This window comes from Bacillus rossius, chromosome 13 (assembly GCF_032445375.1).
Source record: "Bacillus rossius redtenbacheri isolate Brsri chromosome 13, Brsri_v3, whole genome shotgun sequence".
Lineage (NCBI taxonomy): Eukaryota > Metazoa > Arthropoda > Insecta > Phasmatodea > Bacillidae > Bacillus > Bacillus rossius.
The window spans coordinates 40,158,325-40,302,503 of record NC_086340.1 but is presented as its reverse complement, the minus strand read 5'-3'; the positions used below and the strand labels follow the sequence as shown (position 1 = coordinate 40,302,503).

The 144,179-nt window shown below is 39.6% G+C and overlaps 3 protein-coding genes across 4 annotated transcripts; 2 read left to right on the top strand and 1 right to left on the bottom strand.

The window, feature by feature from the left end:
* The first annotated feature begins 4,028 nt into the window (after positions 1–4,028).
* LOC134538467 (ER membrane protein complex subunit 8/9 homolog) lies at positions 4,029–36,763 on the top strand. Its single transcript, XM_063379800.1, has 5 exons — positions 4,029–4,267; positions 10,833–10,909; positions 11,576–11,642; positions 11,735–11,829; positions 23,532–36,763. The coding sequence occupies exons 1-5, from the start codon at positions 4,034–4,036 to the stop codon at positions 23,695–23,697; spliced, it is 639 nt and encodes a 212-aa protein (XP_063235870.1). The 5' UTR covers positions 4,029–4,033; the 3' UTR covers positions 23,698–36,763.
* A 10,612-nt stretch (positions 36,764–47,375) lies between these two features.
* LOC134538464 (anaphase-promoting complex subunit 2) lies at positions 47,376–101,616 on the bottom strand. The gene is made up of 14 exons (XM_063379796.1): positions 101,388–101,616; positions 98,963–99,407; positions 98,416–98,524; positions 96,355–96,493; positions 95,612–95,774; positions 79,599–79,824; positions 78,698–78,882; positions 76,793–76,967; positions 76,580–76,691; positions 74,235–74,363; positions 72,474–72,603; positions 70,488–70,573; positions 66,006–66,161; positions 47,376–48,186 (listed from the first exon to the last, which is right to left on the bottom strand). Exons 1-14 carry the CDS (start codon positions 101,445–101,447, stop codon positions 47,980–47,982), a joined length of 2,322 nt encoding a protein of 773 aa, XP_063235866.1. The 5' UTR covers positions 101,448–101,616; the 3' UTR covers positions 47,376–47,979.
* A 233-nt stretch (positions 101,617–101,849) lies between these two features.
* On the top strand, positions 101,850–140,654 carry LOC134538462 (uncharacterized). 2 transcript variants are annotated; one of them, XM_063379793.1, is made up of 12 exons: positions 101,850–101,972; positions 107,669–107,847; positions 109,592–109,721; positions 110,720–110,946; positions 111,616–111,778; positions 113,940–114,046; positions 122,352–122,557; positions 123,589–123,839; positions 123,926–124,054; positions 128,887–129,090; positions 138,957–139,055; positions 140,337–140,654. In XM_063379793.1, exons 1-12 carry the CDS (start codon positions 101,963–101,965, stop codon positions 140,516–140,518), a joined length of 1,887 nt encoding a protein of 628 aa, XP_063235863.1. In that variant the 5' UTR covers positions 101,850–101,962; the 3' UTR covers positions 140,519–140,654. The 2 variants fall into 2 exon arrangements, with proteins under 2 accessions (XP_063235863.1, XP_063235864.1); XM_063379794.1 differs by lacking the exons at positions 101,850–101,972; positions 107,669–107,847 and adding an exon at positions 107,861–107,949.
* The last annotated feature ends 3,525 nt before the right edge of the window (positions 140,655–144,179 follow it).

Below are 144,179 nucleotides of genomic sequence, written 5' to 3'. Positions count from 1 at the left end.
CGCGCTGTTGCACTGTCCCTACTCGAGCCCTTTGTCTGCTAATTTCTCCGTTTCGTTTTCTTGGCTTGTTTGTCGAAAGAGTTTGGTGATGTTCTAGCCACACTAGTTGGGCGCCATTTTGACGCCGTCCCCGTTGCCTGATCTGATTCTACGTGAATTTTAACTGTTTGATTAATTTTCGGATCTCAAGGGTGGGGTTCCTGGCCTCGTGGCTGCAGGCAGGGACGTGGCGACAAAGGGCTCCCCGGGCTGTTATGGCCTCCCAGGACGCCTCATTAATGAAACACACACGTACTTGTAGCGGTTTTATTGCGTAGCACAGTCTACACGTCACACGTTCACATAACTGGCCGCTTCATCTTCGACCTAAGCTCCGCGCACGATGAACCTGTCCTGGCTTATGCGAGAGTACTCGGACGCAACGTGAAGTGTGGGGGCGATTGGTCCCGCAAATTACTTATGAAAACACATTACACTATAAGGGCGGTAGGTCCCGCGAATTTACTTACGAAAACACATTACACTATAAGGACGGCAGGTCCCGCGAATTTACTTATGAAAACACATTACACTGAATCACTGTGATAAGTCCCGCACAGGAGGATGTGCACAGGCGGATAGTCCGCGTGGTGGCGAGGGCCACGTTAAGCTGGATACGGACACGGTGGAATCTGGTACGATATCACACACGTGGCCGTGGCACGTCCCAGTTGATGACTCGTCCGAATGTTTGTGGTCGCGTTTGGCGCAGTGTCGCCCTGCGTGGGCAAAGAACTATGTCCCGAGGTGGGGCGTTATAGCGTGAGGCGCAGGTGCCACGAAGGATCACCTAATTGATTACGTAAGATATAAAAATCCCTGGATGGGATACACATTTTAGTAATAGACCGCGCGAGGTTGCTAACGGCCGATTTGGGCCGACCGGGGAGCTGATATAAAAACGGTTTGACTATAATTACCTATTGCAGATTACAGGATGTTGGCGCGAAAGTTGAAGGCTCCCCGTGCGTGGGCTGCCGGCCCGGGCGAGTGCTGGATGGCGACTCACTAACCTCCCTGGCCGCTGGGGCCAGGGAGGGGGGAAATTCCGCGGGAAAACTGCGGAGCGCGGGAAGATGACTTCGGCCAGTTTTGTGAATTATAACCCTTTATAACATGATTATTAAATTAACATAGATTTTTGATGGTTTTAGATTTGTTAGTTTCTGTTTATATTATCAAATGCATGAATAAGCAATACCCTCGCGCAGTGCCACACCCGGCCGGGCGCTTTGCACACGTAGGAGGCCGTGACTGACGTCACGCCGTTCGGGGCACTGCACTACGTTGCGCGCACGGGCGCGTTCGGGGCGCGGCACTTATCAGGTGTTGAGGACACATAACGGCCTGTGCTCTCAGAGGGAGCACTGACGGCGGCGTCAAGGTCATAAAGTTTTTGTTTACTAGTTTCTACAGATTCCCATGCTGTCACAAAGTGACCAAATCTCTCTGGCAGTGACATTAATATTTTTGTAATCGTGAACTGTTCCGACACTTCTTCTCCTGCCTGTTTAAGCAAGTGACACAATTCTTGTATTTTCGACAAATATGTAGACATGTCAGAACCCTGCTCATACTTAAACTGAAAAAAAGTTGTTGTAGTAAGTGTACACTTATACTCGACTGCTGCTCATATACACTAAGAAGCTTCCTCCACATCTCGTTTGCAGTGGTGCAAGTAAGTATGTGCATCATTGCATCCTCACTCAAACGCATTACAATAATACTCTAAACCTTTGCATCTTTTTTTTGCCACTCACCTTGATCTTTTTCCGGTTTAATGTCTGTTCCATCCACAACTGAAAAAAGATTCATTCCCCGCAACAACACCGACACCTGGAACTTCCACACGTTCCAATTCTTCTGCCCCTCCAACTTTATCGCTCCCACGGTATTTATCCCTAGTTGCTCCATTTTTCCGGAGTCAACAAGCACCGACGATAAATTGTTGACGACGAAAGCGACTGAATGTGTACCACACCCCGGTACCGCTACTCCACAGAAGCTTCCCACGCCGCCATTACCACTCTGCAGAGAAACACGTTGCCGGCCTACACAATTTAAACATCTCTGGTGCGAAGATCACTCATGACTGTTATAAGCATTCTGGGCCCATAACCTGTTGTCAGTATTTCACAAAAAAAACGACACGCTGTGATGCTGATAAGCATATCCTTTTATTCACATAATAACAGTAATTTCTTCCACACTCCTTTTCCTCCATTTACTAACTCTCTAAACTAAAGCAGTGCTACCAACTCGGTAGCTACAACTATACCTACGACACAAAATATCTTTATTGCCGATAACACTTATGGTGTTTTTTTTTTTTTTTAAATATTTAATTAAGTTAAATCATTTCATATGTGGACAGATTTGAACCCACAACTTTCAGATGACAACTCATTGTTTTTACTGCTTGGCTCCTGGGTCACACAGAATTAAAATACATTTATAAGTAATTTCGAACATTGACAGCTCGGACCTCTGGATTGGAAAACTTACACCTTTGATCGCTCGGCCATCAAGACATTAACCAGACCGAGAATCAAATAATATATATAAAAAATAACTAATAATGAATTAATGAAAGGGACACCTAGGACTAGTTACGTTAGTTCGCAGGCCTCCATGAGCTTAACTAAGTCGACGAGACGCCAAGGTAAGGATAGGAAGTTGCCAGACATATATATATATATATATATATATATATATATATATATATATATATATATATATATATATATATATATATATATCACCATGGTCATGACATTCACCATCTTTTTGGTTGTCTTGGCCACCATCTCTAAATTCTGTAATTATTGCTATATAAATTCGGGAAAAAATTCAAAATTCATTAAAAAATTGTTTTAAAATAATGACTAAGTCGATCAATCTTCGTTCTTAGTTCGATTCTTACTCAATGCCAAAAATATAATTTAATATAAAAAATACTAATTTATTTCAAATTACCATTAAAAGTGAAGGTTCGTGAAATAAAGCACAAAAATACAAATAAAAAATGTGTGTGCAAACATATTTACGTTATATGACTGGTGGATTGTAGTCGGATGTACAGAACAACAAAGGGGCCTCAGGCACTAAGATGCAGTAACTTACATAGTGAATCTATCAATAGACGAAGTTTGATGGATCCTGTGGCGCAATACATGCCTGGACTGTAAGATGGGTGGTGACGAACTGGCTTCCACATGCCACCATGGCCCGGCTACCCACCAAAATGAACTGTTAACAAAATAGTTATTCGGGTTATGTTCTCAACCTAGTTGTGCTAAAACATAATTTGTTTTTTATTTGTTTAGTGTCCTTTCCTGAAAAACACATTGTAACACTTACTAATTTACACAATAACAATATAATGAGGAGCAACAGCACTGCTCGAAAGCCACTCAGGCTACAGCCGATATGTCGATGGCGGATGTCATTCGTAGCATTGCACTAGCTTGCCCTTTTTTAATCACTGTGGGCATGTTAGGATCGCACAGGCGCTTGCAAGCCAGCGATTTACCAGAGCATCTGTGTGGATTGGAGGAGCACCAACGGATGTCATCAAAACCATAGCATACACTTGGCAATGTTCCCATTTATCCCATAGAATACACCCCATGCACATTGATTCAAGTGATTCTACAAAAGTGTGGCATGCAACTGATATAAGAAGCACTGAGTTAGTTATAGACACCTCGGTTTCTGATTTTTCGCCCACTAAATGCTCATGATGAAATTATGAAGTATGCGTAGCCTGCTATGCACTTACCTTTGTTTTTTTACGCACTTTTAGTCAAATAGTCATAATGACATTACATATAAAAATTTTAAAAAATGCACGAGTAGAAGGTTATCGTATATTTCAAATGATATTTTAATCTTAGTTAAAACAGATTTATGTGTAATGTTTCAACTTTGTCTACATTTATGACACTATTTAATGGAACCTCTTTTTTTTCAACTGTAGTATAGTTATCTATGGATGTGTCGTAATGAAGTTAACATGGCAGATTTGAAGTTTTCTGCTCGTGCCTACTGTAAAATGATACTGCATGCCGCGAAATACCCTCATTGTGCTGTAAATGGCATTCTTCTTGCGGAAGATATACGAAATAAGGGAGAGGCTAAGGGGAAAGAAATTTTCATATTAGATGCAATTCCTCTGTTTCACTTGTGTTTACATGTGACCCCAATGGCAGAAGTGGCGTTAACACAGGTAGGATGTAGAATTTGTTTATTGATATACCGGTAATAGTTATTAATGCTGTTTTACAAATAACTTGCAATTGTGCGTGCTCATGCAAGTACAATTCCTTGTGTTCTGTTCATGTTGTTTGCGTTCATGCGCTTGATTTCACCTTATCATAAAGCACAACTGTTCTGGCTTTAATTTTTGCCAAATATTTGATTTTGTTTAATGTGTAGGTAATTGAGTATGAGATACAAATAAGTATTCGTACAGTTGATCATTTCAAATGAAGTGACAAAATTTCGTATCAGTGCTTTATTCACCATAGGTAGCATGGTTAGATTGTATTCAGTGACACATTTTTTGAAAACAAATTAGGTACCTATGAACTTCGATACGTTAAAATATACTTAGGTAGAAGTAGGTATATATCGAAGATAGGGGTGCATCAAAAACTAAGGAAAAGAAATTGGTAAATGCTTTTTTTAATATACTTTTATCCAAATCACTGTGTGACAGTATAATACTACTACAAGATTCAAAGTAATTTGTCAGAAATTACAGTTTTAATTGCAAATTGGGTAGTTACAATAATTCAATAGCATTTATCAGTTGAAGGTTGGTATAAAATTTTTGTAAACATTACCTGTAATGTAAATATAGAGTCATAAATTTGTGTTGTGCTCTAATAGTGTAGTCGAGACTGTTTTCATATGTACTACTTTATCAAAACAGTACCTCTGTTTACTAAATTTCTCCACAAAAATGCACAGACCAACATGGAAAAAAAAAATGACTGCTGCAGCATCAATGTACACGTATTTTAGTATAAGCTATAAACTGTGATTTTTCAGAAACCCGTAGGAATTTAAAAACAAATGTTTTCAGGGTAAATACAGGAACGTCTCATAGTGTTTGAAAAAAGTATTTTCTGAATTTATTATTACTTCATGGATAAGCAGTGCTGTAAGAATATTACAGAAAAAAGCATTTACATAAAATGGAAAACAAATCATGGTGGAAAAGTCTTGGCCCTGGCCATTATGTAGGTACGGTACTGACATTAAAGTCTGTATTTTTAAAACCAGTCTCTGCTAGTCTGTATTCTTAGGGATATGAACTACTCGTTCAAGTGCTATGCAATATGTTTTTACAGCATGATTTGAAAACATGTTAGGATGTCAATACATTTTAGAATTTAAAAACAAAATCAATCTTGCTGTAAATAGTAGTATTCAACATTTACCTATTTTAAAAAAAAACTGTATTTGCTTGAATGTTTGGTTAGGAATGACCAATTTAAATCTATAGCCTACCTAATATAACCAACAGTCCTAATCATTTTATAGTATTATTAATGTAACTAAACAAACATATTGTTCAAATAGTTTCACAGTAGGTATTTTTAATGTTCCTAAGCTAACCAAACTTATTAAATTGGTAAATTACTTGAAGTACCACATTGCCCTTTTAGAGATTGATTTGGAAAACATCAGGAAGGGGGAAAAAATTTTCAATATATTTTATGGAAAATATGCTTTCATTCATAATTACCTTAGTTCGTGTGTTAGAAATTTTAATGTTATTAGCAGTTGTTAGTGTTAACAAAGGTAGGTAAGTTTTTTTAATAATTCTTCATATATAACTTAATAGTATTGGTGATTTCAATTTTATTAAATTATTTTTCCGAGGTTAGATTGCAATAGGTGTTGCTGATCTTGCAAAAAAAAACTGTTCCATTAGGTCAGCTACATTTTAAATTGAACATATTTAATTCACAGGGTGCTGAATACATAATTAATGTAGCTGACCTAACATAGCCAATCGTGCACATATTTTTAGTACCTATTTTAGATGTAGCTAACCAAACCAACCATTAAAAAAAATACAATTTTATTTTAAAAATGATTAGAATATTTATCAGCAACCAAAAAAATAGCATTGACAGATTTATTTTTGATTTTTGTATTTTTTTTGTAAATGCACCCCATTCCTTGATAGTTACCCAAAAACTTACTAATAATTTTTTTTGATGGCTTTTTAGCTATGTGTGTTTACAAATATATCTTGTGAAAATTATCATTTTTGTGTTCAATAACTCTTTAGTTGTAATAGTATTTGGAATTTCTTATCTTTGCCGCTTTTAATGAAAAGAGGAAGTTGAAGAGCATCTAATAAAGGTATTTTCGGATTTTTAACATTTTTTTTCGCAAATACCGCTCAACTACATATTTAGCATTTGTTGTAGAACCAGCTTCAGCAAAGCGGAACCGAAAGTCTTTAGTTGTGTCACACTCAGTTTCTCTCCAGTTGTTAGGCTTGCTGTCTCAGTGTCTGGCTGGGAACAGTAAGTGACATTGTTCGCGGATTAAATGAAACTATACTACAAGATTGGCTGATTTTGGTTTCACCGCATCTAAGAGGAAAACCATATTCTGCAATCATCACGATCGTTTGAATGTGCAGTGTCTTGTTAAAGAAAAATTCAAAGAATTTAAAATGTTAGTGAACAAAAAAAATATGTTGTGCACTTGCATTTATATCAAAAGGGGAAAAAGATGTGATGCTAATTATTAACAAGGTTCCAAAAGTTTCACTGTTAACAGTATGTGCATATGTTGCTTACCTATGTTAAAAAATTAATAAGCAAAAAGAAGAGTACACTGTTAAAATTGCCAATGGCTGGTTTAGGTGAAAACTAGGACACCACATGACCTGTCAGGTACAATACTCATAACACAATAAATCATAACAAAAAATTGAATGAATTAATGATTGGGGGCAAAGTAATGAGTCACCACAAATCCTCTGCACGTGGTGTACCATGGACCCTTTTCCTGGTTTTTTATTCCTATTTTTATTTCATTAATCAAGAATAGAACTTTTAGACATAAAAAGCCACACTTTCAAGGACTAAAAAAAAGTCTGGATCTGTGTGTTAAACCACGTCACCTTGTCTTAGAATTAAAATAATCAAGCAAAACAGTTAACCACCCAGTGCAGGTCTCAAAGATTAAAGAAAAGTTTTGGAAACAGTAAGTATAACGGCAGATGCTGACTGGATAGTTGATATTCTCAAGGTACAGTGATGGGGTCCTGCGCCGGGCGGTGATCGAGAGAGACTGGGCGTGGTCAGGGAGCAGCTTCTCTCCCCTCCTACTGACCTTCAATCATCCTTCAAACCCTCGCTGACATCATTACAAATAGAATGAAGTAATAGTATTAAATACATATTGTTACCATTTATTAATGTAATGGGTTCGTAATGGGTAGCCCAATTAAGATTTATTACATTTTTATTGAAATCTAATATTTAGGGCCTACACTAAACACAAATCACTAACACTTAAAAATGTTTATCAAGTCACTCGATGTTTGCAAGTTGCGCAGTTCGCGCTCCTCGCTGCAGTCACAGTCGTGGGACTCTACGCGGGACTCACGCGCCACCTGTCGCTGAACTCCGCGTCACACCACTCTCAAGGGGTCTCTCACCCTCCTCGCCACTGTCGCACCTCCCTTCGCTCGGAACTGTCGCGGAGGCAGAGTTCCTAGGGGCGTCCTCAAAGGGACGAGAGGGGCTGATGGCGAGTTGCATCATCCCGGGTTGACCCGACGCCCGAAGCGTTGAGAAGGGCTTCGTTAGCTCACGCGACGGCCTGCAGAATCCCCGAGGCGCCGGGGCAGGGCGACGTGCAGGGATCGGAGGGGGTGGGGGTAGCGACAGCCCTTGTAATCCCGCCAGAAACGCGTGGAGGCCACGTGACGCGCCTGACGCCAGCCCGGCACGCATCATGGCCCTGCTTGCGTTTGTAACAATATATACTTGTTTCAATAATTTAAAGTTCAAAAAAATTCTCTCAAGCATGGGTGTGTTCATGAATTGTTGCCCATAGAGCAACTTCGTCTTTATTAATAAAGACTTGGGAAGAAAAAAAACCACTTGGAAAAGTAAAAATGATATTATTATTTATGTTAATTACTTGTGGGGCACAGGGCACTCTCGTTACCCTTGCCTCTTGCAGTGGCGGGGTTGGAACAATACACTTACACACACACATACGTGCAGGCGCAGAGATGGAGGTAGATTGTTGGACTGAGGGAGGAGAACAAGGGCCTAGGTAGCCTGGGTCAACATCAGTCCGAATCATGGACGCAACGTTATATTTGATAGAATCTATTCCCTGAAAAAATCACAATTCTACAGCAATATAAAAAAAACTAAAAATTCACAAAACTATCAATATTTCTGAGTTGCTATCATTCTCAAAAACAAATTAATGTTTTCTAAAAAAAAAAATTGTTTACAATGATTTTTGTGCAATATTCAAATACATAATTGTTTCATATCACATGAATTCAACGTCACTAACTCTTAAAATCATATTTTAACTCCTCAGTGGCATATTCCACTTATCGGAAATTAAATTAAATTTTTCACACAACCAAGCACAGGTACTATGTACTTCCAAAATAATGATTGCAGGAACAGGGGTGAATTCAGGACTGACTTCTGGAAGGCACCGGAAGTCTGAATATCCCCTCCCTGAAAAAAATCAGGGTATTATTATAATTAATATGTAGACACTAATAACTTGGTTTAGATAATTAGATCCAGACTAAGTTATATATAGTTTTACATCTCTGATATGTGTTAGTGTTTAATATAAAAATAGCTCAAAATGTACTTAGCAAGTATTTTTATCCATTGCATCTTTTATCCTTCTGGAGTTTTGGGGGGAGGGTGTCATGTTGATCTGCCTCTAAGCAGGTGACACGTGGAAGCCTCAGATCCACGGATATCCAATCACGTGCTTTCTTGCTTGTTTCAAAAACTGATGCACTTAATTTCAAGCATTTCAGTCTTCATTGTTTTACCTTATGGATGGTTTGTCGTTTATGGTCTCTTTGTGTAATGACTAATGAGGCAGTTTAAAAGGTGTAAGAATTATCATCATGTGCGCATGTGCGTACTGCAGTTTTTAAGTCAACTTATGCATTTGCATGCAATAAGCCAAATTCATGCAGACGCGAGAAAACTCACTAATTTTAAACAAGATATAATTTGTAGTTGAAACATTTTCAGTTAGGAGCTAGTTCTTTAGTTACTTACATCTCGCATTTAGTAGTTCTGTTTATCCGTGGGTTGCAAAGGGACTTGGTCCATTGGAACAAGAGGTACGCCCACAAGGTCATTTGTGCCAATCAGGAAGCAGTGTTCCAAGGACAGCGTTCAGGACAAATGTGTTGTACAATGATGGGCTTTTTGACATGATAACGTCTTATAAATCGATGAACGCCGGGCTGCACGCACGAAAAAGCATGACTCATTGTCATGTTCCACCTGAGCCGAGCGTGCAAGAACCGGCCAACCACCGTGCAAGAAAATCTTCTATAATATCAAACGGGATAAGGCGGGCTTTTTAAAAACAGCAATTTAAGAAATTTTATTTATTTGTCCAATTTCGTCATTTTAAATTAACAATTTATTGACATTGATTTGATTTCAGTTTATTTCTATAACTAATTGTTCGTGATTATATTTGAACAAATTATTTAAATTAAATTTGCAAAAAACTGTAAATAATATTTGAAAATTAAAAAGTATGCAATTTTTCATCATTGTTTTCTTATGATGTTATCACGTAAAATTATCGTCCGTAAACCGACTTTACAGACAACACCCCTTTTTTTTTTTTTTTTTTTTTTCCATTTGCAACGTAGGCTACATTCATTCACGTTGAACCGTATTAATCAGCGCACACTGATGTCACGGATGTGGTGTGCATTTGTGACACTCGTCGATTTGAAGCACAGCCTGTGTATTTGAGGTTGCAAATGAATAAATATGGCATTAAATGGTGGGAACAACATTTATGTCTGCCAATTGTACTGTCAGCAAAAATATGTCTGTTGTATTATTGTATGCAGAGGTACTTAGTATATGCCATACTGTAGTAAATTACCGTTGCGCATGGTTGATGTATTTTTCCCATGTATCAATCTGCTTGCGCACCTCTTTTGGGGTATTGTAGAATGAAATGGGTAGTAATTTTTTTTATACTTTGGGTTAGCAGACTTAACCCAGCCTCTTAACAGTTACATCACTGCTAAACTAACCTAGTTTTAAAGGTCTATTTTTCAGTGACATAACAAAGCACAGATTCGGAAGACATGAAGTATGGCTGCCTTGGCAGAAACAGGCGAGGAAGTTAGGAAGTTAGTGAACTCTCCCATGTGTGTGAAACTGTCCAGAAAATGCACACAGTTTATTATTGATCACTGTCATAGTCATTTTGTTGCTAGTTTATATTACATACCAGCTGCAGCTGGTCACGCGTTGCTGTGGCTCAGTCTGGTTACATGGGAAAGAAGGAAAAGTGAAAGCACACATTTGTAATATATTTCTAATTAATTCTAAATAACATCCAGGATGCTATGCCTCTTTCAGTTCCGCCATTTTTTATGGTATCATTGTGACCTAGTTAGTCCACAAAATTAATTTTGTGGAGGGACTCATAACTTATAAGCTCAGATTCAAAAGGAATTTAATGTCGGGAAGTTTGTTTGGTGATAACGTGCAATTGTTTTTCAGATTGACCACTGGGCCTCATCTGTGGGACTTCACATAGTTGGTTATTACTTAGCGAACGAAGACATCAGAGATCTGAGGTTGGTACTGAAGAAGTTATTGGTGTGTAATCATTTATGGTTTAGATCCACAATCAGTCGGGGACAATGTTCCATGTTCACTTATTTCAAAAAATAAAGTATGTGAGCCATAATTTTAGTTTCCACAAAACAAATTATTTTAATTTATACCTATGTGAAACACATCTAGCATTTGTTAGAATTGATTTGAGTGAGGTGCTCATATTGATATTAAATCAAGTTTCAGTTTGGATGTGTGCTGCAAGAAATTTTTGTGTGAGAATTTAAGTGTTCCAATTATTTTACTTTTTAATTGTGTTGTAACATAGTAATAAATATAGGGTTACAAAGCATATGTGGGAAACTATATCATTACGTGTTTGAAAATAAAATTGATATGTCTTAGTAATTACTGTTAGTGAGACATTAAGTTTAACCTATTCCATTCCATATGCCTGTCATCCTTGATTGTACTAGTAATGATTATAACTTTTGTTGCACTGTGGTTGAAATTATAAATTAAAAAGTTATTGTTTTAACTTTTTTTTTTTCAATTCATTCACATTCAAACACCATTTAACGTAAAACCATATTTTTTAAGATAATATTAATTTTGTTTTTAAAACTAGTTACCTTGTTCATATTCTTATTCTGAGTTTTTAATAGAAATAAAATTTTTATTTTCAGCTTTGAGAGGTGTAATCGAATTGCGGAAAAAGTAGCGGATAATTTCAGCTCTGCCTGTATGGTGGTCGTAAGTATTTTCTCTTGAATCCACGTGTAATAAACTGTACACAACTTGCAAAACATTAAAATTTTCATAAACATATCTCTTTTTTTTTCCAGATTGACAACAGGAACCTGACTTTAAATATGGAAAACTCTGCTTTGTGCGTGTCACAGATGGTTGATGGAAAGTGGAAATCCAAAGACAAGTCTAGGTAATGTCGAGTTTCAATATTGTTTGTGTGGATGTTATATTTTGTGTAATGTGAACATTGTAGCAGATTGAAGCTCTTGTCGTATGAGTGGATGTTCTTGGGTGAGGTTTATGGTGGAAGGAAACCATGGAGATACAATTTGTCTAACAGTGAACATCACATCAACTATCACAAGCTGTTGAAATGCAGCTGACAGTGTACCTTATGTAAGTTGTTGCCATGGCTTGCAATCATGGGTTGAAACTGCTGGGTGTCTGGAGATCACTAAAGTCCCAAAATGAACAGTAACTTCGCTGGAAATCAAAAAAACTTCAATTTCCAGCAGGCTTTTGCTAACTTCCATTTTCATTTTTGATGCCTTACCTCTGTTTATAATCTCATGTTTAGTATAAAAAGATCGGGAATGTCCACCTAAAAAATGTGGAAATTATCTTTGAAAGGGTTTTAGTACCTATTCTAACATAAAGATTGGTATGATGCTGCAAATAGTAGATCTATTTCATACTATTTTAAATTTTTACTTGTATATAAAAAATAATTCTGTGATATAAAAATGTTGTAAGAAAATTTTTCGGTAAATCTGTATTGTACGGATTAGCGCCAAAAAAAATCGTCCATATATGAAATAACTTTCATTATATGCTATCTTACGTCCTCTTTTCAGAACCGCCTGCGGAGATAAAAAATTCCAATTACTTTTGGAGATATCAGATTTTTTAATATTCATTTTTTGGCGATTTTTTAAAAAAAAATTAAAAATCCGAAAATACCTTTATTCTGTGCTCTTTAACTTCCTCTTTTCATTAAACCCGACGGAGATCAGAAATTCCAAATACTTTAGGAGATATTGAATTTTTTAATTTTCATGTTGTGCACTGACGCGGCGTTCAGCGGGAAGCCTACGATTCACACATCTTTCTGGACATACCCGAATACTCACGTTGGCAAGCCTTCTTTTCTTAAAATTAGCAAGAAGTAATTAAAAATACTTTAAAACATTGTAGATGGTTGGTTATATTAGGTAAGTATAGCTACATTAAAAAAACTGTAAAATCATTTTATGGTTGCTTAGCAAATAACATTTTAATATGTAGCTATCCAGCGCTAGGAAACCGTTTACATGATTTCACAGTATTTTTAATGTAGCTATCCTAACCAAATCAACCATCCACAATGTTTTGAAGTATTTATAATGTAGCTAACAACCTAATTGACCATTAGTTTTCATGAGTTGCATATTTATTTACAATAAACAAAAAAAAAAACCGAAGATGCACGATCGGGCGTTTGCCTCTCGTCTGTTGAAAGAAGGCTTGCCAACGTGAGTATTCGGGTATGTCCAGAAGGATGAGTGAATAGGTTTCCTGCGTTCCACCAGTGTTGCTTGTTTACAAGTATGATTTTTTTTTTTTTCCGCGACGTAGTTGAACGACTACATCACGTAAAAAGAAAATTACGTGAGTTCCTACTGTTCATCCTTTTTCCCGGTTTGTTAGGTCAGGTCAGCTACATTTTAAATACTTTAAAACTAAACAACCATTAAAATTAATTTTTATTATTTTTAATGTCCGTTCAGTTTCAAAGTATTTATACTGTAGCTGACCTGACCTAATCTACCTTTGTCCCGTTTTGTTAGGTCAGATCAGTTACATTATAAATACTTAAAACTATACAAGTAAAATTAATTGATATTTTTAATTTCCGTTTATTTTGAAGTATTTATCATGTAACTAACCTTACCTAATGGAAAATTTCCGTTATTTAGGCATTCACGCACACACGGCAAAATATAAAATGGCGTCTGTTGAATGATTACATAGGGCTTGTATTGCAAAATAAGAATGGCGATATCTCCAAAAGTAATTGGAATTTTTAATCTCCGCAGGCAGTTTTGAAAAGAGGACGTAAAAGAGCATATAATGAAAGTTATTTCATATTTGTACGATTTTTTTTTTGGCGCTAATCCGTACAATACAGATTTACCAATTTTTCAATAGGTCATTGCAAAAAGTCCTGAAACCATCATTCCATTAAAAATACAGCAAAATTATACATGGCTGCTACAAAGCTTAATTAGATAAGGTTAAAATCAAATTATTCTTTTGTCTCTTTAGAAAATGTTGCTTAATTAAAACCAAACTTTTTTTTTAGTCAACTCTAAAATAACACTGATCTGCAATATTTGGTTAGCCAAAAAAAATTTTTAGGATTGGTAATACTTAATTTTTTTTTAAACATACAGACATGAATACTTCCAGGGGAATAAAACATAAAATGGTTTCTTGGTCCCCTTCGCAAGATATGACCCTCAAAAATCACCACTTTTCATCAAAGTTTACAAATACAAAGTCATAAAAAGCCATGTGGGGGAGGGATAAAAAATGTATTAATTTTTTAATGTGTTGAAAAATAATAATGCAGACATGCATTGAGAATTCAATAGGAAGTTAAGAAGTTAATCATTTGAAATAAATTATTTGCAGAAGACGTGTTTTTACTAAGGGGCTGGTTTGAGATTTGAGGCGGATCATTCTAGGAGAAGGGTGATACAGCCGTAGCCCTGTATTTAAAAATACCTTTTTTGTCATAAAGCATTGATGCTAATGTTGGTAAGAGCAGTTTTTTTTCGTTGTTGGCTAGCATATGCTACCATGTGTACTCTTCCAATAGCTTTTGTTTAACACTTGTGTGAGTGTTGGGGGAGGGTTTGAGTAGATAACTTAAAAATCCATAGATGTGTTCATTGGTAGTTTGACATCAAATTGAAACAGTCAAGATATTTTCTAAGCTGTGTAATGTCTGGCTGGGTTGCCAAATGATATGCATTCTGAGATGTTGAAGCGCCATTTGAAAACCGCTTTATGTATTTGATGTGCGGCAGATTACAAATAGCAGTGGATTTATTACCAACTCATTGGCTGCTCAGCCGTACAGCCTACCACGGTCGGTTGGCGTGTTCGCACCATGAGAATACCTAGCCTGGTGTAGTTTAGGGAGATATCTGCACCCTGAGGAGTATTCTGGAGCGTGCTACCGGCTCTGCTTTCCACCTCGCGACTTCTCGCTGCCTGGGACTGCAGGATAGGGATATAATCAGTAAACGTCAGATATTTTATGATTAATGAGTATTGTCAGGAATTGCACTTGTAAACATGTTCTTTTTTTTTTTTCATCAAGCAAAATACTGTTACGATTTCCCGCTTGGGTTCGTAAAGGATAGCCCAAATTATAGATTTTTATTACACACACAGTTTTATTTATTACCACTACTTGTCACTTACAATTAATCTTCTAAGATGGCAAATAATTAACTACATTTAAAGAAATGTCTATTCCCCAGTCACTCGTTACACACACCTCGCTGGGCCGCACCTCTGGCGCAACTCTCACCGCAGCACCCCTCGTGGGTCTCCGCCGCAGGACTCCGCCACCACACTCCGCCGCCGCCGAGACTCACTTCCTCTTCACCGAGATCCCACTCGACTCCTCGCTCGCAACTTCGTTCGGGACTCCGCCGCGCCCGCGACTCTATCACCCAGAAACTCCGCCGCGGGAAAACTCCCGACTCCACAACTCACTCACTCCCTGCCCTGGAACCTTCGTCCAAGGACTTCGCCACTCTGCCGCACCCGCGGTACTATCGCCCGGATCTCCGTCGCGGGAGAACTCACTCAGTCTCCGACTCAGACTCACTTACTTCCTGCCCTGGAACCTTCGTCCAAGGACTTCGCCACTCTGCCGCACCCGCGGCACTATCGCCCGTTAACTCCGCCGCAGGAGAACTCCCCACTGAACTCCTACTGAACTCCTAGGTCGGCCCAACCTCCTTATATAGCCCTTGGGTTCCCGTCCAGAACAATCGGGCATGTCTCCGAGATATCGCGCGACCTTCGCCGTCGAAATGCCCAGAAACGCGTCGTGAGTCCTCGAAGGACGCGGCGGCTGCTCAAAGAACGCCGATAAACTCAACAAGCATCGGGTTCCCACAAAACGCGCCGATAAACATGTCTAAGTCCTTTTATTCCGCAGTGCGGCCTCTTTTAAGTAACTCGATCTGAGGCAGGTGCGCGCTGCGACGGTCAGGATGTTGCGAGACAGTATGACACGAGATACCAGGGAGAGGATGCGGGTGGAAGGGGGGCGCAGACAGGCCGAACGAGCACGGCGATGCCAAGCACTGCAGCCAAGCGCGATCGTAACAATACTATCCTTAAATAATTAATGTGAAAATTAAAGGAATCATATTTACATGTGTTTCTGTGAGCCCAATTAAAGTTTTACTTTAACTAATTATAGTTGGTTGTGTTGTGTTTGAAATGATTAATTTTCAGGAAAAGTTTTTTTTTTTTTTTTTAAATCTGAGATATTTTCACGAAAAAAATTATTATTTTTATTAAAATGAAACCAAATAAAGTAAATATTTTTTATTTCTCCACCACTTAAAGACTTTAGTATTTGAAAGTTGCATAAACAGACTGTGCATTGAAATATATGGCCGAAATGCACATGGTGTATGGAGGTGAAAAGAATCCGGCAGGGGCAGTACACGTCGCAGAGGGCTCTTCCACAACACACATGTACCGAACAGCAGTAGTGTCCTAGTCTCTATGTACTTTTCTGAAGGACCTTTCCTGGAAAATATGAAAAATTTTCTCTTCCAAACATTTTAACCCAACCTGGAACTTAAATTTCTACTACATTTTGATATTCTTTCCTGATAAATTATCCTCGGGTAAGTTTTATAAACACTTAAAAATCACATTTCCGGTATTATAATACCATCATTATGTGTGGCGATGAAATCTTTGAAAGTTTTTTTTTTTCTAATACGAAATCATTTATTGAAATAGGTTGTGATCAGTACATTAAGTTGTAAGATAATGAAAATTTAGTTTTCCTTTTCCCGTTAATGTCCTGATTTTTAACAGAACACTAGACTAACAAAGATAAATAAAAAAAATTGGTTGTCTGTATAGTCGGTTTACGGACGATAGTTTGTGACGTCATAACAAAACATTGATGAAATGATTGCATACTTTCATTAATAAAATTTAATCATTTTAATTTTAATAATAAAAGAATAAATACTTAAAATTATACTAGTAATCAGATTTTTAAAATGAAAGAATAATTAACCTTTATTGCCAAAATTGTTGTTGTAATAAGCAATGAAAACCACATTAACTTTTCACTTCACTTTATAAACAGTCGACGAAACATTTCACGTGTAGATGACTTGTAATTAATTTTAAAAACTGGCGTTTAGCTATAAAGTTGAAATATAATTATGAACAAGTTTTCATATAAATAAACTGTAATCAAATATCTATCATCAATTTATGATTCACCATAATTTTTTAGTCAATTGTAACATAACCTATTATTACTGCACTCGCCGTCAGCGTAGCGGAACACAGCGTAACGGGACACTTTTTCGTGCGTGCAGCCGGCGTTCATCAATTTATTAGACGTCACGTCAAAATGAAAAACATGTGTGTGGGGCTCTTGAGCGATTGCCCAGCTCGCCCCTGCCGAACAGGAAGACCGTACACTCTCCGAGACTGGGTGTTTCGTACCACACTGGACAGCTAGTGGCTGTCTGAACGTCTGCACCAGACCTTCTACCTGCGGATAATTTGAACATATTGTAGAAAATACTGGAATCAAAATATCTTCCTTCAATAGTTGTATCAACCACTCTTATGTTCTTTAAATAAAACAATTATATTTCTTAAGGCATTGTTCAAAACTTCAATAAATTCATTAGTCTACTTCATTTTTTTAATAATAATTTAAATGTAAAGAAAATAATTGAATCCTTCATACTTTACCTTAGTTCATTATATTATACTCCTTGATTAAATTACATGTATATTGTCCTGTTTTGTTTTTGTGTTGTCTATGTATGTGTCCTTCATGTTTGTGTATCTGTGTTTATGTTTGTATGTAGTTTTGTGTTATTCTTTTTATTGTGATTGTATTGGTTTTGTGCCTGCCATGTTAAGGCATTCTTACCGTAGGTAAGCATGTTACAACTATAAATAAATGAATTGCAGTGCTGCTATCACACATCCTTTCAGCCAGGGACTGGAAGTAACGCGCTAATAGTAACGACGTTATTTGTAACAGTTACTTTTTATGGTAACGATCGTGGTAACGCAATATATTAAGTTTTCAGTAACTGTAACTGAATTACATTTTTCTGCCTTTAAGTAACGATAATTGTCGTTACTTTTTGCGTTACATATTTAAATGTATTTCGTATTGAACGAACAAAGATTTGTTGATTTTTTCAATCCCAGAATGAAAATCCCGACAAGGATATTATTTGCGATGGTATTGCTTATACTTGTAAAACTGCTGTTGGCTAGCCTGCGCTCGTATTTTGATTGTTATTTATTTAATATTTGCGACATGAGAGTTTACTTCTGTGCTGTTTAATTAATTAACCTACCTGTGCACATGCGCGAAAGCAATGACAGAATCTAATGAAGCGAGAAGCCGAGAAAGCAGTCCAGAATTTTAGTTTCCGTGGCCTTCGTATTCTAATTTTTTCTAAGTTCGGTCGAGTGATGAAAATAACCTTATTGTGAAGTGCTTGTTGTGTGGTGCTGCGAACAATTTTGTAGTGTGAACCACCTATTTAAATTTTTTTCAGTTTAAATAAACATATATCTTTACAAAACACAATGTTTTAGTAGCTTTTAATTATAACAATATTACGTATCACATTTTTAGTTTTTCACAAAGTAACTGTTAAAGTAACTTACAGTTACTTTTCTCAGAACTGTAACTGTAACTGGTTTCTTTTCAGTAGTGTAACTTGTAGTTGTAACAGGGTTACATTTCCATTGGAGTATTTCTTTCGTGCGCGGTATAAAAGGCTTAAGTCAAAAAAGTTGAATTTTTAGATATTTATACTGTCATGCTCAGAAAAATCCAAGCTTTCCAATGGTACGAAGGGCATGAGTATAAAATTAATAATAACGGCCGTTATAAGCGTTGGTTTAATTGACTTAAGTCAAAAATTCAAATGTATGATCTGTATAAAGGGCTTATGTCAACATATGCCTTTTAGGTCATTATAAAATACTTTTGTTTCATGTGTTCTAAATGGCATAAGTCATGTTATGCCATTTTGAGTGCTTTTATCGATATGTACAAAGGATTTATGTCAACATATGACCTTTAGACCATTATAAAATACTTCTGTGTGCTTTATCTAAATGGCATAAGTCATGTTATGCCATTTTGACTACCCTTTATCAATCTGTACTAAGGGTTATGTCAACATGTGCTCTTTGGACCAGTAGAACATATTTTTGTCAGCGTGATTTATTTGGCATAAGTCATGTTATGCCATTTTGATTAGAGAGATATAAAGGCCCTAAGTCTTATTTTCGCAAGTACGAATCATTTTCTTGGTAGTTTTAATGTCTGTATTTTTAAATAACTGAACAAGATAAATCCGGCGGTCACACTCATGCAGAGAAAGACTTTAATAAGGTAAAGAAGGATATTTTAGATCTTGATAAGTGGGCTAAGACAGTTACTTACTGTGATAACCAAAGTGACTTTTGTAAGTCGTCAAATATTGAGTGTATCTCTGTACCTACCAGTTCGTTTAAATTTAAGGCAATCAGATATTTTCAATCCTTCAAATATTCAGTGCTCCTCTTCCTTGTACCACAATCATCAAGATGTTGGTAATTTTTCAGATGTTCAGTGCAGCCCTGTGCCAGCAAGTTTGCAAGAATATCAATCAGATTTTTGTCATTCTTCAAATATTAAGTGTTCTTTATACCACAATCAACAAGATGTTGGTAATTCTTTAGATGTTCAGTGCAATTCTGTGCCAATAATTTTGGATGAAAATAACTCTGATTTTGGTAATTCTTCCAATATACAGCGCCTTTCTTCTTTCTGTCATAATCAGATAGATATTGGTTATTGTTCAGATGTTAAGTGCAATTCTGTGATAAGTAGTGTGACTCACAATCAATTTCACCTCGGCAATATTTCAGATGTTCAGTACAGTTCTGTACGAGCTAATTTAAATAAGAATGAGGTATGTCTGGGTAATTCTTCAAATGTTTGTTGTTCTTCTGTGCCATCTTATTCTATACAGACTTCACTTAGTACGGAGAATAAAAGTGGAGAAAATTCCAATGAAAATCTTCCTAAAGAAAATGTTCCAAATTGTGAAAAGCAATCTTCATATCAAGAAAGTGTTTCTACAACAAAGGAAAGTAAGTGGTCCAGAAAGGTTCGTAAAGATAAGAAGAACTTTGGAAAGCCTTACTTGAACTATAAGGGTTAAGAAGTTTCAGAAAGTGAAATCAAGCCACCGAAACAGTGCAGAAACAAATGCCACTTATTCCTAGATTCAAAAATGCAGACTGAGATTTTTACAGAGTACTGGAGTATGGGCTCCAGAAACAAACGAGTGGCCTTCATAGCTTCTAACATCAGTACAAAGGAAAAAGTTGTAACTCGCAAAAGAAAATTGATAGTAACAAAAAGAGAGAAGTGACAAATGTGTATTCTTTTCAGATACATGGAATCAGGCAAACTGTGTGCAAAATATGTTTCTGTAATACTCTTGACGAAAAATAAAAGGTTATAAGATGTGCTCTAAAAAATAAATCACCAAGTACCAGTGGCATTTACATCACCTGACCAACGCAGTAAGAAGCCAACAACGAATAAAAAAACTGAAGAAGAGCTTGAAGAAGTAAGAGCGCACATAAAATCTTTCCCCGCTTATGAAAGTTACTACTCAAGACGGAGAAATGACAAACAATATCTGCCTTCACATTTAAATCTTAAAATCATGTATGTGCATTTACTGTGAGAAGGTTCAAAAGCCTGTTTCTAGAAAACTCTATGAGAATGAATTCCATAACATGAAGCTGTCATTTAAAAAGCCAAAAGTCACAAATTTGATAGCCTTCAAATGCAAATAAAAGTAGCCATGAACACTTCAAATGAAGCTGCCAAATCTGAGGTAGAAAACGTGCTAAAAAAAACATCAAGAAGAAGCAGATCTGGCATATGAGTCAAAAAGAGCAGACAAGGACATCTCAAAAATAGATCCAACCAAAAAGTGTCTTACAGTTGATCTGCAACAGTGTTTGCCTACGCCATTTGTTTCGTCTTCTGTTGCATTTTACAAACGCCAGTTATGGACATATAATTTAACCGTGCATGATACAGCAATTGACAGATCTACGAATTACATGTGGCACAAAGCTATTTCAGGGAGAGGTGCGAATGAAATTGCATCGTGCTTGTACCGCCATTTAATTTGTTTACCCAAAGATGTTAAAGTGACATTTTACTCCGACACATTTGGGGGTCAAAATAAGAACACACATGTGTCGACAATGTTTTCAAAAGCCATGGTTGACTTCCCTCACATCTGTGCAATCAATCATAAGTTTCTCATTCCCGGACACACTCACATGGAGTGCGATGTGGATCATGCTCTGATCGAAAAGAAGAAGAAAAATCTTCCCTTTCCCATCAATCACCCTCACGATTGTTATCAACTTTTAAGATATACAGGACAGTAGCAGCAACTTTCTGTCAAATAAATGACGCAAGAAGAGTTCTTCGATTTTGCAGGTTTGTTAAAAGGGCCCTTAGTGGTCAGGAAAGTAAACAAGGAATGCGAGCAATTCAAGTAGCACAGTGTAAAGTGGTTGCGATATCTAAAAGACAATGGAGTGCTGCATTATAGAGATTCTCTTCAAGAAGGTACTTTCAAAGATTTAAGCTACCTTCGAAGGGGTAAGAATAATCTCCAAACCACACATCTTGTGAAGAGGTACACTGACGATGTTGAAATTTCTGCAGCAAAGAAAAAATACCTGTTGGACCTGCTTCCACTTGTACCTTCTGTTTTCCATGACTTTTATTAAAAATTAAAGACATCAGTTGATGCTTCTTGCATTGATCCTGATCTGATAGAAATTAATCCCGACGAACTATGATTTAGAACAATTTTTGTTTCTATGGTTTATTGCCATCATGTCCTTTACTTTCCAATTTTATTGTCATTTTAGTATTCTGATAATTCTTAATTTTGTTGCAGAATTTGTGTTGGGTTTCAACATTGAACAATTTGACTTACTGAAAGGGTAAAATTTGTTGATTTATTTTATATTGTTTGTATTTTGTATTGTATTTTCAGTTTCATATATTGGATTTCTAAAATGTCATTTTTAAATTTACTATTTTATCTGCTTGTAATATGAGTTAGTACTAGAGCTTAAATCATTTTTTGTGAAATAGTTTGTTTTACTTAAGTATCAATTTTGTATTGTATTTTGAGTTTTATACATTGGATTTGTAAAATGTCTTATTAAAATGTATGCATGAATTCATAATATGATTTAAATAAAGTAGTATAACTTAAATATTTTTATGACATAGATAAGTAGTTGTTACTTGAGTTTTCATTTAACTTGCAAGGGCTAAAAAGACTTATGTCACATCTTGTGAGATACAAAGGGCATAAGTCTGTCACAAAGAATTGAAATTTTCAAAAGAAGCACTAAATATTTATAAATTACCAATATATTCAGTCTAATTGATAACAGATATATAAAACAATATATCATTTTATAATGGCACACACAGACCAAATAAGCGATTTTGCATTATTTTCTAAAGTTAGTTTTATCTCTCCCGAAAAGTTGTGTTTTTTGACTTAAGCCCTTTATACTGCGCACGAAAGATTTGTAACTGTAACTGAGTTACTTTTTAAAAGTAACTTTCCTGTCCCTGCTTTCAGCCATTGGAATGATGTCTAATGCACACCAAATTCAAATAACATTCCACTGTTCGTACTGTAACTTTGCAGAATTGCATTCCCAGACACATTTTCACTGACAAAAATAACTTAGTTTGGCATTCCCTGCCACCTAATAAATATATGTTATATGCATGTGTATCTGTAAACTTATAATGGTGATGTAATTTTAGCAATGTGTCTTTCTAGTTTAAAGATTTATCATCATGGCCGCCCCTTTGTGATGTGAAAGGAGTCTGGAAGTTTAACACTTTTCGAAAGGAAACGTTGCGTTCTTGGTGGGAACCGTGGTATGCTCTGGAAGATGGGTGCTAGTTGATGCTGATTGGCTGAGTGGTGCTGGCACTCAAGTCAGCTAGCGCCAGGGATGTACAAATCCTAGTTGCCAGGTCGTCTAACTTCTCCTTGCTGGCGACTAAGTTCTACCAAGTGATTTTGAAAACGTCACCAAAATTTTGTTGTTACAAAATGTTTTTGTACAGAAATGAATGGGTCCAAGAATCCGGGATGGTATTTAAACTAGTGTGCGTATATTTTACATGTGGTATGCAGTACGACACGAGCTAATATAAATAAAGGTACTATGTACAGATCGGGTCGTCAGTATCCCCCGTGACAGAATCACTCTCTGCAAATGCAGCACGAGTGTGCCCAAAATGCTTGGGAACATTGCGTATTTACAACTAGGCAACAGTGCAGTTTTATTTTATCGCTAGCTCCCCGAGTTTGCGCCTGGCTGCTACACTTTCGGAGACTTTGTGGAGGCCTGATCGGCACAGTCGGCGTGATTGGCAGGGCATGATGTAGTTGCTGTACGTGTATTGTCTGTATTATTCCTGGTGGTGGACGGACTGAAGCCACGCGGCGTGTGTTCGACTGCCCGCAGCATCTCGCTGGCCCGGAGCTGCTTGGACGTGGCAGCGGACCTGGTCCAGCAGTGTGCCTACGAGGCTCTGGCCGACTTCGACAACCACCTGGACGACGTGGCCCGGGACTGGCGCAACCCGGCGCTCAACCGGAGGGTGGACGAGCAGGCGGGCGCGGCCGACTAGCAGCGGGCGGCCCGGTCAACGCCGACTCCTGCTGCTGTCACGTGGAACTGATCGATCGGAATGCTTGAATGAATTATGGTCGAACTGTAATGTTACCATTGCTGTGGGGCGTGCTTGGATCATCGGTTGTTTGTTCGTGAATGTGCATCTTGATGCGACTGGCTTTTTTTAAATTTACGTATAGAGGTTTGCCTGATTTAGCTGATTTGTTAATAAAAAAAATTGTGTTATTGGAAATTAAACATAAGGAAATGTTATGCAAATGATGAATGTTATTGTATTCACATACAAATATGAGGTTGAATATTGTCGTTAAAGGTGTGAAAGAATTATCGATACATAATTTTATCTCAAATGTTTTGTATTCCAATCAAGACGACCTCCTTGTTATTTATAAAATTGATAAATATTGTAAATTGAAATGTAGCTATGTATTTACTTCACTGATATCACATCTAGAAATATTTTTCATTATTCTGTCTTAGGTAACTGCTTTTTTTTTTTTGTCAGACAAAGTTTAGAAACATTTTGAGTATTTTTTCAATTATAAGGTATATCATACGTATGTATTTCATGAAGATGCTGTGTGTTAATTATCTACTTTTATTTTTAATAGGTGTTCATAGGACTGGGATCAAAATGATAGTAATAATGATGAAAGACAAGAGCAAATTTCACTGAAATAATTTTGCAGTGAAACTGCAGGTATGTTACAGTGACATGAATGAAACATTCCAGTGAGATTTAGCAGCAAGAGGCGTAATAACTTGTTCGGTGTTTTAGAGTGTGAAGTTGCAAACGGAATGGCACTCATTGGTACAGTGACAGCATATACAATGTAAGCATCGTGCTGTAGAGTTTAGCATGAAAATAACACTTTCAGGTGTTAAAAATAGGAGCGTATGCCATGAAAACCACTGCTATTCTGTTTTAAGTACTGGTGACCTGAAAATTTAAAACTGACATGAGATAAAAAAATTTCTGGGATAGTGGTGGGTTATAATGTGTTATACTTATACCTGTTGAATAGTAATGAACATAAAGCATATATTGTTGTATTTCATATTATGCTGCAGAAGTTATGGTGGTGTAAACTAACAAGTACACTATGAATAATTTGGTAGTATTTGGTATTTGCATCTTCATTTATGTTTATATGTTCTGTTATTTATAAGGACAGATTTATAAACTACACAAGGAACACCATAACGCAACCACAAGCAACAAAATTAATTGTTTACTAAGCACTTAAGATGACACCAACCATGTCAATTAAAATTGTAAATCAGGTTTCGTTTGATGATTCACGTTTATCATGAAAATGAAAGAAATCATTAATAATTTAATTGAAATATGTTATTTTCTTTTACTATGTAAAAGTTTAACTAGTTAAAATGTGATGTATGTAATAAAAAGAACTTTGTGGCCTTCAGTGCCTATAACGTCTGCATCTTTAAAAGATTTCAGAACACTTCTTTTCAAATATGGATGTCGGAAATGCAAACCAACACGCAAGAAGTAAGGTTGTCCGATGCTTGCGATGCATTTTTGTGTCTTGCATAGTTTATAAACTGGTATTTTAAAACCTTTTTATTGAATTTTTTTGCATCTTGCATAATAGTTTATAAACACTGCCTGTTATGCCTGTATTCAAGCAAATGAAGTACAGTAGAACCTCGATGATACGTTCCCGTGTCATACGCCGATTAATTTTGGTCCCGCCGAAAGTACCATATTTACAATGGTTTACTTTCCCGGAACATACACTTATAAAATCACGAATTTCCCGTTTCATACGTTTTTACGAAGCGGAAAAGTCCTAAAATTCACAAAGTTTTTTGTTATATTCCTCCTGACAAAATACGTTTTAATGCTTTTATTTTGAAAAACGTTCATTGTTTACCTTTGCAAACAAGAAAATAACTTTATCGCACCATATATATGGATAGTATCAGGAAGACTGTGCACCACGCTACTAGCATCTATGGCCAGCACCAAGCGAGACTAGTGGCGCAAACTAGCAATGATTATGAAAATGGTGAACGCGCTTTACCAAGGCACGGATCTCATATTTTGTGCATTCATTAATCTTTGAACTGAATATAGCCGCTTGTTATTGTTTTCTTACGATCGGATTGTTTTGTATTTTACGTTTCTCAAATTAAAATTTTATTGAAAATTGTTCTGTTGCATAAAGTTGTTTGTAAAATGAAACAAAGAAGCAAAAATTTCTGATTTTCTTTTTACAATAGCCTAATTTTTTTTATTTCTAATTTAGGCTTGGTGACCTTCCCCCCCCCCCCCCCCCCCCACAAGGAAAGGAATGCTTTACTTGATTATGGACTGTATTTTACATTTCTGGTGGTTTTATTATATGTATATATAATGCTGAATTCATATCTTTCATTAATATAATGCAATTATTTACACATTATGTATTTAAGTTTAATCTGACATTGTGCTGGTATGCTAGATTGAAAAAAAAATTTATTATTGCCATTCCCTTTTCATACACTTTCCCGCATCATACACCATTTTTGTGCCCTCCGTTGAAAAGTGTATGACAGGGGTTCTACTGTAGTACGTATTTAATATATTTTCCTGTGTACAAGTAATTAATTTCATCATACATGGGTGTCCAGTTTTTGTTCGGAGAGATTGCTTGAGAAAATGAGCAAATATGTCAGTAATTCAGTTATGACAAAATAATTGACTGACAGTTTAATACGTATTAATATTAGTGATAACCTGATAAATGAATTTAACAGTTTAAGAAGTAAAATAATATTATGCTGTGGTGGGTGAAAGGGTATAATTATTCATGTCCGGTTTTAAAATATATATACAGTAAACTCCCGGTATACCGCGCCCCGATAGATCGCGGGTCAAACCATGTCCCCCAATCAGAAATGAATAATAATAATAATAACACGGTAGAACCTCGTTAATTCGTGATGGTCGGGACCGAGATAATCACGGATTACCGAATTTCACGGACTAGCGATTAAAAGCCCGGAAGGTCTTGTTAAGCTTCTCAGACACCGGCGTGCAGCTGGGTTAAGGCCAAGATCATGTGACGTAACATCTACCGAGGCTTACTGCGTCTTGGCAGCAGATGGATAAAAAATAGTAAACTCACCATTATTCGTGTTAATTGGGACCCGCCGATGCCCGGATGATTAAAATCCTGTAAAAAAAAAAGTAATAAACCCGGATAATCCGTTCACGTTAAGGACCGTCTTCGAATTAGTTTCGGCTTAAAAAAATAGGGCACTGCCTAGCCATTAGTTCACGGTCATTTACAACAGCCGAAGAGAGAAAGATAAGATCGATCGTGCTGAACTTGCACACATAAATTTTGGGTAGCGCTTTCCCCCCCCCCCCCAATCACACTTCGTCCAGCCGAATGCCAGCCAGACACGTCACTCGCCAGGCGCCTGCCGTGCGTTGGCGGGTGGAAACAAACAAAGGGAGACGGGAAGCAGAAGTCAGGACATCCCCCTCAAGTTTAAAGAGTGACAAATGTGACAGCTGAAAGGGGGGCGACACAAAGGGTCGGTACAAACAGCGAGTTTGGCGGCCCACGCGATGGCTTGTAGTGTTTGCCGGCCGCCGGCCCGCGTGACGTTAACAATTTTTACTTCTCTTTTTTTTCCTGCACTTTTAAATTGTCCCGGATTATCCGATTCCCGAATTAGCGCGTCACGGATTAACGAGTTTCTACTGTAATAATAATGGAATAAATGGTTGACAGCCGATTAGGATAATTTTGTGTTGTAACTCACAAACTAAGCATCGGGCAGAAAAAAGCCTAGGCGTAGAAAATGTCCGCAGTGAAATTCTAAACAAGATATCTCCGTACATTATTCTTCTATCTTGTAGTGTTTTCAAATTATGGTCCAATCCAGCCCAGTGTTATTTTCTGAAACACTAGTTATTAACATTTTTTTTAACCCACAAATAAAGCATCGGACAGGGGAACCGATAAAGACCACCGTCCAGCGACATGATCCAGCGTGACTCGGCTGGGGATTGATTTTGGATAGGTTTGGTTGACGTCAAGCGCTGGGAGGGGAGAGGCGAGCCGAGAATATGCGACCAAGACACCCGGGTAGACGGGAGGAGTGGAATATAAGCGCCAGTGATGAGAGGGGCGATTAAGCCGAAAGGGGGGAAGTCTGGTGACTGGTTCACTCATTTACGTCTGCACACTTCTCATGGTCACGTGTGTTGACAAGCGGAGACATATAAATGTTTTGTTACAACTTGAACGTACAGACGTAATATTATTCGTTGTATTATACAGATTCATCTTTTTACTTTGGTATAATGTTTTAACATTAAATAGTAAAGTAAATCAGCTAGCGTATTTTTAATCTTTGCCGAGGAATTCCGAGTGGTCCAATACTTACGTGAACCATCCTGTACCACTTTTGTCGTGAGGTAGTAAACAAGCCCCGGAAATGTTTATGTGTAGCGGCCTCCCGACCTTTAACCAGAGGCTGGGGAATATAACACTTGCCGATCCGAGCCACACACACTCAGCAACTCGACACAGCGTTTGATGGAATAAGTAAAGACAACGTTTAACAGACTTTTTAATACGGCGCCACTGATTGCGCTAAAATTATTTTGGCGCAATTTTTGTATCCCTCATGTGACCATTTATAATTTACTGTAAGCATGGATAACAAAGTTTAACCACTTTACACGATAGACGATTCTTTATTTTATATTGTACGAATGCTAGAATCGTTTTTCACGTATCTGCTGCATACTTCTGCAAAAGACACGCTATCTGTAAGTATGTACGTAAATCTAGAATTTTTATTTTGTCAATCAAACTCGGTACTTTGCGATTAATATTCGGTTTGAAGTATTACTATGGCCTTTCTATTTAAAAGACTTTGACCAGAGAATCGTGTGTAACCGCACACACTGCACTTACTTTGTTACGGACACTCAGACGTAGCAGATACTGTGGCTGACACCACGAGACTGGCAGCAGCTTGTGTGCCGCATGTGTGTATGGCGGCGTGTGGCGCGGTCGTAGGCCGTGCGACAAACTGTGCGTGGCATGCGGAAAAATAAAAAATAAAATTCAACATTTAATATTTATCTTTAAAATTTATTATTTTTATTTTTTCACCCGCGTTTAGTGAAAACTGCGGATGCAAAGTCCGCACAAAGGCTGTATACTGTGCGTGCTTGCCGACCTATTAGAACACAGGCGGTGTTTTATGCCTTTTGACCTTGGTCACATCGAAACATCGCGGTTATGCAACAATGCGGGTAAAAGTTATGTCCCCCGACAACCGCGTTAAATAGGGAGTGTACTGTATTTCCAGAAATTACAATCTAAAAAAAAAATCATTTTTTATTCTTATTTTGCCAGACCACAGTGCTACTGCATCCTTAGTGTCGCTTTTTGCATTTCCACGCAAATGTTTTTGTTTTATTTCAATTACTCACTAAATTTTACTTTTCGTTGTAAAGTTTTTGCAAGCTATATTCTAAGGTTAAATGCAATTTTTAAAAAGTCAACGAAATATTCTTAATTAAAATTTAGCCTGTTAGGTACTTTAGTTTTTAAAACTGCAGATTTTTTAGTATTAGGCTTTATTTGTATAAATATGTTTTGATTTTGTGAAGATGGTGCAATATTGAACATAAGTATTAATTTTTTCTTTTTTTTTCAGTGAAATAGTGTCATTTTAATAGAGCTACTTACTGTACACATTTTGCTTTAATCAAAAATAAATCTGAAAAATTTGTGTGTTTCAAGTACATATCAGAAGCTGTATAAGGTTAAAAAGTATTATCAATTGGGAAACAATTAATTTTTACTTTACACTTGGCTTGAATACTGTGTTACTAAATGCATACAAAAATAATAAATTCCAAAAAAATTATTTTAAAAAAAAACCTTTCTTATATTTCAGTTTAATTGTGTTTAAATTTGGTTATATTTCATGAATTGGCTGGTTTTTTGATGCTGAATGGTGCATTAACTTGCATTTAGATATTATATGGTGTATTGAGACAGATTTCTATGTTGTTTGGTTTTATCACAATTTAGAATTCACCATACAATCTTGTCCCTATTGGCTATTAGCATTGTGGCCACTCAGGTCAGTTTCTGTTCCACACCGGGTAATGCCTACTTCTGAAGGGCCATTTTCAAAATGCTTCTGTTTCAAGCTCTGGAATTAAGGGGGGCACTTTTTAACCTGATGTTATTGTTCAACTAGATTGATTTGACCGTGTTTTTGGGAGTTATTTGAATCAAAACTTTCTGTGGCCCCTTTTTCTCGTGCTTGTATAATTTAAAGAATTATGTGTTCTGTAGTTTTAATTGGTTTCCATTGCATCCTGTACAAACTTTTGCCCTAGTTCTGCTAAAATTAAGAAATAGAGTGATGCATCGTTCAAGTTAAGATAATGTTAGAACAACAGGCTGTGGTGAGATTTTGAACCATATGTGAACTCATTTCCCTTGATTTATTTTGTAAATTAAACAAATTTTTGTCTAAATATGGAGTATTTAATTTGATTTTTCCATATGATTGGATTTCACATCTAGAAACAAGATGAAAAATTTTGGGGAACCGAATTTGTATCTATTAACACCAACTACTTAGAAAAAATTTTGTCTTCATTCAAAAAACCAAAAATATGATTATTTTACTTGTATTTTTTGCTTATTTTTAGATTGAACTTAAATTAATATAATTAAAGTCCAAAATAAGTATATATTTTGTTTTGTATGGATTAAATCATTACATAAGTATTTAAGTGAGTGTCATCATAAGGCATAATGGATTTCCTCAGTAAAATAGTGATTTAGGTGCTTAGTACATATTTGGAAAGCATAAATCATTGTTAAAATTAAATGCTAACAGCAGTGAGAGTTATAAATATGTAAGTGCAGTATACTCTCAATTGTCTGGGCTCGGATTATGCGGTTTCCGGATTATCTGTGCTTTAATTAAGAGTTTAACTATTAGTTTGTTATGTTCTGAAACATTCCGGTGCGTTTCTTCAATTGCTATAGCTATTATGTCACCGTGTCGTCCACCCTCTCAGTTGTCATGTTTGTCACACTGTATACCCCAGGGGCATATAGCTCAGTGCTGTGACTGGCTGGCATAACCTAGCCAGAATTTGTTACTGTGGACAATCTTACCTTGAGCAGTGGTGAATTAACATCTGCTGTTGTAAAAGCAATCTTCGCACGTCTTAACACGACAGGTTTTCACGATGCAACTGTTACCCATCAATATTGTTTTCACGTGCACACTTTTAACTACAACATTTCATGACAAACAATGTATCCACTGCTCTGCAAGATGCGTACGTATTGCAGCATCCATCTTCGATTGATGGAAATTTTCCTGTGTTAGGTCGGAATGGCAAACCTCGAAGAACTGGTGTGTTGAAGTGCGACTTACATATTCCTCCAGCCTGGCATGTGTTTCTCTGTGTGCTAGTTTTATGAAAGAGCAAGGAAATAAAAAGAGAGAATAACTTGCGGTCCCAATCAACATGGATAATCGAGTTTACTGTTTAAGTTGATAAACCTGCTGGATTTCAGTTTCAAATAGAATTTTGAGTGGTAGGGAGATTTTTGTTTTAAATGTTGATATAAATCATTTTATGTTAGTGAAAAATTGCAAAATTTTATGTACTTTGTAATGCAAGTATTAATCCAGAAACCAGTTTGGTTCGTGTGTAACCATAAGGCAAGAAAGCCAGTCGATTTTGCAAACTGTCGCAACATTAATAATGTAACATTAGGTTTTGTACTGTTCATCGACACATGTTACTCATCAGTCATTCTTTGAATGTTTCATTAAGTTTCCATTAGTCAATTGGCTATCTGTATTAACATTCCCTGGACATTCTGTGTACTGTGACATTTTGTGACTCACCTCACATACCATTTCTGTAGTTTGTGTTGTTTGCCTGAGGTTTTACATAAAATGCTACCAAATTAAAATCATTTGGTCTAAAAAAAATGAAGTGCTACTATAAAGTTTTGTTAGTTTGCGAAGTGTAATCCTAGTTACACCTCTGCTTCCAAAACTTACAAATTGAGTTAAATTGGAGCAATTGAGGGGGGCTTGTGATAATGCAGGACGGAATTGCATTGCTTTTGTCAAGTACCTATCTCGTTTTTAAATAAGAAAAGTTATTAATTTAAAAAAGTTCTGTGTATTTTATAAATATTAAAATTAAATTATTTCATACAATTACTTCATAATTTTTATTGTGTTCCTGCTTGAACAAGGAAGGCATGAACACCCGACTGAGTAATGGTGATACATGTTTGACCTTAGGGGAAATAAAGTATGTAAAATATATTTCCTGTGAGTACCGCAATGTCATTCCCTCTCACTAACACTAAACTCTGGGCAGACCTCTTAGCTGCTACAACTAGAATTACTGTAATGTAATGATGGTTACGAAACAAACAGTAAGGTGAAGCTTAGCTGAACAGATTTAACATTCAAAGATAACTTTTGGCGTCACCGGTATGATAAGTTACTGTGCTTTGATTGTAATGTTTACAGTTCAGTATGGTCTTGCGTATTTGATTTTAGTGAAAAAGAGGATCTCTTAAAGTACATCATTGATATTTCGCTAGGAAGAATAGTTTGTATATTTCACCATAGGTATTTATGTGATGGGTAAAAGTGTTACAAATGATTGAAGATTAAATCTGTACCTCAACTAGATAAACTTAAGGCCAATTTTCGTCAATTTTGTTTGATTGCTAAGTATGTCTTAAAATTTTTGTTTTCTATTAAACAGTGATATAAAATAACACCATAAAAAATTTTTCTTAAGCGTTTAGAGTGTTAGAAAGCCTCATTCCAAATTTGGTTAAGTCAGACAGTGTGACGTAAATGTGGCTGTTGGGAGAAGTCCCTCATTTCCAAAGAAAGTATAAGTTTCTTCTTGCCAGTCACATGGTTATTCAAGGTGGGGTTTTATTTCTTGTACAATTGCCGGTTTTGTTCTGAGGTGCAGATATTTTGGCCTCACATTTGTGGTGACATGCTGAATATATGATGTGTAGGATGTTATAGCTCACAAATCTGTGATTATCATAGAGATGATATAATATTATTTATTTCTCTGAGTGTCAACCAAACAGTGATTGGGGCTAGGGGGGAAAAAAAATGTTTACACGGAATATAAATACTTATTTAGATGTAAAATGAGATGGTGTTGCAGGTTTGCCCAAGAATGACCCGGATGTGCAAAGATGGGACAGAAAAGTTCGATACTTTTTTTTTTTCACTTTACTCTCTTAGCTACATTTTCTATAATTTTCCATTAAATTAGATGCCAGTTTATTTTAAAAAATATTTTCTTTACAGGAGTGTATTGTAAATGTGGAACCTCTGGTAGCTGTTGTGACTCAGTCTGCCTCAAGCTTGTAGTGCTTAGTTGTACAAGAAAGAAAGTTGAAATTGCCACAAATTATACAATGATTGATTTGACCAAAACTGAAAAGCTACAAAATTCTGTGGAATTACTTGTTGGAACTTCGTATGCAAGTAAAAAAAAAAATTGTATTCTACCTATGTGTGCGGAGATATTGTTTAGTGCGTATTTAAGTAGAATAATAATATAAGATTAAATATTTAAGATTTATGAGGTTGTTGTTGTTGCCACTCTTTATGGCTGTTACTTGAATATTGTGATTGCAAGGAATATAAAATTCATGTGTGATATAGGAAATAAATTTACATATACAAACAAAAAACTTTTCTTCAAAAATAGTTCTTTATTTTGTAGAAAATTTTAATGTATGTTACAAAATCCTCACACTTTTAACTCTTTAGTTTTGTGTAATGCAAATTTTTGAACGTGAGAAGTAAGCTTGTGATTGATTTTAACAGTCTTGATTTAGTCAGCTTGAAACAAGCTGTACCGATCAGAGAACATACACTTAAAGATGAGGTACTTGTTAAGAGGTTCCACTGTTCACGGATCATGTAGTCGAATTGTAATTGATACCACCATTAAGGCTCTGCCACATATAGACAGTGACTAGAGACAAGATTACTGTGTTTTATCGCATAATTGCTGCACCATTGGGTTCAGAGGTCTATGTTTAGGAGTTTCCCATATAAAACGATGTATTTTAAAGTATAAATCTAATATTCATTCGGATATTACCGGTTACTTATTTAATTATCAGAAATACGAAGTCATCTGACGTGTAAATTTTCTTTTAAACATGTTTTAAAAAGTTATAACCTTTATCTGTTCATCTTCGTTGCAGTTGTTACTGCTTATAAAAATGTAGTCAGCGCTAGTTGTCATCATTCATGTTTGGTTACGTTGCTTTCCGTATAGAGCGCACACATGTAATTGAGTATCAATATTGATAGCTTGCTGATTGCATGCAATGCACGCACTCCGTGTAGGGTTGAGTAAACTACACTACACTCTTTCGTGGTTAGTGTGTTCTACGACGATAGTTATGCATTAGATTTGGCTCACTTGCGGGTCATGGTTTTTGTTTTTCTGTTTAATGTTGAATAAAAGGTTTTTGTTGCATGACTTATTTATTTAAATATTTGGCATGCTTTTGTATACTCTACTTTTTAAATAAATGTCCTTTCCATTAATAGGTTTTGTTTTTATGAATGACTTTACCTAACAAAAAATGCTTTTTTTTTTTTTTTTTGCATAAATGTTGCTCCCCTACTTTTCAAACTTGATTTTAGTATAAAATGTGTGACATGGTATATATGGTGAATCTAGATAAAAACCAAAATGCTAACACCAAAAAACATATCAAAACACTTGAACACTGCATTTCAAGTTATAATCATGGAAATAAACAGCATTTAACCTAAACTTATTTCAAAATTAAAAAAAATATATATATAATCTTTTAATGTTTGAAATTCAAGGAATGGTATTTGCAGACAAAAAATTGTACCAAAGTGCATGGATCAGAAAAATTAATTTGATTTGTTTTATTGTATTTCTATTAATGAATCACTTTAAACCACTAATAGTCACTAATTTATTTTTATGAATGCATTTGTTTTAGACCAATTTATTACAAATTATATCTCATAAAAATGCAGCATATAATTTTTACCACAGTTTTGGTAAAATAAGATTTACATACTTCTTTTATGAAAAATAAAAACAATGACACCAAAATCTTTTGTTTTAAAAATGAAATTGGACTATAAAAACCTATCAAATCTTGTCTCTAACAAGGACAGACTTGAACAAAAAAAAAGTATAACATTATCCTACAAAATCATTTTGATTTTAAAGCAGAACATGGTAGTGCATATGGTTTTACAAGCTTGCTGTTACTTTCTCTTTTTCACTCGTGTGCATCAAGATCCAAACTGATGCTTGGATGCGTGATTGGTTGCTTGAGTTGTGCGCTGGTTCTCGGAGGGTAGGTGGTTGTATTCTCATTTTCACTTGTCACACACTGAATCTGTAACGGGACCATAGCTTATAGTTTTGCAGCTAGTCGAAGGAAGAAAGTTCATCCAAGTTTCTTCTACTGAAGTTTTCATTGATTTATGTTGTAACTGTGTTGTAAGATTGTATGGTAGTAAAACATATTTTTTTTTTTTTGCCTTTTAAAGTATTGCCTTTGTTTCAATGTGTTGTTTATGTATTTATACTGGTAAGGTATGACAAATGAAATGTTGTATTATATTACTGATATGCCAAAAGAACAATCAGGTTGTTCCATTATTATATAGAGTATTTGTTATTTGTGAAGTTAAATAATGTGTGTTTATTTAACAGGACACTATATGCTGTAAAGTAGTGTATATACACTGTACATCAAATGCGTGGTTATCTGTACTTTTCAGGTTTTAGAAGTAATTTGATTGATTGCAGTGGTATTTATTTTGTATAGAAACAAACCACATTTACTAAAAAGTACTTTGAAAGAGCATATCTCAAAATAATTAATTAATCAGAAAATTATTCATAAATTTTTAATTGTGAAGGATGAATATGACATTTTGGGTTCAAGTTGTGTTAATATCTTCACTGCTTAAGTTTGACTTATAGCCACACCTTACTGTTGTTCTAGTAAAATGATTAATTAAGGTGATAAATGTATCTAGAGTTTGATTTTATTTTGTCTGTGGTGTACAGGAAAGAGATTTGTTTTATAATCATTTTTATATGTCAGAATGCTGTTGGTAGATTTTACATTTGTCACGTTCAGGGTGTCTACTGATTACGAAAGTAACTCTGAAGTCCCTAAATAAGTGGCAATATTGTTGGAAGCCACATTTTGTTTTTTGATGCATCTCTTCAGTTTATATTCCCATATTAAATGTAACTAGTTTGGAGACTTGTCTGCTTAAATCACGTGAAAATTATTTCTGAAAACATGTATATTCCTAAAACTTGTAGGAAAATTAATTTTAAATTAAATCATGTTTAAATTTAGTTGTATACCTATATGTTTAAGAATTACCCTTTTATTAAAAACCTTCAGGAAAATTTTATTAAAATTTTCTGAAAAAGTCTTGCAATTTTTTAGACACCTTGATATTCATTTAATATGGTTGTCATCTCTAGATAGCATAATTAAGAAACAAAAATTAGCTTTTGCAACACAACAAATTTGGTCAGATAGGCCGACAAGTTCACAGTAATTTAATTCTGAATGGAACTCTTCAAAACAATTTCCACTCAGAAATAAAATATTTATCCTGTAAATAAAATTGAATTAACCAGTTGTAATAATTCAGGAGGTCCAAACTGAAAAAAACTAAAATGTTCAGGTTCCTAGTGTACCATTTTTTATTTTCTCAAGATTTACTCATGCTCTTTCTATAGCTTTTATACCTTCTCAGTGGTTCAATATTCCATCACGTGTGTTAGATGAGTTTCCACATTGTGCTTTGTTGAGTCTCTCTCATTGTCAGTCCAAGTATAACACTCCAGTAGCCATTGTTTTAATGTGTTTGTATTTATTTGTTTGTACTGTTTTGTTTTGGTGGAAGTCTGCTGAAGATTAAAACAAATATACATTGTTGAGTATTCATTTTCATGTTATTTGCTAACCCTTACAGCATGCTTAGAAAATTACGAAGTGCTTACCTATATACCGTATTTACTCGTGTATAGTGCGCACCACGATTTTTGCAACAAATTCCAAAGAAAAAAATTATAAATTTTTTTCCCATAAATAAATTTTACTAACATTTTGTGGTACCTGTTAAGTAATTACTTATGAAACAAATGGTTATTTACATTGATGTGTGGTGATGTGTCAGGAAAATACTTAAATTCAATACTCTTCCACCTGAAAGCGAAACTTTTGTGGCATAGGGGAGACCGGGGCAGGTTGTAACAGTTTTTGTATTTAATTTTTTTTGTCTTAATGTATAATACCTAAGAAAAATATTTACTGGGCAAATTATGAAAGAGCCCTTCTTCCATCTCAGGTATTTTGGAAACAATCCTTCTGCTATTTTTTGCTGCACAAGGAGAAAACAGCTTAAGAGAAAAGTGTTACAACCAGCCCCGCTCTGGGGCTGGTTGTAACAGACCCTGGGGTTGGTTGTAACAGTATTTAAAAGTGTTTAAAAATTCAAATCCAGGAATTATTTAAAATTTATTACGAACCATACAGGAAATATTAAACATATACTTGTTTTCACATATTTGGCAGAATGAAAAAGTCTTACGAAGGCATAGTAACTAATGCTTACACGAATATTTGACAGTTGTGACAAACATACTTTTTTGATTTTTTCGCACAAGAAAAGTATGACCACAATTGGCAGTCCAAACAACGAACCTACTCCTCACCAGGCTTGCTTGAAGAAAATGGTTCTAAACACACTAAACAAAAACATTCACTGTCGTCCTCTGATGAGCTGCTGTAATGAATTTCGTTGTGCTATCGCACTGGGTTGCTGAATATTAAAGATGTTATGTGGTGGGCGCCACCACGTGGTTCGTGGGCACGTGGACCCGGCGAGACTCTTTCTCCTGGTCGCGACGTCGCCCGTGAGGCGAGACACGCAACCCTATTAACCTACGGTGGCCCTAACACCTGCTCTCAGCGTCGGGTACGCTATCACCATGAAACAATTATCCCAAGTGGGCTCTAGGCATCCCACACGCCATACACTCCTTAAGGACACACTGGGTTAGAATGAAAAGATGGAGACTTCAATGCGCCTGAGTTTTATTCACTCCTTCCTCTTACATATTTACTTATTAAGCGGTTAAAAAGCCAACGGCATGAATCAGCTTAGAGGAGGGCCAGGTCACCTCGTGGCCTGGCAGACGATTCGCAACGCAGTCGATTTCAAAAGCCCGGCTGAGCAGAAAAAATATTTACGTTAAAGAGTCTTCCACCCGGAGTAGGCCTCGAAGCGGTTAAAAGCGGTTCAGAGAAATTATTACACGGCCCGATGCTAAAAGATCAGTTCTTACCAAGTATTGAAGGCGACAAGGTACAGCACGCGTCCGACTCCGGGCGGTTCCAAGATTAGACTGCCTGGCTAGGGGGTGTCATGGCGCCTCCTTCCGCTCCCGTTACCGTTAGCTGTTCAATTTACGTTTTTACTTACAATGAAATCTGAATAAACATTTAGTAAATCAGTATTAATTAAGTTACTGCCTCTGCTCCTTCCACCTAATTAACAAAGCTAAATAAAAGAATTACAATAATGAAAAGTTAATTTGGTAGTTCTCTTAGCGGTCGCTCATGGCGCTGTAACGTCTGTTTAGAAAAATGGACCTGCAAACATACGACCCTTGGGTATTAAAAGATAAAATAAAGGTTGACAATTCTTATTTAATAATTAGGATTTACGGGGAAGCCGCACCGACTCTAATTACTGGCCTCTTGTATGGCCGCAACACACACACTCACCTACACACGCTCGCCGTCGGCGGGACGTTTGAAATAGAGGGTGCTGGTGGGAGGGAGGGGTGCTGCCGTGGACGGGTCACATCGGGCTTAGGAGGTCGTAGCCCTGGACGACGTCAGTTGTTTTGGAGGAAGTTTTGGCTTAGCTTTAACACGTCTACACATTTGTGGTAATTTCTTCTTTCCTTTCAGGAAGACCCGATTTCTTTGTTTCTCATATTCTTCCTCCGGCGCATTCTTTTCCGGAGTGTCTGTCAAAATGGCACTTTTCCTGGTTTTTCTGCCATCACTTGTTTTCGTCGGTGCGGATTTTGGAAGTGGCTGGACTGCTTCCGGGGAAAACAATTCTGGCTCGAGTGAATTATTAGGACATGCTTGAGTTTGATAATCTGGAGATTCCTTTGCCATATCATGTGAACAACTTGATGCTATGTCTGTCCGTCACAAACGAAGGAGCAAAATCTGTATCATTAAATATGTCTCTGTTGTAAGGAAAAATTCCACATTTCTCAAATGATTGTTGGATGTTTATCGGAGTTGTAGCTAGCGGGAAAGCTATTTTTAAGATCGATGGAATATCATAGATTATCATCGGCTTAACTGTTGCCTCTGGGGTTTTGTTGTTCCTTAACCATGCATCCATTGCTGTGTTTATCTGTCTCTTGAGTGGTGAAAAGACACTTTGATAAAGTGGCTGAAGCCGATGAGTGCAATGAGGTGGGAACGATATCATAACTATGCCATTTTGTTTTGCAAAATCTAGACAGACGGGAGATATGTGTGACTGACGATTGTCTAAAAGTAGGAGGACTGGTGTCTCTAAGCTAGGACGATAACAAGCGACAAAATACTTAAGAAAAATCAAAAACTCGGCTTCGGTTGTCCATCCAGACTTATTTGCAGCACCTATACACCCAGTTGGACCATCTCTGATGAAGTGATCGTAATACCTGACTCTAGGAAAGATGAACATGGGAGGAATAGAATTGCCTGCAGCATTCACTGCCACAGTTAAGGTAACCAACTGTCCTCGTTCGGCTGATGTCATCGCTCCCAATTTCAGTTTCAGTGGGAAGCAAAATCGACATGAAATAGTATCTGTAGAGTGTAGGGCAACAAGTGCAGTAGGTTTTTTTTTGAATGTCAAAAGCTTAAGGGCGGGGAAGGTTGTAACAGTCGACGGGGTTGGTTGTAAAAACTTATTTGAGTTGTTACAACCTGCCCCAAATGACACTATTAGAGAATTCATACATTTTGACAAAGTAGTATATATATAATTTAAATGCTGAAAACATATGCAAACGGGAAATATTTACTCAACTTGTCGAAAAACAGTCTTTCTCTTCTTGTTTCTAACGAGCGTATCTGACCGGCGATATGTTGCCATTGACACTGAGAGCAACTACAGGCGCTCCCGTGACTAGATGGAGAAGACTCTCTGGTGACTGGTTGTGGAACTAACTGTCGTGTTACAACCTGCCCCTGTTACAACCAGCCCCAGTCTCCCCTACTGTACAATCTGAAACGACCGAGCAAGCTAAACTCTGCTGTGTAGAAGGAAGATAATGAAGCGCTGTATCGTCAAAACTGGTACAAGGGCGGGAGGGAGGCAGGCAGGAACGGGACTATGCCATCAAGTAACCTTGACAGTTGACAGGACTAAACACCACCACTCCCATCAGCGTTGCTAAGCTGGCCCGGAGGACTAGATGACTCACCTCGCGCGCGCATGTGTGTGTGCGTGCGTGTGTGTGTGAGGCCTCGTTGCTTGTGCGTATGTGTGGGGTCACCCATCACCCGGCAGTTAACGACTACCACTCCTCCTCCCCGCCTCCACTACTCAACTTTTTTTTCCGTGTATAACGCGCATCCTTGATTTTTTTCCCTTTACTTGAGGGGAAAAAGGGCGCGTAATACACGAGTATATACGGTATGTACTCTTACAGAAACATTTTGAGGACCTTTATGTGTTGGAAACAAACCTTGACAATTGGTCAATGCCATTGCCGACAATTCAAAGTAAAAGATATGGTTGATAGCAAATAGCATTACAGCCAAGAATTAAAAAAAATATATCAACAAACATCAGCTGCATTTAAGTTGTTTTCAGTGACAGCTTGGTGCTTAAATGAACTATAAAAATGACCAATATTCCCACATGTTCACTACGTTTCGACACTGGCCAATGACTATGTTCAGGAATGAACGCAGCAGCCCGATATGTAGTGCAAGAGAAAGCAATGCACATTATTAACCTATGTAGTCTTATTTTGGAAGAACAGAGGCATATGATAGGTGTACAACACAAACAGATGTGGTGGAAGGATGCATCGCTCTGCAGTAGACCGTGCTGTTGCGTATCTGCGACACAAGATGACGCGCTAGTGGCCGGGGGAAGCTACTCCCCGCTAGTGCAGGTTCCCGGGAGGCCTCGGCAAGGAGTTCCTTTCAGGTGAAGGTCCAGACTTCCCAGCTGCGCAGTTCTGCAGGGCTCGGCTCCGATCCGAGGCATTGCCTGCGGTTGTGAGTTGTCTGCGGAGGATTTAGTTTTCTTAGCAGTATATTTGGGAATACTTATTTGTTGGGATATTTACAAACTTGTTACACTTGAATCGTGGAGCAATTGTAAAATTGCATGGCTTTTTTTTTTAAAGCTCTGCGCTCCGCGTGTGCCCGGGTAGGCGGGCCGTCCCAAGCCACCAGCGTCGATGGGATGTAAGGTGGTGCCTGATGAACTGTGAACGATGTGAGAATCATGGTATCAGCTCAAACCATTACCTTGAGTACTACTGTAGTAAGATATTCAAATACCTTTTATACCATAGGCCTGTGCAAAGCTTCAACAAGGCTAATCAATTGAAGCTATTTTTAATATTCAGTTTGACTTAGCCAGGATTTTTGCAGTTTGTTTTAATTTAAGTTTTGTTTGAGATGCAAAGCTTTAAATTTAAAACATTGGAAGCCCAAGAATCGCTCATGAAAGTACATATATAGTTTTTGACGTGACGTCTAATAAATCGATGAACGCTGACTGCACGCACGAAAAATTGTCCTGTTTACGCATGCGTGGCATCTCTCTGGTATATTTAGGACGGTACAGAGAACTCGGCCGGCACGAGGTGGCGTACTGCTCAGGTTGCACCCCGCCATGCTGCAGGGATAGGCGGGTCGCGCCGGTTGGATCACGCTTGCGCATGTCGCCACACACGCCACATAGTGGGGTTCGAGGTTATTGTTGTGCACCGCGCCACGGGAGTATATTCGCAAGGAAATGGCGTTCTTACAAGTACGTATTATTTTAATTACTAGTGTAAATCAGTATATTTAAACAGTGTTGTATGAGTATTGTTTTAGTTGTGTAACTAAATATTTATTGCTGGTATGATACTTTTCACGCTTTAGTTGGACATTGGTAATTATTTGTCATGATTTGATCAACTAAATCACACACCATATTATAGGTATGAGCCCACGAGTGTGTAAATATTTCGAGTCCAACAGAGAATATGCTAGTTAAAAGAAATTCAAACAAATATTGTGCGTGGAATATTATGCACGACACTTCAAAAGTAATAAATATATTTTAATTAATGAATGCAAATAATAGTAAATTTATTAATTAAATTGTAGATTTCATTTCACTCCTTTGTATCCATACAAAATAGTGATAATTCAATAAAAATGATTCAATTTTATTCATAAAAGTATGCAGAGGTAGATTTTATCATACAAAAGATAAAAAAATTTAAAAAAAATTTCTTCAAAGAATATAATATTTTTAATGCCTAAATGTTTTGGTTGCAAAAACCTATTATGGCTCAGTCTCAGGCCGAATATATTTCATTTTCTTCTGGATCAATAATTTCATCAATGGCTTGTTATGACGTCACGTTAAACTATCGTCCGTAAACCGACTTTAGAGACAACTAATTTTTAACAAGAAGTTAACCATGTTTGACACCAGATAATATAAGATTTATTCATTTATCCATAAGATATATCTTTTTGTTCTGTATATGTCTTGCTTGAATAAAGCTGGTTACTTAAAAAAAAAAATCAAACGGTGGCACTGCTTTTATGAATGCTCAACAGTAAAAAAATGTTTATTTCTTGATCTACATAGGGTCCAGTTGGTTAATCAATAAGTTCAAACATTAATAAATTATTTTTTTTTTAACTTCAATCCTATATTTTATAAAATAACTAATACAGTTTCGCCGAGAACAATATTCACTTTTCAATTCGAAATCACCAATATTTTTAACATTTGATTTCATACTTGCACAGACCTAGAATACTGTGCCTCTGGAGAATGTGTAACCACGGAAGACTTGGTGCTTGATCTCGGAGGACAGACACCTGGTTAGCACACGCCGTCTGCGAGGTGCTGAGGGCGAAGCAAGGCGGCGTGACAAGTCGCACAGTGATACCAGCAGGTCGGCAGCTACTCTGCTCTAATGATCGCTGCCAGGTTTATATGGCCATTTCTACCCGGAAACTGCTGTCGCATCATAGACAAGATTTTATGGTTTCATTTTCAGCCCAATTTTGTTTTTAAAACAGGAGATTTCTGTATTATTGCTTTTAATGTTTAATGAAATATGTTCATTAAAAAATATATCATATTACTGAACAAATATAGTACCTGAATGTTGTATGATACTAATTTCTCCAAAACAGTGTCATTTTGACTGATGAGTGATGCACTTTTACAATATAATGATTTGTAATAAGCATGTCTTAACTATTTGAAACAAATAAAATAAATATGTTAAGTATTTCCGTGTTTAAAAAAATGTTTTAGAGTTGTAATGTAAAGATGGGTAATTAATAAAAGTTGCAAGATTTAAAAAAGTAACCTTTCCCCAATTTTTTTATTAAATTTTGATACAAATGTCTTGCTAAATATATCATATAATTGAATTTAATATTCAAAAGATTAGGTATTTGTCTTTAGAGTTAAGCTTTGATTGAAAATACTAGTTAGTTTCATTATTTTAGTTGAATTTCAGTGCTTTGTTGTGTATTTACTTGAATTTTGGTACAGTAGAATCCCGCCGATGCGACCCTCTCTCTGATGCGTCCATTTTAGCAGAGAAAGTCGAAAATTTGAGTAAAATCAGCTGAAAAACAAGTCTGTTACACTTTGTTGGGCGCCATAGGCGTGCGCACGGTAGGTGCCACAGGTGCCTTGGCACCACCATTAGGGTTAACGTTATTTTGTTTTTTACAAGCAGAAATAATACTTACTTACAAAATTCTGTATTATTTCCAAAAAAAATATGTTTTCCAATCGTGTCGAGTTACAGATATGTGCTCATAACACTATCAGTATATCAATTATCAATTGAACCAACTATACACACGGAAACAAGCCAGTTGCAATTACTTGTGTTGTACACGCGGGCCGCGGCTATGAAACTTCTGAAATGTAAATACTTCTCCTAGTTCTCCTCGAATTACATAGAATGCGCGCTCGGTGTCCACTGTTCACTCCACTCTGCAGGCGCACGGATTAGTAGCCGCCGTCCGCCAGGGTTTATTTAAAAAAAGAGAGAGAGTTTAGTTAGTTAAAAGGATAGGCTTACTCGATGACTTATATGCAGTCGCCGACAAAACATTTTTGTTGTATTCCAAAAGTTAAAACTTTTGCCCACTCTCATTTGTGTATTTTTATTATTTTAATATTTTACATATTTAAGGTATCTTACAAAAACTCCCTTGATTTGTTGATTTTAAAACTTAACATTTGAGAATGTTTTTTCTAGCATTTATTTGGCGTCTTCAAAAAACATGTAAGTACGGTTTTTCAAAGCCACCAGCATGAATTCCGTGCAAACAATTTGTGCAATTTACTTTATGGCTCAACAAAGCTTAAAACTGTAAATAGTTTAGTAGTTTTCCTGGTGATTATAACGTTCAAAGCCATAATTTGTCATAAAAAATGTTAAAATTTTTACATCTGTGTATTTAATGTTTTTGTTCGGAAACACCTTAAATAGCACCATTTTGCGCTTTCAAATCCAAATTTTTCCGGGGGAGGACCCCCCGCTTTAGGCTCGGGGTCCGTGAACGATAGAGCTGTTGTGTAATCTGGCACCACCAATACTGAAGTCCTACGCACGCCTATGTTGGGCGCTATGTGTTCACGTTTATCTTGGCGAGCGCTGTACTGTAAGCAGGCAGGCATACAAAAAACGGCTAAAAATAGATGCCACCCCTCTAGACTGTTGCATCACCTGATAGCATCTACACGCGCGTCTATTGCCGTCCCGGTCCCGTGCCTTTGTCTTGCGACTGGTTAGTGTGATGTGATCTTGCCAGCTGCATCTCAGGTGTCACTGGCCACACACAGCTGTGTTCACTGTGTTTACAACGTCGCCAGGTGTTTGGTTCTCGGCTATTTTTCTATAACATCGGTGACTTCGCACATGCGCAGCTAAACAAAAAAAATTGCGTGGAATTATGCTATACATCTCGGACTCGCCGCATACCCAGAACAATGGGTTCCGATAAATACTCACGCTAAGTGAATTCACGTCACGCGAGTTCGGCTATGCTAGCCGGCTGGTGGTTATTTTTGTTCAAAACGTGGCAAAGGAACTTGTGTGGATCAGGTAGAAAACATTCGGCTGTAAACAAAAGATATAAGAATAATGCTATCCTGAAATGCTGTGACATGTTTCTGGAATAGATAATCACAGCGACAGACCGACAGGATGCGCTCCCGCCCTTGCCGTCAACTATGTTTATTTTGACAGCTCACGCAATTATCTTTTCCACGGCCCTTCACAGCGTGAAAAAAGAAAAAAAAAACACATTGGAATGCAGACGGAAAAGTAACTATGCAGTAAAATAAATATATTTACAGCCCTACTAAATTTTTCTATTCAATAAAATTTGAGGTATTAGTGATTTTTCAGCAGAAACTGCTGTGTGACTAATAAACAAATTGTATTATAATAACTTATAAATTATTTATTAACGGCGAAGGACAGTCGTATAAGCCCATAAAAATATTTATTTTTCTGAGAATGGACTATACAACCTGGCTTTTGGCGCACGATGTGTGGGAGGGGAGGAGGATGCAGACAGTTTCTCACGCAGAAGGTTGAAATAAGGGAGGGAATGTGTTGAAATGTTAGTTGGAAAAAAAAATGGGGGGGGGGGGGGGGGGGGGTGTTTTTACATGGTTTGTGGCTCTGGGAGGGATGAGCCTTGAAGAATTAGCAGGGGATGGGAGAGGTAAGCGTCGCATCGCGTCATGTCACGTATGACGTCAAGCCGCCGCTGGCTGGACGAGTTTCTTACGCTCTCGCAGAAGCTACCACAGCGGCTTTTCGTGCGGGTGGGTAAGATAACATGACAGCTGAGACTGCTTTTCGTGCAATAGTGGATGCGCCGAGCTCGGCTAGACTCTGCCCAAGCGGCATTCACACAATGTATCCGACGATGCGGTGACACCCCAAATTCTCTATTGCGACTATTCCGTTTATAAGTCCGTTTTTCCGGAAACCGTGAGGGGTCGCATCAGCGGGATTCTACTGTATTATATGGAATATGGATTGTTGACATGGTTCTTGGTGTTATTTCGGTTTTATCGTATTTCACCATGTAATCTTGTCCCTAAAACACAAACTTTTATCTTGCCTCTATATGAACGAGAATGAATTAACAGCAAGGGAAACATCTAAATTGAAAAACTACACACTGTCTCATAACTGCTTTACTTAAGCTACGTTAGTCCATTCTTGTTTACAGCTTCCTGAACCTAAAGGAGGGGAGAAAGTTAAAATTAATTTTGTCACAGATTCTCTTCACTATGGCTGCTAGCACTTCCTTCGCTTTTTGACATATGGCTTTTGAACTACAACCATAAAACTGTATTTTTTTTTCTTCCCAATTACTGCTTCAAAAAAGGTGACTCGCAAAAGTGGCACCAATAGAGCTCTAGAAAATATATAACTTTACTAATTTAAATAATTTTTAATTTTTGTGTGTGTTAATTGTGATTTCCACTCTATAATATACGTTCCATGAACTCAATCAAAAAATTTGTGTTCACATTATATTCAGAGATTATTTTTCGGTAAATACAGTATTAAATAGACTGGCATCATGGCCTAGCTCTCAACAATATGTACTTATGCGCAGAAGGGTCCAACCTGCCTCCAGTAGAACACAAGTGAAGTGTTTATAGTCCATGTCTCAGCTAATTGCAGCGTAAAAAAAAACTGAACTGGTTCTTTGTCTCTTCCCTATTCATCCTTTATGGCCCAAGAAGACTATTTTTTTTATTCTCGTGTTTCCCTTCCTATTATATATTTTTTTTTAGATATCTCCTTTCCCAAACGAGAATAGACGACATGCTCAATTTTTTTTGCAATTTCCTTCCAATAAAAACAAGCATACCAGTTTGGTCAAGGAATGTTGCAGTAGAGTGTGGAAAATCTCACACCGAGAACAATGTTCGGATACACTTACTTCACTAAAACCTGTAGAGATAGACGTGATGATAGCGTAGGGTGCCGGTTCACGGAAATTTACGAGAGGGACAGAGAACCATAAACACTGCTGCGTGGCCACATGAATGCACATACCCCTCCCCCCCCCCTTTTTTTCTCACTGTCTGACTGGTATATTTTTCAGATTTTCCCCTCTTGCCAAGCAACAGCAGACAGCCAAGTCACTTACAGGCGGCAGACAGCTTAATGGCACAGTTCACAGATGCTTTACCTGCACTACTGGGCTATTACAATTAAACAACTTATACTTACAACATATTTATTACATACATATTTATTGAGAAACAACATGGCTAGTAAGTTACGAACATAATCAACCACACGATGAAAAAAAAAATTGTGCAATGGTCACAGTACGTGTTACTAAACCAAATATCGGCATACAGATGTGTGACCCACGTGCAGGTAAATGAAACCACGGAGAGTTACAGATCGATGTGTGGACTTCAAGGCTCAGGACTTGGGCAGAGTTACCGATGGATGTGTGGACTTCAGGGCTCAGGACTTGGGCAGAGTTACCGATGGATGTGTGGACTTCAGGGCTCAGGACTTGGGTAGAGTTGCCGATGGATGTGTGGACTTCAGGGCTCAGGACTTGGGTAGAGTTGCCGATGGATGTGTGGACTCCAGGGCTCAGGACTTGGGTAGAGTTGCCGATGGATGTGTGGACTTCAGGGCTCAGGACTTGGGTAGAGTTGCCGATGGATGTGTGGACTCCAGGGCTCAGGACTTGGGTAGAGTTGCCGATGGATGTGTGGACTTCAGGGCTCAGGACTTGGGTAGAGTTGCCGATGGATGTGTGGACTCCAGGGCTCAGGACTTGGGCAGAGTCGCCGACGGATGCGGAGCTCAGGACTTGGGCAGGCGGTAGAGGCCGCCGCTGTACAGCAGCTGGTGCTCGCGCACCTTGCGGTCCAGGAAGTGTCTCAGCTCCTGCACGCTGCACTCCACGGCCGCCGGGCCCTGCGACGCAAACATCTTCAGCATCTGGTGGATGCGGTCCAGCGGCATCGAATCCAGGTTCGTCAGCATGCCCACGATGTACGACCAGAACACCTGCAACACACAGCTCCTTCCTTACATGTCGCTGGTTTAACATGGTGCCGAATAATTATATAATTTTGCCTCAAGAGTTTTTTTGGTACACATATTTTATTTTACTGATCATTCAGGCATCAAAATGTTTTCTGAAGTACATATTAGGTACTATAGATGTCAAGTGACTCGCTCTTAGTTTGCTGTGTACAGAGTAAATGGGGCATACTGTTGTCAGAGCTACACTACCAAGCTCGTTAACATTACAAATTTTATATTGCATACAATTGTTAATTATAATAAGTTTTAATAATTAAAAAAATTTATTTATTGTTTTTTATAATATAAAATAGAAAATAATGACAATATTTTTACAACTGTAGAAATTCTGAACAGGAAATAAAAATCCAATGCTAAACACCAACTAAAATGTATTTCGCAGGAGGAACTGTTAGTAGTAGTCTGTCACTTCTGATAACTTAAAATTTAATTTAATTATGTGCAATCCTCAAGGACAGCACAAAATTTTTTAATTAAATTATATAATTTAAAAAAATTAAACAGTGGAATCTTTCAGTTACATCTGCTTAGATGTAAAAACTGAATATTATAAGATGGGGTACACGTCGTTTGTCCTAAAATCGTTTGTCCTAAAGCGTTTATCCTAATTTCGTTTGTCCTAAAAATTAGGACAAACGACTTTAGGACAAACGGCGTTAGGACAAACGACTTTAGGACAAACGACTTTAGGACAAACAAATTTTAGGACAAACGACTTTAGGACAAACGAATTTTAGGACAAACGACGGAACAGCTTCAAAATATTTTTACTGAGTTTTAGGACAAACGACTTTAGGACAAACGACATTAGGACAAACGACTTTAGGACAAACGACTTTAGGACAAACGACTTTTAGGACAAACGACGGTTCCAGTATCGATAAATCCTTACTCTGAGTTTTAGGACAAACGACTTTAGGACAAACCACATTAGGACAAACGACTTTAGGACAAACGACGGTTCCAGTATCGATAAATCCTTACTCTGAGTTTTAGGACAAACGACTTTAGGACAAACGACATTAGGACAAACGACTTTAGGACAAACGACATTAGGACAAACGACTTTAGGACAAACGACTTTAGGACAAACGACTTTAGGACAAACGACTTTTAGGACAAATGATTTTAGGCCAAACGACATTATAAAAAACCAAGTTAGGACAAATGACTTTAGGACAAAATACTTTGAGTCAAACTATTTTATTTTAAAACCACAGAGCATGTGAGAACTTACAGTAAAAGAAAACGTTTGAAAAAATATAAAATAATGTTATATACTAGGGAAATACTTTACATTCTATGTAAAAAAAATTCAGCGTGTACGATCGTTACAATTTTTAGACATGAAGGAATAGACGACTACGGTTTCAACGACCTAAATCTGTTTTTTATTTCGCCATCTTGGTTCCGCCATATTTAAATCGAGCGCCCCACTCATTATGAAGAAATTTTCGTCATGACCACAATATCAAATTTTTCTGTTCCACTGGAGGCCACCATATTGGATGCCGTCGACTTTGTTTCTGTTGTTTGTTCCTAGATAGCGCCAGCATAGCTCTTGATTTTTTTTTGTTATTCTGGAGGCCGCCATCTTGGATACCGTTTACTTTGTTTCTGCTGTTTGTTCCTAGAGAGCGCCAGCGTCGCTCTTTATCTTTTTTTGTACTTCTGGAGGCTACCATTTGAATACCATTGACTTTGTTTCTAATGTTTGTCCATAGAGATCGCCAGCGTCGCTCTGATATATCACATAAGGTCGATGTTCCTTTACCTACCATAGCTATTATGAACCTTATCGACATATTAAATTAATTTAAAAAAAAAAAAATACATTGGTAGAACTGTGATTCGAACCATTGCAGCTCTGATCTCTAGGTTGGAAAACATACACCTTAATCCGCACGGCCATCAAGACATTTACCAGACTGAGGATTAAATAAGGTATATATAAAAATAACATGCATAATCGAACTTGTATTTTTTTTATTTGAAGTAATAATAGCACCACCTGTTCGAGACAGAACCACCATCATGTATTAAGACGTAACTGTTGCAGTTATCGTTCTGGTCACCATCTTGAATATCCGTAATTTTTATGTTAGAAAATCGGGAAAAAATTTAAAAATCATTAAAAAATTAATCAATATAATTAAATAATAAAAATCTTTAAAAAAAGTTACACTTTACGTTACGGTCGCCATCTTGAAAATCCGTAATTTTAATGCTAGGGATTCGAGCAAAATTACAAAATTCAATAAAAAAATTCCTTATTAGAATACTGATTAATTAGTTCGATTCCTGTCCTTGGTTCGAAACTGGTAAGAGCAAAAGAAAAACAACAGATCCTTCCTCCACAGAAGCCACCTACAGACTGATTTACCGCCACCAATAACCAGGTATATATATCGTCAGCTGGTATGATGATATGTGCGCCATATTGTCTTCATCCGCTGGAGACCACCATCTTGTTTTCGTCTGCTAGAGTGTGCTGATACCATGTTAGTATAATATTCTGTTCACCATAACTTTGTCCTCAACTGTTGGCATTGAACTTTTACCTTGACCTTGAAATTTGACCTTGACCTTGAAATTTGACCTTGACATGGAAACTTTTACCTTGACCTGGAACTTTGACCTTGACCTTGAATTTTGACTTTTACCTTGACGACAATCATGGATCCGCCATTTTGCGTTCAGTACATGCTACCAGGAGCTACCACCTACTAGAGGACATTGCCACCATCTTGTTTTCGTCTGCTGGAGGACACCATCTTGTGTGTGTACTCGTCTTATAGAGTACATTACCATCATACTTTTCTAAGTTTTACATGCTAGAGTGCAGTAATCATTTATTATTACTGAAGTGCCTGCCATCTTGAAATTTGGGCGCCATCTTGGAATCGTGTAACTATATAGCTAGAAATTCGGGAAAAAGTTCCAAAATTCATCAAAAAATTCACTCATTAAAGTAATGATTTATTATATCAATTGCTGTTCTTGGTTCGATCCTTGGATGATGCAAAATAATAATTATATGTAAAAATAATAAATATAATAAATATTATTGTCAAAGTCCTAAAAGAGACTTAAAATCATATATTACTATCATCCTTTAAACCATTACGACCGCCATTTTAGATATTTGTATTTATTGACTTATTAGTACGGGAAAAATTCCAAAATTCACCGAAAAAATTACACATTATTTTACATATTGAATCGAAACTTGCTTCGATCTATTGACGAAGCTGAAAAAAAAAAATTTAAATACCAGAAAAGTGTCAGGTTCGAGAAATAAAACACCACAAGTTCTTTTACCTACATAATATGTATTACATAATTTCTATCCTACTACAGGATCACTTGCGAAAGCCAGCAATCTTATAAACATTAAGCCCTGCATAGACGTGAAACAATTAATTCTTAGATCCAACAGCTCTAACTGCTCAAAATGCTCCAAATGCTCCAACAGCTCCAACAGCTCCAGAGGCACCAACAACTCCAAATGCTACAAAGGCTCCAAATGCTCCAAATACTCTAAATGCTCCAACAGCTCCAAATACTCAAACAGCTTCAAATGCTCCAACAGCTCATTCAGCTCCAAATGCTCCAAAGGCTCCAAATGCTCCAACAGCTCCAACAGCTCCAAATGCTCCAAATGCTCCAATAGCTCCAAATGCTCCAAATGCTTCAACATCTCCAACAGCTCCAAATGCTTCAACATCTCCAACAGCTCCAAATGCTCCAAAGGCTCCAAATGCTCCCACAGCTCCAAATGCTCCAAAGGCTCCAACAGTTCCAGATGCTCTATATGCTCCAAATGTTCCAACTGAATTCAATTACTTTTTTTTTTATCGAACTTGACATGAATACATGCATGACTTTATTAGTATACATTTTGGATGTCAGTGGTGACTTTTTTTACACCTTTAAGTTATAAGTTTTATTTAGAAATGAGCTTTCGAGAAATGATAAAATACATTTTGAAAAAAAAAATAATAATTTTTCTTCAAGTTTATACACATGCATTTAATTGAAACCATTATTTTATGTAGCCAGCTTCCCTCAGTTCTTTAAGTATGATGCTCGAATAGTTTCCTGCACAAATCGAACCATGTAGAAGTCTTAGCCTGTCAACCAATATGTTAGGATCTTCCCATGAGGTATAATCAATCTCTTCTGCTACGTTCATCTTCCTTGTATGTTTATAATAAATATTATTATCCCTGGTGTCTTCTGTTTCAACACCAAAAACAAAGTCAGTTTCGTCATCGAACCAGTATTTATCACAAACTTGATTAGGATAATTTATTTTATTACATCGTTTCCATCGTTTTGATCTCAAGCCACCATCACTGTCTTCGCTCTTGACCGCATTAGGTGCTTCGCACAGTACTCAATCATGTCAGCATCACAAGCTTGATCAGGATAATTCATTTTATTACGTCGTTTCCATCGTTTTGGTCTCAAGCCACCATCACAGTCTTCGCTCTTGCATGATTTAGGTGCTTAAGCCCAGTAGTCATTCATGTCAGCATCACAAGCTTGGTCAGGATTATTTATTTTATTACGGCGTTTCCACCGTTTTGGTCTCAGGCCGCCATCACAGTCTTCCATCTTGACCGCTTTAGGTGCTTCAGCACAGTACTCAATCATGTCAGCCTTAGATTTGTCAGCATAGTCATCGTTCATGTCAGCCTCAGATGTGTCACCACAATCTTCAATCATGTCAGCTTCAGATTTTTCATCACAGTCTTCGGTCTTGTCAGCTTCATGTGGTTCTCCATCTTTCACATTTTCATGGAGACGACTAAATATTGATGTAAATATATTTACATTTCTAATGAGGTTGCTACTTACTTTGTTTGTTTTTAATTTTAAATTATTGTCTTGATCTATATCAGTATTTTTAGCATTAGCTTTTTACATTCTTCATAATCATTATTGTCGTCTAATATTCTGCCTTCGTTCCTCTTCCACGATGTTGGAGCACAGTCTTCGTTATCTATATTTATCTTAGTTGTACAGTTCTTGCAATGTCTATCCAAGTAATATCTTCTACCAAAGGATTTATGACACTGGCTGCAATTAAATGGTTTTTGACAAGGACCCAAATTACATTCACTTCTCTTATGTCGTTTAGCATTCTTTCTCAAGGTAAACACCTTGCTGAAGTATCTACAGTGATGTCGTTTTGATACAGCTACAGGCAACGAACCAGGGTACATTTTATATTCTGCGACTAATGGCAGATGCAAACTAAGAGTTTTAAATTAAAACCATTACTTAAATAGAATTTTTTAAATATTTCGTCAGTGAGAATTAAATTACCTCATGCAAAAGTACTGGTTGTAAGTAGTTATGCTTTTCAACAACAGATGACGCCACGTGTTGCTTGCAGGTAAATAATATTTATTTATTTTATGCGGGATGCAGGATGCTCACTAACGATCGCAAAAGAAGGATGGTTTTGCTAGACTCCAAGGAGAAGGAAGTATGATCATACAGTTAGTGTTTCTCAGATTTCTCAGGGCATATTAATATTTTACTGAATATTTTTTTTTAAATTCCACCCGATAAAAATATTGGAAGTGGTATTTAGTAGCAGAAATTCACTAATTAAATTTAACCTTGAATAAAATGACATGTCTCATTAAGAGTAAAACTCCTTCATGGAGAGAATGGTTTCTCAGAAATAACCAGATGCACTTGGAGAAACCACAGGAATGATCGCAAGCACACGGAAAAAAACTATCAAAATATTGACACGAATAATTAGGAGCACACAAAGAAAACCATCATAATATTGACATGGATAATCGGGAGCACACGGAGAAAACCACCAAACATTTTGTTTGAATGATTACAAAAAAAAATTTAAAAATTAAACAAAAATTACAAAACATACAAAAACTGATTCTACTAGCTTGTGAACTTCTCATTGTTGAGCGAAGATAGAGTTCTAGTCCAAGCCAGAATCAGTTTATGTATGTTTTTTAATTTTTGTTCAATTTTTTCAATTTATCAAAGAAAATGTGTGGTGGTTTTCTCCGTGTGCTCATTAATTATTCGTGTTAATATTTTGATGGTTTTTTCCGTGTGCTTGCGATCATTCCCTTGGTTTCTCCAAGTGCTTCTGGTTATTTCTGAGAAACTGATCTCTCCATGAAGGAGTTTTACTCTTAATGAGACATGTCATTTTATTCAAGGTTAAATTTAATTAGTGAATTTCTGCTACTAAATACCACTTCCAATATTTTTATCAGGTGAAATTTAAAAAAAAAAAATATTCAGTAAAATAATAATATGCCCTGAGAAATCTGAGAAACACTAACTGTATGAACAAACTTCCTTCTCCTTGGAGTCTAGCAAAGCCATCCTTCTTTTGCGATCGTTAGTGAGCATCCTGCATCCCGCATAAAATAAATAAATATTATTTACCTGCAAGCAACATGTGGCGTCATCTGTTGTTGAAAAGCATAACTACTTACAACCAGTACTTTTGCATGAGGTAATTTAACTCTCGCTGACGAAATATTTAAAAATTCTATTTAAGTAATGGTTTAAATTTAAAACTCTTAGTTTGCATCTGCCATTAGTCGCAGAATATAACATGTGCCCTGGTTCGTTGCCTGTAGCTGTATCAAAACATCACTGTAGATACTGCAGCAAGGTGTTTACCTTGAGAAAGAATGCTAAACGACATGAGAGAAGCGAGAGTAATTTGGGTCCTTGTCAAAAACCATTTAATTGCAGCCAGTGTCATAAATCCTTTGGTAGAAGATATTACTTGGATAGACATTGCAAGAACTGTACAACTAAGATAAATAAAGATAACGAAGACTGTGCTCCAACATCGTGGAAGAGGAACGAAGGCAGAATATTAGACCACAATAATGATTATGAAGAATGTAAAAAGCTAATGCCAAAAATACTGATATAGATCAAGACAATAATTTAAAATTAAAAACAAACGAAGAAAGTAGCAACATCATTAGAAATGAAATATATTTACATCAATATTTAGTCGTCTCCATGAAAATGTGAAAGATGGAGAACCACCTGAAGCTGACAAGACCGAAGACTGTGATGAAACATCTGAAGCTGACATGATTGAAGATTGTGGTGACACATCTGAGGCTGACATGAACGACGACTATGCTGACAAATCTAAGGCTGACATGATTGAGTACTGTGCTGAAGCACCTAAAGCGGTCAAGATGGAAGACTGTGATGGCGGCCTGAGACCAAAACGGTGGAAAAGTCGTAATAAAATAAATAATCCTGATCAAGCTTGTGATTCTGACATGAATGACTACTGGGCTTAAGCACCTAAATCATGCAAGAGCGAAGACTGTGATGGTGGCTTGAGACCAAAACGATAGAAACGACGTAATAAAATGAATTATCCTGATCAAGCTTGTCATGCTGACATGATTGAGTACTGTGCTGAAGCACCTAAAGCGGTCAAGAGCGAAGACAGTGATGGTGGCTTGAGATCAAAACGATGGAAACGACGTAATAAAATAAATTATCCTAATCAAGTTTGTGATAAATACTGGTTCAATGAGGAAACTGACCTTGTTGTTGGTGTTGAAACAGAAGACACCAGGGATAATAATATTTATTATAAACATACAAGGAAGATGAACGCAGCAGAAGAGATTGATTATACCTCATGGGAAGATCCTAACATTATGTTTGACATGCTAAGACTTCTACATGGTTCGATTTGTGCAGGAAACTATTCGAGCATCAAAGAAATATCCTTCATACTTAAAGAACTGAGGGAAGCTGGCTACATAAAATAATGGTTTCAATTAAATGCATGTGTATAAACTTGAAGAAAAATTATTATTTTTTTTTTTCAAAATGTATTTTATCATTTCTCGAAAGCTCATTTCTAAATAAAACTTATAACTTAAAGGTGTAAAAAAGTCACCACTGACATCCAAAATGTATACTAATAAAGTCATGCATGTATTCATGTCAAGTTCGATAAAAAAAAAGTAATTGAAATCAGTTGGAACATTTGGAGCATATGGAGCATTTGGATCCTTTGGAGCATTTGGAACAGATGGAGCTTTGGAGCATCTGGAACTGTTGGAGCCTTTGGAGCATTTATAGCTGTGGGAGCATTTGGAGCCTTTGGAGCATTTGGAGCTGTTGGAGATGTTGAAGCATTTGGAGCATTTGGAGCTATTGGAGCATTTGGATCATTTGGAGCTGTTGGAGCATTTGGAGCCTTTGGAGCATTTGGAGCTGAATGAGCTGTTGGAGCATTTGAAGCTGTTTGAGTATTTGGAGCTTTTTGAGTATTAGGAGCTGTTGGAGCATTTAGAGTATTTGGAGCATTTGGAGCCTTTGTAGCATTTGGAGTTGTTGGTGCCTCTGGAGCTGTTGGAGCTGTTGGAGCATTTGGAGTATTTTGAGCAGTTAGAGCTGTTGGAGCTAAGAATTAATTGTTTCACGTCTATGCAGGGCTAAATGTTTATAAGATTGCTGGCTTTCGCAAGTGATCCTGTAGTAGGATAGAAATTATGTAATACATATTTTGTAGGTAAAAGAACTTGTGGTGTTTTATTTCTCGAACCTGACACTTTTCTGGTATAAAAATATATTTTTTTTTAGCTTTGTCAATAGATCGAAGCAAGTTTCGATTCAATATGTAAAATAATGTGTGATTTTTTCTGTGAAGTTTGAAATATTTCCCGAACTAATAAGTCAATAAATACAAATATCTAAAATGGCGGTCGTAATGGTTTAAAGGATGATGGTAATATATGATTTTAAGTCTCTTTTAGGACTTTGATAATAATATTTGTTATAATTATTATTTTTTATATAAAATTATTATTTTGCATCATCCAAGGATCGAACCAAGAACAGGAATTGATATATAAATCATTACTTTAAAGAGTGAATTTTTTAATGAATTTTGGAATTTTTTCCCGAATTTCTAGCTAAATAATTACACGATTCCAAGATGGCGCCCAAATTTTAAGATGGCAGGCACTTCAGTAATAATAAATGATTACTGCACTCTAGCGGGTAAAATTTAGACAAGTATGATGGTAATGTACTCTATAAGACGAGTACACACACAAGATGGTGTCCTCCAGCAGACGAAAACAAGATGGTGGCAATGACCTCTAGCAGGTGGTAGCTCCTGGTAGCATGTACTGAACGCAAAATGGCGGATCCATGATTGTCATCAAGGTAAAAGTCAATAATCAACGTCAAGGTCAAATTTCAAGGTCAAGGTAAAAGTTCAATGCCAACAGTTGAGGACAAAGTTATGGTGAACAGAATATTATACTAACATGGTATCAGCACACTCTAGCAGACGAAAACAAGATGGTGGTTTCTAGCGGATGAAGACAAGATGGCGGACATGTCATCATTCCAGCTGACGATATATATACCTTGCTATTGGTGGCGGTAGATCAGTCTGTAGGTGGCTTCTGTGGAGGAAGGATCTGTTGTTTCTTTTGCTCTTACCAGTTTCGAACCAAGTACAGGAATCGAACTAAGTAATCAGTATTCTAATAAGGAATTTTTTTTAAAATGAATTTTGGAATTTTTCTCGAATCTCTAGCATTAAAATTATGTATTTTCAAGATGGCGACCGTAACGTAAAGTGTAACTTTTTTTAAAATTTTTATTATTTAATTCGATTGATTAATTTTTTAATGATTTTTAAATGTTTTCCCGATTTTCTAACATAAATATTACGGATATTCAAGATGGTGACCATAACGATGATTGCAACAGTTTTGTCTTAATACATGATGGTGGTTCTGTCTCGAACAGGTGGTGCTATTATTACTTCAAATAAAAAAAATTACAAGTTCGATTATGCATGTTATTTTTATATATACCTTATTTAATCCTCAGTCTGGTAAATTTCTCGATGGCCGTGCGGTTCAAGACGCATGTTTTCCAACCTAGAGATCAGAGCTGCAATGGTTCGAATCACAGCGCTTCCAATGTATTTTTTTAAAAAAAAATTAATTTAATATGTCGATAAGGTTCATAATAGCTATGGTAGGTAAAGGAACATCGACCTTATGTGATATATCAGAGCGCCGCTGGCGCTCTCTATGAACAAACATCAAAAATAAAGTCAATGGTATCCAAATGGTGGCCTCCAGAAGAACAAAAAAAGATAAAGATCGACGCTGGCGCTCTCTAGGAACAAACAGCAGAAACAAAGTAAACGGTATCCAAGATGGCGGTCTCCAGAATAACAAAAAAAAATCAAGAGCTATGCTGGCGCTATCTAGGAACAAACAACAGAAACAAAGTCGACAGCATCCAAGATGGTGGTCTCCAGTGGAACAGAAAAATTCGATATGGCGGTCATGACGAAAATTTCATCATAATGAGGGGGGCGCTTGATTTAACCCCTTAACATATATATTATGGCTAGATATATGTGTCTAAAAAAAACCATTTTTTAAAATTGGTTTTATTGCAGTAATCTATTGTTTTTAATATGCAAATAAACGTACCACATGTAAAACATACGTTTTTACATTTTTTACAAAATTATGTAATTTTTAATGCACACTGTTTTACTAACCCGAGTATACTCGTCATTGCTGAAATATATGTAAATACATTATAAATATTCATGGAATATAATTAAATAGATAAATATTTAGATAAAAACATTTAACACAAATTGGAAGTTATTATAACAACATTAGTAATGTTCAGCATGGTTAGAATTATTTCTCAAAAGTAGTTATCTGAAAATCACATTTGTGCAGCAATATATTTTACCTATTCAATATGCAAATGGACATACCACACAAAATACATTAAAATTTCACATTTATCACACCATCATGTCATTTTGAATGGACACTGGTTTCCTAACCCGTGTATACTCGTCAGTGCTAATATTCACTAAGATTACTAAAAATATTTATAACATTAGCCAGATATAGTATAAGCTTACATAGAAACCAATGAAATAACTTTTGCAACATACCATATTTCTTTTACAAAATTACATCTACTTTTATAAAATTGCCTGAATAACATGAAAAACAAAATATGTACATATGATATGTAAATGTTGTCAGTCCGAATAGATCTTCGTATAAAAATTTACCTCACAAGGTTTGTACAGTATACACTAATTGCAATAGCTGAACATTCACAAATACAAAAAAAAATCATTGTAATGTCAAGGATGTCATTCTTTACAAATAACAAAGTTTTTATGTGAGACATTCAGTTTTTTTCACAGCACAATAAATAGAAGAATTTTTATTTGAATACAGTAGCTGAATAATGTCACGAGTCTGTATTGACATTTGTGAAGTTATTCTTGAATGCATTTCACTCTGACTGTAAGCCTAACTAATTTCTGCCTAAATGTCTGCTGTTGTATGATAAACTCTGAAGCACGGCACTACACACAGTGGCACACCACAGTCTTCACACATGTACCGTGTTTCACGCCGTATTTTTTTCCCCCGTGCATCTGTCACCCTGCTGCACATTGCACACTGGCGTGTAGGATTGCTTTTTTTGTCAGTTGGCGGGATCGTAGCTGGAAAGTGACGTTCAGTCATTCTCAGTGGATTCGTTGATTTTCCAGGCCTACCTCGTCCTGGCGACATTGTTGGCTTGTGAAACTGTTCAATCAAATTTTTGACAACAGCCTCTCTGTACTCCAAATGTGACTGCTTCCCTCCCAACTTTGAATATAACAAAAATGAATTCCATATTGCTAGGTCCACTAAATGGAAAAAAATCTTCTTATAGTATTTTTTCCCCCTCTTCCTGGGTACTGCATAGTCTGTTGTGCGCTGGTCAACAATGTCCACACCTCCCATTGTACTGTTGTAATCTAACACAACTTGTGGTTTTATGTGCTGTTGTCCATAGATTGTAACACTTTTCATTTCAGAATTGTGGATTGTAGACAACATTGTGACTGGTTTTTTGTCCATCCACGTCAATGCCAATAGTTTACCTCTTTGGAAAGCAATGACACTGCCTTTCGGCAATTTTTGTTTCCGCAATTCTGGTGGCATTTCTTTTCTTGTCGTTTTCACAGTCCCATAAGAATCGGTTCGATGTGATAGCAACATATCTGATAGCTGTGGTGAGGTATAAAAATTGTCAGTAATGACACAATAACCTTTCCCAAGAAGAGGTTTCACTAATGACATAACTACTTGTGACGACATTGGCAAGCCTTTGTATTCATCATCAAAATTGGTTCCTCGTCCGGTGTAAATTACGAAGGAATATACATATCCACTTGACGATTCACATAACATGAATGACTTTATTCCGAACCGCGCCCTTTTGAGAGGTAAGTACTGTTTCCAACCTAGACGCCCTTTATATAACATAAGGCTTTCATCTACTGTTCTCTTTCATGTACTGCTTTCATCTTTTTCTGGAGTGTAAAGTTCAGAAAATTTATTTTGCAAATGAATATATATAGGCCATATTTTGTTCAGTTTAGGGTTTGGATGGGTGGCTGCATCATATGACTCATTATCCACAAAATGAAGAAACTGTTTCAGCTGAACAAATCTGCGAAATGGCATGGTTTTCCTAAAAAATGGTGTGTCAAATATTGGGTTCTTAGCCCAGTACATTTGATATGTAGGTTTTTTGACTATGCTTTGAGCCACAACTAGTGCAAGAAAAACATAGATTTCCTCTTTGTTTGTTGGTTTCCATTTTGTTTGAGGATGTGTTTGAATGTACTGTGATGCAAAACGGTTCGTTTCTGTAGCTATGAGTTCAGCCAAATCATTATCAAAAAATAAGAGAAAATAACGAAGAAAATTATCGTCAACATTTACATTTACATTGACGCCTGGTTTACCTGTAAATGGGTATCTTGGAGGAGAGATAGTTGGCAAACTACAGTTTATCTCACACCACATTCTGCCAGATATATCTTCACTACCTGATTCTTCTGAGCTTGAAATGTCATTATAATTGTCGCTACTATCAGATCCCAATTTATCAAGATCACTCACGTCGCTTCCTTCACTGTCGGAATCACTCATTTTGAACAATTTCTATTATTCACATTACAGTAATGTTGACACCTCAGCTAAAATATATAAACATTGGCGGGAACATCATAAATTCATAATAGTACTATTAGAGACATCTAATGTACAATTTTTCAAACACAAACGGCGAACGCGTGTAAGTAGGGTACCGTGATGGATCGAATCTGCCCTGACATCTAGTGGGTACCATAAAACTACTGGAAGTCTGTTTCAAAGGCTGACAATACCTACCACGACATCTAGCGAGAGCTCATGTTACTCATTCGAGAAAACTCGAAATAATATAATCAGACGCACGTTTTTGTTAGTCGAACGAGTAAACTCGGGTTAATAATTACGTGCCAAATGTAAAAAAACGAATATACTCGGGTTAATATGTTAAGGGGTTAAATATGGCGGAACCAAGATGGCGAAATAAAATACAGATTTAGGTCGTTGAAACCGTAGTCGTCCATTCCTAGATGTCTAAAAATGGTAACAATCGTAAACGCTGAATTTTTTTACATAGAATGTAAAGTGTTTCCCCAGTATATAACATTATTTTTTCAAACGTTTTATTTTACTGTAAGTTCTCACATGCTCTGTGGTTTTCAAATAAAATAGTTTGACTCAAAGTTTTTTGTCCTAAAGTCATTTGTCCTAACTTGGTTTTTCATAATGTTGTTTGTCCTAAAATCATTTGTCCTAAAGGTCGTTTGTCCTAAAGTCGTTTGTCCTAAAGTCGTTTGTCCTAATGTCGTTTGTCCTAAAGTCGTTTGTCCTAATGTCGTTTGTCCTAAAGTCGTTTATCCTAATGTCGTTTGTCCTAAAGTCGTTTATCCTAATGTCGTTTGTCCTAAAGTCGTTTGTCCTAATGTCGTTTGTCCTAAAGTCGTTTGTCCTAAAACTCAGAGTAAGGATTTATCGATACTGGAACCGTCATTTGTCCTAAAAGTCGTTTGTCCTAATGTCGTTTGTCCTAAAGTCGTTTGTCCTAATGTCGTTTGTCCTAAAGTCGTTTGTCCTAAAACTCAGAGTGAAAATATTCTGAAGCTGTTCCGTCGTTTGTCCTAAAATTCGTTTGTCCTAAAGCCGTTTGTCCTAAAGTCGTTTGTCCTAAAGTCGTTTGTCCTAATTTTTAGGACAAACTAAATTAGGATAAACGCTTTAGGACAAACGATTTTAGGACAAACGCCGCACCCCCATAAGATGGTACACTTGTTGAAAAATAACAAGAAAGTGTATTTATAAATTTCCCATTACAATTTTTTTTTTTTAAATTACAATGTTTCAAAAGCATTTTTAAAAATTTTCACTCACTATAAATTTGTGACTAAAATTTTAGTCTCTGTTTAAATGTATCCGGCAACAGAACAAATCTAAACAAGGACTGCGCTAATAGTAGATATAGAGCGTTGGAAAGAGACAGTAAATACCCATTAAAATGCACACTGCTAACTAAGGCTGAGGCATGCTGTAGCATAATATAGAACCATTATACAGTGTTTGGACTAGAGGAACAGTGTTACATCAAAATGACTGTTGATGTGCATGTGTAAATGATCTAAGTCGAGCTTAATCTTCATTTGAACTTCCTGCACAACTAGCTACAGTAGTACCACTCGCTTCTGCTGTCAGCAAATATCAATGTTCGTTTTGCAGCCGTGATTCAGTCAATATGGCACGGACATGTTTTAAACAGTCCACATTCCAAACAAACAAATTTTGAAATAACTGCTGCTGCTGCAAAAAAAATAATTCTTACAGCACACTGACTTAATGGAAATGCCAATGCACCATCTATTCAGGCTTATCAGAACATTTTTGGAAATATCATCATTCTTGTAGACTGGGAATGAAAAACATGCTTACACACTTATGTAAACACAATAAGGATGGCACAATAATTAAGAAAAATAGTTCCTTCACTTTGACTTAATAATTTATGAAAAAATTTAGTTCGAAATTGATTCCCTATTTTTGTCACTATACATTACGGCCAGCTCTATAGCTACTTACACCTCAACTTGTGGGCTTGTGTAGAACATGCTAGCCATGAGTAGACAAGGACTGCATACTAACTTGACGCCGCCGTCGATGCTCCCTCTGAGAGCACAGGCCGTTATGTGTCCTCAACACCTGAATTAGGGCATGTATAACGAACACGCCCGCGCGTGCCGAGCAGCATAGGAAGTGCAGTGCATCGAACAGCGTGACGCTAGTGACGGCCGGCTGTGTTGTGCAAAGCGTCCGGCCGGGTGTGGCAATGCGCATCTGAGATATAGTGCACATGCATTTATAATTAAAAGAACTAACTAAAACCTTTTATGTATTGAATAGTCTTAAATAATTATTTAATGGTAATGTAAATGTTTTGATATCACAAAACTGGCCGTCAACATCTTCCCGCGCTCCGTATTTTTCCCGCGGGTTTTTCCTCCCCTCCCTGGCCGGGTTGCCAGGGAGAGTCGTCAGTAGCCTTACAGCACTCACCAGGGCCGGCAGCCCCGCGCCAGAAACAGCATGTAGCTTCAATAGGTAATATTTCCAAATCCGTGTTCTTCCGCTCCACGGCCGGTCCTAAATCGACCGTATGACGTGTCGTACGTTTTTTTACTAAATGTGTGTGACTCGCCCACGAGTCGTTTAGTGTAACACGTATTTCTATTGTTTTGGGCAGCCCGCCGAGGTGCCAGCGCTTCACGCCTTAATAACTCCGACAGGAGAATTGAACTTTGCCCACGCGGGGCGGCATTGCGCCTAAAGCGAATATTGACTCTCTAACGCATCAGTCCCTGGGACGTGCCGCGGTCGCGAGTGAGTTACACGTCAGGTACCACCGCCCGCACCCAGCTTAACGTGGCCCCACGCCACCACGAGGACGAACCCTCGATGTTAGTATTAGTTTCCGCCATCAGCCTGGCGTAGTGTATAATTTCAGTGTTTTGTCTAAGCCATTTATTAAGTGACTCGTTAGCTATCCTTATATCTCACCGTCCGGACTACCACTCTCCTTAACAGCTAAATTTGCCACGTGCCTTCGTCACCACTATCAATCTCAGGGTAGCCCGCGACCCTCGGTGGGGTAGTCCTCAGGAATTCCGCTAGACGTGAATCAGTACCGCCATTCGAGGGCCGTGTGTGCGGAGATGAGAAGGTTGACGATGATACGGCCAGTTACGTGAAGATGTACTGTACCAGGTGAAGTACTGTATCGTGTGACGTGTCAATAAAACCAGTTACGTTTACGTGTGCTTTCAATCACTACGGCATCCTGGGTGGCCAAAACAGCCCGGGGGGCCTTTTGTCGACGCTTCCCTGCCTGCAGAACCCCGCCCTCAAGTCGAAATCCTTGTTCACGTAATTTAAATGTAATAATTTTAAGACAGGCAGCGGGAACGGCGTCAAACTAGTGGGCTTTTGTTAGGATTTTATTTTAAATACGTTCTTTGAATGATTCTTGCACTAGGGAAGATTGTTTTAAAAACATTTATATAGACATACCTACTATGCCAGTGCTCATATTCACTGTACGTCATAGAGAAACCACAAGAATGTTTATCTGAGTGTTTGAGTATTCATCTTTTATGTCCATTCTTTTGGTTTATCTACAGCAAACAATGAAAATCAGAACTAGTATCCCACTAATATTATAAATGTAAAAGTTTGAATGGATGTATGTTTGTTACTCAAACACGCCAGAACGGCTGAACGGATCTGGATGAAATTTGATCTACAGCGAGCTCATAACCTGGATTAACACATAGACCAGATACTATTAATATTAATATGAAATTTCATCCCTAAGGGAGTGAAAAAGTGATATAATTTCATTTTATAACAGAAAAAATATAGGTCATAGACATACAAATAGTGAGTGTCATTTCTCTATGTCTGACACAGGATCATACACATAGTAAGGTCTGGCAAATTCATATTTTTCTCCTTGGTGAGACCAGATCGCTTAGTGGAGCTCGCAGCGGCTAGCAAAATAAAGGCGCTAATAACAGTTTTGTTCTTAACTTCGTCAATAGATAGAGTTGCCTTGAATTTTTAACGCACCATCAATTTTAGTTTGTTTGTGTCGAAAAAGGTCCCCTTCACCCTGTGTTCAGCCCGGGTACTGCAGCTAGTATGTCCATAAAAATATTTTAAATCTATTTTTTTTAAATCAAACCAAAAATTATTCAAAACAGAGTATGAACAAAAAATACTTTTTTACATATATATATTACTGCCCCAATTTTAGTACATACCTGTATAAATTATATACATGTTTACAAACTTTAACCCCATCAAAGAGAAATCCCATAAATTTGTACGTCAGTGAAGTCCACATTTCAGATTGGAATCAGCGCTCACTATTTTGTAAATCATTTAGTTTCACTTTTGTGCTCAAGAAATGAAACAGAGTGTACTAAGCTTTATAGTAGTAATAGACAGGTAGCATGATGGCGATTTCCTAAGCAGAATAAAAGTTAAGCAATACCTGGTGAACCGATTCAAGGTCATTTTCAGTTATTGTTTGGCCATCAAATAAAGAAATGTCAAAACCAATTGAAATCTCTACTAAATCAATGTTAACAAATTCACATTACCCTTTAGTACATATATGCTTACATACCATATTATGAATATCGGATATATTAGGTCCTGGATTTACTTGGTAATGCAGAAGTTGGTCATAGTGGCAAGTAGGAATGTTTGTTCTAGCGCCACTACCGAGAATGAAGGCCGTACCTGCAGCTCCTCCTCGCGCTGGTCGTGGGCCGACGCCATGGCGCTCTCCGCCTCGTCGTCCTCGCAAGCCACGTCGCTGGGCACCAGGCAGCGCGACCTGGTGGGGTTGTCCTCCACCAGCAGGAACGAGTCCGTGCACACCTCCCGCAGCAGCCCCTGCACAGCCGATGTGCCCCACGCACCACAGCTCATCCACAACTGCTCGTTCAGTTACTTATTTATTTACATATTTATTTTTGACGTGACGTCTAATAGATCGATGAACGCCGGCTGCACGCACGCAAAATTGTCCCGTTACGCTCATTGTACGCTTGCGCCGCATCTATCTCTCTTCCACTCGATTGGAACAACCATCGATTTTACTTTTTCAAGGCACATTAAACTAGAAACACTCCCATTCGTTTCCTACTTTTCCTATCATCGGCCTATCCTTAACAGAATAACACAGATTGGAAGAAGTTAAATAGCAAACATGTATTAAAGTTATAGTTAAAATAATCTCTTCGTTAAAGTAATAAACATATTTGAATTAATGAGTGCAAATAAAAGTAAATTTATCAATTAAATTTTTTATTTCATTTCACTCCTTCTTTGTATCCATACAAAATAGTGATAGTTCAATAAAAATGATTCAATTTTATTCATAAAAGTATGCAATCATTTCATCAATGTTTTGTTATGACGTCACATTAAACTGCCGTCCGTAAACCAACTTTACAGACAATAAACACCAATAACTACAGACAACACAAAATTATACAAAAAAGAAAGAAAATATATGTATGTATATTTATAAATAAAAAAAAAACATTTTTAACAATATAGGGTAAAATTTAATATTAAATTAAATAGTTTTTAAAAGTTTTCACCAAATCATTAAATTTTTTAGTAATTTTGTGGTTGTAAAAAATGTTATAGTCTCTGTTACATGATCACCAAACACTCGTACAGATGTTGCATTATGATAATTTTTTGGCTAATTGGAAAATATGGTAATCCGAATAGGCGTCAGCTTCCATTATTTTGGATGAAGTTAATCAGGAGTATGTTGGCAGGCACGAGGTGAGACAGGACCAGGAATGAGACGATGCAAGCAACAGCAGGAGTACAGGACTTGAATAATCTCATTGAAAATGTGAGAAAGAGATGGTATGGCCATGTCCAGAGAATGGGAAAATAGACGCTGCCTAGGAAAATGATAGAGTTGACGTACACAGGAAGAAGTCCTCAAGGAAGACCAAGGAGGAGGTGGGAAGAGCAGATAGTTAAAGGAGTGCAGGAGAGAGAAGGAGAATGGAACAGAGTAAAGGAGGAAGAATGGTGGAGTGACAAAGTGAAGGAATTTTACTTTGCTGACACGGCCACAGGCTGGAAGCAGCTGACGGTGATGATAAAGCGGTTGATGATAATTATAAGCAATGTTGCAATTGTTAATTATTATTACCGAAATTTATTTTTGATGATAACACAAAAATATGAATAAATGGTCAATGGCAGAACGTTGGTATTCTTGCATATGAAGACAATGTCTGGTTGGTACATGGCACAGGACCCTCAAAGACGGTACTTTTGCCAACAAGTTAGTACGTACATCTATCACCACTGCGCTGACGGAATGAAAGGGTGGGGAAACTGAAGTACAGTAAAACCTTTTTGTTGCGACTCCATTTATTGCGACCACCTCCCTATTACAACCCGATTTCAAGGAACCGTGAAAAATTGCCAAAAATCCGAAGAAAATCTGACAGAAAATAAGTTTCTTGTGGTGAGTAGTGTGTTACTGCGTTTCTCTTGCTGAGTGCTGTACTGCTGTAGGCAGCGCATATCTAAAAATAGATACCACTTCCTGTCGACTGCTGTCAGCGCTTGACAACCCCCATTCCACGTCCCTTTGCCGGCAGGGTGCAGATAAATGTTTTTGTGGCAACGTGTTTACGTTTAGCTTTTTGCGAGTGTCTAGTGTGGTACGCAGTTAAGGCAAAGAAAGCTACCTGCTGGATTTCTCTTTATTTTGATTACTATCGGTTGACAATACACAGGACCGACTGGATGCACGCCCGCCTCGACTTTTTAACTGCCGCAACGATTTTTATTTTGACAGCTCAAGCAATTATCTTTTCCCGTGGGTTGATAGAAAAAGGTTGCTTCACCCAGCATAAACAAAAAAAGGCTACACCACTTATTGCCCACGCAGGAAACACACTGGCTGCCGTCTGTCTCCCTCGCATTTATCTTTCTTCTAACATTCCACGTCTCACCTCTCGCGCGAGCAATAACGAAGCGACCACACATTGGGCCGTTTTATGCTTTGTTTGGTGACAGCAGCTTGATTTTATTTGGTATATTCCTTTTCATAGGACCCTTGCTATTAAAATACATTTATATTTAAGTTTGAAAGCTTGTAAATTCCTTGCCAGAGATTACTGAACTCGAACTTGGTGTGAAAAGTGACATATTTTGACCCCTCCCTCACCGCTTTAGTACCCCATTCATAAAAGCCCAATTTTACGGGAGAAGGGAGGGTGAAATGAGCATTTTCTCACCGAATGTTTTTCAAAGGAAGCGAGGTTGGGGTGTTATAAGGGAGGACACTAGATGGTTTGTGTGTCTGGGAGGGATGAGCTAGCCTTGAAGAATGTTACGAGGGGAGGGAGGAGTGAGCTTATGCGTCATGAAGCCGCTGCCGCCAGCCAGGCGAGCTTCGTGTGCGCCCACTAGCGTTGCAGAACTTACAGCTGCCATATTTTTAAAGGAAATGTCCCATTATTTTTCTGTTATTCTTACATGAACATTATTGGAAGTATTAAAGCTGACACAAAAATACGCTGTGTGTTAAAATTAACAGATTTTAATGATCTTTCATTTCTTTTTTTTTTTAAATATTTTTTTCTGATTTTCACATTTTGGTCAAAATGTCCAATTTTTTGACGGTTCCCGAGAATGTATTCGTAAAATCACTGCTTCGTTAAATCCCGGGTTCGTGACATCGGGGTTCTAGTGTATTTAACTACAGAAATCAGAAAACGTACATGTTAACTAACACATATTTTCTTTGGAGGTGGCCTGTAGGGCGACGGACTTGTCATGAAGGTTGAAGTGGGTTTAAAGCAAAGCTGTCTAGTATTGTGAGTGACAGCATCCTGCCATTGTATGGCTGGTTAGCGAGTAGCAGTTTGGGAAGGGAGGGGGGGGGGGGGGGGTGTTTGGAAATGAACTGAAAATTTCGGAAAACATCTATTACGACCCCCCCTCTATTTCGACCCTATTCCTGGGAACCGTGAGGGGTCGTTTCAGAGAGGTTTAACTGTAATTCCTACTGCGAGAAATCCACTCGCTCATGTCCGATACATTTTTCCCACTTGGAAAAAAAAATGAGGTGTGACTGCCATCTGGAACGGAACCCGGATCGCCTCGGAGAGCCGCGAGTGACCTGACCGCTCGATCGTCACAGCCCCTCTGCAAGCGACTAACAGAGTCGAGAGGCAATCAGAGAGTCTGCACGCCGTGTAGTCCCTCACATCCTGGCTGGAAGTCACAGTCTCACTTGAGAGTTCCTACGCAACAGCTGCCATCATTACTCCCGACACATTAGCCGTCCACGATCAAACCAAATTAAAGGGTTGATAACTCTCTCACAAGAGTGCTTTACTGCTTGCAACATATTTATTGAAGTCTGACAGAACCACATTGTCTAGTTTCAGTTTTATCATCAATCTTCGTCACTGAGAGAAAAACCGAACAGAACAACCAAATGTTTACAGCATAACACCTCTTGGCAGACTTGCAGGTGAAACTTGGATTTATTTTACCAAGCCAGTAGTAATATGTATTAAAGTGATGCACCAATGTAACTGTTTTAGAATTGTATCTACTGATATTCCCAATTTTATGGGTTTCTGATATAATCATTTTCAACAGACACTTAAAAAAACTGATACTCATAGGTAAAAAAGATACAATAATGTCATCCAATCAGGTGTCACCAGTATTTTATATTTACCCGTTTACTGTTCCATAGGCATATTTTACTGCGACTTTACTGTAATTTAGTAACTGTAACAGTACTTGAAGGTTGTGTTCATTATTAGTCAAAGGCATAATATGTATTGTGTTACGCACAAATTTTATGTGGTAAAATATTTATTTTGTCATCAACCAAAAATCCTTAAAATATAATGAATAATTCTATAAAGGTACTGACTTATTACTTAAAAATATAACATTTCTGGAGACTTGCACTGTGATTATTTACAAGAAGCAATTTATTAGTTTTGTATAGGTTATTGGATATGTTAAAGAAATGTTTTGGTAAATGGATCAGGATCAGCCATCACTAGTGCAAAGTACACTATTTTGTTAAATGCAGTGTTGGTTTTCAACGGCAAATTGTTTTTTTTTCCCTCGTCAATGGGGAGAAGGACCGAACCCCAGTTCACAATAATTATGTATTTTGGAAACAAGATCACACGGAGCGAGGCCTACCTGGGACTGCCAGAAGGCGATCTTCCTCCTGAGCATGGTGGAGGGCACGTGCATGACCTGGCTCAGCTCCTCGATCGTCCACTGGTCTGGAACACCAGGCACGCCTCACGCCTCACGCCTCATGCACGAGAGCAACTAGCAACCACCGTTGCCAGGGTGATACCACCCTGCTCGCTAACAGTGCGTTCCTTGCTGAGAGGGCTACACCTCTCAGGCGTCAAGAAAGCTCAGATCGCACGAGGGGGAACAGTTAGGTACGTGGTGGGGGAACTGGTAGATGAGACGGCAGGGGAGAGGTGTCCAAGTGTAAAGTATGCAAATGTAATGAATGTGAGTGTTATAGCACAATGACCGAGTGGACTGTATACGATAATGATTATAGATGCCATTATAATACAACAATTTAACCGTGAGGCTACACCATAGTACTACTCACCGCCTTGATGAAAAATACGACTGACTTCCGGCTGGAAGTTCAGGGCTGCCAACTATTGGCAGAGGATGTTGGATAATGGTTGCCACTACACAGCAGCACGGGAAATAAAAAACTTGAAGTATTCAGAGACTTCTCAGAAGCAATGATTACGTTGAGGTCTAATCAATGTTACTAACACAAAATTGCACACACTAATACGCAGTCTGAACAGCGAGAGTAAAGTATGTGAGTATGCAAACATGTAAATGTGCAAGATTGCAAATGCTGTGTCATTTACTACCTCTCCCCTGCCGTCTCCTCCTCCACTGGTTCTCCCACTACACGTACCTAAATGTTGCCCTTGTGCCATCGGAATTTTTCGTAACCCTAGAAAATTGTATCCCTCTCAGCAAAGAAGTTTCACTTCAAAAATTATTCTTGATGTCAAACACGCCAGATTTCAGTAGAATACAATAAGATAAAGGTCTCGCAGGAAACAGGTCGACCGAACTTGGGTAGAAGGAGCCAGCTGTGCCCTGATTAGCTGTCGCTTACCGTGGGGAAATGGAGCACTTTGCTGGGTGCTGAGGGACACCAAAACACGTGGCATCATCTGGGACACCCGAGGACTGGATCAGACAAGGAAGGACTGTTGTGCAATTCAAATACCAGTATTATTAGAGATATTTTGACCAATAAGACAGAGTTAATTTGTTTCACAACGAATTACATGAGCATAGATTCTGCGGACAAGAACAACATTCACTTGATCAAGCAGCTAGTGTCGGTTGGATAATTTTGCTGGAATGTCCAAAAGTGTTTAGTTGTAGAATCGAAGTAATTTGCAGCATAGAACTGGAGAGATCCGACGTAACAAGAAAATGGTTATAGATTTAAACACGCACAACTAAAGACTTAATTAAAACGGTTAAGTTCAAGAGCTGGATTTAGGGGCTTGCAAATTGCAACTTTTGGATGTGAATCGAATGTGAACTGAACACTTACAATCATTTGCAAATATTGAAGGGTTTGAAAATCTTTCCATTATCTAAATTTTAAGTTTGGTTATCATTTAAAAACATTTATCACATTTTATACCTTGTATCATAAACCATTTTTGAGGTCTCCCAGAGACTAAATTAAAGAGTGAAATTAAATTAGAGTGAAAATTATTTAACACTTGCAGTCATTTGAACTTCATCTAAAACTGTAATAAAAATAAATTAGTGAGTATTTATGTTTTAGAATTGATTCAATAAGAGATGAACACAAAAAAAACTAATTAAATTAATTTTACTGATCTATGCACTTTAATAGAATTTTTTGTTTGGAAATGACATTCCTTGAATTCCAAACACTAAAAGATTCCTTTATGTATAATTTGAATTTAGTTTGGGTTAAATGCTACTTAATTCCATGATCTAACTTGCATTTCAGTGCTACATGTGTAATAACTCTCATTTCGGTGTTACGTGGTGATTTAGCATGCTTTTCAGTGTTATATCAGTTTCATCACAATTCAGCACATGTAATCTTGTCCCTGACGCGTGGCAGTCCGCCTCCACACTCACTCTTGTCCTGGAAGTGCCAGATGATGGTGGCTTGGACGGGCGTCACGCTCATGGACAGCTTCCTGTCCTTGAGCGCAATCTCCAGGTTCACCGAGCCCAGGTGGTGCTTCCACGAGAGAGTCCGGTTGCCCTGCGACAGAACTGCCGTGAGGAACAGCACTTCAAGCACGAGTGCCGAGATGACATTTTATAGCCTGGAAATCGTCTCAGACATGAGAAAAAGCAAAACATTAAGTATCAAAAAATACAAAAATAAAGTACATAACTGTTTTACAATGGACTTTGTACAGATAGAACAGTTTACCTGTTCAATGGTGACTGAGATGTCTTAAGTAGAGACAGTTATTTTTTGATAATTGCAAGAACAAATTTTTTTTTCCCCAGGAAAATTTGTAAACTATGTAATCCCAAATACAAAAGTAAAATGAAATAATTTTCCTACAGATTACTTTTAGCTCTCTAAAGTTCCAAAGAAACAGGGAAACAGCTTTACAGTCTCAGATTCAATGACATTCAACTTCCTGCGGTAGAAAGGAAGCAACGAGGCTGTTTTTAACACTGTTGTTATATGCAGGCGGATAGTAAATGAATATCTTCCGGGAAAAGAAGATATGTACCCTCTACCAAGTGCCAACAGCCTGTTCGAGGGAGGAAGAGCAGGTAGAGGTTAGGGAACTTTATTGTCCTAGGGGCAGGAAACGGTCCAAAAGGCTGAAGAACCCACAAATGGTCAACAGCATTAGGAAGCAGAAGGTAATGGGGAAACCACTGCATTAAAGATCCTGAAGGATATCCCTTTTGTGTTCATATGGCATGGCTCTGTTCGTGGTAAAATTATCCAGAGTTTCTATTCCTCCATTCCAGATCTCCAGGAGGAAATGCCTTGAACGCCGCTCCGACTAGTCTTTTTTTTTTTACAAATGACCACAAGATTGTAACTCATACTAATGCTTATTCAAATTGCACTGCAATTATAATACGTTCGTTTTTTTTACAAAACATGTACCACAGTGCAGTCAGCTATTGTTTTTTTTTTTTGCACTGGAGTCAATAATTCATTTTCTGGATACTGTTACACCACAACAAATAGTATAGTGTGACAATCATGCACAAGAACGCATCAATGCTCCGTAAATTTCAGTATATGTATCAGATTTTGTGTTTTTAAGTGTGTATTTGAGTATCAAATTGTGACAAACCACCACAACAGGATGAAAATTTAAACTGTGAAAGTGTGTTCTATGTTGTCTTTCAATGGATATATGTGAACCCAATATATTTATTGGTATTTTTTTGTTGTATCATATATGTATATGTTTTTAATTTTAGTGGAATTTTATTCTTTCATTTGTTTCGACAGTGATGCTGTCACAAATGATCTTAAATTCATTTTATATGAAAATAACAGTTTGCTAATGAATGATGTTTTTATTGTACATTTAAATTTATTTTATAATATATAAATGCTAAATGCTAACAATGCTGTTATCTGAACTGTCAAAATGCACCAAAATGCAAAATCATAAAATTTAAAAACTTATGTTATAATGGCCCTAGCCAATGACTTAGCCATTGTTCTCAAATGTTCATAATGTCAGTCCCACCCAGAAATGCAGTTATTTAAAAGTTTACAGTATATAATGACAAAAAAATATGTTATTTTTTGAAATTATAGGTATCTCAAGTATGGTTTAATGAAGTGATGTAAAGTAAAACAATTACTCATTGATTATTTCAACTCCAAACTTATCTGCATCTCACTTTCAAAGTCTCAAAAGCTTTGGTGAACAGGTCCAGATGTTCCTTGACGAATGGCGGCAACTCCAAGGTCTCCTCCTTGAACGGAGGCCAAAACTGGGCGGAGAGGATCTTAGCAGACGTTGGAAACTCCTGTAACATGGCAGTAAAACAGCTGGCAGTCACGAAAGTCTTTGTTACAAACATTTCCAGAATTAACTAGTGACTGGTAAAATTCTAATTTTCTTGAGTCTGAACTTCAAATTTTAATAACAGAAAGCAAATAGATAGAGACCTGCAAAATTTGCGGATTCATTCGGTGATAGGCTAGAATTCAAACACATATACCTCTTAGATAATTTTGCTTTTGGCTTACTGTTCATCTGGACGAATCTCAACCAGTTATAAAACCAAAGAAGGATCGAATCACAGACAAACCAGCTGAGACGACTTACAAGTCGGCAGCCAATGAAATTGCGTTATTTGCCCGAGTGTACAGGGGTATGTGCAGTCTATCCTGAAGGCCATCGAAACCGCGCATTTTGCAGGTCTCTACAAATAAAACATTGAATCTACCGTATTTACCCGCAGAAGAGTCGCCCCTTCGTATTGGTCGCACCCTTAATTTTGGGTAAAAAATCTAACATTTTCACATTAAGGTTCGCCCTCATGAGTCGCGCCATAAAACTGTCTCCAGTAGAATACGAGTGAAGTCTTTATGGTCCGTGTCTCAACTTATTGCCACGTAACAGGCACTGCTGTCCTTCGGCTTCCCCCTCTCCATCCTCTATAGCCCTTCCTCCCCCCTCCCCCTTCACACTAGCACTATCTAACAAACAATACCCATGTTTCCCTTCCTGTCTCCTCCAAGAGAGAAAAGACATCAAGCTATTTCCTTGTCAATTTTTTTGCCAGTTTTTTTTTTTTTTTTTAATTAAAAACAAGCACACCCTTAACAGAAGTTTTTTCATGAATGAAATGTTGCACTAGAAAGCGTAGGAAATCTCACGCAAAAAGAATGTTTGGACACAGCTGCGTCACAAAAACCTGTCGAGATAGACGTGGTAATTGTGTACAAGCACCATCAACACTGCTGCGTGGCCACACACACTCAAACACACACACACACATGCACTCCCTTTTCCCCCCTCCCCTCTCTCTCTGGCTGGTTTATTTTCATATTCCCCCTCTTGCCGAGTGAAGCCCGGGACAGACCCCAGCCAAGTAGCCGCCCGACAGGCGGCAGACGTTAAACAGCGCAGTTCGTGATGCTGAGATATTTCAATTAAACTATTTATATTTACTCGTGACATATTTATTAAAAACCAACAGAGGCTAGTTATTTAAGCATATAATCAACCACAACAGTGCAATGTTAATTTTTTTTTTTACCCAAAATGGAAACTTTCACATTTTACTAAACAAAAAATCAGCATAAAATCTGCGACCTCTACGCGGGTAAATATGTTACTCCTCAAATCAGAATCTAGGTCTGAATGGCCAAAAATAAAATAATGTACAAGAAATGAAAAATATTGATTGTGGCATCAAAACAGTCAATTCTTTAAATTTTAATTTCACAAAATAAGTTCCCTGAATCAATACATATTGTGATTTTACTAACATTATTATTAGTGACAAGATCATATGGGGAATTGCAATAAAACTGAAATAACACCGAAAAACGTGTAAACAGCTAACAACATATAACAACAAAATTCAAGTTAGCACACCATAAAACACCAAAATGCAACTAAAATAATAAAATTAATTAGCATTTATACCAAAAAATTAATCTAATCATCAAAATCTAATTGTTTAAATAGTAAACTCAATAAATTTAATTTTTTTTAGCAGGAAGATTGTACCAAAATGTATGTACTAAAAATATGTTTTTTTTTTTACTTTTATCTTTATCCAGTAACTCAGTTTTACATTATGACATTAGTACATTTTCCAAACAGACAAAAATAAAAAAAATAAATATAGATTAGTCATATTTAAGTGTGATATTTATTTCATAATGTGCTATAGTTACAGATAAACAAAATTCATAACAATAACACTGAAATCTGTTGTTTTTAAAAACAAAAATTAGCCTAAAAAGAAAACCATATAAACTTGTCCCTAATAATTACACATTAAAGATACACTTAAGAGACTGAAATAGGATAGGTACAAAAAAAGTTAAATAGACTTAGTAAACATCATAATTGTCACAGTTGAATTTTTGAATATACTTCATGTCACTGAATATTCTTCTTCAATTCTCAAATCTTTAAAACACTAGAGACTCAATGGGATTCAAGGCTTCGAAGATTCAACTAGCCCATCCCTAGAACTATCTCATTCGTCTGAAACATTCGTACCAGTTTATCCAGCTGGAAAGTAGGCTCTGACAAGAGATGGGCATTGATTCGTTTCGAATCGTACAGATCCTTCAACATAACCTCGCAGTAGTGCATTTGACTTTCTCCGAATCTGAAACAGATCAATTTTTTTTTTTTTTTTTAATTTTTTTATTAAAACCGAAACCAAACTACGGGGCACGTGACAAAGTTCCCGCCGTCGTCCCAACCTACCTGAGCTTCAACAGCTCCAAGTACCTAATCTCCTTGTCCGTGTCGAAGCTGGTTTGTGTGAGCAGTCTGTCGGCCAGCAAGATGCGGTACTCGTTCACAAACACCTCCTTGCTGCCGTACACGTTCACCAGCATCGAGATGATGTCCGAGGTGCGGCGACTTTTCGACGTGTTGGCTGCAAGTGAGAAACAATTCATGAGGGCTCATTACACGATGTCCACACAAACTGGAGAAAAAAATTTTCTGACTTTACCATGACTTTCCATGATCAAAATTACATTTTTTGTTCCTGATGAATTTTTACAAATAATTTGGGTCAATCCATACGAAATCAACCAATGGGTAGGGGCCGGAAAAATTATCATCTGGCAATAGATGTTTTTTTATGGCTAATTTACACTTTATATACTATTTTCTTTGCTAATTACCAACATAAATGCTATTTAGCTTATTTGATAGTATTCCTGAATTAACACCACCAAATTTACAGCAGCAAAAAAAAAATCCCTTTAGGCATAGCCTACAGGCGTAGGTAGATTTCGAAGTAACTATTTATTCTAGAAATATTCTGAAAACTTCTATAAACTTCTGGAACATTTTAAGAACATACTGTACATAAATTATTTATGTTCTCCAATATTACCAAATGATTAATTAAATATTTGCTATTTTTCCATGCAGCGACAATATTATGAATATTTTTAACTAAATGCATCCAGCATTGAATAGTGTAGAACGAATTTCATATTACATGCAATTCTATTTATCAACTTTTTCAACTGTTATATCAGCAAGGTTATGTTCTCGTATGTATAATTTATTCTCATTATAAATTACATATTACTGCATTATTTTTAAAAAAATTAAAATTAATAAATTAGAATAAACTTTCAGCATATTTATTGATTTTCATTATTATTAAATATAATTTCTCTTGATAATTTTTTTAATTAAATAATTAATTTTATACACTTGTTTATTATTACTGTAATAATGAATCTTGAGAATTTATTTAGATTTTTTAATTTGATTGAATGTATACTTTACCAACCGTATTTCTAATATCACTCCTATCCTTATATTAATTTATTTCTATTAATAAAATGCATGTACATAAAATTAAAGTTAGTATTTCATCACGCCGAGTAAGCATTACTTCTAACACACGTACATAAAAATATTTTTTTTTGTCGGAAGAGAATACCGTATATACTCGTGTATAGCACGCCCTTTTTTCCCTCAAGGAAAAAAATCAAGGATGCGTGCTATACACGGGAAAAAAAGTTGAGGCGGGGAGGAGGAGTGGTAGTCGTTAACTGCCGGGTGATGGGTGACCCCACACATACGCACAAGCAACGAGGCCTCTCTTTCACACACACACACACACACACACACAACCTGGTCTCTCGTACACACACACACACACACACACACACGTGTGCAGGTGAGGTGAGTCATCTAGTCCTCCGCGCCAGCTTAGCAAGGGTGACGGGAGTGGTGGTGTTTAGTCCTGTCAACTGTCAAGGTTACTTGATGGCATAGTCCCGTTCCTGCCTGCCTCCCTCCCGCCCTTGTACCAGTTTTGACGATACAGCGCTTCATTATCTTCCTTCTACACAGCAGAGTTTAGCTTGCTCGGTCGTTTCAGATGGTACAGTATGCCACAAAAGTTTCGCTTTCAGGTGGAAGAGTATTTAAGTATATTCCTGACACATCACCACACATCAATGTAAATAATCATTTGTTTCTTAAGCAATTACTTAACAGGTACCACAAAACGTTAGTAAAATTTATTTATGGGGAAAAAAAATTATAAATTTTTTTCTTTGGAATTTGTTGCAAAAATCGTGGTGCACACTATACACGAGTAAATACGGTAACTGTGGAGGTGTAGGTCGCACTCACAGGGGTCGGCGTCCACGGGGTCGGGCTCCCACGCCTCCCAGTCCTCGGCGTCGCCCGCGGGGCAGCCCTCGTCCGCGTCCTTGGGGCCCCCGTGGGCCAGCTCGTCCCCCAGGTCGGCCGGCCCGTCCTCCGTCAGGCTGCTCACCACGCAGCGCACCGTGTCGTCCCGGTCGCGCAGGTAGCGCCTGCCGCCCACCACACACGCTTCCGTGTACAGCCGCGATGACGTCATCACACGCAACACAGACACTTGGACTGCACACAGGAGAGATGCTGGGGAGATCAGGGCAATATGGACGGAATTAATCAGGAGTATGTTGGCAGTTACGAAGCAGGATGGTGCAAGCAACAGCAGGAGTACAGGACTTGAATGTGCAGAGGATGGGAAAAAGAAAGGCTGTCTAGGAAAATGATGGAGTTGAAAGACATAATGAAGAAGACCCCAAGGAAGACCAAGGAGAAGGTGGTAAGAGCAGATAAGTTAAAGGAGTGCGGGAGGAACAGAGTGAAGGAGGAGGAATGGTGGAGTGACAGAGGAAGAGGGAGTCAATTTACTTTACTGATCGGGCCTCAGGCTGGAAGCAGTTTATGAAGGTGAAGAGAGTGGTACTACTGCATTGCTATTTGTCACCATTGAAGCTCACAGGAAAAATGATACGGTTTCTGAAAAATTTGGAAAGTAAAATTGTTTTAAGATCCAAACAAGTCGAGAGAACTTTCAGGGACCTTCATGACCTGCTCTAAGATTCTTTACTTTTCAAGAGGGCTTTCAGGGACCTTCATGAACTTTTCTAAAATTCGTGACTGTTCAAGAGAACTTTCAGGGTCCTTCATGACCTTTTCTAAGATCCAAACAAGTCGAGAGGACTTTCAGGGACCGTCATGACCTGTTCTCCCAGACCTGACGGGCTTGGTGACGGTCTCCAGCAGCACGCCGGTGGGGTCCAGCTGGCGCAGCGTCTTGATGGCCGCCACGTAGGCGGTGACCACGTCGGGGGTGTTGACCCCCGGGTGCAGCAGGCGCGCCACCATGCACTCCTTCAGGCTGGCCACCAGGTCCTCGCGCAGGTCCGTCTTGCCCACGCACACCCGCAGGTCCTCGATGGCCGGCGACGACTCGGGGTACTCTGCGGCACACCCCGGCCCTCAGACACTCCCGTCTCCCATGCACAAGTACCGTGAGCGTTGTAGGGTTTCCACTCCGGGCCACGATTAAAAAGTTAGATAAGCACATGCACGAGTACTGCTTCGTTGTTTTCTCGCTTCCAGCGCCACCAACGCAAAAATGGCGACTCATGAGTGTAAAGCATTTTGTGTCCTGCACTTCGCTAAGAGTGAATCTGTGATTTCGAGATGAAGCCCCTCCCCATTGGAATCTCTTTGTACGAGAGCGGTTGATGTCCCTGACCGCTGGATTGGGCGTAACGGTCGAGACGACAGAGCTCTTTTTCATAACGCCATGCTAATTTTTTTTTCTGTGAGGCTTTATTAAAGATCATGTCTATGTTCCGCCGCTACCTAATGATTTGCCGGAGTTGAGACACAGAATTGAAGAGGCTATTGCTCCTATTACTCGGGACTTGTTAACCAAAGTGTGGGAAGAATTTGGCTTTTGAGTTGGATATTTATGGTATAACTAAAGGTGCACATATTGAACATTTGTAAGTTTACCTTCAATTTGATGTATGATTTGTTGTAAACAGTCTAAATTAAACTGTTATAATATACCATTGAAACTGGGACATTCTTTCATGGACACCCTGTACAATGGCCTTCACTTTTTCTGAACTTTCGCTGAACAAAATTTTAAATTTTAACTTACCTTTTCTGTTTTCTTGAATGAAATAATGATAATAAAGCCTCCAACATCCTCATAGATGGCCTAGATCTCTATATTTGAAACTAGTAACAAACAAACAAATGTGAAAATTCAAACTTGTAAAATATGTTTCAACTTATTTTAAAATACTATTATAAACTATACAAAATATGGCTCCCGAAGACAGTTGGTAATTCTGGTAGGCGACACTTCTGGTTTACAACCAACGAAATATCAGGCAGGATTGCAGATTTTGAAAACCTAGGTTACCGATCATGTTTGACAAGCTACCAATCACAGGAATCGAGCGACGGACATCCCCGAACATGGCAGAATCCTAGCGAATGGCAAGCCAACACTAAGCAAGCTTGCAAACACCATTTTATAGTGTGTATGACTATGCTCTGAAACACCATCTGGAAAAAAAATTTCTTTCACAGTCTGGGTGATGGCAGATTGGAACATGACATTTACACCTTAAGGGGCCTCCCTAGTAGCATCAGAAGTTAGCGGAACACTATGTTTTTAAAATAATGATGGGACTTTATTAATCGACACTACGAATCTGAAAATTTTTCACCCACGAGAAGATAATACACGAATTGTCTGTATACTTTTACATTTTTGTTTTTTTCTATCAAAATATGAAATAAAAAATCACCAACTTGTCCAACTTTGGGGCCATTTTATACTGCTTAGGAGAATGACAGAAAAAAAGTACAAGTCTAGAAAAAAAGATAATTTTTTTCTGAAGAAATTCATGTATTTAAAACATATAGTCATCGCTTTGAATTCCGAGATATCTTTTCCACAATTTCCGCAAATCCTGAAAGTTTTCCGCCGTCTCGTGCTGCCGCTCGGCGAAGCCAGCTCGCAGGCCACAGATCAGGTAGCGTGGTGGAGGAACCCGTTCCCGGAGGGGAGTCAGGCTACCTGTGTGTGCGTGCGTGCGTGCGTGAGAGGGAGACAACCCACAACCGGCACCGGTAAAAGATAATCCCGTGACCGAAAGAAATTCTCAGAATTGCTTTTAGTGTGCCTCGCCACAGTACCATGTGCTCGACTTACTCTGTGACTATATTCGTGTATCTCTAAAACATTGCTTTTGTTTAAACTACAAATATCCTAAAGCTTACCATACTAGATCATGTAATACGAAATAAAGTATTGAAACTAATCAATCAACACATTGAAAGTTGTCCTACAAACTATTTATTGGTGGCTTTACAGTCTCGCTAGCTAATTCGACAAAATTTATATTTAATTTTTAACATGAAAATACACTTCTTTGTTTTTCCTTTTATTTTTAATAAAAATTCAAGAAACAATTATTATACTACCCAATATTTTTTAAAATTATTTTAGTTTTCCAAAATGATTTTACACATCTTACAATGCCGGGGAAAAATTTTATACTGGTATTAACCAAATGGTTAACTATTTACAAAAGTTTTGATACTTAAAAATGTAGGTTTTATATAAAATGTATCTTAAATTAAAAGAAAAATCGTATTTTGAAAACTAAATGTCATTTTGCTATGCTTTTTGGTTAGATAGATATCTGATTGTCTGCACTGTTTTAAAAATGTTCATGGAATGATAAATAAAAAATAAAAACTAGGGAATTTCTATATTAAATAAGCTAGTCAGAATTATGTAAATGTTCCTCCTGGCGCAGGAATCACGAGGAGGATTGAAGATGAGGTCAGTGACCGATCGCTCACATATGTAGTTATGGATGGAACGTTATTAATTACAAAATTCAAAAACCATTTTGAAGTTAAAAAGTATAATTAGTGGCAATGTTTAATAAAGATGACGTAAATTTTCAGATAAACTTATTTCTACAGCTCAATTTATTAATAAGGGCAGGAAATAAATTTTTTACAGCAATTATACAAAATTATTAAAAAATTTTAAACCACAATTAATTTATCCAAAAACCAAAATTAAGTAAATATTGCCCACACATTACAACATCTACGAAAGAACCTTGCAAATTATTTTTGTTAGATGCATTATTTTGCATTCAAGTTCTTTATTTTTTTATACTTCACCTACTTATAATTGTTACATATTTGGCACATGGTCCATCACGCCCAATTAAAGGGCCTGAATAAGTAGAACGCGTTTCTGATCAAATTGCACGCCTGTTACTTTACCTGCAACCCGGAGCGGTGTGAAATAAATTATTGTACATTCGTGACGTTGGCAATCAACTTAAATATTTATGAGTTAAAACCAAACATAACTATAACGGATAATCAAAGAAATTTTGAAATTTTGAAAGTTTGTTCTGTTTTTATATAGTACACAAAGCAGTTAAACCATAAATTATTTGTTGTTGAAAAAAATAATCCTTAACCTTTCATGCTTTTTTTCATTTATTTTTATTACCAGATATTTCCGTTTAAGTAATACCTATATATATAACAATATAACAATCTAGAAAAAAAATTAAGGTAGCCTTATTCCAAATATGTTATGATAGACGTTAGTTAACTAAGAATATAAATTCGCTTTACAACCACAGCTTGTACACAAGTAAAAAAAACATGGTTCTACTTACAGGCCGTATTGAACGTAGGGTAGGTTTATGACAAATACAACAGCAATAAACATATGGCTGAGTCTGCTTTCATGTACACTTTTTTTTTAAGTTATCACTTTTAAAGCGGGTAAAGGGTACCTATCAAGTAGCTTAGCATTACCCAAAGTGAATGTCGTGCTCCAGAAAATGTTCGAACTATGTAATATTTGTATCACTGTTGCGTTACAGACCTGCAACTTTTTTCAGTGCGCGGTGTCACTCTCATATAAAAATATGTCGTGTTTAGCGCAAACGTGTTCGAATGAATCCAAATCGAGCTGCCAAAGAATACCTATCGATGTCGGCAACATACATAAGTATACAAACCAACGTTTACAAGTGTATTCATACGTAAATATAAAACTGGCGGCGGACCATGATGCAGTTGGTTCTTCGCGTACAGTCCACTGACGGGATAAGAAGCGTCAAAGATCTTATATGGCTATTCTGTAAACTTGTATGTCATTTCACTGCCTGCTTTAGACAAACAACATCCATTACTTTTAGCTTTGGCTTGAAAAGAATTACTCCGGCCGACTTTCTTATATGACTTATTTCAGCTCCTCGTGTGACCAGTGTGTATACCTAATTTGTCCGCGGCCTTATCTTTGGGTGAAAGTTATTTGTAAGGGAAGTTGTATCGGTAATGTTCATCATGTATTACATAACAATTCGACTTAGATACGCACATGTGTTTTTAAAATATATGTTTAATAACTTGCAATACAAAGTATGTGTTGAATTTCATGTATTGAATTTTTTTTTTACATTATGTACGAACATAATAATCACAATATTTCATGAGAAATTTTTTAAACATTTTACAAAGTAATCTCTAATTTCTTCCACACCTCATGGTTAACCTTACTATTTTATTTCACGTTTCAGTTTATTTAAACTGTTTGGAATCATAATATGACGGACAATGAAGAATATTAGTTTCAGTAAATTTTATGAGAGGATTTACTTATTACATTAAATATACCTCAATTTTTACCTCAAAGGAAAATAGTTGCATATCATTAAATGATAAATATTTGTTTCCCATTAATATAGTTTATGAACATAACTTATTGTGATAATACCTACATTAGTTAAATTGTGTTTTTGTAATGCTCTCCTATTGCAGTAAAATTTTTGGGCATATTGAATAGCATATAGTCGATCTTTAACATAAGCTTTTGGAATACATAAATATAATATATTATGTTCTCGTGATTTTAACAATTAAATATTTCTTCGCATGAAAAAATTAATTAACTAAAAAAATATTTCAGTAATTTATACTCAAGGACTAAAAAATTTTATTTTTATAATATAATAATATTGTATGTATGTATACTTTTCTGAAAAAAAGTAGGTTCAAGAAAACAAATTTTCTTTTTTTTTTTATTTTGTTCTTGAACCTACTTGACAAGCGATATTGAACTTCAACTTTATACTTTCGGTATAGCACTTTTCGATTTATTTTCTCCAAACGGGAATTTAAAGTAATGAATAAATAACATTTTCCTCTCTAATTATTGCAGCCGTATACTGAAAAGTTTAACTTTCCTTTATTTGCATGACGCGGAGCTCCTAACTACACAAAATTTTTGTTATTTATTTTGAACGTTGTATTTATGTTTCCTTACAAACTTAAATGAACCTCTTAACATTTAATTTCATCAAAAGTTATACAATATAAGTATCAAGTTAAAATATTTTTAAGTGTAGTTGTGGCTATTTTCTTGTTGAAAATGACACTCTTAAGTTTGAATGAAAGTGAGATATGATAAAATTATATTTGTAGTTAAAAACAGATAATTCATTTCAAATTCAATATTTTGTTACATGCATATTTCCAAATAAATTTGACAATATATTAAATTCTATGCATTTGAATCTATTCGTATATTCTGCAGCATAATTCCTATAAGCAAATACTTATTACGTACAATGTACTTTTAGTCCTGTCGTATAGTTATGCAAAAAATTGTATCAAAAGTATTGTTTCTTCTATGCGGTTATGGTTTAAAAAGAAAAAAAAAGTAATTTAATTTATTTTTAAATTCGGTTGTCAGTAAGAACATGCATTTAGTGTAATACGACATATATTATTCTGTTTATTAAAACATTACTATCGATAACTCCATTTTAGATTTATCTGTCTATGTTATATTTCAAATTGATTCTTTTTCTTCGGCTTATGACAGCAGCAAATTTTGTTTTATCGCATATGTAATGTTTTTATGTTTTGCATATTATAATTAATGAGTTAGTATTGTTGGCGGGTGAGGCTTTTTCACAAATGGACGCGTTCTTGGCGGCTAGCAGGTAGGACGCGTGTATTACGCAGGCTGGATAGGGAAGTACGACTGCGGGCGAGCTCCAAGATAGAAGCAACGGGAGTAGTATCACTCGGCTATTTGTATAGGTTGGGATAGCTGTGCGAATGGTAGAACAGACCACGGGACTATGGTGAGGAAAAAGGTCCCAAGCTCGACATCCCGACGATGAGACCGTTTACGAACTGTCGATGGATCATCAGGAAAGTTAACAACTTCTTCAGAAACTTGAGTCCCTCTTTCAAAATTCAGTTTAATACCTGGAGATGACTATATTCGGTGTTCTACCAAGCGAAGCATACTCTTAATTCATTACTAGTTGATGTTTAATATTTTGACGCAAAATAAAATTGTGAATCAGCTTACTTTGCTCATGCCAGGTTTTACAAGTTTTGTCAAAGTTAATTAAATGAATAAAAATTGTGTCCCTTTGTTGCTGGCTACCCGTAAGAAATTATCATGGTGAATAATAATAATTTTAAGTCGACATGTAATATTATGATTTTTATGGGATTGTGTTTTGGTAATGGTGTGTGTAACTGTCTTGTGTATTTTATTACATTCACTTCACGTAACGAATTGTCTGAACGTAATGTTATTGTTTGTTTGTTTTAATATTTCGTTTTATTGAACAAATATACATAGTTTGCCACTTCGAGCGACTACAGAAATGACAATACAATTAGTTTACAGTGTTCCAAACATTTTAGTTTCCTCTACTGTACATGGGGCGAATATTTTTTATGTTATGTTTACTGAAACCATTTTACGCGCTAAGTGAGATGTTGCGATTGAGTAGAAGGGAAAATATGTCTTAAAACCCTGCGTAATGTTATGAATTCCATTCATTCGTTTACTCTGTGATCCGGAGGGTCTAATGTTAAGACTGAATACATGTGCACTTCCTCTATGTAGAGTGGCTTCATTGAGATGAAAGCAAAGCTCACGTTGATGAAATACTTATTAATTAAAAAATTAAAATGTTGTTTTATGCTTCAATTTCTGTTAGTGTCGTACACAGATTAAAAATGTAATGCAGAGTTCCTCAGTTTTATGTATATTGAAATTTGCTCATGTGTAGAGTAGTTATTAAAAACATAAAAAACATATATGACGAATTGTTGTGTATTATTTCCATTAGGCGTGACCATGAAAATAGATAAGATTTTATCATTATGTGAAATCTACATTTTAAATGTTGGCGTTTAAATATTTATGAAAGCGTGTGATCTTAAAGCACTATTTATCTATTTAGGAAGTAGGTAGTTTCTTTGATTTTAGAAGGGTTTTTTAAACAAACAACTAAATTAATTCAAAAATTTGAACTACTGCAAGCAAAAAATACTTTATTCCATTTTTATTTTAAAATTACCCATTGTATTCTACCTTGCTTACACTCTATTATCGAAAAATATATATTTTTTGACAGAGATGAATACCGTAAATTAATACACAAAACATACATGTTTTCGTATGATACAATAATAGCTAGTGACAGTGACGAAACCAAAATTATTTTGATAGTTTGTATAGAAAATCCCCAACAGTAGTGGTGGTATATTTAGGGATTTCTTTGTAGATGGGTACTATTCCACAATAAAAAGGAGTTATCGTCAATTATCAAAGCAGCCATATTTCGTATCTTCTTTGACAGCCTAAATACAGCACCAAATGACGTACTTGGCTAAAAATTAATTCCAGCTGCATGCGTAGATTCCGGGAGGAGGGGAGAATCTCAGGGTGGCCCGAACCTCCCTGAAATAAAAAAGTCCGTCTGAGGGGGCCCGCTTGCATTTGCAAAATCTTCACGTTATCCCGTGGGCCTCATGGGAATCCTACAAATTTTTGCCCGTGATTCCAGCTATACATTTCACTGACACCTTGAGCACAACAGTCAGTGCACACTGAGTTCTTCCATACCACCCGCACTTGTCTTCGATAAAATCTGAACTCAGGTGGATTCAGCGTGACTGACTAAGCCTGCAGTCTGAATCCACCTGTAGGCCGCTGTTGCAACAGCTAATAAATGTACACTGCTCGTAGTGAACAGTCTGTATGTAACTCGAAACGGGATTCCAGTTCATTCGTGTATACTTATTCATCATATTATGCAACGTTAAAGTCATTAAAAAATATGCAAAAATAAAATAAAATGCTAAACATGTAATAAGAGCCAGAAAATAATAATATGCAGTAATATTTAGTGTAACTAAATACGACGTGAACCCTAGAATACAAAGTTGACGATGTGTCGTTTGTGGGAACACTTGTTTGTTCCTGACATTTTTTTTCTTTACAGAATTTAAAAGTAAGTTTGACATGCACTTTTTATTCAGGAAGTAAGTTAAAAACTTATTTGTCGTTATTGCGATTTAAAAAGCTGATTTGTGTCTAAGAGTAAAAATAATTAATATTATTTTCATCATTTTATTCCCAGTTTTATTACTCAATAATTAGTAGGACGTGATTTCTCGTCGCGGTGCGGAATACTTTTATGAATGAAAGCATAACTGTTCGTGCAAAACCATTCATCACACAAATGTCAGTTCGAAAGTATAATGTTGGAAATTTTTTTAATGATATAATTTTTGCATTTCCCCACCCCCCCCCCCCCACCCTGAAAACACAAGCTAACACATCGATTGTTGGTGACAGCATTTTTTGTAATGTATGTAAATCTCTTAATTATGTAGAACGTTAATTAAAAAATAAAAATACATGTTTTAAACAGAATTGACGATTGTTTGCATTTCATGGATATGGACTGGATCGCAACACTAATTTAATGTTTCAAGTTAATAAACACTGTCAGGAAGCAAGCAAGGCAATATGAGAACATTATCTTTTGGTTGAATGTAGCGAAAGGGAAAAACAGTCACCTTTCTTGCCACGATCTTGTTCGCAGATAACGCAGGTATAAGTAGTAAATGGACTCCACACAATGACAACCCTCCCATTTTTCCGCCCCCCTCGCTGAAACGCCCTCTCCCCCCTCCACCCCGGCGCAGGCGACAGGCTCAGGTATATCGCCCCGCCCAACCACTGGCCGTAGCACGTGGCCAGTGGCCCACCGCGCTGAAGATTTTTACTAGGGAGGCCCCTTAAGTTGCCATCACTATCACTAGGCATTTTCCATGACTTTTCCCGGATTTCCAGTGAATTACCAGAATTTCCCTGGTTGATTGCAACTTCCCTGACTTTTCTTTTACCTTCCCTGGCTTTTGAGAACGTCGACACACACGACGGTTGTATTCGTAACCAAGCCACTATAGGGTGCCACATAATCACGTAGCTGCTGGTTCAACGAGGCCTTTATGGCATCGCATAGGCTGCTCACGCTGCAATTTATACTTTGAGTCATCCACGGGAAAATATATTTGTAACATCTGCTTTACAGTAATGGTAATGATTATGTATTTTATGTGCTGTGCCAGTTGCTGTAGCCGAGCACATGTCGATGTGCATGATGAAAATAGTCGGTGGCTAAGGTTCTACCAAAAAATTACATGACATTTACGTTACATTTTTCCACAAATAAAATGTTAACTTACTATGCCACAAATTGAACTGAGTCAGTACTTACCAGGTGAGTTAATGCTCTGAAAGCAATAAGTCACAAAAAATGCAGTTGGTCAAAAATAAAATGGAGTAATTTAAGTGCTTAGACTGAGATGAACAGCTGCTTCATTTAATTATAGCAAAAAAAATGCCATGTTTAAAAAATTAAAATTTCGACAGCAATAAATGAGAGGCCATTAATGCATAACCTACGGCCCAAGGGTTTGGTGAGTGGTGATAACTGACACAAGTCACCTCACTAGGGGGTCTAACTTCCAAAACCGTTAAACATGTTGAATGTTTATGTACAATGACCACCACATCAAGTTGTTTACAAGCATTATTGGCAGAAGAACATAGATCCTTGAGACAGCTTTCATGAACTGTCAAATTTGAGACAAGTTTCATGACACAAAACAAAACACAACACAGCAAGATCAGCCGAACCTTAAACACAATTGTAAGACCATGTGGTTGTTGTCGTCACTAATGGGAAGCCAACAATATACAGTAGAGCACCCCTCAACCGTAATTCCCACAAACGGAACTCCCGATATCCGGAAATAATTTTCCAAAAAAAAATTAAAACATTTCCGCACTGGAACGAGGTTTTTTTTTGCTTTTGCCTGACTGTACATGTCTTGTAGGCGCACGCGCGCACGTCTGTCAGAGAGCTAATTATAGCCAGTCTTTCCCGCGCATTGCGTAAATACACTGCTGGTTTTCGCGTCGGACGTGAATTACTATAAAGATGTTTATGCTGTAAGTAGTTTTATTGTTTCACTATGTCAAGTAAACGGAAAATTCCAGCCGGCCCGAGAGTATGTACACCGACTCCCGCTGATACACGTGATAGCGAGTAACATTTACTTCCAACGTGTGATGCTTTCAGTTTGTAGACAATAATTTAGCGTACAAATATGTATTATGTACATATTTATACGTTAATATATGTTATCTTTAAAAGATTTGTGCAATGGGAGTGCATGACTTGATGTAAGTTTTTGGACATACGCCATTGCTAAGAACTTTTTCTGTTGAAGAAAAACTAATAAATAAAATAAATAAAAATACACAAGAAAGACAAAAAACACACAAAATTAAGCAAACAATTGCTGTTGTCAACAAGAATATAAACACCACAAAATATTCCGAAACAGAAATATGGTCAACAAACAAAGAAAAAACAAAGAAAAAAGTACTAAGTGAACAAAAAAACACATAAATGATGACAACACAAAAATATTGAAACCAAAATAATTCAGCACAACAGTTGAAACGAGACAAAAACACGACAAAACGAAAAGACAAAAAAATACAATAGTTTTACCAAAACAGAAACAAGCGACGTTTCGGGAACTGCTATCTGCTCCCGTACTCATGGTACGGAAACACAGGTGCGACTGAGAAGGGGCTGGAAAATGAGGGTATTTATCAGAGAAAGGGCTACTGGCAGAGCTCTATCCACCCAAATCAAAGAACACAAAAACAACTGCAAGAAGGGTGAAACCCTAAAATCCAGACTTGCTGAACATACATGGGAAAATAGCCACAAAATTCTCTGGGAAGACTCCACACCACTCATACAGGAATCTGATAAAATAAAAAGGAAAATCAAAGAATCAGCCTTCATTATTAGCAATAAAAATATTTTCAGCCAGCAGAGCATTGAATTAAAAAATATGTGGATCCCTTTGATAAAGAGAGAAACATCCCTGCAGCACAAAACAATAGCCAATACTCAACCCACCATAACCAATCCGCTTTAACTACATGGTGCACAGCCAATGGGGAGACAGCTCGTCTGTCATTGGCTGAGCAAGATGTAGCCCTTTCTCTGATAAATACACTCATTTTCCAGCCCCTTCTCAGTCGCTAAAACTTACCCCGACTCCTGGAAACTAGCAAAAATAATCACAATACCTAAACCAGGGAAAAACCCAGCCATTCCAGAAAACAGGTGACCCATAAGCCTTTTAAACAGCATGAGTAAAATTTTTGAAAAAGCATTACTCTCGCGCCTTCAAGCACACGCAGAGGAACACAACGTGATTCCAGACATTCAGTTTGGTTTCAGGAAAGGTCATTCAACAATCCACCCCTTAATAAAAATCGTAGAAGCTGCTACCGACGGATTTAATAACACATCTAAAGCTTACACTGTGATGACAATGCTCGACGCAGAAAAAGCTTTCGACAAAGTCTGGATTCCGGGCCTTATTCAAAAATTCATAAACTTTAATTTCCCAGACACATATATTTACCTGGTGGCCCACTATCTATGGCGTCGTAGCTTTTATGTTGCTCTGGACGGGGCTAAATCGACTACTCGCGAACTTACAGCTGGGGTGCCGCAGGGCTCCCCTCTCTCTCCTTTCTTCTATAATATTTACACAGCCGACATACCGCACGAAAACGCCTACGTACAGATGTATGCGGACGATACAGCCATAATTAAACAATCCGGAAACTTGAAATATGCCATGGTTTGCATCCAACGACAGCTGACAGCACTTGAGCAATTCTACACTCGGTGGCGAATTAAAATAAATGCAGCAAAATCAACCACGCTTGTAATATCAAAATGTAGAGGCAGACCAGACAGGGAGCTAGAAATTTTTCATCAACCCATTCCCAATGTTACACAGGCAAAATATCTAGGACTCACGCTAGACAGAACACTACTATGGGGAAAACACATCGCTCGAGCAACAAACATTGCAACAGGATCCTTAAGAAGCCTGTACCCAATGTTAAAAGCACCTAATTTACCACGCAGGAAAAAACTCCAACTTTACACTCAAATTGTACGCCCGCAGTTGCTATATGGATGCGAGGTCTGGGGCTATGCTGCAAATCACCATATAAATCGGCTACAAGTTAAACAGAATAATTTCCTAAGGGCCATTTTAGATTGCAATAGATTTACGAGTAACGAAACTATTCACAACGCACTTAAAATTCCGTACATCCGCGAAATAATATCAAAGAATACATAATAATAAAATGTACCTAGAATTACCACAGCACGAAAACGCACTGATAAATTCAATAGCGATTTACGACCCGTCCGAGCAACGTAAACATAAAAAACCTCGTTTAAATTAAAACGATAAATATTAAAAACGAAAGTGACATGGATACAGTTTTTAAAAAGTCTTCAATAACTTTAAAATTACATAAAATAGCATCCCGAACACCTCGTGCGGGGGCCTGCGGGGCCCCGGCCAATCACAGGCCTTGGAGCGCGATGATTGGTCGGGGCGCTGGGGGCCTCCAAACAAAACTGTTTTTCCGTCTGTCCCCAGGACAGTCACACTCCAGCTCCGGGCGTGTTCACACCGCGCAGAGCCTACAGTTTAAAGTTTAAAGTTTACACGGCCTATACAATTCAAAATGGTCCGAAGCACGCAGGTGTATGTACAATTCCCTCGGGTTCACTGCCTGTGTTGTTAGGGCTGACTCCCTATGCCTGAAGGGCGCGACCCGCCTGGTAGGTTCACCTCCAGTGCCGGCCGCATTTCGGGAAGGCATGGGATTTTGAATCGTGAAATAATTATAATTTATATATATAATAATAAAATCAACAAATAAATACAAGTTACTATAACTTCAGCATAACTAACTGCACCTCTCTCGATTCAAAATGGTCCGAGGCACACAGATGTATGTACAACCCCCTCGGGTTCACTGCCTGTGTTGTTTAGGGCTGACTCCCTATGCCTGAAGGGCGCGACCCGCCTGGTAGTTTTCACCTCCAGTGCCGGCCGCGTTTCGGAAAGGCATGGGATTTTGAATCATAATAATAAAATACACTCCTACCTCACCACTTAATAATAGCCAATTAATTCTCTTAACTTCTCTGCAAATCTCTCCTAGCTAATTCAAAATGGTCCGAAGCATGCAGGTGTAAGTTTTGACCCACGTAGGGTTTACTGCCAGTGTTGTTAGGGCTGACTCCCTATGTCTGAAGGGCGAGACCCGCCTGGCAGGCTTCACCTCCAGTGCCGGCCGCGTTTCGGAAGGCATGGGATTTTGAATTAACAAAGCTAGTTCCGTAAATCTATCATCACCTAATAAATATTTATTTTCCCTTCCCCGGGGTACGTAACATTTTAGTCACACCACTACAACACGCGCGACAAGCCACACACACGTCGTAGCACCTTGTCAAGGCAGAATCATGCAGGTGAACTGGCAGAGGGAGCTGCCCCAGCCCTCGCTGGGGATCCGGGCCGAGAGGCATGCATGCCTGTCAGGGCAGGGCTCTGGGGGCTTGTACAGTAGCTTTAAGTCTAGATTTTAAAAAAAAAATATATATATATATATATATATATAAAATTAATAAAAAAAATAATATAAAAAAAATTTAAATTTAAAAAAAAAACTGGACGAGGGCATCTCTCTGCTCGAACAATAATAGAATAGGACGACCTTCATTTATTAATTTCACTTTCTATTTTTCAGGTTTAGAAGACAACAGCCTGGGGGCTAGCTACAGCAATACTGGTTTAGCCTAACTTTACCCGAACTATATTGGAACGCAATAGTTCGGTCCTTAAGGCGGCCAGTTGTTTACTAATCTATGTAATTTCTTTTACCGTATCACCAACACGACCACACGATGATATGCCTGTGCGAGTGACGGCCTGAACTACCTTGTTACATGCAATAATGGGCTAACTACCCTAGCATGTTTCTGTGTTCCCAGGGGTTCGTAGGAGCGGCTTGCACAGCTTTACACTACACGCCACGCCCGAATTTAACTAGGTCACTTGAAATTACAGCACACCGACAAGCCTCTATTGCACACCAACACGACACTACATCACGCCAGTTAGCCTATCTAGCTGGTGGGGAGCTTCTTTCCCCCGCCGAATTAGGTACACGTAAATTTTCTAGCATTACACAACCTACCAGCGCACACACAGGCCCGTGTGCCAAACTTATCCAACAAGACACGCGCCCCGCCCGTTGATCCAAGTGATTCTACAAAAGTGTGGGGTGCACCTGATTTACAATGCACTAAGCGAGTTATAGAAACTTCGGTTTCTGGTCTCGCACACACTAACTGCCCCGGTTGGCAATATGATGGATCGGCGTTCTCAGTCGCACCTGTGTTTCCGTACCATGTGCGTCTCTGCCTGAGGACGGGAGCAGATAGCAGTTCCCGAAACGTCGCTTGTTTCTGTTTTGGTAAAACTATTGTATTTTTTTGTCTTTTCGTTTTGTCGTGTTTTTGTCTCGTTTCAACTGTTGTGCTGAATTATTTTGGTTTCAATATTTTTGTGTTGTCATCATTTGTGTGTTTTTTTGTTCACTTAGTACTTTTTTCTTTGTTTTTTCTTTGTTTGTTGACCATATTTCTGTTTCGGAATATTTTGTGGTGTTTATATTCTTGTTGACAACAGCAATTGTTTGCTTAATTTTGTGTGTTTTTTGTCTTTCTTGTGTATTTTTATTTATTTTATTTATTAGTTTTTCTTCAACAGAAAAAGTTCTTAGCAATGGCGTATGTCCAAAAACTTACATCAAGTCACGTTAATATATGGTTAAACAGTCTACATGTACCTGTATTTCTCTATCTCTGTGTTTGTAAACGAGATGCTTGAAGTGTTATTCTTGTGTTTGTGAAATGTAAACTGCGTGGCAGGAAGTGTGAATCACTAGCACGTCAACACAGAAGTAACACAACACTGCAGCTGTAGTCCTACTACCTCCCCCGAACCTTCTTCTCGTCCTCTTCGCTCACGCACGCACCCACAGAGATATGAAACACGTGCCTGCCAGCTTGCTAGAATGAAGGTCATTCAACTGGCCCGGAGGCCGGCCCTACCGCAACTCCCCTTCCCCGGAATTTTCCCATAACCGGAATAGACCTCCCCCCAATGATTCCGGTTGAGGGGTGCTCTACTGTATATATATAATAGGTTTCAATAACAAATAATATGTTTGTTTTTTTTAGTTCCATTTATTATATATTTTTGTGCTTTTACATGTCTGTATCATAATTTTATATCATGTAGTATCTCATGTCTGTATTGTGTTTGTTATTGTCACTGCAGAAGTGTAGTACTCTCACCCTCGTGTGTTGGCCATATTGCGGATGTATTTCCTGCTGTGGTACCGACGGGGATGGCAGTCCATATACTTGCAGTGATAACTGTGTATTGTCCTATGTGTTGTGCACACCACAAGTCTAATGACTGTTGGTGGGCAAGTAACATTTTTAAATATATAAAAATAAATATAATAGAGATAGAGAAAGTGAGAGATAGAGAGATAAATAAAAATAGTGAGACAGAGAGAGATATATAGAGAGATAGAGATATAGAACTAAATAAATTAGATAGAAATATACCAAGATAGAGATATAAAGATACAGAGAAAAAAAGTGAGAGAGATTGAACGATACAGGGATAAAGAGATAAGAGATATAAATAGAGAGAGTGAGATAGAACAATGGATGGAGACAGATGTATATAAATAAATAGAATAGTTAGAATAGAGAACTACAGTGATAAAGAGATAGTGAGATAGAAAGACAGAGAGGGATAGAGACAGTGAAAGTGTGTGAGATAAAGGGATGAAGGGATAGGGAGACGGAGAGGAGGGCTCACCGATGATGATGTTGAAGATCTGGTCGATGAGGGTGCGGGTGTAGGTCTCGTACAGCAAGTGCAGCAGCTTCTGCCGGAACTTGTCCATGACCTGGGTCGACACGTGGTTGTCCGAGTCGCAGTACACCCGGCTCAGCCAGCCCATCATCACCATGTTCAGCCACTGCTCACACCACCACACCACCAGTTAGCTCCGCAACACTCGACAACATGCCTCGTCACAGTGAACGACCAAAACAAGTGGTTATGCAGGGAGACAACAGTGAGTCACTTTCAGATTTTTTTTTGGGCGGATTCCGGCCGTTACTCTTGGCTGCCAGGTGGCATTACTGCACTGCCGGTGTTTATTGTTACTGTCCATTTTCATCTCAGAACAATGTTTCCTGTTTTCTAGCAGGTTACATTTCACATGTTCACATTTGATGTTTTTGTGGAAACAATATTGACATTCAATAATCCAGCAAAATCATTCATCCAGTACGGCCATTGCCAAAATGTGCCAGATTAAAAAATAATCACAGGAATAAATATTCAATAATTACTTTTTCTTTATCATTCCAATAATTTGGATTAAAATTTTTTTAAATATAACTTAAACCAAATTTTTACAAATCTAAAATATGTTTTTTTTTTTTTTTTTCACAAATCTATCGAACACAGTCAAAAATTTAAACTTTCCCGTGATAAATTGCCATCTGCAATTATAATGTTAACACACAAGTTTTATAAGATAGTGTACGTACAGATTCCAGGTCAGTGATGTGTGAGGATCCGAAGCTTCCGTTGCAAGTCTCCTGCACGTGAGACTTGATCCTCACGTGAATCAGCGAAGTCAACACCTCGCCAGCCAGCTTCTCCAGCAACTCCATCCTCAGCAGCTTCCTGGGGAGTTTACCAACAACACAAGGCATGCTTAATGCTAAAACACCAAAACAAACACACTCAAAAATATTTGTACGTTAACACCACGAATGACCAAATCCGAACTAAGTTTACTACAGTGGAAAACTTTGGTTTTTAGAAGTTCCGTACTCAATGCTACGGAAACTTTTGCTGTCGCTTCTTTGTTTGTCCATTATCGCTTTCTGGCTTACCAACGGGAAAAGCTTTGTGAAATTTTCAGATTATAAACGGTATATCTTTTGACTCGAAAATAAATTATTGTGTCCGAGCAAGGTAGTGCAATGTTTATGAATCATAGTCGCATTGAGGAGGACTAGGGAATGAAGGTGTCTTGATTTCCGTTTACATGGTCTTACGAAATGCTGGGAGTGGTAATTTAATACTATAAGCCAAAGTGGGTTCATTCCTCATTTTCTTTGCACTGTATTAGTTGTGCAAGACTTCAATGACCTTGCTGTTGACAAACTGCAAAAGCCAAACAACATGAAAAAACATAAAGCTTAGTTAGAGGGAACTTCGTACATGTACGAAGGAAAGTTGAAATATATACGGCAGAGTGTCAAATAACCCAGATTCCGTATTATCCGAGCCAAGCCAAAGTGCCATTACCAGCACAATGTTGAAACATTTGTTTGAGGACCTAGAAAATGATTAAACTATTGTCGAAAGCCTAAAGAAAATTAATCTCAAAAATGTCATTTACTGGTTGAATAAATCACGAAGTGAATTGGAAGAATCTACATTTACAAAAAGCAGGAAAAAACATCACCCTGAAAAATGATACAACTGGGCCAACTGAAAACCAAGCAAGTTTTCTTATTCCATCCATGTTACCCCAGTTTGCTGGGGTTCACTTTAATTCAGTTAACCGAAACCCTACTGTACACTGACTTAGGCATAAGAATATAACTGGTTTTATATAATTATGTAGGATATGACTGCAGTTCTGTAAATGAATTTTAACAACCTGTAAGGTTGCCCAGGTAGATAAATTTGGGAATGTTTCTGTTTCATTTCTAGCAGGAAAATTTCACCAGTCAGGAATACGAACTATCCAAACACCATAACAATGAATGAAAAAGATTCACTTGGAAATACATGCTTGCTTTGTGCAATTGGTAATACAAATTAAGTATTAAAAATATTTTAATTACATTTGCCAATCAACTGTCAAACTTAAACTGGTGTTTGGGCAATGTAACCATTCAAGAGAGAACAACAGAGGCTACACAAAACAAAATTAAATTACTTATTAATTCTTTGGAAACTCACATACATTGCGTTCAAAATTTTTTTTTAGGTAGATTCTTTCTGTTAGCCTTAGCTGCTAGGTGGCATTACTACACTGTATTTTTGTATCAGTAGTGGTTCCTGTTTTATAGCAGTTTACATTGTATATTTCCATAATAGTTTTAAACTTATGTACAATTTTAATTGGAACAACTTATATTTAAATCACTTTCTTTGACACTTTTTACTAAATACCTTTATTTAATTTGTATCTACCACTGTGCGTTCATATGTTCTCTCCTGTTTTTTTTACTAATTCATTATTCTCATGTTATCATTACTGTATTTTATTATACTCTTTATAATATTTCTGTAACTGCAACATATAACACTATTGTGTATCTCTTAATGTTTTCTTGTAGCTTTTTTGTATTTAATATTGTGTTAATTTTTATATGTCTTCCCAATGTGTTTGAGACCAATGTGCATCTGTTTTTTTTCTTTCTATAGAAAAGGTACTATATTTTGTTTTAAATACCATTTAACTTAGTAATAAATTTCTTTCATGTACTTGTTAAAATTATATTGACTTTCGATAGTCAAAAAAATCACTAAACCGGCATGGCCATGGTTCCAGTGTAGACAGCTTAAGAGAAGAGCGGGCCAACTACCTGTTGGTGTCGTAGAACACATCCATGATGGCACTGCACTCGCACTGGTCGACGTCGCTGTCGCATCCCTCGCAGTGCGCTTCGTCCTCCTGCCCCTCGTCCTGGTCGACTGGACACAGCGGTCGAACATGTTCCAGGTAACATCACGTGAACACAACTCCAACGCTCCACGCCATCTAGGGGCCCGCCTAACCGGCCACGCATACGGTGCGCAGAGAACAAACCACGTGATTTGAAAACTACTTGAGATATCTGAGTGGTGTCTGTTAATGTAACGCATTTAAGAATACGCTGACGGCATGTGAGTAGTTCCGCCTTCGGATTTCGTTTTCAAACTGTATTATTTGGAGAATGTTTTCAGAATTTAATTTTTAGGCATGAAACACCCGACAAAGATCCTTGAAAGCACTCAAGAGACTTGCATTACATGCTTATCTCCATTCCTCTGCCATACAATGTACGGTCACTGCTCATATCTCATAGTTGTACCATGAATGACACAGATACACCCCTGACTAGGCGGGCCCCTTAACGCAACAAGTCTCACCCGTCGCTGACCGGTCTGGCTTGCAGAAGACCTTGAGTGCACGGTTGTAGAAGTCCCGGGTGACCACCTGGTGGTCCAGCGGCAGCTGCGAGTGCAAGGTCGCGCCCAGCAGCGCCACGAACGACCTGTACACGCTACTCTCCCCGTAGACGGTCCTCGCCGCGCCGCTCGCCTGCCTCGACCGCTCCAGCCACTCGAGCGAGCGGGCGTGCAGCTCGATGGAGTCGTGCGCCAGAGCCACGGCGCTCCTGAAGCGCTCGAAGCCGTCCGGCTCGTCGGCGCGCCGGGAGAACAACTCCCAGAACCTGGGGGCCGTCTCCTGCCTCAGGGAGTTCTCCAGCCAGTCAAAGACCAACTCCTCGATGAACTCTGTCAGACCATTCTCGGCGAAGAAGCTCAGGACCTCTTCATTTATGGTTTCTTCAATTGATGGCAATGGGAATGTCTGGAACAAAAGATATTACTTAGACGGTAGTAACATTTATCTCCTGAAGTGTTCAAAATTTTATATTAACAGTAATAAAATATGAAAATATGCTTCGTTTTCATCTTATGGTAAATATGAATCTTAAAAAAATGATAAATAATGAGAGAACATGCCGGAAGCATAGAAGGTGTGCTTTGTGAAAAGGTAAGATGGATGAGACAGGTGAATAGTTTAAAACTGTGTGCGAACTCTCTAATGAGTTCCGCCCACATCACCGAGTGCATGTGCAGGGCGGGGCCGCTGCTGCCTGCATCAAATACAACACGTTGTCATGTCCACCATTATGGCCTCTGCCGACATTCAAGGCAGAGAAACAATTTTGATACCAACATGGCCTCTCCAAAGCAAACAGTGTCCCACAGGCTTCTCTACGCAAGCCTTGTGATCTAGGCGACGATTGGTACCACAACCAAACCTAGATGGCACCAATCGTTATTGCCATTTGTTACAGTGTGTATATATTGTATAGCTGATGTACGATGTTAAATGCTTGACAGGGCTATGTGGTCTGAATTGTTAAATAATGACTTTGATTGCTGGTTGCTGGGTGACAGATGATGGCCTGTTTTTGTAATGTGTCCCTCTTGTATCAGTAATCATTGTATGGGGGAATTGTATATAAGCTTGGTATAAACTTACCTAGCCAGAACTCCCCACCAAGTGAAATAGTTGAATAAACTTGGAAAGCAATACTGCAGTGGAAAAGTTATTGCACTCTCATCCTTTCTCTCTCTCTCTCCTTCCTTCCTCTGAAGCGGCCTTCGGGAGCTCGCTCTAGGGCTCCGGCTGACCTCCCTTCCTCCTACTTTACCCAACCCCTCCCCTCCCCTTCACCATGCCCAGCAAGAGAGCAGGCAAGAGGCACCCCAAGAGAGACAAGAAGCTGTTCGGCAACAACGTGTGAGCGCTCTAAGCCCAGGAGGGTTTTACCCCCACCTAAGACTCACCACTGCCTTGTCCCACAACCAGGGATAAGACAATGTGTGTGTTTGGCTCATTGCTATCTCAACTTTTTCAAAATATAGTCTCTCGTTAATCCGGTCCCCACTTGTCCGGACATACACTTAATCCGAACAGAAAATATGAAAAGTTGTATTTATGAAAAAAAAAAAAATTGATTTTCATTACTACAAGCATTGTCTCTTTACTTAATACTGATATAATACTACGCAAGGCAAAACAATCAGACTGTGTTTCTGTACATTATGGCTGACATGATTTTTCCAGTTTAAGTGAATATCTACATACTGTACAGGGAATTTGGTGTCAGTCAGTTCTTTAGTTTCAACTTCAATATTTATTTGTGTCAGAACCTATATGAAGTGGTTAAAAATTAACTTGTTCGCTGCAAACTATTAATTTACTTGAGTCTCTAAATGTAGAGATAGTAAGCTGATTAAAATCCTCTGCTGAATTGCCAGAAATTTTCATACACGTAGCTATAAAAATTAACAATCCATATTTTTTTTTTTTTTTACTTTTCACATCCAATACACCCCCTTTCCCCCTCACAAGTGTTATTCAGGAACCCTGTTTACTGATATCAATGCATTTTCAAAAATTTAGATTACAAGTTGATGCTTTAATTTCAAAAACGCACAATCACAATATTAAATGTAGAACAATGCTTTGTTGGTTATATACAACTATGTACATTTGAATGCATGAAAGGGTAATTTCCTAGAGTGGGTGCTCTTCTGAAAAAGTAAACATTCTGAAGATGGTAGTCTTCCTGCTAAATGCAGTTAAAAGCTAACCTAACCAATTCTCCGAATGAGTATTTTTAATGTAGCTAACCTAACAGAATCATCAAATAAATCAGAAAAAAATAAAAAAACAACTTATAGAATTCCATTTTTATTTTTATTTTTTCAGAAGAGCAGCACTTACTGTAGAAAATTACCTTCAAGTATTGGCATACAAAAAACACATCAGTACCTCTGTCCAAAGAAATGGAAAAACAGAACATATTTTCGCCCACGCTTGGTCTTCGGACATTTTTATATGAAAGCCAAATCAGTGAAATCTGTGAGGAATTTCCGTAAACTAGCACTTTTCATGCTTCAGCTACCAAGTATAGCACAAACACTTTATCAAAATTCAAACAACCATGTTTGTTGTTGTAATTTTTTTGATCACGCGCGTTTGCGATGGGCGCTTCTTTTCTTTTTGGCTTTAATTTCTAAATCAGCCATATGTAAGCATAGACCCGGTGCCGAAAATTTGTTTTTATATAATTTTTGATTATTAATTGACTCTTCTTTTTTTTCGAAATATGAGAATTTAAAATAAGAAACATTCACTGTAGTCAAAATCAACTCACACAACAGTTATTTATTAGACATATATCAATTTATTTTCTTCAAAATTGTGTTTCGGTTGGTTAGTCTGAGCAAAATAAGTATGTCTGCTGTCTGTGGTTGTAATTTTAGTTAATTATAATATTGTGGTTAATAGATTGTGTATTTTCTAGGCCGTAGACTGCAGAGTTCGTGTTTTAATGAACGTCGTATATGATGGGTGGTTCGTGTGACATATCTTTGTTTTTAATGTATGAAATGCTATTTAAGATGCTAGCCAGCCTGGCTTGCCTGTATATTTCTTCTAAGCGAACGTTTCTAACCTTTAAAACCTGTTAGACTTCTCCAAATGCTAACGCCTGTAAAACCTCGTCACATCCCCGTCTGGCTCATCCCACATCACACTGACCATACCTTTAGAGAGTATCCCTAAATGCCCCCACACACTCGTAGTTCGGACTGCTCAGTCGGAACTGACATTTGGGATTGAATGGAGGCCCTCTGCACAAACAATCAGTCCTGGTGCTCAGTTTGGACTGAACAGCCCGAACTGAATTGAAGCCTTCCCTACACACAATCGGTCTTGAGTTTACTGCTGCTATTGATTGTATATTTTCATTGTAGAATATGGGATCACTCAGCTGATGGACAAATTGTTGGGCTGACAGTTTGGACTGGCGAGATGCTGTTCCCACACGCGGCAGTTCGGACTAAAAGCTCTTGAACCCGTGGTTTGATGATTTGATGGGAAGCCATCAGCTCGAGAGGCCATCAGTTCCAACTGATCAGTCCGCCGTCCTTGCTCACACACCGTCAGCAGTTCTGTTGGTTTTTGACATCATGTGTGGGGGCATTTACAGCATATTGTTATATTCCCTCCCCCCCTGTTTTTCATCTGGAACAGCTTTACCAACCTGTAAGTGGGCTTCCTAGAGAGTAGCCCTCCCAACTTCATATTCTTAAGCAACATGATTTACTATTGGCCTTATTTCTCTCTCTCCTCCCCTGCACGCCTGTCAGTCATTTTGCAGCTCTCTGCTGCACTCTCTTCAAACCACGGGACCAAATCTCTCTAAACCAATCTTGCAAACTGCTGGACACACAGTATTAAATCACAAGTCAGTGGGGACAAGGGGGGGGGGGGGGGGATGAAGAGGATATACACCCCCATGGGTGTAAATTCCATGGTGGGGGGCAGGAGGGCACGGGCCCCCCTGGACTCAAAAAGACACTCTCAGAGGGGGCCCCACCTGCACTCACAACATTGTGACAATGAAACGAGGTTGTGAAGTAACTGTCAAAACTATTTTTTATGGAAACATTTCTGTATATTTTAAAGTTTTCTGCTTAATGGCTGCATATAGGCTAACATGCAAGCACCCTATCCCAAGATGGCCACGTGGGTCCCTCTTGCAAATCCTACATATTTGTGTTTCTGTACGTCCGTCCCCCCTCTCCCTGAAATCTTAATAAATTCTAAAAAAATCTATTATTGCCACCAAGGGCGCCCATATGAAAGTTTGTGGGGGGGGGGGGGGGCAGAATTTGTAGGGGGAGGGGGGCAAACCATCACAAATGACAAAAAAATTGCCAAAAATGGCCTTAAAGGACTTCAAATTTGCCCAAAATGCTTAAGAACACCTCATTTTTTTCTTTGTCGGGGAGCCACGGACCCACCCTGCCCATAGGTATGGGCGCCCTTGATTGCCACCAATAAAAGAACAGACTTTGAAAGAAAACAGAATGCAAAGAGGTTGTATCCCTCCCTCCCTCTGCCCAGGAATGAAATTCTGCGTACGCTTCTGTCACAAACCACGGCAACATTAGAATCAATCTCGCTAGTGCTAGAGTAGCACTGAAGCCCATACACAGTTTCTAGAACTAGCTTGCCTGTATTGACCATTACCCTTTTCTTAAAAATTGGTTGTCTGTAAAGTCGGTTTAGGGACGATAGTTTAACATGACGTCATAACAAAACATTGATGAAATGATTGATCCAGAAGAAAAGGAAATATCATATTCGGCCTGAGACTGAGCCGTAATAAGTTTTTGCAACCAAACCATTTAGGCATTAAAAATATTATATTCTTTAAGGAATAATTTTTTTTTTAAATTTTTTTATCTTTTGTATGATAAAATCTACCTCTGCATTCTTTTATGAATAAAATTTAATCATTTTTATTGAATTATCACTATTTTGTATGGATACAAAGAAGGAGTGAAATGAAATGTACAATTTAATTAATAAATTTACTTTTATTTAATTCATTAATTCAAATATATTTATTACTTTTTAAGTGTCAGGCGCATCATATTTATTTTTACAAGTACAAAAAAAAAAATTTCGCTTCGGCCGGGATTCAAACCGTCATCCTGTGCAGCGGTGCTAAACGCACAGCCACGAGGTCATATTGGAAACTATTGTTTCAGATGTTATAAATTAATAATATTCCACGCACAATATTTGTTTGAATTTCTTTTAACTAGCATATTCTCTGTTGGACTCGAAATATTTACACGCTCGTGGGCTCATAACTATAATACGGTGTGTGATTTAGTTGATCAAATAATAACTCATGACTAGAGACATGCAAAATCCGCGGATTCATTTCACGATAGGCTAGCATCAAAACAACTATACCTTTGTACCGCTTCTGCGATTGGCCCACATTTTATCCGGGGAACTGTGAGCCAATGAGAAACACTAAACCTAGAAAGTGCCGAATTACGGACAGCCTAGTTGAGACGTCTCACGCGTCAGTAGGCAATGAAAAGGTGTCATTTACGCGAGTATTTAAAGGACTGTGGAGTCTATCCTAGAGGTCAATGAATCCGCGAATTTTGCAGGTCTCTACTCATGACAAATACATAATTACCAATGTCAAACTAAAGCGTGAAAAGTATCATACCAGCAATAAATATTTAGTTACACAGCTGAAACAATACTCATACAACACTGTTTAAATATACTGATTTACACTAGTAATTAAAATAATACGTACTTGTAAGAACGCCATTTCCTTGCGAATATACTCCCGTGGCGCGGTGCACAACAATAACCTCGAACCAGTACGCCACCACGTGCCGGCCCAGTTCTCTGTACCGTCCGCAACATACCAGAGAAATGCCACGCAGGACACATCCGTATTGGGACATCTGTAGTGGGACAATGTTTCGTGCGTGCAGCCAGCATTCATCGATTTATTAGATGTCACGTCCAAAAATTGAATTACAGTTCCAAAAACTATTATTTTCTGTGTTGCTGTTCTTAGAAAAATATCATGAAAAGCACTATATCTTCCTTTTTTATTCTTTTACGGCAAATCTCTACCCATACTGCAATAAAAAAAACTTTTATAGGCTAAAATTAGTAGTAGTTAGTAGGTGAGGAATGAAATTTTGATGTACCTAATTCTCTATTTAAAAGTTAGAACTTCATTACAGAGTGGTAGACTTTATTTCGAGGAATAATGTTAGTTACTGTTTGGCGGTGACTGCAGAAGCAGACCTCTACAATGGTTCTTGCTGACCGTGCTCGCAAGTTTACAGCGTTCTTTGGTTGTGGCGATGAATCGGTTCCCCTCTTTTCTCTCATCTGAATCTAAAATATTAATTTCTCTAAGAGTGTTTTGTATCCATTTTTCAAATTGGATTCCATATCCCAAGTCTCAGGAATAATTAAATTTTTGTAAAAAAAATTCTTTTTGTTATTAAGAAAAAACATGTATACATTGCCAGATTATTATTTTTTTTAATAGAGTTCTTCCCAGCAGTGCTAAAGAGATCTTTGATGGTTTCCGCAGAGTAAACCTACCATGGTAATTCGAGGAGCAAGACGGGGAAATGGGAAATGACTATAAAGAGTTGGGGTGGAAAGCAGTAGAGGGGAGTAGGAGTAGGAGTATGAGGGTGAAAAGGTTAGTCAGGCTGTGTATGGTGATAGGAGGAGAGGCAGCTGGGAACAAGGGTACACAGACACAGGTGTGTAGAGGGCAGAGAGATCACAGGTGGAAGCTCCAGATGTTAAAGTGGTGAAGGGAAAGAGCTAGAACCACATCTTCCTTGTGGGGTGAGGGAGGGAGTGGAGAAGGATGGAGGAAGAAATGCTGGGGGCGAGAGATGTAAGGGATCTCAGGAGATGACAGAAGGAGGGAAGCCCAATTGCGAGTGTAACAAATCATATTTAATATAATTTTAACCCAGTGTTGGCTGATATAAACCACAATGGTTTAAACCAAGTGGCTTATATAAATAGACCAAAATGTTTTTTTTTTTTTTTTTAAATAATAATGTGTTTTTAAATACAATATTTTATTATTTTTTTTTAATGAAAGATCTACCTAATTCCACTCCAATAACCACAAAAGTTTGGTTATTAATGTATCTGAATAAGTTGTAGGAAATCCCTGACTGTACTGTTAATCTCCATTCTGTGGGAAACACTCATTCTATGAATAATCCTTCTCCTTTCCTTTGCGGAAATAACCTTTCTGTGGTTAAGTCTCAGTCAGCTGTGCAGATTAGCTGGAGTTCAGTTCTTACCATGTTTTTTGGTTCAACGTGAGTGACAGAAAGCAGGAATTTGTATGACTTTCATGCGAGCATGGTAATAACCAAGATAACTAATGTAATAAAAAAAAAACCTGGTTTAAACAAAAAAAAACTACATATTTGGGTTTTTTTAAACATGTTTTTTTTTCCAATCCTGATTTAAGCCTAGTCTACTACAGAAGTGTTTGCATAACAAATATTTTGAGATTTGTATTGATGTGAAAGACCGTAAGATGCTGTCTCTCAAACTGATCAATAGTTGGTGGGCTCGGAGTGCAATATGGATAGCCGCTGTATGTAGATAAAAAGAATAAAAAGGCAATTCAATTTCATCACATTTCGCTCATGTAAAATTTGTGACACTTTTCTGAATCACCTTGGCTTACTATAGATTTTCAAGCGCCTTCCATGATTTGACAACATTCTTGTGTCCTTTATCCTGATCTCCTCATGTGTTCTTTGTCAGCCAAGTCCTGGTGACATGATATCTGACTCAGATAGCGCTAGTTTGCTCGTTATTGAGAAACATTCTTTTGTGATCAGAAAACCTATTTTATTACAGAATATGTTTGAACTCTCTTTATATTGTAGTCTGGGATAAATTTATGGGAAGGGAAAAGAGGGGTGGACAGTAATTTCCATTTCTTCTAAGAGAACTGAAAAAGTCTGTGCTCTGCTCCCAAAGTTTTATCGTAGGAATCCGACAGAAATTTCAACCTATCGATGATACAGAAATGTTTTGTTGCTATTTACACCCCGTACACTCTTCCACCTGTCTGCTAGATGTGACAGTGCTGCTCCTAGCATACGTAGAATATTTCAGGATCCAAAATGGGTTAACAGTGTTCGTCTGATGACAAGAACAGATGCCAGTTCTTGAAACATTGCAACTTTTTAGTCATAGGAAACCTATTGTGTTCATCAGTGTTGTCCATAATAATCTGTTTATCTTCATCGTTGTATTGGTATATTTTCTGCATCTACTGCTATTGTTGAAACCGTCTTGTCGTTGTTAGTCCACTGTGTTCGTATGTGCCATTATTATTTTTTTTATGACTAAATTCCGTCTACGGAATTCCTGTGCTGTTTGTTATTTAAGTTTGAATGTGTTTATCTATGCTGTCGTCGCTTTGTTGTCCATAAGACCTGTTTAGTTTCATCGTTGTGTTTATCTGTTTGACATCAGCTGATTTAGGCTTGCTCTCTTTGGGTTTATATTATCATTTTTATTTCTTAGTTTGTGTTTTTTTCATTTTTTCCATGACAAAATGTGCAAAACTGCAATGGCTTATGTCCGAGAAATTGTATTAAATAAAAATTCCCCATATCATGATTGATTTTAAAAACTTAAATATTTATTTTCCGCAGCACCTCAGCACGTGTGTGTGTCGTCGCTGAGCGCTCGGGACGAGCCGTGCCGTGCCCCCGTGCTGGGGATGGAAGACGCGGCAGGCGTGCCGAGAGCGTCCGTGTTCGAGGTGGTGCAGTACTGGCCCTCCGTCCCCGCCGCGGCCACCCTGCCGGACCTGCTCCCGGCCACTGAGTCTGTAGGTGCTGCCGTCGGTCGGCCACGGCAGAACTCAAACCTGCTTGTGAAGTCTTGCACTTATAGGCCTTGGTGATGGGCTGCATTCTTGCATATATGCATGGTTAGCCTTCTGGTTCTTACGTGTGTAAATGGAGGGATAAGTGTGATAGTATCGCGAGAGACCACCAGCAGCCATATTGGTTGTCTGTATTAGCAAGGGGAAGAGACAAGTGTACAACAAAGACGTTGCACGTAAACCTGTCAGCTAGGCAGGTAGCGGCACGAGAAAACCACATTTTTTGATGTGTAAAATATAGCTCTCGGTATACTGCATTTGGTGAGAGAAATTTCTTGAATGGAACAGAAGTCGAATGGAATGAAAATGTGTAACCAACCACGGTGCTGCTATCTGTGGTAGATGGCACAAACCAAAGCTGACAAAGCCAAGTGGAAATATAATAGTATCAGCTGTTTAGCTAATTTTAACAATATGGACAGTATTTTAATAAAATAAATTCCTTGTTGAAAATCGGTTTCAAAGCCGTAGCTTTTTTTCTTTTTTTTCTCCAAAATTATTGGAGCCATTTTATTATATATTTTAACCTTTCACTTCTCTAGCAACTAATTCTAGCGGCGGGCGCAGAAACTATGTTTCGCGTCAAGACATGTATTTGAAAACACAATTTTCATATATTTATCAAACTGTACATTATTTTAAAGAATTCTATGTTAAATTTTGTTTCCTAATTTTGTATAATAAATGCATTTGCAACATGAGTACATATTATTTTGCTAGCTACCGAGGTTAGATATTACACAACACTGGCTAACACTGAATGACTTGCTCACTTTTTTTTTTAAGTGAAACTTCTAATGCGACTTCCAACAAGGTTGCGTTAAACGTTTAACGCTACCATGGAGGGGATATGAAAGCACTGTTGCGTTAAACGTTCAAAGCTCCTGGGGAGGGGGAATAGAAAGAGACAGAGCGAGAGTGAATGCGTGGCACTCGAACGCATGCGCGTAGTATACCTGTTACAGGCCAGCGCGAGCGTTAGCAACGAGTAGCGTCCAATATTCCAAGCACATGCGCGTGGTATTCTTGCTATGCAGCGAAGTAAACAGTGTGAGTGTCGTGAAATTAGCTGAAATACGTACTTGTTGTTCTATTTTATTTTTCTATTTTAATTTATAATATTCTTTATTTCATTTACTTTTTTTTTAGTTTGATTTGATACAATATGATTTCACTAAAAATCAATTTCTACCCCTTCCTATTTTCATTTCCACATTAGAAGTTTCACTTCCGCGCGGAGAGACTCCACGCACTATTTTTTTTTTTTTTAAGTATGAGACAAATAAATTAAGGTAGCAACAACACAACCCTCTGTAGCTAATTATTGCTTGCAAAGGTTTTTTTCAATAAATTTTCATGCTATTTCTTCCATTTTTGACGGGATTTCAAGCCTCAGAAACCCCGAACACGAGTGACTCAATCATTGCTAGATTACAGAATGTCAGCAAAGAAGGGCCAATATTCCAAAAATGAAAAATACGTGTTCTTGTATCTGTCTGTAGATACCATGTACCAAATTTCATCCAAATCCGAGATGGTGGGGTGGACAATGTGTCTTGGCTGGATGATCTGGCGTGGAATGACCGCGTGTTAAAGATAATCCACAGTGTTTAAAGTTATCAATATTTATTTTTAATGGGATCGGAGGTGTTGTACTTCAAACTATAGTATTTGTTTGTTATTGCAGAACAAAGATGATGTTTCCTCCGAACACAGGAAGAGGAATCAGAAACGACCTTTTTCACCTGACATCGAGCTAAAAAGAAAACCTGGAGAGAAAAGAAAAAGAAGAGCACAAAAGAAGAACACATTGAAAGGTTCGCAAGTGATAATTTCTGTGTTTTTTTTATGTGGAAACTTACTAAAAATGGATGCTTTGGACCCTAAACTTCATACTGTACTTGTGTTGTCGATGCAATGTGTTTGTCAAACTTTTGTGTCTTTTTTTTTTTTTTCGGGCTGGGCTTGGACTATTGTTTTTATGAATTTGGTGGGCCCATTCATAATGGCATTTTCTGTCGGTTCTGGAAATAGTTCATTTTATACAGTTTTGATGGCAGCTGTAGTTTGTTCACTATTTCGCTTGTCTGTTGACATCTTCTCGGGATGCGAACACATTGGCTGTTGCATACTCGCAGCAGGTAGGACTGTACAAGATGCTGAATGTGTATTTCTGCAGTACTGCCAAGTATTGCTGATTAAGACCTCCATTTCCGGTACTACAGAGTGCTATGTATTTATTACCTTAGCAGAGAAACTTAAGGATGTCTCAGAATTAGCATTTTTGTAAAATAAATATCGCCAATGTATCTCTTTTAATTGAAGGTAAATCATTTGTAAAGTACTTAACATACACACACACACACACACACACACACACACACAGACACACATATATGGACGGTCTCCGGGTAAAAGGTAAAAAGTCACATTTTGGTGATTTTTAGTTTATTCCAGCAATAAACTCTTAAGTATACTTAGAATATGTAATGTATTTTTAATCATTGGCAACAATGTTTGGTAAATAAAAGAATAATGCAAGAAAAATTTAAGTATTTAAATTCAATTTTTATCTAAGAGATTTTTGTTTCTCCTGCAAAAAGTGAATTCTTCACTTGTTACCTTTTACCCGGAGACCGTCCATATATACAATAATCCTGAAATTTATTTTAGCGGTTTTATTATTAAGTGGATTGCAATCTTGTGTAATTATCTCGTGGATTATCTCGTTCCTGTATGGAAAAGGTGTTAATTATTTTGTAGGGTCTGGTATGTAACGTAAACAGCGCATGTGGATGTGGGTGTGCCCGTGCAGTCGGCGACGCGGAGGGTGACGGCGACGGCTTCAGCTGCGCCAAGTGCGGGTCGCCGTACGTGGTGAACCCGGCCAGGAGGCGGGGCCAGGCCGGCGACCGCAGGAGCCCCGCCCCCCGCCGGGTGTTCGACTCGGAGGCCAACCGGGTGCTGCTGCTGTGCAACCGGTGCGGCCTGGCGGCGGTGCGGGCCGGGGGCAGGGCGCGGGGCGGCTCCTCTGCTCCCCAGGTGACACCTCGTCTATATCAACAAGCAGTGTTTGCCGTTACTCTGTGCTGCAATCCTAGCATGAGACAGGCTATAGGCTATAGGACAGAACTACGTGGAACGATAAAAAAATTAATAAGCAAGTATTTGGGGGTTTGAAAAATGTACCATCGGGGTAATGTAAGTATGATTTACTAAGTAATGACAGTTACGAAATTTATAAAAGTAACATTTTTTGTCCAAACTATTTAGTAATTTATTTTGGTACAAACTTCATGCTAAATAGATTACATTAATTGAATTTATAATATTAGTATACTATGTTTTTGTGATTTTTGTTACGTTGTGATGAAATTTTAGTTGCATTTCGGTATTTATAATATATTAACGTTAGTTTTGGTGTTACCCATTTTGGTTTTTTTGCAGTAGACCGTATAATCGTGTCTCTACTCTTTCATATATGAGGGAGTGAAAAGCCAAGGCTACAAGCGATTTAAAAAAAAAATAAATAAATAAGAGTATTGTGCAGTTTATACATATGAAACGTTTGTGGGAAAGGGATGCAAGTCAATGTCTGTCATTTGCTGAGATCCATGTAGCGATGTAAGAATCAGCTGTGTTTTCAAAGAATGAGTGAAATAGTGAGTTGGGACCCTAGGCTTCCGTGCGAGAGACAGGTTGTTCCCTCAGGAGAGCGGCTCGGAGGAAGGCAGGGCGGAGTACCTGCGGACGGCAGCGCAGTTTGCCTCGTCGCTGGCGGGCGAGCTGCAGGACGCCGACGCGGGCCTCTTGTACTGCCCGGCCTTCAGGGTCAAGTCCTGCGGCTGCCTGCAGACCTTCATCACCGGAGTTGGTAGCGTCGCCTGCTCACGCATGTCTACCCAGCTGGTTGTCTCGTAGAAAACTTCATGCTTCATTGAAGTAACTATGTTTTTGAAGTGAAAACTTCTTTAGCCGCGTTGAGCGATTTCGGTAGGGGCAAAACGTATGGGTTCACGTCACCGACATGCTAGTGGTATAATACCAAAATCATTTTCTTACGTAAATTTGACGTAGAAATGATCTCATATTACTAGGGGTGTGCGGGATCCCGACGCTTCGGGAAAAAAGTCGGGAAAATATGCTTCCCGAAATGCCGGGCGGGAATTTTATTATTCTCGAATTTTTCAGGAAATTGTTTAAAAATTTACAAATGTTTACTAATCATGTAAAAATGTTTTCTATCAATTCAAACTGTTTTTACAGCAATATTTTTTATGGATTCGTACATTTTTAAAGGGTTTCCGTACTATTTAAACGCAAAACATCTTTTAAACGTATGCCGATCGTAGCGACAGCTGTGGTGTGCAGTGAATTATGATAATCGTTTACACATATCTAATTGGAATATAAAAAACGTACATGGAGTACCTTAAATATTGTATGCGTTCATAAATATATTTCTTCAAGGGTACAAATTTGCAAGATACGTGAATAGTCAGTTATATAACGTTATTGCCGTCACCATCGAATACTTAACCTAAAACCACTGTGTGTCCTAAGACACAAACAAAACACATGCGCAATCCAACCTTTCGCCAAAGATATAAGAAATACTAGACTTGCGTTACATTCTCATTACTTGATAGCAGTGGCGATGTAGAGAACTGTATTGGCACTTTGAAAAATATGAAATCACTTAGTTTTACACCACTGCTCACGAGGATCTAAACATCTATGATTTTTCTTTGGGAGAAAAAAATAGTTGTTTACTGTTTAGTTTGGCGGGCTTTGTCGGCTGACGTTACGTTATTAAGGCTTGTGCAAAGTATCTGTTCCTATTTTCGATGCCGTTGTATATTAAAACAAACTAGCAGCCTACAAATAATGGATGTCGCAACCGATCAGCTTGTTACTTGTAAACCTAAAAGTGTTTGGAAGTATTTTGAACGTCTGACAGACAGTAAATCCCTGGCAAAGTGTGTCTCGCGTGAAACAATTTTTGAGATGCGAACATGGTAGCACGTCTGTCTATAAAAAAAGAATTTGAGGATGCTAAAAAATATGAAGTCGCCGCTGAAAAAAGGGCAAGTGAAGCAGACAAAAGAAATAGCAGCAAAAAAAAAACAACTAACTTTGCAAGAAACGTTTAAATGGCCATCTTCTCATATTGTAATTAAAAATTTGCTTTTTTTTAATTTTCCCGATCCCGTCCCGTTTCCCGCAGGAATAATTTATTTTTCCCGGAAATTTACCGCAGTACAAAAACCTATTCCCGCACACCCCTACATATTACACATTTAAAAACAAATTTTTAAGTTTTCACTTCTGTCGACAGTCCCCATGACGGCCTTTTAGTTTGTTTTTTTTATTATGTCAGTCTGGCAGAGTTGGTTATTTAACATTGATGGAGAGATAACGTTGCAAATAGTATCCAGAAAAAAATTTTATAGTGTATTCTGCATGTTATGAATGTTGTATGAAACATTTTTTTTGATGTGATAACGTCTTATAAATCGATGAACGCCGGCTACATGTACGAAGAATTGTCACGTTCCGCCTGAGCCGAGCTTGCAACAACCGGCCAACCACCGTGCGAGAAAAATCTTCTATAATATCAAACAGGTTAAGGCGGGCTTTTTAACTAATTGTTCGTGATTATATTTAAACAAATTATTTAAATTAAATTTGCAAAAACTGTAAATAATATTTGAAAATAAAAAAAAAGTACGAAATTTTTCATCAATGTTTTCTTATGACGTTATCACGTAAAATTATCGTCCGTAAACCGACTTTACAGACAACCCCCTTTTTTATTTTAATAATAATGTTTATTTATATTGTAATGGCTGTTATCTTACCAAACAGTGCACTCAGGCAGTAAAAATAATGTTTAGTGTAACAGGGAAAACTCCGGTAAATTGTTTGAAGTGAGAGTGTGAGAACTCTGACAAACACTAGTGCGTAACATAGTGCTATTCTCTAAGTGTTGTGTGAATTGTCGTTGGCTTACAGCAGTTCTTTGTGTTACTCAGACGGGAGCAAAGAGGAAGCCCACCAGAGAGCCCTCTACTTGCTGAACGTGATGAAGGAAGCTCGACGGATGGCTGCGGAGAAATGTGGCACCGCGGCAGCTGCCGAGGTAAACGCTGCTGTCGCATGTTTGGCACGTTTTAGTAGACAGTGATTGGACACGTCTTTCCCCCACTTACACGTATTTCTTTCTTTACTTTCTTTCAACTGATCGCTAGAAATATAATCTGATCTCATATGTGGTATCTCTTATCCTAATCACACCATTGGTATCTAGCTGAAGAATATTATTGAAAGTCAAAACATTTAATTATTTGGACCTTAAAAATTAAAAATATGTATGTATGTATTAAACACAAATTGTAACATGCTTATTTATAATATTTCTACATTCTTAATGTTAATTTGCCAATTTTTACCCCGGGGGTGAGAAGTATGGAGTCGAATATTTACCTCATTTACCCATGTGTGGGTCATACATTTTATGTCAATTTTTAGTTTTAAAAAAATGTAATGCTACTCTTATGCAAGTTTTTCACTTTAGGTTAAAAATATATATAATATTGCACTGTGTGGTTGAATAAGTGCATAAATGATTAAAATACATATTGTATTTTAATAAATAATAAATATAACTTCGTGAGTGAGTATAATTTGTTAATCAAAATATCTCAGCAGTAGTTGGAAGCTCTATGAACAGTGCAGTTATTGTACATCGCTGTATCTGCTGCCCGGTGGCGGATGCCCTAAGTGAAGTGTCTGGATGCTGTGCAATCTCTCTCACACACACACACACACGCACGCACGCACGAGTTCCTGTAATATGAAAACAATGCATCTGTTTAAAGTTATTTTTCCTCCTTAGAATAATACCGAAATTTTTTTTTTAATATAATTTTTTTCCATAACATCAACCATTAGATCAAGTGTTGGACAAAGTTGAGGCTGAAGGGCGAAAAAATAATAATTTCTCCCTTAATAGGCAAGGTACCAAATGCATTCAAAGTTACTGTAAATATTCTAAATTTTATTAAAACATTTTGTCTAAAAGGGTTGACATTTGGTTATAATATAATTTCACCCTTTTTTCTCTAACGCACAGAAGCATGAACTTCAAAATCTATCTACGGCAATAAGGCAGGCCGAAATGGATTTTTTCATGTGTAACTGTAATACCCTGACGTCGTCCCAGGTGCTCCCGTGGCTCGCACAGGTCGTTATGCCACCTCGGTGCCTCACCGGTCGGCGTGTGTGGTCGGTGGTAGTGTCTCGAACGGGTGGAGGTCGATTGTCACGGAGAGCGAGATCGACTTGAGCCCTAACGGGACCTGCCAGGACGCGCCAGTTGGCCTTCACCCCTCGGTGCGAGCAGTCGTGTGCGACTCGCGGAGTTCGGCGATCGGTGTTCGTGTGCGGACCGGACAGTCGTGTGCGTGCCGACAACGTTAGTCGTGTGTGTGGTCCAACCACTCCTGCCTGCCACGTGGCGACGTCACGACCACCGAGAGACGGAGTCTCGTGCTGTGAACTAGCCCACAGCAACCACCCCTGTTAAAGGTTAGTTGGCGCCCTCAGACACCACCCAACCACGCATCAACATCGGCAGGACGACAAATGGCGCCCATCTAGGTGGCTCATCAAAATTGCAAACAATTCAGGCAAAGAAAACCCGTCAAAATTTCCGTCAAAACTACGGCAAAGTAGTCGAAAGGCGAGCCAGGACAAAGGGGAGGAAAACGCGCGCGCAGGACAAAGGGCGCGTCTGACCAGCGCCCTTAACGGGACCCAAGGGCAAACGAGGTCACCCCACCCCCACCCCAGCAACGCGCGCGCTAGAAAGGAGCACCGGCCACCACTTTCCCCTCTCCGGGCCGCCGAGCGTGCACGTGCACCAAAGAAGCCAACTCCGGCCGTTCGGCACCCGAGCTTAACCGAGTGGAACCGAAGGCAGCCGAATCGGCACACTCGACCGCGGACCGCGTCCACGGACACATCCCGTCTCCCGGGGCGGCCAGCCACGTTCCACGAGGATGCAGAGAGATCCGGAGATAGCCATCGACATGGAGGGATTGTGTGAGGGCTGTTTTAGACCCTTTCCGGAGTCACTCGTAAATAACGAGTGTGCTCAGTGTCAGTGTGCGTGCGGCCGCGTCCGCGTCAAAGAGGAGCAGCCGGGAAGCGCCGCAAGGGGTACAACAAACACGCTGTGCGCAGCCGCGCGCTGCCGCGCGCAGCCAGGCGAGACGGCCCGATGCCTACAGTGCGGGGTCACAAAACACCGCGCGTGCACTGAAGTACACGAGTTCGTGCATTTTCGTGATGGGTTGTTCCTCTGCGTCAACTGCGAGAGCACAATGATGCAAGCGTACCACGCACAGCTGACCCCCGCGCCGCGCGCCGCGAGTGGGCCGGTCATACTGCCGGAGTTCGCGGGTCACGCCCACGAGGACCCAGCCATGTTCTTGCGGGTATGCAAGGAAAAATTAGCACGCCATCACATCGCACCAGAGGAGTGGACAGAACGCGCCAGCAGCCAGTTGCGCGGCGACGCCCGAACCTGGTGGTCTCAGACAGGCGATTACGACACCGCGTGGACTGATTTTGCACGACGCCTGGAGGCACGCTTTGATGACTCGCGCACACGGGCCTGTTGCATGAACGAGTTGTTCTGCCGAGCCCAGTCTAGCGGGGAAGGAGTAGAAGCATTTGTGCACGGGAAGCTGCGGCTCTACCGACGTCTAACACCCCGCGGTAGGATACAGGATGTGCTACCGAACATTGTCGAGCTCTTGACGCCCGAGGTACGGCCCTTCGTGCGTACTGCAGTGAAGAAGGGACTAGACGCTTTCCTCGCCCTCGCAAGGGAAGTAGAACAGGACCTCAAGGCAGCACGAGACGACCGAAGCGTCACGACGCCCCAAGTCCCACAGGCGAGGCCGACAAAACGCCTGGAGGACACCCTGGCCGTGGTGCGATATGTGCAACCCCCCCCACCAAGGGAATCCCAACCCCAGTCCAACTTACTACAGGAGGGGGGAGGGGCATCGCGTCCGAATCAGGGCGGCCAGGCGGTGCGACAAGCACGGGCAGGCAGCCAACGTGGTGGCCCTTCCAGTGAACGTGACGATCATCCGCCACGCTGCCAATACTGCCCGACGCCCGAACACCACTGGCATAGAGTGTGCCCGACCAGAGAGGCGCGGTGGATGGCGTCAAGGGGAGGACCCGCGCCGTCGGGAAACTGCAACTAGGGGGCGACGACGCAGTTGGCCGCCGTCCCCGGACCTCACGCCCTGCCTCCGCCGACACACCGCCTCACCTACCACTCGCCAGTGGAGGCGGCCCACCGCACCCGATGACGGACAGCCCCACGTCGCCAGCGAGCGACACCATTCACCAGGCGTCGTCGGTGACCCGACCCACAGCTGGGGGGTCGAGAGACGCACCGTCTCACCTACCGTATCACCTACCACTCGCCAGTGGAGGCAGCCCACCGCATCCGGTGACGGACAGCTCCACGTCGCCAGCGAGCGACACCATTCACCAGGCGTCGCCGGTGACCCGACCCACAGCTGGGGGGTCGAGAGACGCACCGTCTCACCTACCACTCGCCAGTGGAGACGGCCCACAGCACCCGACAACGGACAGCCCCACGTCGCCAGCGAGCGACACCATTCACCAGGCGTCGCCGGTGACCCGACCCACAGCTGGAGGGTCGAGAGACGCACCGTCTCACCTACCACTCGCCAGTGGAGGCGGCCCACCGCACCCGATGACGGACAGCCCCACGTCGCCAGCGAGCGACACCATTCACCAGGCGTCGCCGGTGACCCGACCCACAGCTGGGGACCCCAGCCAAGCACCACCGCGCCTGGGGCGGATGGGACCGAAGGCTGGAAACCTCATCCGCATCCCTGTCTCGCTGGATGGGAGGCCGGTGGAGGCGTTGGTGGACACCGCGGCGACTCACACCTACGTTGCGGCCCACCTTGTCCCTGATGCTGAAGTGACACCTGAGGCAGACACCATTCAGCTCGCAACAAAGGGATCTAGCACGGTCACGACTGGGCGTGTGGAGGTGAGTGTCGGCATAAGGGACTATGTGACCAGGACGTGCGCACTCGTAGTGCAGGACCTCATGGATGAGCTCATCCTAGGGTTACCCTGGTTAGTCCAGGAGGATGCTAACATAGAAGTCGGGGCAGGTAGAATGCATGTCGGGACCCAGGGGCGCTGGACCGTGTATGGGTTGTCACATCGCCGCCCACCTACCTGGACGAATCCTACCCAGCTGATAGACCTACGCCACGGCGTACCACCAGACTATTGTGCCCTTCTAGACAGAGCCCTCAGGCAGCAACCACAGGTGTTCACGTCAGCTGACCGGCTGCGCCGCACGAATATTACAGAACATTGTATACCCATGGTACCCCATGTTCCTCCATTCGCCAAGCCAGGGGGTTTCGGTCCCCGCGAGCTCACTGCCATCCAGGAACAAATCACAGAAATGCTGGGGGATGGGGTAATAGAGCCCAGCACGTCACCATACAACTGTCGCATAGTCATGGCCAGTAAGAAAGACGGCACCCTGCGTTTCTGCATCAATTTTAAGCCAATTAATGACCTAACCATCCCGGCACCACCCCCACTCATAAATCTTACAGAAGCGCTCACCAGCATGGGCGATGCCCAGGTGTTTACGTCACTAGACCTGAAGTCCGGCTACTGGCAGGTGCCAGTTCGGCCTGAGGACCGCCCCAAGACAGCCTTCACTGCACCCGATGGGCGCAGGTTTCAGTTTTGTGCCATGCCGTTCGGGCTGATGGATGCCCCCGCGACCTTCCAGACCATGATGGTCCGCGTCTTGGATGGCTACATTGGCAAGTTTGCTGCGGCCTACCTCGACGACGTGATCATATGGTCACGATCGTGGGAGGATCATGCACATCACCTCGCATTGGTCCTCGAACGGCTAGCCACACACGGACTGACGTGTGCGCCACGCAAGTGCCATGTCGGCGCGAAGGAACTGGAGTTCTTGGGGCACCTCGTGAGCGCGGATGGGTGTCGACCCCTGCCAGATCAGCTGGCCCTGATAGAGGGGAAAGAGTCTCCCCGTACCAGAAAACAATTGCAGAAGCTAATGGGACTTTTAAACTGGCTCAGGTCATTCATCCCGAACTTCGCCACCATCACCGCACCAATGACGGACCTCTTGTCACCCAAGAGCAGGTTTCGATGGACGGACGCGGCAGAGCAGGCCCTCGCTTGTGTCAAGCAGCAGTTCAGGGAGTGTCACACCCTGTCACGGCTAGTGCCCGATATTCCCCTATTCGTCCAGACAGACGCGAGCCAGGAGGGTATGGGGGCAGTAATCTACCAACAAAGAGCTGGAGAAGAGAGGCGGGTGATCGAGTACGCCAGTGCCAAGTTTGGCCCTGCAGAGCGGCGGTACCACGTCAACGAGCAGGAGTGTCTCGCGGTGGTGTGGGCACTCAGGCGATACCGACACCACCTCGAGGGGAGACGCTTCACGCTCCGCACTGACAGCCAGTGCCTGCAGTGGCTGAACTCCGCCCAGGGAGGCAAATCCAAGTTCACGCGGTGGGCACTGATGCTCCAGAACTTCGCTTTTCGCGTGGAGCACGTCCCTGGGCGGGAGAACCAGCTGGCGGACGAGCTCTCCCGTCACCCGGATGCCAACACTGTGTTCAAGGACGATCAGGGATGGGACGACTTACTTCCCCCCTGCAACCTCCAGACGGGGTCTACAAGTGAGCCCCCGCCAGCAGCGCTATATGCCACCACGGCCAAGAGGCCCCGCGACCCTGCGCCAGCTACCCTAGCCAACCTCGCTAAATGCAGAGAACAGGAGCTTTCCCACCTACGTAGTCTTGACGGGGTACTCCAGAGCCGTGTGCCCGGAGACATGAGCTCGTGGCGCACGCACGTGCCGCCGGCCGGACGGAAGGCTGCCTTGCATTTTTATCATGATCACGACCTAGCGGGACACCCGGGGGCCGACCAGACCCAGCGGGCACTGCGGCAGTGGTTCCACTGGCCGGGCGTTGCAGGTGACATCCGCGATTATGTGCGAGACTGCCAACCATGCCAACAGCGCAAGGCCCGTCGGCCTGACGGGGTAGAGCAACAGTGCCCCAGGAGGCCACATGACCCATTTCACACCGTGGCTCTCGACGTAATGGGCCCATACCCCCGCACATCCCGCGGGAAGCGATTCTTGGTTGTAATCACGGATACTTTCACACGCTGGGCAGAAGCGTTCGCCGTCACCAATGTACGAGCTGAGACCATCGCCACTCTCCTCGATGCCGAAGTATTCCCACGATATGGGTTTCCCCGAGTGCTACTCACAGATAATGGCACACAATTCAAAGGCCGGCGCTGGGAGGCCGATTGTAAGCGCTGGGAGGTGGAGCACCACACGACACCCACGTACCACCCAAGAGCAAACCCGACAGAACGCCGCAACCAGGACATCAAAGTCCAGTTGCGGCTACGTCTGGGGGACGACCACACCCAGTGGGATGTGCTCCTCCCCAAGATATTGTACTGCCTCCGTCGCCGCCGAAACGTGGTAACCGGCTACTCCCCTGCGGAGTTGCTTCAGGGACGGGATCTCGCCCTCCCAGGGGAACTCCGGGTAGCGGGCGCTGCTGAACGAGTGCTTCAAATGCCTGTCGCCGAAAGACGGGAGGATGCACGCCGGAATCAGGCACAGTTTGGAGCCACTCATACCCCTCAGACCACTCACCCACCCCTGCCATTGGAGCCGGGGCAACAGGTGTATGTCCGATGTCACCACCTTTCCTCCAGAGGCAAGAAGTTTTGCGCAAGCCTGGCCCCTAAATGGTCCGAACCCCGTGAGGTAGTGAAGCGACTCGGGCCTACCACCTACGCGGTCACAACACGGAGTGGAAGAGCCGCCAAGGTTCACCGAGATGATCTCCGGTTAGTCCACCCTAAGGTTGGTCCGGGACACCTGCACAAAGGTCCACAGAGGACAAGAAGGACATCAGACAAACATCAATTCCCCCCATCACCTCTCGCGGCGACATCAGACACAGATCATGCAACCATAGTATCACCAAGCCCAATGACACCAGCCACAGGTCAACCCCTCCTGTCACAGGCCATGCAGACGGCGAATGTGCACCATACTTGCTCGTCGCCCGAGCCCCAGGCAAGCAGGGCCACGATGCCCGAGCCCCAGGCAAGCAGGGCCACAATGCCCGAGCTGGAGCACATGATGAGGCGCTTGGGTTACTGGGACTATCTGGGGTTAACGGCATCTGCCGTTACCCAGGGCATGTCCCCCCCTAAATGGCCAGCAGATGCGAGTCTGGAGGGATCGACATTTTCGGTGCGGGTTGACGAGCCTGAGTCCACAGGGGCAGACCAGCGAGGCGACGAGCAACCCAACCAGGAGGACGGAGGAGTGACCATCGTCCCTCTCGATGAGGCCGACGACACAGGGAAAGCACCGCCTGTACCCAACCAAGCTGAGCCAGACGCCACGTCACAAACTCAGGTGGTGCGGCGATCGACCCGGCCTCATGTCCCCCCTGTCAGGTTCGGGATAAATGAGGGGTACCAACCACCACTAGGGGCCCGTGCTGGGGGCCGCACCAACCCTAGACAGAACCTTTTCCCGGATGCACACCACTGCTCAGTGATGAGGTTGCTACCGCATATCGCCCAGCCCAACTCCACTACATCTACCAACACCTCTCAGACACAGTGCACTCCAGAGAACTTACAGTGTACCTACGGAGGAAATGCCCCGAGGCAATGCGTGTGATGGAGGCTTCGAGGGGGCATAACGGCCTCGGTGAGGGGGGGGCATTTCACGTCGTCCCAGGTGCTCCCGTGGCTCGCACAGGTCGTTATGCCACCTCGGTGCCTCACCGGTCGGCGTGTGTGGTCGGTGGTAGTGTCTCGAATGGGTGGAGGTCGATTGTCACGGAGAGCGAGATCGACTCGAGCCCTAACGGGACCTGCCAGGACGCGCCAGTTGGCCTTCACCCCTCGGTGCGAGCAGTCGTGTGCGACTCGCGGAGTTCGGCGATCGGTGTTCGTGTGCGGACCGGACAGTCGTGTGCGTGCCGACAACGTTAGTCGTGTGTGTGGTCCAACCACTCCTGCCTGCCACGTGGCGACGTCACGACCACCGAGAGACGGAGTCTCGTGCTGTGAACTAGCCCACAGCAACCACCCCTGTTAAAGGTTAGTTGGCGCCCTCAGACACCACCCAACCACGCATCAACATCGGCAGGACGACAACCCATACATGGAAAAACACTTGAATTAACTATCACTGTATTGCAAAGTAGAGGTTAGGCCTTTGTTCAACAGATTTGTCGCCACTAACTTTTGTGTTGGCGTTCTTACAGCAGGCAAACGCCAAAGTCACCACCGCTAAGGGCCAGACTTCTTCGAGCTGCGTGAGACTACGAAGAAGTGCCAAGTTTGAGAACTATGTTCTGACAACACGTCGCTACTTCAAAGAACAATTGAAGATCTGTGAGAAAGCCTGTCAGAGGGTCCTATGTTACTCCAACAACTTCCTGCACAAAAGGCTTAAAGCACTTCCCGGCAAGTAAGTTGTCTTTGTGTATCTATAAGAACCTTGTATGTTGTAAATATGTGTGCTGCAGGATTTCCACATTTTGGATTGTCAGGAATTGTAATTTGGAATTGGTCAGGGAAATTCAAAGAATTCAATTTGAAATCCTGGCAAAGTAATCTAAATTCCCTGATGATAAATAATTTGTTAGGAAAATGTGCTTTAGTCTGCCATCATCCAGACGATGAAAGAATTTTCTTAGGTGGTGTTGTGGTGCATAGTAATGTTCTGTTTAAATTTGTCATTTTGCTTATATAATTCTCTGCCAGGTATGAAGATAATGGAGGCTGAATTTTTTTTTTTTTTTAAATTGCAAAGTAGGAATTTTATAATTTTTTTTTATAAATAATTGGTGAAATTTAACATTTTGGTCACTGATAATTTTACTACAGATTTGTCTGAACTTCCTGTGTTGTTCTCATAGAATAAGCATATTTGCGTACATCCAATGATGTGCCTTTTCATGATACAGGTGCATATTTGGCCAGTAAGGAGTTTGGAGGGATAGCAAATTCAATTAGTGAAATAAAATATCTTGTGTGTGTGTTAAAAACTAACTAACTGTCTCTCTGTCTTTGTATCTCTGTCTCTCTCTATATATATATATATATATATATATATATATCAGGGGTGCGACAACAAGGGGGGGGGGCCTCCCCCCCCCCCTGAAACCTTGAAGTGGGGACAAACGGAGGCAAAGAAAGTGCTGTGTATTCAATTTTTAGATAATAAAACTACTTAAATAGCACCATTTTCCACCTCGATATACAAATTTTCCCGGACCCCTCGCTTCAATAGGAGGGATCAATGATTATTTATAAAAAGGTATATTGCCCCCCCTCCCCCCCTGTTGTTGCACCCCTGATATATATATATATACGTATATATTATATATTGTTTTTAACACAGACAGAAGATATTTTATTTCACTAATCATATATATATCTATGTTCGGGCTGTTAACGGTCGTGATGAAGGCAGTGATGGTGGCGTGCGTGTGGCAGGGGCTCGCGCGTGGCCCAGACGCTGGGGCGCCGCAGGCAGGGCGGCCTGGTGCCCGTGCCACAGCTGGCCTCGGAGCACTGCTGCGCGGACAAGTGCGTGCTGATGGCGCTCACGCACGGCCGGCTGCTGGAGGCGTGGCGCGCCGACGCCGCCCTGGGGCAGCGCCCCGCGCGCAGGGCCCTCGCGGAGATGCTCACCCCGTCGGGCGGGGCCAAGTCCAACTGCTACAGGTTCATCTCCATGGTCACAGGTGCGCGGCGTCCCCCCGTGCCCGAGCGCTAGTCACGTCCCGGGTATGCCACACTCACTCACCTCCCTGCCCGCGTGGGTCCCCAGGCTGCAGCCTGAGCACCATCTGCTCCGTGGCCGACCAGATGAGGCGCACCCAGGGCGAGCGGGAACCCTCGGAGCACGGCCTCAGGAGGTGGTGGCGGGAGCACCCTAGACGCGGCGGCAGGCCCCCGGGTGAGACCATTGCCTTCATTGCCTTCCTTGCCTTCATTGCAGGCGCTGCTAGGCGTGGAGAAATATATACAGAATAGTGATGGGTCGATTCCGATTCCGGAATCGGTCGGTTCCACCGATTCCACTGGAATCGTGGGATTCAGAATACAATGGTTTTGGAATCGACCATGACCGATTCCTGCATTGTTTTTAAGTTTGCAAAATACATAATCTACGCAACGTAAGAAAATATTAAAATGCATGCAAATATAATTTTTAAAACTACATAATACAATCTTTTTTTACGGAACTGATTTACGAATTACGGTGATTAACGTATTTATTTACTTGCACCGCCATTTTCCCTACTGTACAAATGCAGTATCTACTTTCCCACTTTAAGCGAAAGCATTTTTAGGAAATTACGTTGCAGCAGCACTGCATTTAATAGCAAACCTTCAAAAATAATTAGACAAAACCATAAATGTTTAAAGAAAAATATGTAAATGTAAACGGCAAATAATGTAAACGTTAACTATTTGATCATGGCAGCTACATTTGCCATTGTAAACAACCTAATTTTTTTTTGTGCTACCTTCCATGGTAAACCATACGGCCATGAACAAAATCTTTGGTGACGTGAACGTGAACATCTCTACACATTAAACTTTAAAGAATTAAAATGAAATAATTTTTGAATGAAATTTTACCCAAATTCACAGTGGATTATTGCAACCATATTAAAATAAGTTTAAAAGCAACATAACCAAATTGCTTTAAATCGGCGTTCTTGTGCGTGTTCAGCGATGCTCGTTTTACGTTAGATATATTTTGGAAAGGCAGTTGGCAAGTCTGAATTTCCAAACATTGCTGCGGAAACGTTCGTAAATTTTTATTACCAAACGGCAAACATAAACAATCTTTTGAAAGTAGTTGTGTTAGTTTAACAGAATTCTTTCCGATAAATTTCTGAAATGAATTAAATGTTAACACGCGATTATTTGAAGAGTTTAAATATTTTGTGTAAGAAAATCTCACCATAAAATGTGAAAATTTTGAGATGCTAAAAATTGCACAGAACTTTCTTACTCTAGAACCGAAAATTTATTTTCTCTTTACGATTGTGAGGAACTGCAAGAATGGATGGATTTATTCTTTTCGCCAAGTGAGATAATTAAGTTCTAGGTAATATATTAAAACGTAAGCATCTCTGACATTTTATTTTAGTGTGGTGCATATTTGTTTGTCATTTCCATCATAATGAGATAATAAAGTTTTATTTTTACATTTCCCTTTTTTTTTTTTTTCGCCATGGTCCCTTGAAATATGTATAAACGAGGTTATATTGACATTTTATTTGGATCAATATTTAGTTGTGCTTGAAAATAAAATTCTTAACCTAACCGTACAAACCCTCTGTTTTTACAATTAATTAATTGAGTTGATAATGTAAGGTATCTAAAGTTTGTTAAGTTATAACATTATTTACAATTTAAGTCATTAGACATCTTTGATTATTGGCAGTGTTTGAACACGTGTTTCGTCTAACTATATGCAAGGTTAAAAGGCCAAATTGTGCTAGAAATACAAGGTAGCGTAACTTGATGGTAATGAACATACTTTTTAACATTATATAAGCTGTATATAATGTTAATTTCTGCACAGAAAATGAAACACAACATAATTACATTTTTAAAATCATAAACAACCTTTTTTTTTCTTAGTATATTACTCTGTTGAACATTGTCAGATAAAAATTAAGGAATCGGAATCGGATTCGAAGAATCGACCCTTTAATTTAAGAATCGAAAATGGAATCGGAATCGGTATATTTTAGGAATCGGCCCAACACTAATACAGAACGAGAACTCGCTAAAATTACACTATACCAGGGTTCGTGTGTACTTTCAAGTTCTTAATTTACAAATAGTTATTTTTAGTGATGGGTCGATTCCGATTCCGGAATCGGTCGGTCCCACCGATTCCGGAATCGGTCGGTCCCACCGATTCCAGTATAATCGTGGGATTCAGAATACAATGGTTTTGGAATCGACCATGACCGATTCCTGCATTGTTTTTAAGTTTACAAAATACATCTCCTACGCAACGTAAGAAAATACTAAAATGAATGCAAATATAATTTTTAAACTACATAATACAATCTTTTTTACGGAACTGATTTACGAATTACGGTAATTAACGTATTTATTTACTTGCACCGCCATTTTCCCTGCAGTACAAATGCAGTATCTACTTTCCCGCTTTAAGCGAAAGCATTTTTCGGAAATTACGTTGCAGCAGCACTGCATTTAATAGTAAACCTTCAAAAATAGGCAAAAACATAAATGTTTAAAGAAAATTATGTAAATGTAAACGGCAAGTAAAATAACGTAAACGTTAACTATTTGATCATGGCAGCTACATTTGCCATTGTAAACAACCTAATTTTTTGTTTGTGCTACCGGCCATGGTAAACCATACGGCCATGAACCAAATCTTTGGTGACATAAAATTAAGATGTTTCACATCTCTGCACTTTAAACTTTAAAGAATTAAAGGAAATAATTTTTGAACGAGATTTTACCCAAATTCACAGTGGATTACTGCAACCATATTAAAATAAGTTTAAAAGCAACATAACCGAACTTCTGTAAATCGGCGTTCTTGTGCGTGTTCAGCGATGCTCTTTTTACATTAGATATATTTTGGAAAGGCAGTTGGCTAATCTGAATTTTCAAAACATTGCTGCTGAAACGTTCGTAAATTTTTATTACCAAACATAAACAATCTTTTGAAAGTAGTTGTGTTTAACAGAATTGTTTCCGATAAATTTCTGAAATGAATTAAATGTTAACACGCGATTATTTGAAGAATTTAAATATTTTGTGTAAGAAAATCTCACCATAAAATGTGGAAATTTTGAGATGCTAAAACATGCACAGAATGTTCTTAGTCAAGAACCGAAAATTTATTTTCTCTTTACGGTTGTGAAGAACTGCAAGACTGGATGGATTTATTCTTTTCACCAAGTGAGATAATTAAGTTCTAGGTAATATATTAAAACTTAAGCATCTCTGACATTTTGTTTTAGTGTGGTGCATATTTGTTTCTTGTCATTTCTATCATGAGATAATAAAGTTTCATTTTTACATTTCCCCCCTTTTTATTTTTTTTCGCCCATCATCCCTGAAATATGTATCAACGAGGTTATATTGTCATTTTATTTTGATCATTATTTAGTTGTGCTTGAAAATAAAATTCTTAACCTAAACGTAAAACCTCTTTTTTTACAATTAATTAATTGAGTTGATAATGTAAGGCATCTAAAGTTGGTTAAGTTATAACATTATTTACAAAATACGTCATAAGACATCTTTGATTATTGGCAGTGTTTGAACACATGTTTCGTCTAACTATATGCAAGGTTAAAAGGCCAAATGGTGCTAGAAATTCAAGGTAGCATAACTTGATGGTAATGAACATACTTTTTAACATTATATAAGCTGTATATAATGTTAATTTCTGCACAGAAAATGAAACACAATGCAATTATATTTTTAAAATCATAAACATATTTTTTTTCTGAGTATATTACTCTGTTGAACATTGTCAGCTAAAAATTAAGGAATCGGAATCGGATTCGAAGAATCGACTCTTTAATTTAAGAATCTAAAATGGAATCGGAATCGGTATATTTTAGGAATCGGCCCAACACTAGTTATTTTATAACTAGGGACAAGATTTGTTTGGTTTTATTTTTATAATAGTTTTGTTTTTTTTTTTTTTTTAAAAATAAGATTTCAGGGATATTGTTTTTATTCTCTAAAAAGGGTTTATTATTCAATATATATGAAACTAAAGGATTATTTAATACTTAATTCACCAAGATATTCTCATTTTGATTGAATCTTGATTCACTAATGCAGTAAAATCATTAGTAATAAGCATGACTACAAAAAGACTTCTCAGAAAAAATAAAAGTAAAATGGCAAAGTTTTGTTTGTTTGAATCATGTGCGATAAGCCGATAATTAATGTAAAAATGTATGTGTAAAATTTGTATGTATTTATAAAGCAATGCAAGATTAAACAATATAATAAAATTAATTTTTTTCCACTTCATTTAGGTATTACAATCTGGTACAAAATTCATGCTAAATAAAATTACTTTAATTGATAAAATATTGCAATTTTTTTTAATTGAAGTTGTTTTGTCAAATTGCTGATTTATTTCCATTTTTTAGTTACATTTCGGTGCTAAATGGTGGATTAACTTGCACTTCGGTGTTATATGTTGTGTTGAAATGCTTTGCGGTGTTATTTCAGTTTTGTCACAATTCAGAATTCACCTTGCAATCGTGTCCCTATCTATATATTTTCTTCTACTGTCTGTTAAAAACGAGCATTGCAGCGTCTGAAAAATCCGTAGTCTTACACAAAAAGAATAATTTTTCAGCAACATAGAGCTGCTTAAAGTGTGGCCACACAGTCCAGGAGACCAGGCCAGGACAGGACAGTAGCGAGCGATGTCTGGAGCCCGGCTCGGAGACATGAAGGTCTCTCGCAGCCCAGGGCAAGGTGTAGTGAACGAATCCCCACCTCCCCCTTGTTTTACAGATGCATGTTTAATGTGAATACATAGTTGAGACTCCACTAATTATCACGTGGAAGTTATCTCTGAAAAAAAGGTTTTAGCTGTCTAACTTAAAAATCGGTGTGTTCCGGGGAGTACATAGTAGTAGAATTGTTCATGTTATATTTGCTAATCCTTAATTTGGTTGATGTGTTCCTCTGATGAGAAAGCAGTTGTGAACGCGGTGGAGCTGGGAGGTGTGTGTGTGTGTGCCCCGGCAGGGCCCGGGAGCAGGGGGGAGGAGGAGCAGGAGGGGGAGGAGGAGGAGGAGGCGGAGGACGCGCTGGGCGTGCACATCCCGTCGCCCGAGGAGCTGCGCCGGCTGGGGCCCGAGGAGGGGGCACGCCGCCTGCTGCAGCAGCGCGACAGGCTGGCCCGCCTGCAGCGCCGGGTGGAGGGGGCCCGTCGGGAGCAGCCCCCGCCCGGTACGCCAGCCCCCACGCGGTCGCCCTGAGCGACGACACAGCTAGGAGAGGTTGGGCCACGGGATTCCCGGGTGGCTGAGGGGTCCCGGTGAGAAGTAGTGGACCAGAGCAGGCGCCAACAGCACTGGTAACGTCGAAGAGCTGAGTGATGCTGGGATGGGTAGCCTCAAACTCTCGCCATAGCCAACTCTCCAACGGCTTTCCCGATTCGCGTATACGGCGTATTCCGTATCCGTGCCCATGGGGGCCCCGGGACAGGAAGGGCCAACGCCCAAGAGAGCCAGGTTGACAAAGAAAAATGGGGGGGGGGAACCCCCCTTGAATGGTTTACATATACTCACAAGAAAACACTTGGTTTTGGTGAAACATAATGTAGGTATCTGAAGCTACGTACTTTAAAGTGAGGTGCTTTGTAACGATTTATCACTAGACTTGTGTGATTTTTCAAATTTTCAAATAAAAATAGTTTATTATTCGTATTCGAATCGACTTTGAAAACTAACACTTTGAAATAATGATAATTCAATTGGTTACAAATATCTTGTGAGTTTGTTCCTAAACCAACGTTTACTGTTTAGGTAAGTATTTGTGTGATATAAATGCCCAGTCAGGGAAAATTATAATCTGGTCAGGGCCATCCTGCATAATTAATATCTTCCGAAGTTTTTAAAAATGTAATGGTGTGGAGGAAATAACTAGTATACAGGAGAATCCCGTTATTGCGAGCTCGGTAATAGCGAGAACACGGCTATAACGAGGTCTTTTTGAGGAATTTACGGCGTGATCGCGTGAAGCGCGCTTTTGTTATTTGTCTGCTTTATCTCCACCCCTCTCGCTCGCCACTAGACATCTTGCCGTTGACACCTGTCACATTCTTCAGCCTTGCAGTTGCCACCTAATTGCGTGGCTTTAAAAATAGAATCCTGTCCTTTCTTTCTTTTATCAAACTTCCGCTTGGCTTCAAGGCCAAGGTATGCTCGACTCGAATAAACCAAGCCTTTGAATATACATATACTTGTACACATTTCTTATTATTTATAAAATAGACAAAATCTATTATTTCCCGCCATTAAACATAACAATGTGCTCTTTTTTTAATATAAATGCTCTTAATTAATTTGTTGAGACATTTTCATTAACTAATAATAACATAACTATGTTAGGCCAAAAACGTCAGAGCCGTCTTTATACTTGTTGCTAATTGATCGCGTTAATAATACACAATTATTTATAAACTTGTTTGGAATTATTTCAGTCGTGACACGTTTACAAACGTCACGTTATTTATTTTACTATCTGACAAATAGTAGGCACTACCATATTTATTTCCGAATCGCTAGGACAGTTTTCTTGTAACTTTTGTTTCGGTCAGTTGTTGGTGTATCTGTCCGGGAAGGGGGTGGTGATGGTTTGAGTTTATTCCCAAATTTATTTTCAAAAAAAGTTAACAGGTTTCTTTAAATGAAAAAAGTATAGTTTTCCAGCAACTATTTCGTTTGAGGCATACGTGCGTTACCACACTCCTGCTTTTATGTAAGGAATTAAATCGTCTTGCTACACTAGCGCCGCCTGTTAGCTTCATCCCGAACTAACATGGCCGCCAGCAGACAGCCCGCGTCGACAATAGATAGCAGGACAATGCTGCGTCGGCTGCGGGCTGAGATGCTATACTTACGTGGCGTGGTACGGTATTCTGGTTATTTTGACGCAATCGGTGATCGCATCCGTACTTGTGGGGTATCGTTTTAAAGAAAATGCACACATCTGCTCACAGAAATTAAGATTTCGTTAATATAACATGTTATTTTCCAATTATACAGGTTTAAATACAATTTTTAAGCTATTTTTGGTTAATTTTTATTTTTTGGGGGCCAAAATCTGTCCAATTCGGTTATAGCGAGGACACCGTTATAGCGAGGATCAAACCCGGAACCGTGACACCTCGCTATAACGGGACTCTAGTGTACTTCGTTATGTGATAAATACAGCTTTTTTAATAATTTTTTAATAATCAGCCCAGTTTATCAAGTAGAGTGACTTGAAGTGCTTAAAGCTATGACCTGCATACCATTCAGCCATGTAATGTACAGTAAGTCCTCTATTTACGTCGTACCGATTTACGTCGTTCAGATTAACGTCGCTAATGTTTGAGTACTCATGTTTCAATTTAAGTTGTCGCCGATTCACAATAACGTCGTTTACAATGACGGTAAATCTTTATTTTAACCAAAACACCGTATATAATTTGTTTATAATTCTTTGTTTCCTTCGGTAGTTAATTTATGCTATGTAGCGTAAGCTACACGTTCACCGCCTTATCTTATCATACATCATGAGGGACGCTTCCTGCTCTCCGCTGCTCTCCGCGCGGTGATGCAATACTACCAGCCCGCCCGCTCGGCCACCCACGTATCTCGCACGTAGAAGTGTTATCTACTTCCTGCAACGACACAGCATTTTCTCCTACCCCTTCCGGCCGACCTTGGGCCATGGCCGGCCGGTGGCATGAAACATGGCTCATTTTGCGTCGTTTCTATTTACGTCGCGGTTTTCAGGAACGTAACCCCGATGTAAACCGAGGACTTACTGTATAACATTAGATTTACCTTAAGCTCCCGTAAACTTTGAGATCAATATAACTGTAACTGAGTACCACAAATATAATGCTGATATCACAAAAATCGTACTAGTCAAAAAAATTCCTGGTGAAAATACAGAAGACTTCCGTTGTACTGTAGGATGATATTTGGAAGAATGTGCGAAAACGTAAACAAATGAGTTCTCTGTGCTAAGATTCCCAACCTATTTTTTTTTGTCAATCTTTTCATTTTGAGACAGGGATGGTCATTTAAACTAAAAGTAGACCTGTGGAAAATAACACAGGCTTGATATAATTTTAAAAATCTTAACCTCAGAATAAACTACATACCATTATCTATAGTTGTCTACTATTCATGAACTATAGGTGTTTGCTACCACTTTAGTAGCCTTGCATTATTTTTCAACCCAAACAACAAACCATGTGTGTATATCCTCTTTTAACAGGCCTCTGTTAACGTAAAGGTTACATCCCTTGCCCATTATAATAGGTACCTAACTTGCAATTGCTTTTGTGTGTTGCTACTGTCATACATTTTTTAATTTACTTAATTTCTTGTGAAGAGATATTGACATTTTTCTCTAGCATTTATTCATGGATGTGCCTAAATTAAATATTGACCCTTTAAAAAACAGTTGTTTGTATTTATTTCTTGATTTTGCTTCACCACAAGATTTAGGTTCTGTGCTACTGTAGCCAACAAGTGAAACATGAAGCATCTGTGCTACCTAAGAGCTAAGTGACTTGTTTCTAGTGGAATTAAGGTAAAGTGGGGCACTGATTAATCATAATGGACAGATAAACACCCCTTCTATCAGGACATACTGTATCTTCAATGTGCTGGAAATTGTGTGAAGGTTAACCTAGAACCAAGAACAGATTTTTAAGAACCGGAACCGAACGAGAACTGGGAAAAAAGTGTAGAATAGTCGCATCATTACTGTGAGATTATACTTACACATGATGCACAAATTTTAGTACAGTAAATTGTACTATAAGGTCTTGTAAAATTCATAGGAACTGCAACGTAATTGAAAGAAACATTGTATAGAAGTGGAATTTTACTTGAATAACAACATTGAATCCATGGCCTAAGAAGGTCTCTACATGAGCCTGACAGAAATCTGTTTTTTGTCACTGATTGTTTCGCCAACAGCTGCTAGTAACCAAGTGGATATTTCATATTACAGCGAAACCCCTTATTTACGTTACCGTTATTTACGTTTTCCCGTTATTTGCACTATATTCTTCAGGTCCCGTTTGGTTCCCATATAGTCCAATACAATACTTTCCCGCGAATTACGTCTCAAAAATCGAATCAATCCCGCTATTTACGTCACGTAACAACCATAAACAACCAGAAAATACCGTGGAGCTAGTAGGCAATGAACATTTTAAATAGCAAAATATACATATTTTATAACATGAAAAGTTGCTTTTATTTCTAAACATGTAATAATTTAAGCCTAGGCGTGTAAAAGTACGAGTAATTATAGCAGGAGACAATCTAAAATGCACGAGGGAAAAACGTAAACTCATGAATGTACAAACATGGCTGCTTGTAAGTTCTGATACTGTATTTATGTCACAACTTAGCCGAAATACTGGTACGAGACATAAACTTCACAAGATAAAATGAGCGGTGTCTTGGTAACTGTTTTATACGTCTTTTATAATTTGGGAAGTGTTGTACAGTTGACGCCATATTTTTTAAACTAACCATTTATTTCTGGGGATCGTAAATAATTAATTATTGGTATCAAGACATCATGATAAACGTAAACTTGAACATGTCACGGCAGCGAGAAAACTGGTGCGTATACCAATAAACTGGTATTAGAACTGGATAAAATTGGTACACGGGAGGTGGAGCTTATATTTTTTTCCGCTAAGCTCGCATCTATTGGTTGGCGGCTGATGGCGTCATGAGCCTGGGCGGAGCATAGAGTGCGCATGCGCCGCCGCGTCGTTACAGCAGCTGACCGAGTACAATGACCTTTCTCCGCGTTTGGCGCGCTATTGACGGTAAATATTCAACAATTTGCGGCCTTTTCTTAAAAAAATTTTTACTGTGAGCAATGTGTATGTAGCCCGTATTTGTTATAAACCCTGCCGGTTGCAACTGTATTTATAATTTGGAGAGGCAAATAATCTTGAACAGCCAAAAAAGCAAGCAGAAGAAAATTTCAAATTTATTTTTAGGAAGTAATCAGAAAAACATTTTGGCTTTCATTCTTTTTTTTATTTTTGTCAAATGTGGTAAATTAATAATGGATTAAATACTAAAGTAAAATTTGTTGTTAGTGTGTTTGTACCTGCATTGTAGTATGTGCTATTAAACAAAAGGAAAAAAATTCTAAATAAGGTAAACTGTACTCCTTTTTATACTTTTCCCTTTATTTACACTTTCCCGCTTTTTACACTTTTTTACTTTGTCCCCATGAAAAGTGCAAATAAGGGGTTTTGCTGTATTTACATTTGGCTGAGTTGGAGTTTGTGCAATTACTGGAGTGAAACCTTTTTAATATTTGTATTACAACAATATTTGTGCTCGTTTATTGTGTCTAATAATAAGATGTTTTGTATGCAGTAGTTGATTTAGGTTGTTAATAGAATATCTGATAATAAAATGAGTGTTTAATCGTATTGACGTCGTCCGGGTCTGCGGCCCCTTTGAGCCAGATATGACACCGCCCAACCACCGTCTCATTTCAAACCTCCCGCTCGTGCGTGCGTGTGTGCGTGTGTTTCCAGCCCGGCAAGAGGGCGCCTAGCTGCAGTGCGCCGCACCCCTAAATATATTAATTCACATTGTAACCCTTTTTCTTTTATTCTTTTGCCCCAGTGTCTTGTTGCAGTTGAATCATGTGTTTCTCCAATTTAAATATTACAATTAAATATAAAACTATAGACGTTGCCCGGGCGGACCCGAACAGGCACGGACTTGAACGAGGGTAGAAATGTTTTAGAATAATTCTTAATAACTACGTAAACATTAATGTATTTTAAATTACCAGTAATTTCTATATAATTATTAATGTAATCTACTATTTACTTAACTTTCGCCGGGGCACGGAATCGCAGAGTGTGTAACGGTCATTGTGTTCGGCGCGAAGGGCGCCATGTTGCCACCTGCAAACCATGATCTCAGCCCAGTCAATCTCACCCGCCAGCCGAGGGCGGTCGTGTCGCTGCCTTGAGGCGACCACGTGCGTGGCTCGCCTCCTCACTTAAAAGCCGATTCGTGCCCCGGGCATTTTTATCAGTTGTACCATTGAAGGAACGTGTACGGAAATAAATCGTGAGTACAGTAAACTAATTAACTGTGTTACGTGTCTTTGTGTTCGGGGGACCACGTGGGACCCCAACCTGGTCGGCGGCGTGTGGGACGCCCTGAGAACCCACTGCGTGTTAGAAGCGTGCCCGACGCTGAGAGCGGGCTTAGGTAGGGTCGAGAGCGGCGTGTTCAATATCCAGAGGGCCAAATATCTCGCCGCACACGGGCCACGTAACGCCCTGGGTTAGAGTCTCTCGTCGGGTCCACGTGCCCACTCACGTGGTGGCGCCCACTAATTCGCTCCGATATTTCCTCCATAACACCGTACGCCCTCAAATGGCGCCCAAGAGCGTGTGGCGGGATATTCAGCGTGCCGTGAATACCAGGCCCGCACGAGTTAGCGCGAGTTAGGCGGTTGTGCACCGGAGCGCGAGAAACAACGGTACCGAGCGGCCACGTGACCAGCCGAGCGCGCGCGCTTCCGAGAACTCGCAGCGAGCAGCCAGGTGGCTGCATTCCTGGCAACAACAACACACTCCGAGCGCAGTGAGTTACCGCAGTACTGATGTGGATTCGTGAGTAGTTCGTGAAACGTGAACGTGAGGACTGTTCGTGCGGAGAGTACCACGTGCGTAGATATGTATCCGGATGAATGTATCGGTTGTTACTTCCCCTGCCCGAGTTGGGACTTGCATGGCAGGACCGCTGCCGGATACGAGTGTGGCTACTGTACGGAGTACCGCATACACGGCGTGACGAAGTGCGGAGCTAGGTCGTGTCCCGGAGGTAGTAGCGAGGGATACCGCTGCCAGGAATGTGCCGGCCTGTGGCATCGTGGCTGTATCGGCGAACGTGAATGGACAATACTGCGCAAGTTTTTCACCTTCACGTGCGCACGATGCACCGCCTACCTAGCCACCCAGGCGCAGTACGAGGCAGAGACGCCGGAAAATTCTCCACGACACGCCTCGACGCTTCCCGAAACGCCGACGCCAACCACGCCGAAAAAGACGCCACTCACGCCGACGCCACCCACGCCGAAAAAGACGCCGCTCACGCCGCCGCCAACCACGCCGAAAAAGACGCCGCCGAAAACGCCGACGCAGCACCAAGCCGACTCCTCACGCACGACGCCGACACCTGCACCACGAAGGTACGTCCTGACGTCACCCGAACTGCCACGCGTTACGATACCGACGCCTACCGCCCTGACAAAGACGCCCGTCGTCCCGACGCCGACGCCCGCCGTGCCGACGCTCATCGACTTGACGTCTCCCGACACAAGTCCGATCCCGCCACCGCCTGCCACACTGCGTTTCGTCGACCCGACGCCACTTATCCCGACTCCGACGCTCGCCGTCCCGACGCCGACAATTCCGCTCCCGCCACCTCCTGTCCTGGAGCCGCCAACCCCGGCACTTCTCGTCGACCTGACGTCTCCCGACGCTGGTCCAAACGCATCATCGCCAGCAAGACCTCGTTTCGCCGACCTGACGCCACTCATCCCGACTATGATGACGCTTGACTCGCCGAAGCCAACCGAGCGACGCACGACGCCGACCGTCCCGCCGCAGTCTGCGACGCCGTCCAGCACCCGCCTCGTGTCGGAGACACCTCCCGACGCCGGAATGACCTCGCCACCGCACCGAACCGCCGTCCCGACGCCACCAAGGTCATTTCCGGCGAAACCTGCATCGTCTCCGCCACACGACTCGCCACGGACGCCACCAGACTCGACGCCGACGCTTCGTGTCACCTTGTCGCCACCACCTGGCTTCGACGTCATCATGCCGTCGTCACCGCCAACCGAGTGCGCGGTCGCAAACAGGACGCTTTGCGACGCGATGCCCAGGGCCATGACGCCGAGACGCCTGAGCGCTGCCCCGCCGCCTGGGTTCGCTCCTCTGTGCCCGCCCGGATTCGCCCCGCTGTGCCCGATTCGCCCCGCTGTGCCCGCCTGGCTTCGAAGCACAGCTGGTTGTACCTGCCTGAGTGAGACAGACGCGCGCGATGCCGACGCTGACGCCGCCTACGTGCCCACCTGACGCGACGCCTGGAACGACCGAGACGCCACGACGCCCGATTCCGACGCCGATCCCACAGTACCGGAACACCGGTCAAGTGCCCTGCCGCCCGAGACGCCACCAAAATGTCGCAAGTTGGCAACATTGGGACGCCGCACCGTGAAGAGTCGCCTGAGCTCCCTGCATCCGCCTGTCGTGATGCAGGTCGACGCCACGACGCCTGGACGCCCGACCGTCCCACCACCGAACGTGACCACCACCCGGACTTCGACACCTGTCACCCGTCTGTCACGACGGGCCGCGAAGCGGACGCCTGTCGGCGAGGCTGAGCCGGGCCGTGCCGAGCGCCGCCCGCGCTTGCTGCCCGCCTGCCACGAGCCGCCTGACCTTGGTCGCCGCCGCCCCTGCCGGCCGGCGCCATGGCCACCGCCGCGCTGTCACACGCAGCAGCCGCCGCAGCCGCCGCAGCCGCAGCTGACGTAGATTTGGGGCTCGGGACAACTGGTGGGTCTCCACCCACAAGGTTAGTCAGCCAGCGCCCATTCTGTCCGTGTGTATCGTCCTCCATAGTGTAAATATTGCTCAACTGTCATTTTGTAAACATTGCTCGCCGCCATCATGTAAACATTGTTCGTCCGCCATCGTGTAAATATTGCTCAACTGTCATTTTGTAAACATCGCTCGCCGCCATCATGTAAACATTGCTCGCCCGTCTGTCATGTCAACATTGCCACCTGCCCGCACAAACGTAAACATCAACATTGCCACGTGGGAGTGCGCGACGTAAACAGTACCGGCAACGCCCCCCAACCATCTGGCAAACGGCGCTGTCATATCGGCCTACTTTCGGAGGGGGCAATTGACGTCGTCCGGGCCTGCGGCCCCTTTGAGCCCGATATGACACCGCCCAACCACCGTCTCATTTCAAACCTCCCGCTCGTGCGTGCGTGTGTGCGTGTGTTTCCAGCCCGGCAAGAGGGCGCCTAGCTGCAGTGCGCCGCACCCCTAAATATATTAATTCACATTGTAACCCTTTTTCTTTTATTCTTTTGCCCCAGTATCTTGTTGCAGTTGAATCATGTGTTTCTCCAATTTAAATATTACAATTAAATATAAAACTATAGACGTTGCCCAGGCGGACCCGAACAGGCACGGACTTGAACGAGGGTAGAAATGTTTTAGAATAATTCTTAATAACTACGTAAACATTAATGTATTTTAAATTACCAGTAATTTCTATATAATTATTAATGTAATCTACTATTTACTTAACTTTCGCCGGGGCACGGAATCGCAGAGTGTGTAACGGTCATTGTGTTCGGCGCGAAGGGCGCCATGTTGCCACCTGCAAACCATGATCTCAGCCCAGTCAATCTCACCCGCCAGCCGAGGGCGGTCGTGTCGCTGCCTTGAGGCGACCACGTGCGTGGCTCGCCTCCTCACTTAAAAGCCGATTCGTGCCCCGGGCATTTTTATCAGTTGTACCATTGAAGGAACGTGTACGGAAATAAATCGTGAGTACAGTAAACTAATTAACTGTGTTACGTGTCTTTGTGTTTGGGGGACCACGTGGGACCCCAACCTGGTCGGCGGCGTGTGGGACACCCTGAGAACCCACTGCGTGTTAGAAGCGTGCCCGACGCTGAGAGCGGGCTTAGGTAGGGTCGAGAGCGGCGTGTTCAATATCCAGAGGGCCAAATATCTCGCCGCACACGGGCCACGTAACGCCCTGGGTTAGAGTCTCTCGCCGGGTCCACGTGCCCACTCACGTGGTGGCGCCCACTAATTCGCTCCGATATTTCCTCCATAACACCGTACGCCCTCAGTATGTTATTATTTTCAAGATATGTATTTCATTAATACTGTTAAATTTTGATTACCTAATGGTGATAATATTAGTTTTTGTATTTTATTGTTGGTCCCTTTGCCTTAAACCATATCAGACCATGGTAGTGTGGACTTGCAGATCCCGGTCCACTGGAGCCCAGAGCCAGCGCTGGTGTTGCCCTGCCGCCTCAGGCAGCGTCTGCCAGCAACATCATCATCCTCCAGGACGGCTCTGAAGGTACAGTCAAGTGCGTCAGTTACTGCCTCAGGCCTATGCTGCGCAGCATTTCTGTGTGCTAGTAACCGTGCAGAAATTTATCATTGAGTGTGTAATAAGATCAGAAATTCTAAGTGTGAATGACTCACCAGATAAAATTAGATAAAGTCATAATCTTGATTGTACCTACGAGGCTTCATTGAAAAGTATGTAATGCCTCCATGGTAGTAACTTTTTTTTTAAATCCATTTTCCAAATTTTTGTTGTACTTAAAAACCACGTGTGTCCTCTGTGTGATTCTCTTAGTTTCCTTTCTTCCTAGGTGTCGTTGGTCTGGTGAAAAACTAAAGATAATGGTGATCCACATGGAGATGTGGTTGAAGCAGCAAGGTGTCATTGAGTTTTTGACAGTTCAAGGTTGCGAGGCTACCCAAATTCATAGCTGAATTACAGCTGTTCACGACGAAACTACTGTTGACGTTGGTACGGTACCAGCAACTTTTTGATCAACCCCATAGTGGATGATTCCACTCCGCATCAAAAGTGATGACTATCAAAGTTGTCAACAAAATGGCGCTTTAACTGTCAAATCAAATAGCTTCAGATCGTCACACAACTACAAATTTCCCAGGAAAGGGAGTATTTTATCATAACCAAGATGCTGGGCTACCAAAAGGTGGTGCAATAGCACAAAGTGCAAAGGAAGCAAGTTTTTGCCAGGATCTGTTGCCGCTACCAAGCGTGAGGGTGAGGCTTTTCTCAAGCACATTCTCTTGGGGGGTGAATCAAGTGCGAATCACTTTGACCCCGAGAACAAACGACAATCGTTGGTGTATCACCCCTAGCACATTGCCTCGTATCTGGAAATTTTCCGATTCTGAACATTTTTGGACTTCTATTTTGTGCACGTTTCATGTGCCAATGTGTCGCGTTCCTGCGACAAGGGTTTGGCACCACTGGTGGATCCAGAGGGGCGTCCATAGCGGCATGGCATCCCCCAGAAACCTGAATAATTTTCAGATTTTCATCCAAATTCCTTATCATAGTTTACCTTACTTACCATGAAGTATTATTTTACTGCAGAGCTATAGATAATAGGATGTTTTTGAACTGCAAATAAAAGGTAATAAATATTTCAGTTGTAAATGTACTGTAGTTGTATTGGGAAAGTTAATTTGCCCCTGCCCCGACCATGATCCGGGATCCGCCCGTGGTTGGCTGGACACCAAGTGAGTGGCTAGTCTAGTCTAGTCTGAGCGTGTGGAAGCAGTGAGGCAGCGGCGATGCCTGTGGGGCGCGCAGGTGTCCCTGTGAGGTACTCTGCGGAGCGGAGCCCCGGGCTGCCGGTGGAGCTGGTGGTGTCCCCCGCGGTCCCCTCGCTGCCCAGCGTCATCGTCGTGCAGGGCGGCGTGGGCTCCGGCGACGGCTTCCAGGTGTTCAGCGTGGTGGACTCCCCCGGGGCCGGCGCGCTGCAGTACAGCTAGCTGCCTTTTACAACTGCAGCATTCTGTTACCTGCTTGAACTTTCTATTGTAAAAAAAAACATATAAAATATTTGTAACCAACAACTTTGCTTTTTGGGTTGCTGTTTTAACGACATAAATGTTTTGCATAAGTGGCCTTTTGAAGTTTTATAGTCTTATCAAGTTTTTATTGAAGTTTCTTTGTGGAATGATTTTTTTAAAATTTTGACCAAAAAAAATTTCTGGAAAATATTTATTTATTATTATTTTATAAAATTATATATAAAAAAAATAAACTATTTACTTTGACATGCTTCAACAAAAATGAGAACTTTCGTCTGCAAAAAGCAGAGTAGATCTAATTGCACTTTTTTGTAATAAAAAAAAAAGAGAGAGATAGTGAGATATCTAAATTAAGGCTAACGCAACAATTGGAATTGGAATATTATAATTGAAAAAAAAAAATGGTTGATCAGTGAGCTAAACTAAAAAAGTTTTTTGTTGGTTGACATTTTAATGATAGATTTTGAAACTTGTACATTTAATTGCGAGGAGGTGGTGGTGGTTGGAGGGGGGAGAGGGTTATTATGATAGTAGCAACGAGGTGGAGTAACGTAGGGGTTCGAGGGTAATTATGCCTGATAGTGGGGAAGGGAGATAAATGCATGGCTCCAGGGGCTTAGCTAGGGGGGGGGGGGTTTAGGGGTTCTAACCCCCCCCCCCCCCCCCTTAGCCCAAATTATTTTTTTTTCTTATCTGAAAGCAGGTTATCTAATAGCCTGGGTGTCTTACTGCTATCACCGGCCACTGCACTGGAGGGGAATAGTAAGCAAGTCCTACCAATTCTCCTTCCTTTTCCCTACCCCTGTCACGAGCAGAAGCTATAAGCAGGGTGTCTACTGACCCTGGAAAACCTGGAAAAATCAGGGAATATTGTAATCAGGGAAAAATCAGGGAATTTTTGTTTGGTAGGTTGTAGTTGGCAATACTTTTTTGTTTATTGATCAGCTTGCATTGACGTAGCACCAAGTGTATCCCCTCCCATTTTTATTTTTGAATGGCAAATAATGAACAGTTCCCACGTCCATTTTCTTTTATTTACCATCAGATTCGAAAGTGGCGTTAAATCATGTGATACAAACTGGTTCAAGCTGGTCTGTTATCTTGCTGACGTACGTGCTGCGGCATGTGCTTCCCACGTTCGGATTACACCGACAGGTGCATTTAATTTTAAGTAATTATGGATGCCCCCAACGTAAACTGTGCATTTTTGTTAGCTTTGAAAATACATATCACAGACACTTTTGGTGAAGATTCGCCATCGTTGCTAGAAATTGGTAGCTGTGGGCTTCATAGGTCCATGGTGCTTTCAAAACTGGAATTTCTGCTACACAATGGGACGTTAGTTTTTTGAGGCACAGTTACTTTTTGTTTAAGCATGTACCTGCAAGGAGGGCAGATTACATTAGAATAACTAGATAAGAGCTTTTTCCCAAGAAATGTTGTGCAATCAGATGGTTAGAAAATACTGAAGTTGCTGAGCGTGCCATGAAAATGTTACCCCACCTAAAGAAATTTGTTAGTGAAGTTTCTATTTCATCTGTCTTTCAATGTAGGTAGTGGAAAGTGCTCTTGAAGATACTCTTCTAGAAGTAAAATTTACGTTCTTCCACTCTTTGGCATCAGAGCTGGAATTGTTTCTTACAGTGTTCCAAAGTGAAGCACCCATGGCACCTTTTCTATATGATTCACTGGTAGACATTTTATTAGCTTTGGCAGGAAAGTTTGTGAAACCAGAGGTACTGAAAAGCTTTAGGGAAAAACGCAATGTATCTCGATTGGATGTAGATAACCAGGAAAATCTATTGACTGCTAACAATATCAAGTTGGGTTATGCAGTACGCCATGCCATCAAGAAAGAGAAAGTACCAGAAAAGTCTGTCCTGTTACTGAAAAATAATGTTAGGACTTGTCGAAAGGTTATGGTAAAAAAACTTCAATACAAAAGTCCCCTAAAGTACAAACTTACCAAAGGAATTTCCTGCTTATGTCCATCTATGGCTTTAAATTCGGGTGTGAGGAAACAGCGTGTGAAGTACAGTTTAGAATGTTGTCTTCAAAACAGGTGGCTATCAGGACAAGAAGCTGATAACATTGAGTGATCATATCAGTTGGTATGTTCCTCGCAAGATTCTGAAGCACTGTTCTCGTCTTTTTCTCGAGAAGATGGGCGCCTTGATCACTTGTGGATGCTCATTCTTAAGGCACATACAGTAGCTGCCAAAACAGGCCTTCTAAAGTTTGTGAGGATGATGATGGAAATGCATCATTGGAAAGATGATTTTCAGTGAATTCTAATCTGCTGACTGAAATCTTGCAGGAAGAAACACTGATTGCACAAAGACAAGTGTACGACTTTGTTCAACGTTCTGGAGGTGTAGACCATGTTGATATCATCAATTCCATGTTACAGTATGTAAGAAATGCTAGTTGTAGGCGTAAGGAAGCCCTGCAAACAAAACAAAAATAAAAGGAAGCTACAGACAAGAAGAAGGCAGAAAAAAGAAGAGTTGAAGAGGAGATAAAGGCATTGCAGTTTAAGAAGGCTCGAGTGTTGGATTTGGCTTGTTCTGAAGCAAGTGCTATAGACGCAAAAGTTGAGTCACTGCGAAATTGACGGGAGCTTCCTTTTACTAATGTTTTTTGCAAAAGTAAGTCTGTGAAATATTTGTAGCAGCATGTTTGTTTTATTTGCCATCAATTGATTCACTTTGGCCATGTTTAGAAGAAGGTAATATTTTTACTAATTTAAGTAAGTTGAAATACTTTGAAACCCATCAATGTATTGTTATGCAGTTTTTTCAATTTCGTGGAATGTCATAATTGTTGAAAGTTATCTCCTTGCTGTGTGACCAACTGTAAATAATTATTGTTGCGTTCTCATGGGGTTCTTGGCGCCTACCCTCGTTGCAGTAAATACCAGGACCGCTACTGCTGGATGGTCTGCCCAGACTGATAGTCCAGCTAGCACGTCACTGCCCTGGGTTACTGTATGGAGAGTAATTATAAAAAGGAAATTTAGTGGTGTTACGTGAATAGTGGAAATTTGCATATAAATGAAATAATAATAATTGAAAAACATATGATTTTAATGGTTCTTAAATATTGGTGTGAAGTTACGTTTAAAATGAGGTTAATTGAGAAACAACCAAGGTGTCAAATCTAGGTGTCGGAAATTAGATGCAAATGACGTCACTAGAACACGTCGAATATACTGCCGGGTCTAGCTATCCGTCGTCGGAGGCTTGAGGCTCTCTTCACAGGACCTCCAGGTGGTCTGCTGCTACACTGGAACTCTGGATGCTGTAATGCTGTAATTAGCGAACTACAGAGGTGCTGAGGTCGCCGGGTATCAGCTGAAGACTCGACATCCCTCTCGTCCTGGAAAGTCTGGTCTAATTCTGGATTGGTCTCACCAATCTTCGTGGTCGAATCTCAGCTGGCGCTGCCCTCAGATGTCTGGAACCACTACGAGACGAAAACGGGACCGACGCGGAAGTTGGCACTCGTAGTCGCCGATACTCCCTATCTAGGATTTATTTAATCCAGATACAATTCTCTCAACTCTTAGAGAGGAGAATTCTAAGCAGGACACGATCGCGGATGACGCGAAATCTTCTAT

What these genes read in the sequence shown, in the direction of transcription:
- LOC134538467 (XM_063379800.1), top strand. Translation starts at nt 4,034, where the DNA reads ATGTGTCGTAATGAAGTTAACATGGCAGATTTGAAGTTTTCTGCTCGT. An exon ending in CAGAAGTGGCGTTAACACAG is followed by an intron (nt 4,268 to 10,832) that starts GTAGGATGTAGA and finishes ATTGTTTTTCAG; the next exon opens with ATTGACCACTGGGCCTCATC. An exon ending in GCTCTGCCTGTATGGTGGTC is followed by an intron (nt 11,643 to 11,734) that starts GTAAGTATTTTC and finishes TTTTTTTTCCAG; the next exon opens with ATTGACAACAGGAACCTGAC.
- LOC134538462 (XM_063379793.1), top strand. An exon ending in GCACCGCGGCAGCTGCCGAG is followed by an intron (nt 114,047 to 122,351) that starts GTAAACGCTGCT and finishes GCGTTCTTACAG; the next exon opens with CAGGCAAACGCCAAAGTCAC. An exon ending in CCTCCAGGACGGCTCTGAAG is followed by an intron (nt 139,056 to 140,336) that starts GTACAGTCAAGT and finishes TGGGGCGCGCAG; the next exon opens with GTGTCCCTGTGAGGTACTCT.
- LOC134538464 (XM_063379796.1), bottom strand. Translation starts at nt 101,447, where the DNA reads ATGTCCGAAGACCAAGCGTGGGCGAAAATATGTTCTGTTTTTCCATTT. An exon ending in ACATCACTGACCTGGAATCT is followed by an intron (nt 95,775 to 96,354) that starts GTACGTACACTA and finishes TGGTGTGAGCAG; the next exon opens with TGGCTGAACATGGTGATGAT. An exon ending in CTTTCCAGCTGGATAAACTG is followed by an intron (nt 74,364 to 76,579) that starts GTACGAATGTTT and finishes GCCATGTTACAG; the next exon opens with GAGTTTCCAACGTCTGCTAA.